The 144,179-nt window shown below is 40.9% G+C and overlaps 5 protein-coding genes across 5 annotated transcripts; 2 read left to right on the top strand and 3 right to left on the bottom strand.

The window, feature by feature from the left end:
• Positions 1-17,324: 17,324 nt before the first annotated feature.
• On the bottom strand, positions 17,325-18,410 carry LOC149927145 (uncharacterized). The gene has a single exon (XM_090157823.1). It carries the CDS (start codon positions 18,408-18,410, stop codon positions 17,325-17,327), a length of 1,086 nt encoding a protein of 361 aa, XP_090013949.1.
• A 169-nt stretch (positions 18,411-18,579) lies between these two features.
• LOC149927146 (uncharacterized) lies at positions 18,580-19,530 on the bottom strand. The gene has a single exon (XM_090157824.1). The coding sequence runs from the start codon at positions 19,528-19,530 to the stop codon at positions 18,580-18,582; it is 951 nt and encodes a 316-aa protein (XP_090013950.1).
• A 150-nt stretch (positions 19,531-19,680) lies between these two features.
• Positions 19,681-22,602, bottom strand: LOC149927147 (uncharacterized). The gene has a single exon (XM_090157825.1). The coding sequence runs from the start codon at positions 22,600-22,602 to the stop codon at positions 19,681-19,683; it is 2,922 nt and encodes a 973-aa protein (XP_090013951.1).
• Positions 22,603-25,757: 3,155 nt separating this feature from the next.
• LOC149927148 (uncharacterized) lies at positions 25,758-113,805 on the top strand. The gene is made up of 5 exons (XM_090157826.1): positions 25,758-25,874; positions 25,923-26,837; positions 27,552-28,046; positions 112,844-113,074; positions 113,689-113,805. Exons 1-5 carry the CDS (start codon positions 25,758-25,760, stop codon positions 113,803-113,805), a joined length of 1,875 nt encoding a protein of 624 aa, XP_090013952.1.
• Positions 113,806-114,173: 368 nt separating this feature from the next.
• On the top strand, positions 114,174-115,470 carry LOC149927149 (uncharacterized). Its single transcript, XM_090157827.1, has 4 exons — positions 114,174-114,315; positions 114,384-114,652; positions 115,069-115,165; positions 115,421-115,470. Exons 1-4 carry the CDS (start codon positions 114,174-114,176, stop codon positions 115,468-115,470), a joined length of 558 nt encoding a protein of 185 aa, XP_090013953.1.
• The last annotated feature ends 28,709 nt before the right edge of the window (positions 115,471-144,179 follow it).

Genomic DNA, 144,179 nt, shown 5'->3' on the forward strand with positions numbered 1-144,179 from the left:
ATTAAGCATTCCATTACTTGTCCATATTTAGAATTGAAGGCACCAACGTATTAATAAACTTCGCTACAATTTCAATTTAACCCAACTTATGATTAAAGATGATTTGTGATAGTTCTTACAACTCTTGAATTGGCCAGATTTTCCCATATTTAGTTTACACCTTGGTAAAATAAAATAAACCTTAGTTTAATATTATATCTGGTTAATGTAACGTAAAACAAATACTTTTGAAATCCAATCAGTAAAATAAAGAAAATTTACGCTTCAAATCAAACTTGGTCGAACCCTCGGGCCTCGTCCTCCAGTCCCGATTTTTTTTTGTTTAGACTGCCAGCAGCCAGCACCGACCGCGGATACGAGATTTAAAACTGAACCGAACTGAGTCTTTCAGACTTTTTACCCCACGCTATTACATTGCCCCCCGCAACTAGGGAATCACATGGTTAGACTGGAGCCCGTAGGAATCTCGCCGCATTTGCAATCTAGGGTACGTAGTCTAGATTATCTTTGATTCAACACAGCGAAGTGTTCGGTGCTACATCTGGGTCGTAAAAACCTAAACTATGATTACACTATCATGGGCTCCGCTATTTCATCGTAGTATTTTTTCTTGGTATTGCTCTAGTAATTTTATATCTCTCTTTTGTAGTGTATATTATTGTTGGTTATGTTCCTACTCCCTGTATTCTGAAGCTTGTACATAAGCCCCTGAAGCTTTCCAAGTGTTTTTCTTCTTGAATAAATAAATAAAAGGTAATTGTACGGACGGAAAAGTGCCATAGACGGGTGGTAGTACGGACATGTGGTTTGACTATCTTGGCATTATGACCTCTCGTTTTTCGAAGAGTGGCGAATTCGAAGAAAGTATCTGCCTTTAAGGCAGAGTTACCAGTCCAGATATTCCAGAGTTTGAGAAGGTCGTTGATAGTATGTCGCAATAGTGGCAAGTTTGGAGTTCCGCATCTCAGGCGTATCGGTTTCAAGCCCTTTCGTTAGCTTGGTGCATCGGTTGTGGGCTTTGGTCAGTTAGTCTCTATTTCCAGCCATCTGCGGGCTCCAAACCTCCGAGGCATAATTTATTTGAGGAAGCACTAGTGACTGGTAGGGTACGTATCAGGCGCGGGGACCGAAAATAGAAGGGGCGCCTGGTTAGGCCCGTCAAAGAATATTTTCTTGACAACCTTTGTCGTGAGATGGGAGAAGGTGAGTGATGAATCGACCCATACTCCAAGGTCGCGGATGGATGAATGGAGTCTGGAAAGTGACAGGTAGAGCATAGCGCCGAACCGATTTCTAACGGCGGCGGCGGGAACGATAATTAGTTCGGCGGCGGCGCGGGGCGCCGATTTGCAGAAAATAATCGGAGGCGTTGAAAAAAGTCTGCGGCGGCGCCTAAGGGGGAAAACTGCCCCCCCCCCGAAATAGCGCCAGCCTTTTTAATAGACCGCTAGAACTTAAACTGTTAAACACATTTTAAAAAAATACATGTTTAATAGAATGTATTTTATTAAAATAGGAACCACTTGTTTCCAAAACGAAGAAGAGGTAACTTTGGTTACATACTATCATATGTAACTTATTTAATCATAAGTGTGCCAGAAATAACTTTTTCATAATGATACCTTGTTGCAAGGTTATGACGTAATTGACGTCACTTCCCAGTCGATGACGGTTTTATCGTCATCAAAACTAGTTCTGGCGGAGGGGGGAAGGAACTTAAAACCAGTTTTACGCGACGTTAGTGCTGTATTTTCTTTGGGGGCTGTCAAAGACCATATAAAGCTACGCGTAGCTTTATATAGTCTTTGGTGGCTGTGAAACAAGGTCTCATTTAAATTTTTAATAGAGAAATGTTAAACAGAGGCACACTTATGAGTAACTATGTCACATATGATACTATTAAACTAAAACATTTACGCTAGTAATAACAATACTGTACTTATTTACTACCTTTTCACTAGTATTATTATCTATACACTCTTTGTAGAAACGTTTACTGGGCGCCGCCATTATCGTACAGACAACCAACGAGCCAGCCCTCTACCCCAGAAATTTCATCCCCCCAAAACCGGTTTTTTCACTGCGCATTTAAGTCTATTATCACAAATTATTTTATCTTTGTATCAAAGGAATTTTTAAAATATAATAGACTACTTATTGGTGAATGCAGCTGATACGTTTCTGTACTTATTACAAAATACGAGGCGAGGCAACTCCAAAGCCGTTTTCGTTTATCTCTCTCCGATCCCAGCTATCTGCTGCAGAAAATCTTGGTGCGCGCGGTGCAGTGGTGCCAGATCTTTTGGAAATTATTAATTATTTCCAATTTTATAACGCTAGTACGGTGCACCCAACAGCCTAGAAATCGTAGCACTACCAAAAGAAAATACTATGTAGTTCGAATTTAGATCTCAAAACGCAATTATTATACTTTAATAATGGAAATTAATTCGGCGGCGAAATAAAAATTTTTCGGCGGCTAATCTCTTATCGATAAGGAATGCCTTTAACTATACGTACAGACAAGAATGTATTGAAGTGACTAAGAATATTGGACTACAGGATTCTGATTCCCATCCTCGCAGCCTTTGTAGATTAAATTCGTCCGCTTTCCCATTCAAGTTTGCTATACGTATGACCTTGAATGCGCCTTAAATGCAGACGAACTTTCTCCACAAAAACTGCGAGGATGGTACCAGGGGTTAATGCTATGCTCAAATATTCTTAGTAACTTCAATACATTCTTGGTACAGAGAACTTCACGCTTTTAAGCCAAAATAAGGTCAATCCATGTCAAATCACCCAAGGTCCCCACGCTACCCCTTCCGATTTTAGGGAAACTTTCACCAAAATTAATTCCCGCCTGTTTAATAAGAAATCCAAAATTTCAAAAGTATTCAAATATTGTATTAACAATATTGTTAATACAATATTTGAATACTTTTAACATGTTTGATAAGAATGCAATCTTTTATCCATAAAAAAAATTAAAAAAATTAAAACAATGAAAACGTCATGCTGCTAGAGGGCCAATTATATAACTTTATGGATTAAAATAATTATTACCTTCTACAAAATTCATCAATGTAGAATTTACTACTATATATGCCATCTTTTGGCGAAAAAATCGGTTATTTAAAACAAAGAATGTTTAGCGGTAGCCCTACAATAAAAACTGATTAAAAATGGGTTGGGTTCTATTAACTAGACAGAGTATCACTTTGGGATCAGAGCTGGTCGTCCCTCACTGTGAAAGAAAAGGGCTTAGCACTCTGCAAACCTTATTTGTGAAATTTAATAAGTATCTCCAATATAAGTACGACCGAAGAAAGAGATTCAGCGAATACAACGAGCACCAAGAATGGTAAGGCCGTGTCTGGAGTAATAATCTTCTCGCCGTGAAAATCGGTGGTCTTCTCGGTGTAGCATCTGTCCTTGAGATGACCGTATACCAAATCGATTCTCTTGTCCATAATGGCCATGGCGTAGTACTGACGTATCCTGTAATATAAATATTCTGTAAAGATGGACAAAAATGATAAAAGATAAAGGTTTGTATCAGGTGGTCGTCAAAGGGCATTATTCAACTACGTTTTCTTTTTAGAAGAATTAACGGCTTTAACGCGCTACGTGTGAGATCTGCTTGTTAGCTAAATTTGAACGGAAGAAACCATGTACAAATCCTCAGTGTCGGAGAAATAAGAGAGAGAGCTTATGCGCTAAACATTTTATCAAACTATTGGAAATCGAGGGTATCGCAGGTTGGATACTTGTTAATCTGTTTCTATAATAAAGCGCTTAACGTCTAGAAGGTCATCCACGTGAGTAATCAGCGAGGTTTGATCTTAATTGAAATAAGTTCCCAATTGACATTGTAAAGAAGAAACCATGGCGAAAACATTACTTGTGGCTTTTACGCAGCTCCGAAGAGAAGACGTCACCGATTTCTTTTCTACATATACATTGAGAAAAATAATAGATTTTAAATGGTTTAGTGAGGGTACGAAAATATGCAGATACCATTAAGCTTTAAACAGGATTTTATATTTTAAGCAACCCACAATAGTTTAAAAAAGTGTTTTTTTAAACTAGGGTATTTCCGTTTATAGTTTAAAAAAAATATAAGTTTAAGTCCGTTACTAGCCTTCATTCGTGAAAACTTATTTACCAATTAAAAGCGTTAGGGGTTTACACAAAATGAAAAGGGAAAATTGCCCAAAGTCATGGGAATTACGGATAAAATGAAAACAGAAATAGTAAATACGCATACCTGATAGGTTTGAAATTTAGACCTAATAAACAGTCTTACATGAAACCATTTATGGAGTTATTTTCTAACAATTCTAACGAAACCATTTCTGGTTTAAATACCGTGTAACGAGAATATACGCCATGTGACATAAAATATCCAATTTAGGTAAACATTTTCCATGAAATTTTTTTTTAATTTATTATTTAATGAAATTTATCTTAAGACAGTTGCTTGATTCTCATGGCCTGCATGAGAAAGCATTCCACATTGTTACTGCGAATAATTTGATTCGCAGGTGTCCATGGCTAGAACCCTTCCGTAACGTTACCCACACCCCCTTCTTTAATACAAAAAAAGGAAATTGGCGGATGGCCAAGTCTTTTGCGTATACCAATACATCAATATATAAAAACGCTTAGATTTGTATTTGTGAGATTTAATTGGGACAATATGTATTTTTTGGGTTTTGTAAAATACCCACTGACGTATTAATGACTTCGATCGCCAAACGCCGCCAAAAAAAGTGAGAGACCAAAAACCAGAGTGAAGGAAACAGTCGTTTTGCATCAAGGACCGCGATATGGGGGCTCACGCAAACATTCGAACCTGTACTATGTTCCTTTTCTAAGTCGTGGTCACGCGATTTTGTACCGTAATATGAGGTCAGTACTTATAAACCACTGTACATTGGATATCAATCATCGTTTATTAACCGAAAGTCTCATCATAATGCCTCTGATAGCGTCCACAGCTGGGAAGGTGTCCATCACCCTTAGGCAGCGAGAGAAGCGTTACGCTGACAGTCCCAACCTAGACGTGAGCCATCAAACCCTCCGAAAGGCACAGCAATTTGACGAGCACCCGCACTCCACGCCCAAACGTGAGCTTAAGGATAGAGGCTGTAGCACCGCCGACAGATACCCAGTTCACAGAAGAACTAGAGTCAACACCCAGAATTGAATGAACCAAAAGGCAAACAACAGGTACACTGCGTACCAGCGCCCCCAGCACACCTGAAGCCGGATGTTCTGGCTTGATCCCAAAAGGAGGAAACGCCAGGGTCGCGGCTTCCCATTGACCCCTCCCCCCTAGCTGGAGCCGCATATTCTGGCTTGATCCCAAAAGGAGGAAACGCCAGGGTCGCGGCTTTCCAGTGACCCCCCCCCCCAGCTGAAGCCGGATATTCTGGCTTAAGTATTAGCAATTTATTATGTAGTTGAATTTCTGTGATTTTTGCGTGATAAAAAGCAGGTGGAAGATTTTCTGTATTACCATTAAATGCCCCATACAGTGTCACCCCCTATAATAGCCACAATGTTAAATATTTTAATTTTATAACCGACGCGAAGCCCTTTTCTCAGTGTAACCAGCTAATGTAAATGTTAAATTTTAAATATTTTAACTGATATTGATCTATTACAATTCACTTAATAAAGTTAATCAGATTAATTTTATAATGAACCGTATTTGCAATGGTCAGAACATTTTGAAACCAATTATATACGAGGAACGGAAATGATGCACAAATATTTATTTGTTCGCGTTACATGATTTGCGGAAAACTAAAAAACCTTTAAATTTAAATTTGTGTTTACAAATTGTACTTCGATCTGTATGTATAATGGTTATAAAAACCAGTTTTACGAACCACGTTTTTAAATAAACCCCTAATATAACCGAATTATAATTATATAACATTAAAATATAAAGTCAAGTTGCACGGCCTTTGGAAGACCCTCTTAAGTAGTTAGAACGCAATGCGTAAAGATGTTTCAATTAAAGCTGATTAGAAAAATGAAGATAATGTTTAATGTTTACTTACATAACATTGATCGGCTCCAACATCATTTTGGAAACAGTTGTCTTATTGATCCAGAGTGCGTTACTTAAGATCCCCAAAGCGTCAGGAGCCATGAATAATGCGGGCACAACCACTTTCTCAGCGCTGCAGAAATTCGAAACGTAACGCAATTCGTCTTGCCAACCTACGAACGACCTTTGCCCTCTCGCCACATCGCGCATACCTTTCAGACGATCCACTAAACTTACATAGAGTATTCTTTTCTTAATTTTCTTTCCTTTTTTTCCTCGAAACTTTAAAAATAAAAAAAATAAAACGTTTAGCGTAGAAATAGTTACAAGACCGTAGGCCTTCGGGTTTAAGAATAACCTTAAAATCAACCCAAAGTGAAGGGAATATTGCTTTTCAAAAATATTTTACCGCGAGAGGCAACTTATGTTATTGCCAGCTCCCACCTTTTCTGTCTGTGCAATTCAAGAGCGTCTCCATGATTTCATTTCGGGTGGGGTTTAAAGGGGACAACCCTTTTTTTTTGAGTTACACAAACACCGGTGTCGACCCGAGGCCTTAGACACCAGCACACACACAATAACTGAGTAATCAGGGTTAGATATGTGTAACGGCCACGCCAACGGGGGGATGCGTGGGGACAGGGGTGGGGACACCCGTGGCGGAAGTATCCCGACCACCCGTTGGGGGATTGGTAGTCGTCCTCACACGGCCTTCCACAAACTCTGCCTCCCGGACGCCTGGGATTACAGTAGTGAGCCACTACTCCCGGCAACGGGACAACCCTCGTTTTGAGAGTAAAATTAAATTTTAGTTTTTAATCCCACTTCCTCCAATTAGCCCACCCTAAAATAAGCTCTCGGTTGAACACTTCGCCCCACCCACTTCTCAAAGATTTCTACGCGTCTGGTGCACCTGCCCCAAATTATTTAAATTTTAGTACCTGAAATCACCAAAACTTGACAATCAATTTACATAAATTTTAGAAGTGTGAAATTATTGGATTACATTTTATTGTTACTTCTAAATATGGTGAGTTTTTTATATTTCATTTAGTTTTTTGGTGGTGGTGTTTTCTTTCATATGATAATTTCTAAAATGTATTAATATTTATCACTATTAGACTATGCAATGTTACGTCCTTTGAAAGACTCTATTAACGTACATCAAATTAACAATGTTAGCAAACATTAGTGTGCCGATGATGTCGAGAACAAGAGCTAGAGTGTAAACTGAGAAGTTCTGAAACAAAGCATTGCCTCGGCTATGTATACAACATACAACGGTCAACAATGTTGCCGGAATGGACCTATTAGACTAGCGTGAAGGTATGAAATTATCATTACAGATTAATATTTCATAATTGCAAATCCTTCGGTGCACTACTATACGACCATATGCACCGTAATCGACCAGCGGCTGTTCTGTGCTGGGGTGATAACGGTGTCAGACGATAGCAATATGAACCCGGCTCTGGCAACGCAACGATATGATACTGATTCCGTTGAATTTCACCATTTGACGTGGCTACGACGTAAGAACTCGGACGTTCTGCTCGCTTGATGACGTTGCCTTCTACAATTTTGTCGATGATCCCTACTTGGTCACCTCCCTCGAGATCAGACATCTCCCTCGTGCCATGACGACGATCGTAGTTGAAGTTCCGCGTCGCTTTCGATCGTTGTTTGCACCGGACCAAAACTTGCCGAGATTGAACTGCTGGTAGTGAAAAGGATGGACTTGTTGGAACCATTTATCAATTTCACCGGCTCATCAGTAGTTCTGCCGGTCTGTTAACATTCGATAGCGGCCTTGTTCGGTACGCCTGAACTATCAGCCTTTTATTATCTTGACTGCTTACTCGATCAAGCCAGCGCTCGGGAATAACTTCGGGCTGCACGTGATTGACAAAAAGCCGTAGTCCTTCGAAACTTTCCGCAACTTGCTTGCTGGGAACTATTGTCAGTGCGGGATCCCATACCTTGAAAAAACTGACTTCGTTTCTTTGACAATCGTTTTCGTTGTTTAGCCCCGCAGTTAAATAAATTCTAATCGGATATTAAAAGATAACATTGAACGTCGTAGTGAAAAATATCCATTGCCATGATCTGCCAATGTTGGTCAGGAAACTGCTTTGGCATCTTGCCGAGGAGGCTGTTCAGCGGCTGCATCCTCTCCACCACGTTAGGAATTAGCTAGATAGTTCACCATTCCCAGAAGTTTTTGAACCTCTAACACATCAGTCAGTGGCTTCATCGTCTGTATTTTTTTATCTTCGCATCGGAAGCCCCAACTATATGTCCCAAAAATTAAATGGAATCTTTACAAAACTGTAATATTTCTCCGTTGAGCGTTATGCCATTCTTGTTAAGCGTAGCCAGGGTCTCCCTGAGATGTCAGTCGTGTTCCTCCGTGTTTGCATCACCAACATTGATATCATCATGGAGATTCACTGTTTTTTCTACATCCTCAAAGTACTCACTGATAAGCTTTTGGTAGTGTTCGGCTGACGTGCTTAATCCAAAAGGCAATCTGGTGAAGTACAATCTTCCAAACGGCGTTACGAGCGTAGTCAACTTCTTGGAGGTTTCATGAAGATATAGTAAGGGAATAGACAGATCCTTTACTGATGGTATAGGAATAGACGGGTCCACTACTGCTGGTACAGGAAAAGATGGGTCCACTACTGCTGGTATAGGAATAGATGGGTTCACTACTGCTGTTACAGGAATAGATGGATGATTAACGGTTGATAAAGGAAAAGACAGGTCAACTACTAATAGTAAGGGATTAGATGGGTAATTTACTGTTGTTAAAGGAATAGATAGGTAATTTACTAAAGTCAAAGCAGTAGGCTGGTCAACTACAGATAAAAATAAATATACCGGTCATTAAAGAAAAAAATTTAACAAAAATAGTTTAATTTATCTTTAATATTTGAATATTTATAAGCACTACGGAGGTTTCATGAAGAGGCACCTGCCAAAAAGCCGAATTTCAGTCGAGCTTTTTGAAGACTTTAGCATCTGCTAGCAGCCCCAAAAGATAGTCCACTGCGGGCTTCACGAATCTCTCTCTCACCCTTATGGTAAAGGAATAGACAAGTCCACTACTGATGATAAGGCAATAGACAAGTCAACTACTGATGATAAGGGAATAGACGGACCCTTTACTGATGGTAAAGGAATAGATGGGTCCACTACTGCTGGTACAGGAATAGATGGGTACACTACTAATGGTAGGGGAAAAGACGGTTCCTTTACTGACGGTACAGGAATATACGGTTCCACTACTAATGGTACAGTAATAAACGGGTCCACTATAATAGATTAGACGGGTGATTAACTGATGGTAAAGGAATAGAAGGGTTGGTTGATACAGGAAAAGATGGGTCCACTATTGCTGGTATAGAAGTAGATGGGTCCACTAGTGCTGGTACAGGAGTAGACGGATGATTAACGGTTGGTAAAGGAAAAAACGGGTCATCTTCTAATAGTAAGGGAATAGACGGGTGATTAACTGATGGTAAAGGAATAGATAGGTCCACTTCACAGAAAAAAGGTGTTTAGGTTTGAAACATCTAAACATGTTTGAAAGCTAAACATGGTTAAGAGTTGGTGTTGTTTCCTTAAACACATCTGTTTAAATAAAACGAGTTTCTCAAACAATCTTCCAAGATCTTTCAGGTAGTGTTTTTAAACATAATGCTAAACACTGATGTTTAATAAGTGTATATTGCGTTACGAGTTGAATGTATATTTCGCGTTGTCTATATACAGGGTGTCTTCATTTGATCGCCCAGGCATTTTTCTCAAAAACTATATCTTCAAGAAATGTGAAATTTTCAGTATGTACTCACTCGGTGGAGATCATTGTTATTTGTGAATTTCAGAAAAATCGTGAAATTTTCATGGTTTTAGAATTTGTAGTTTTTTAACGCTAGGTGATAGACGAAAAGTTTCAAGGAGTAAGTTGTAGAGCATACTCGAAAACCTCTAACGCAGTTGGTATGGTCAAAATCGTACATTTTGTCACTGAAATAAAAGGTCATGAAAAATAACAAGTTGGTACTTTCTTTTTGAGATACACACAGATCGGAGTCGACCCGAGGCCTTAGACACCAGCACACACACAATAACCGATTAATCAGGGCGATATATGTGTAACGGCCACGCCAACGAGGGGATACGAGTGGACAGGGGTGGGGACACCCGCGGCGGAAGTATTCCGACCACCCGCTGAGGGATTGGTGGTCGTCCTCACACGGCCTTCCACAAACTCTGCCTCCCGGACGCCTGGGATTACAGGAGTGAGCCACTACTCCCGGCAACAAGTTGGTACTACCCAAATGTTTTTACGCCTCATGTTATTGTAATGATTGTCTGTAACAAAATGAACATGTTTTGAGCGAAATCAAAGTGACTACCCATTTAACAGCCAGAATAACCATATGTGGAGCGATGTAAATCCGCACAGGGGATTTCCACATCACAATCAAGTAGAATTCCGCTTGAACGTCTGGGCAGGTCAACTAGGAGATCGCATCATTTGGTCATTTTTTCTACCGAATCGGCTTAATGGGGTGAGCTACTTGGTGTTTCTACGAAAGGAAGTAGCAGAAGCATTGGAAGATGTCCCTTCAGTCAACCTGCCATACCTTAGGTTCTTGCATGACGGTGCACCTCCTCACCAGGAACGACATGTCGTGCAATACCTCAACACCGAGTTGCCTGATCGTTGGATTGGGAAAAATGGTCCAGTGCGATGGCCTCCTAGGTCCCCAGATTTGACACCGCTGGACTTTTACCTGTGGGGATTCGTCAAGGAGGAAGTATACAAGACGCCAGTCACTAGCGAAGACGACTTGCGCCAGAGAATCATTGCAGCGTTCCAACTCGTTACTCCAGATATGGTCCATGGTTCGTTCCAGAATATGCTTAATCGCTTACAGATTTGTTTAGCAGTGGACGGTGGCATTATTGAACCGTATTTGTAACAAACTTTCTGTAATTCCGTTTTATAATAAATGCACTTGTTCTAACACTTAATTTGTAAAAGTAGAACAATGATTTGGCTCAAAACATATTCATTTTTCACAGACAATCATTACAATAACATGAGGCGTAAAAACATTTGGGTAGTACCAACTTGTTATTTTTCATGACCTATTATATCAGTGACCAAATGTACGATTTTTACCATTCCAACTCCATTAAAGATTTTCGAGTATGATCTACAACTTACTCATTTAAATTTTTCATCTACCACTTAGCGTTCAAAAACTACAAATTCTAAAACCGTGAAAAATTTCACGATTTTTCTGAAAATAACAAATAAGAACGATCTCCACCGAGAGAGTGCATACTGAAAAGTTCACATTTCTAGAAGATATAGTTTTTGAGAAAAAATTCTGGGCCGATCAAATACAAACACCCTGTATTTCGTTTAATTTTGTTTCCTATTTTTCTAATAAAAATTATATTCGTTAATCACAGTTGTATTAATAGTGTTAACTACAATATGGACCGGGTTCTTATATCATCTCATAATTTTAAGTTATTGGTAACTAAAACTAATTTACTAAAGCTAATGTATATAAATCAATAATTGAACATGAACTACTATTAATTAATAAAATAACACTACTTTTGATGTGATTTAAGGCCGTATTAACACAAATATAATTTAAATTAATATCGCTAAAATATAATCAGGCAGTTAAAGAAATGAAATCAAGAGTATATTCAATAGGTTTCATTAATTCGTAGCCAATTAATATTAATGTTATTTTAGATCGTAATTAAACAACTCAAATATACGGCTCCTCACAGAGTGGCATTTACGGCAAATTAACACATGTTTAAAACGACAACACCCGAACCTTTGAAAATGTTTAGAAACTTATTTTAAAAATCTTTAGACGTGTTTTCATTGTAAGCGCCAAAAGCATTTAATATGTTCAATCTTTAAACGTATTCTATCTAAACACGTTTCAACGAAAAATATGATAACAAATAACAGGTTTCTAAACGCATGATGTTGCAAAGCTGAACACCAATATCGCCTAAACATAATCGTTTTTAAACATGATAAATATTCTGTTGCATTTTGATGTTTAAGAAAGTGTTTAGTATCTAAACACCTTTTTTTCTGTGTACTGATGGTAATGGAATAGACAGATCCTTTAGTGATGGTATAGGAACAGACGGGTCCACTACTGCTGGTACAGGAATAGGCGGGTCCATCACTTTTGGTACAAGAATAGATGGGTGATTAACTGATGGTTAAAGAATAGACGGGTCCACTTCTGCTGATACAGGAAAATATGGATTCACTACTGCTGGTATAGGAAAAGATGGGTTCACTACTGCTGTTACAGGAAAAGACTGATGATTAACGGTTGATAAAGTAAAAGATGGGTCAACTACTAATAGTAAGGGAATATATGGGTAATTTATGATGTTAAAGGAATAGATGGGTAATTTACTAAAGTCAAAGCAGTAGGCTGGTCAACTACAGATAAAAATAAATAAACGGGTCATTAAAGAAAAAGATTTAACAAATATAGTTTAATTTATCTTTAATATTTGAATATTTATAAGTACTATGGAGGTTTCATGAAGAGGCACCTGCCAATAACCCGAATTTCAGTCGAGCTTGTCGAAGACTTAAGCTGGCATCACGAATCTCTCTCTCGCACTTATGGTAAAGGAATCGAGGGGTCCACTACTGGTGGAACAGGAATAGACGGGTCCACTACTGATGGTAAGGGAATAGACGGACCCTTTACTGATAGTATAAGAATAGACTGTTCCACTATAAATGGTACAGGAATAGATGGGTCCACTAATAATGGTACAAGAATAGATGGGTGTTTAACTGATGGTAAAGGAATAGACGGGTCCATTACTGCTGGTACAGAAATAGATGGGTACACTACTAATGGTAATGGAATAGACGGACCCTTTACTAATGATATAAGAATAGACGGTTCCACTACTAATGGTATGGCATAAACGGGTCCACTACTAATGGTATGGCATAACCGGGTCCACTACTAATGGTACAAGAATAGACGGTTGTTTAACTGATGGTAAAGGAATAGACGGGTCCACTACTAATGGTACAATAATAGACGCGTGTTTAACTGATGGTAAAGGAAAAGACGGGTCAACTACTAATAGTAAGGGAATATACGATTGATGGTAAAAGAATAGATAGGTCATTTACTGTAGGTAAAGGAGTAGGCTGGTCAAATTCGGATGAAAAATAAATATACAGGACATTAAAGAAAAAGGTGTAACTTATATAGTTTAATTTAACTTTAATATTTGAATAGATTTGCGATATTATTTTTGTAATATTTCGAATAGAAAGGAAATTGGGTAGAGAAATACAAAGGCTGTTTTTTTCCCGTTTTCGCTGGTTTTTCACTTAAACAGATATTATACAAAAACCGGTTCTACGAACAGAAAAAACAGTGTTTATTATTGTAAGTGTTACGGCTAAGAAGGGACAGACATTAAAATAAATTTAGAATTATTGTTTTTACGAAACATCATAACAATTCGAATCGCACGTCATAATTATTTTTCCACTCAGACCGTATATAGAGACCCTAAAAACCTTACCTTTAAAAATTGATTTAAACTTTTAGCATTGTCGGATACGTATATAGTCATGTGTTGGTGTGAAAGTACGTCATCCAAGGTGAAGATCAAAGATCGGTCTCCGGTGACCAAGTTCGTCAAGATCATGGATGTCAAAACGTTGTTGAGAACGACCAGAGAAAGGAACCATACGCACAAAAGAATATTCACTGACGCCGGGCATTTCGTCACAGAGAAGCCTGCGAAATTAAATTAATATTAGTGAAGAGCAGGGGTAAAACAAATAAGTGATTTAAAACAAGTGGTGGCTCATGGGAAGTACTTCGATGGTTCGGTAGATGGCGTAGAATAATGGTTCTTTTTTACTGTCTGCCTCTCGTCTTGTGTTAATCGTGTTCCTCGTACGTTTTATGACCGAGAAGTTAATATATTATGATATGTAATATCAAAAAAATAGTTCCAAGTTCGGAATAATTATAATAACAATGGTAATGATGAAGATGATGGTTTATAATTATTTTTTTATACTTTTTTTTATAAGTGAGGTGATACAATTTATAAAATTTACAGGGATTTACACAAATGGTATATTAGTATATAATTTTAGTTTTTAGGAACATTTAAGCGTTGGCATAGAGTTATGAGATCTTAAGCGTAAAACTTGATTAATTATTAATTGTGATATAGATAGGTTTTAGCTAACATGGATGTGTATCAGATTTATAGCCTGGTGTACCGGTAACGAAGACAACACCACCGGGTAGTTGGATCGATGGAGGGTTGTCACGCCATTCACCGCACCAGAGGACGACGGACTTATCATTGTTGACTACCGCCCTAGAAGCGGGGCCATAGGCAGCGAGACAACGACGGAAAGTGTTAAAGTCCGAGGTAGCCCGAAGAAACCCATTTAGGTCGTCAGCGAAGGTAGCACTGACGAGATGGGAAAGGAAGGTTGGTCCAAAAAGGCGGTAAAAATACGAAAGAAGCGAGCACAGAAGAATTCTACTACTACCACTACGCTAAATGGAATAAAAATTTACATTATCTTGCAAAGGGAATAAATCCCTCTCATTAGATAAAAATAACGCTTTAAAAACTCAAGTTTTAGAGAAAAACGATCTGCCCAGAAGGAGGGCTCTAAATTGGTTTTCTGAGAGCTTAGATATAAAAAACAATTATTTAACAGTTATAAAACTGAGGTATCGACACTGTTGTTAGAGCGTTTTGAAGCTTGGGATAACACAGCTAGTTGGTTTAATTTGTTTATTTCAGAAAGCTACTTCGGCATATACGCTCTACTTTCACCGTATTACTTCTTGCTCTGAAAATGGTAAAGCGCAGTATATGACTACATATTGGTCTAAAAATTCCAAGTGGGTAGTTATACACGTTTCTCGGTATTATAATGAACCTTATTTATTTCGTAATAAGACCAAGAAAATACTTTTAATTGTTTTTCCGTATTTCTTAATGGAAGTTAATTTTAGATTTTAAAGAGTTATGTCACAATATCAGTATAGAGGTTACTTTATTCTAAAAATAAGTTATTTATTAACACAACCAATTCGGGTAAACAGATAATATGATGACTTTATTTTCATGATTCCCAGAAGCCATTCTCCGCCAGATAAAGGTCAAAAGACAAAGCGAGATGGGCGTGGTTCTCTTCTAGGAAAAATGAAGCGAATATTAGTTCACCCATTCGAATACATTCGCAACACTAACAAGGAGACCTCCCGAGATGTTTATTCCCGATTTTTTTCAATCTCGGGGGTTAAGTAGATCTTCATGTACCTTGAAAGCTCCTAAAGGGAAAAGATTCAATGGTCATTCGTTTTGCCATGCCAACCAAAAATGTTTTTCACAACTCAAGTTTAATCTCTCTTTTCGTAAAATAGCATGGGATTTTCTAAAAATTAAGGGTTTACAATCCGTGCTTTTGCCATGCTATTTTACGTATAGAAAGTTTAAATTTGAGTTGTGAAAAACATTTTTGGTTGCCATGGCAAAACGAATGACCATTGAAACTTTTCCCTCCAGGTGCTTTCAAGGTACATAAAGGTCTACTTAACCCCCGAGTTTGAAACACCTTGTAAGAAGCGCTAACTCTGAAATCCCTTCACGGATCTCTACTGTTTTACTTTCCAATTATGACTTGCCAAATTTGAGAACCTAGACAATAAATCTTAAATCCCAGAGAAATCAGACAATTATTTCAATATAGTTCTAGAATCAACCCTTCATTTTGGAATTAGTCGTGAATTATTACAAAACTTGAAAATAAAGCAAATTTAAATGAACAAAATGAACTTACTTTTGCTTAGTAGAGATTCGAAATACGCCCAAAAATATTGGATTTTGATTACACCTTTAGATCGGTTTTTTCTCGCATTTAAATAGTCAAATATGATACTTAATAAAGATAGTACAAAAAAACATGAAGCCACGGAACAAATCATCTAGAACAGTAAAAAACATAATTATTTTAATTAGTGGCTGCAGTCATTGTACGATTAAGAACAATTTTGTTGTTTTGAAACAATGTTAAACCCTTTTTAGTTTAATAATGTTATTATCCATGAAATTGAACAGAAACTGTGGAATGAGATCCATTCAAACATTTATTTTAATGTCATATTCCAATCATCTTTAAAAAGTTGTTTCTCATATCTCGATACAGAAATATCGTATGCTTACCCCGGTATAGTTTGAGAAAATAACCCGAACCGCTCTAAAAATGTCCGACATTATATTTTTAGATGTTTTCCGCAAATGTAGGCTTTGTCCCTAACAGTCTTTTCCTTTACTTCAGAGAGTTATCTCGTTGTTTTGGGCCAACGCTGCTGGGGAAGGTATGGATGACTCATCCTCGCTCGCGACGTCCACCTTTGGAATTCTCCGAAAGTGGCGACCTCTGACCCGAAGGGTTTAGCGCGGGATAAAGTTACCGGTGACGCTTACTATTGCACCACAGTGAGTCCGCAAGATTTCTTGGCGGGCTTTCTTCTCCAGCCAATTAGGTTGGCGACCGGTGTGATAACTAAGGGGAATATTTTGAACTGAAAAATCTAAAGGTCTATCTCTATCTGAATTCGGTTAATGTAACAACGCGTAATGACGAATGCGAGATACAATTAATGCAAACTTTATTTACAAAAAGAGGAAACTAAAATGTTACAAAAGGGGTCTACAAATTAATAATCGCCGCGACTGGTTTTGTTAACGTACAATAATACTAATTGCAATTTTTATTCCGAGTTCGCGGGAGAGAATTTTAGGCGCTGTTGGCCCGTTGCTGTTTTAGCGTGATTCTGCCTTTTTCCCTCCAATTTAACAAACTCTAGCTCGTGAAAGATGCTTTACAAAAGGAGGGGCAATATTTCCAAGAAAAGCCAAGGGAAAAATACCCAAGCCGGACTGAACGCTACTGAAGCTGACACTTCGGGTGGTAAAGGGGGAAGAGCGAAAATCGGCGTTGGAAAATACAAGGTGTACGTTCTTGTCGCAAACGTGTAAAGGGTGATATATTTATATAGATTCACAAATCAAATTTAGAAAAGAAAAATAGTAAAAAGAGGGGGGGGGGGGAGGTTTTGTTTTAACAGATTCCGCCCCATTGGACTGTTATAAGTCCAATCAAAAATAAACATTAAATTTCCAAAAGGTACAATAACTGAATAGGACGGCGCAGTTTTGTGCCGTTGGCTAGTCTTATTATGCAAGATCGCACTTGTCCGTCACGACCTATAAATGTTTGATCGATGATCCCTATCTTCCAAGCCAGCCTGGGCATCTTTGGTTCTTCAATTTGAACGACGTCACCGATTTCTAATGGCTTAGTAGGAATGTTTTTAGTTTTGAAGTGGGCACTGCGTAGCTCTAAAAGATAGTCCGTTTTCCATCTTTTCCAAAACCCTTCGGTGAGGGTTTGTTGATATCTACGTCGACGCAACAAATCTCCTCTGGTTGAATTCGGCACGTTGTTCTGCCTTGCCGATCTCGGTGGCAGACCGGTCAAACGATCTCCGACTAAGAAATGCGCGGGGGATAATGGATAGGGCTCACCTGGATCTTCTGACACGTAGGTCAAAGGGCGAGAGTTAATTGTTGCTTCTGCCTCAATTAGTGTCGTCTCGAGTTCTTCGTAGGTAAGACGCGCGCGACCGAGAACTTTACGGAGTGAGGATTTTACGGACCGGATAAGGCGTTCGTAAAACCCGCCCCACCAGGCCGCTCTATCAGCTATGAACACCCATGATATTTGCGAGTTAGCTAAATGCTGCGTGAATTTTGGATTGTTGGCTTGCTGCCATAGCTCGCGTAATTCATGGTCGGCGCGTTTGAAGGTCTTCGCGTTATCCGAAACGATTCTTTGCACCGTTCCTCTGCGACTCACGAATCGTCGGAAAGCTAAAAGGAAATTTTCTGTGGTCTGATTGCTCACTAACTCAAGGTGTACCGCACGGGTTACCGCACATGTAAATATGACGATGTAACACTTCGACTCGTCGCGCGTATATAGCGGACCTGCGAAGTCCAAACCCGTAGTGTTGAAAACCGGAGCCGGTCTGACTCGATAATCCGGCAGTGGCGCCATCACGGTGTCCGAGAGCTTCGCCCGGAAGTAATTGCAGATGACGCACCGTTTAAGATTTATTGTGACCGTCAAACGACCTTTTATCAGCCAGAATTTTTCGCGTATAGCGACTAGGGTTTGATTTGTTCCTCCGTGCATAACTTTCTCGTGGGCGGCGCGTACGATTAAGTCGGCCAGATGATGCGTTGGGGAGATAATCCAGGGATGACGTTCTTCGTAGGAAAGTTCGCTCTTCTGCAGTCTTCCTCCAAGGCAGAGAACTCCATTGTCATCCAATTTAGGATGTAATCTTAGAATGGGCGATTGCTTAGCCATCTTTTAGCTGGCGAATTTCGTCAGGAAAGGCTGACGTTTGGGCGGCTTTCACCCAGTATGTTTCGGCTTCGCGAATTTCTTCGGAGACGAGTTCTCCAGTTCTCTTGTTATTTTTGAATTTGAGATTATGAATTAGTCTTAACGCAAAGGCGGTGCTTCGATACAGTCTTCGCAATGAGCTATACATCTTGATGGGTAGTATTTCTTCCGGAGCTACTGTTATTAGGAGCGTGGTTTTACGCAATTCGTCCGCGACGTTATTTAATTCGGCGTCTTCAACCTCATCAGGAAGAAGTTCCGACTCTCTGTGGTTCCTCAGGAACGGAGGACCTTCCCACCAGAGTTTGTTAGCCATTAGGTCGAGAATCTTAAGACCACGCGTTGGGAGATCGGCGGGATTTTCAATGCCTTTGCAGTGATGCCAACTTGCTGGTTCGGATATGTTCTGTATGTCCCTGACTCGATTCTGGATGAAGGTCTTCCATTTTTCTGCAGGGCTCTGAATCCAACCCAATGTTATTCGGGAGTCAGTCCACAAGTAGATTTGACTAGGTTTTGTCCTCAATGTTTTCTTCAAGTGATTGACAAGTTTTGCGCCTAGCAGCGCTCCCATTAGCTCAAGGCGTGGGATGGTTAAAGACTTGACTGGTGCTACACGCGATTTTGATGTAATGAAGGTGGTTTTTATCTCTCCCTTCGCCGACTGGAACCTAAAGTACACCACGGCTGCGTAAGCGCGCGGGCTTGCGTCTGTGAAACAGTGTATTTCCAGGGAGCTATCTGATTCAACCTTGCCTTCGAAATAGAATCGTGGAACTTTGATTTGCGTCAAGTCTTTGAGCTCTGCACACCAAACGTTGAATGTGGTCGCCAACTCTTCGGACAGTTCTGTATCCCATGTTTTCTCTTTTTCCTTTTCTTTCCATAGCTGCTGGAAAAACATCTTTCCTCGAATCGTGTATGGCGTGATTAGCCCTAGTGGATCGAAAATCCGAGCCACTGATTTGAGGACCCATCGTTTTGTGTTCCGTCGCTCTTGAATAAATTGGAGTAGATGACTTATGTTGAATGTCCACAAGTCGTCTGAGCTATTTCACGCGAGACCCAGTACTTTGGCTTCGGAAAAGGCGGTCATGTTCGGACCATATCCGATTTCTGGGTTGTCGTCCGAGATGAGACGCTGTAAATTCGTCGAATTGGATTTCCATTTTCGTAGCTGCATGCCAGCGGAACTCATTATCTCTTGACAGTCTTTGATTAACTGATATGCTTTGTTATCGTTGGCGGCTCCAGAGACCATGTCGTCTACGTACATTGAATCGTCCAAGATACGGCTTGCGTCCGGTTTTGTCGCCTCGAACTTTTTGGCGTGCAATCGTATTACGGCCGCCAATAGGAATGGAGAGCATTTGACTCCGAAAGGGACGCTCGTAAAACGGTAAAATTCCAAGTTGGAGCCTGTTTGCGGCTTGTCCAAATCGACCCAAAGGAAGCGCAATACATCCCTGTCCTCTTCTCGAATGCGGATTTGGAGAAAGGCTTTGGCAATGTCTCCGGTGAACGCCACCTTGTTGTCGCCGAATCGAAGGAGGACGTCATATAACTCTGGATTGAGGTTCGGTCCGACCTCCAGGCATTCATTTAAGGATGGAACTCCGACGGCGTGAGAGGAAGCGTCGTAGACGATTCGCGTTCGCGTGGTTTCGCTGTTTTCGCGTACAACTGTACTGAATGGCATATGATAGATGAGATGAGATGACTTGGCTCTTGGTAGGACCTTTTCGATGATTTCCGAATTGAGTTGTTCCTTGAAGATCGAGTTGCATTCCTGAAGGAGAGGCTTGTTTCGCAAAAGTCTCTTGTATTGATTTTGCGAACGAATGGAAGCGATCTGAAGGTTGTCACCGAGCTCCGAAACGTTCGAGTTGAAAGGTAGGGCTGTTGTATAGCGCTCGTTTTTGTAAACGGTGTTTTTCTCGAAGTTTTCAAGAATTTGGTTGTCAGTGTTGACATCTTGGTCTTGGTCTTTTACGCCGAAAGACTCGATATTCCAAAAGCTTTCGAGACGGTTTGATAAATCGTCTTCTTGATTGACCTCTACAGATACTCGCATGATTGTGACTGTATTGATTGCTATAGTTGACGAACTGACAGCCGTTGGACCTTGTACAGTCCAACCGAAAATTGTTTCCATTCCAATTAGCGTAGATCCAAAGCGTTCGATTTGGCCATTTAAAACCAAAACTTTTCCAATGTAATCAGCGCCAATAAGAACATCGATAGAAGACGAGTCTCGTCTCGTCTTCTCGAGTCCTACTGCATCTGCCATCAATAGTCCTCTCTTTCGGAATTGCTGCGCGAGTTCCGAGTCCGGAACTGCGAACACTGATCCGCAGATTTCAGGGATCTCATAGGCTTCCAGGCTTACATTTTGATAGGGATCGTGGCGACTCTTCAATTTGAGGAGTACCTTTCTTCTCTTGCTTCTTACGGCGTTGCGAGCGCCGAAACTATGCAGGTCAATCGTTTCTTCGCCCATCACCTCAAGTTCAAGCTGTTTTGAGACGCTCTCTTTGACAAATGTCACGTGGCTTCCAGAATCTAGAAGGCAGCGCAAGGGACGCGATTTGCCACCTAACGAGCTCTCGGCGATGGCAACTGCTGTCTGGAGGAGGATTGACCCTGCGCAAACTGCGGCCGCACTGGCTGCTACTTTTAAACCCGTAGTTTCCGGCTCGCTGGGTTTTGTTGGAGTGGGATCTGGTGGCTTGTCACAGATCAAATGGTGATGCTTATGACCGCACTTACGGCAGCTCATGTATTTAGGATGGTAGTCTCTTAATTGATGGCCTTCCCGTAGACATAGAAAACAGCGCCTTTTCGTTATTAGGGCGTTCTTTTTATCTTCCAGGGACATCTTGTCGCAGCTAGAAGTTAAATGCTCGGTGGCGTCGCAAAATAAACAGGGAAGCGGCGTAAATCCGGTAGTTAGCGCACCTGCACTGGATATGGGTTTCGGCGACGGGCGTTGACTGCGACTGCTGGTTTGGCCGCGTAAGCTCGATCTTTCGGAAGACGATGTCGACGTTTTCGATTTTCGTTCCGATTCCGATTTCCCAAGAATTTTAGCGCGCTCTCGGCTTGTGATTTCCTTTTGAAGGAAAGCTAATAAATCTTCTACTTTAAGGTGATTTTCGTCTGCATACGCTCTGCTGAAGGCTAAGTTGATCTCCGCTGGGAGTCGCTTCGTTATAATTGGGCATAACAGGCTGCCGTAGGTGTCGTTTAGGAGGCCTAATGACTTTAAACTTCTTATCTGGATTCTACATGTGTCATGTAATTTTCTTAGGTCTGCCACGTCGTTAGCCTCTTTAACTTCAGGTAGCTTTAGTAGGTTTTCCATGTGTTTCCCAATTAAAATAGCTGGGCTGCCGAACTCATCCCTCAATATTTTGATAGCTTCGTCGTAATTCGCCTCCGATGCTGGCAACCCTTCTATGGCCCTAGCGGCATCCCCTTCCAAGAGAGATACTAAATACTGGTACTTTACCACTTTGTCGTAATTACAGTTGTTATGAATTTGATTTTCATACGTGCTCCAGAAGGTTTGCCAGTCACTCGATTTTCCGTTGTAATGTTTGATTTGTAACTTTGGAAGTTTGACTGAAGGCCGTTGGGCATGTTGAACGGGAGGTAGAAACGCCATCGTCGCTTGGTTCTTTTCGGTGATGAAACGGGTGGCCCGTATCATTATTATCGTAAGGTCGTCCATGTATTCCTGAGCGGTTAATAATTCCTTTTCAAGTTCTTTTTCATCCGTGATGTGTCCCTCGATTTGTTCGAAAATTGTCCGGAGCTCTAGCTCTTTTCTCTCTAGCACCTTCAAATTTCCTTCGATGACATCCGCGTCCGGATTTTCTTTGTTTAATTCAGCATCTAGGTTGTCTTTCACCTTTGTAGTTGCTTGCTTCGTACTCTTTCTTCGTGCCTTTAATCTGGTTAAATCGTCCGCCATCGTTGTAATATAAAGTTCCGTATAGTATCCGAATGTTCTAACTCGCCGTTGTTAATGTTCCCGGGTTTCGGCACCAATTTACTGTGATAGCTAAGGGGAATATTTTGAACTGAAAAATCTAAAGGTCTATCTCTATCTGAATTCGGTTAATGTAACAACGCGTAATGACGAATGCGAGATACAATTAATACAAACTTTATTTACAAAAAGAGGAAACTAAAATGTTACAAAAGGGGTCTACAAATTAATAATCGCCGCGACTGGTTTTGTTAACGTACAATAATACTAATTGCAATTTTTATTCCGAGTTCGCGGGAGAGAATTTTAGGCGCTGTTGGCCCGTTGCTGTTTTAGCGTGATTCTGCCTTTTCCCCTCCAATTTAACAAACTCTAGCTCTTGAAAGATGCTTTACAAAAGGAGGGGCAATATTTCCAAGAAAAGCCAAGGGAAAAATACCCAAGCCGGACTGAACGCTACTGAAGCTGACACTTCGGGTGGTAAAGGGGGACGAGCGTCCGATCGTCACCGTCGGCTAAAGAATGTTCCCGCGAAAATCGGTGTTGGAAAATACAAGGTGTACGTTCTTGTCGCAAACGTGTAAAGGGTGATATATTTATATAGATTCACAAATCAAATTTAGAAAAGAAAAATAATAAAAAGAGGGGGGGGAAGGTTTTGTTTTAACAACCGGTAGCGTCAGCCAAGGTCAAACCTTTTATATTCTCTCTTCTAGAGCAATTTACTTAGTAGCCATGCCTTGTAACAATTGGTAAATATATATATTATTAATAAAGAGTATTTGATAGCTTAACTCTCGTACATGGTTTAAATATAAGCCGACAATTTCCAGGCTTCACAATTGGCGCCCAACGTGGGGCCTGAGTTGTTGAATGAGTTTAGGTTATTTTAATTTTTAAGAGTAATTTTTGGGTATGGGTTAGTTAAATTTTTAGTGTTAGTGTATTTTTTTTTGGGTACCTTTGTTTCTTAGTGGGTTTTCCGGGGGCGTTTTTGGGTTAGGCGGCTCTACGGATTTTAAAGTCGCGGTTTAAGTTTTAAACATTAAACCCAGGTCCGGAATGGTTTTGGGAAATGAAGGGGGTACTGGTGCTGGAAACCCCGCCCAGGAGGATATGGTGCAAGTCATGGCTCGTGCTTTGCGCGAGGCCTTGGACGGTTATGCGACCAGCCGGGATGCGGGAGCACGCGCTGCCCAAATCCCGAGGGTTAAGTTAAATGTAGAAGCGCCGATCAACATGGGTCCGGCCGACGATAAGTCTCCGTTGGAATTCCCGGAGGCTCTCGACCGGTATCAGGCGGTTACGGGGTACAGCGAAGGGGATATCCTCTTGCAGGTACGACCATCGTGCATGCGGGGACCCGCTGCACTTTTGTGGTTGTTCCAAGGAGTGTTTCCCTCCTTGAACGTTTTTCGTCAGGCATTTCGCCACGAATATTTAGCCACCAATTATGCCAGGCGTATCCAAATTGAGTTGGATACCCGAACTCAAGATGCGGATGAACCCCTGACGCAGTATATTCACTGTATAGCTGAATACTACCGTCGGATTGGGGGAACGCCACCGACGCAGATAAGGTACCTCGAGTGTTACGGCAATGTCACCCGACATACGGTCATCACTTAAGGGGAAAGACATTCGCCACCCTGAAAGAGTTGTCGCAGGAGGCCAAGATTATTCACTCTGACCCTCTCGCGCAAGCCATTTATCACCCCACGCCCATCGCTTTAGAATCCCTAGAGCCAACTGTGGCCTAAGGGGGAACTTTAGGACAGGTTGCGCGGTGAGTTTAGCAGCCACCGGAGTTATGGCTAATTCAAGTTCAAGTTCAAGTTTCAAGTTTCAAGTTTATTGTTGTTAATTCGTAGTAAATTTACAATATTTGGTTACGGGCCAAGTCATGAGTGACTTATAGCCCGGTTGGTAAATATGCAATTATTTTGGGTGCATTGGGTGCTATAGGAGTAGGCCTAGCTGCTCTGGATCCTTATTGGCATTATAGGATTCAGAGGCAGTCTGCTAATTGGTCGAGCGTGGCAGTCGCTCCTCAACCAATGCAGCAAACGTTCCAGCAGAATCCTGTAGAAAGTTTTAGGCAGGTCCGCCAGAATTTAGTTTGTTATGGTTGTTGGAAACCCGGACATAGCAAACGCCAATGTCCCGAGCAGGGAAACTGGCGAGGGAGGTCTTCCAATTAAATGAATGTGCATCCAGGAAAGGGAGTGAGCCTCGGCAAAATTCTGACATTTGGAAAGCCGGTAACGAGGGAGGACTTCAGAATACTCAGAATTGCACTCCCTTGGTCAACCGGTGGGCTGACGGAACATTTGGCGGGAAAAATCCCCCATTGTTACGGTTCCGAGCTTTGGAACATTCGTTTCTAGGCTTGTTAGACTCGGGTTCCTCCGTCTCTCTCTTTTGTGATAATTTTATCCCCATTTTTGAGAAAAAAGGGAGGAAAATGAGCGAAAATAGCACTACAGTTAGATTTGGCCGTGGCACGTGTCGTGTAGCGGGCAGTATCAGGCTTTCCATAAAGTGGGCCGGCGGCATTCGCCGCCAGCGCTTTCTTGTAGTTCAAGGTCTGACCCCCCTTGTTATCTTGGGTAGAGATTTTATTGGGGCGGAGAGAATAGACCTAAGAATGAGCGAGGGAGGGTGGTCAATCAGCCCCCTACCCCAACGCCTCATCTCTTTAGATTCCGAAGGGGAAGGCAAAAGGGTAAATTATTGTCAGGTAGACAATGAGAATCCCGGTACCGTGGGAACCCCTGCAGCGTTGGAGACGTTGGTTTCAAAGTCTAAGTGCATGGAAGGGGAGAGGGAATTTTTGTTAAAAACCATCTCGGATTTCCGAGAAGTGTTTACGAAACGACCCGGCGAAACTTTTATCATTGAACACGCGATAGAAACGGGCGATGCCAAGCCTATTTTCGTTCACCCCCATCCAGCTAGTAAAAGAAAGCGAGAGGAGATTGACAAGGCGTTTGATGAGCTGTTCGATCTAGATTTGATAGAAACCAGTGTCTCGCCTTGGTCTGCGCCTATTGTACTAGCGAGCAAGCTGGATGTTACCAAACGGCTTTGCATTCAAAAATATGCCTTTTTGAAAGAAAAACGCACAGAGCACGTTCATGCGTCTGGTTGATACCGTTTTAGCTCCTTACAAATGGAAATTTGTTTTGGGATTTTACGACAATTTCGTCATATATTCCGAATCGTTTGAGGACCATTTGACTTACATTCGAAAGGTCCTAGAGCGTATAGCCGAAGCGGGATTAACAGTTAACCCGGACTAGGTGCAACTTTGCGCTGACGAAGTGTCGCTTCTGGGCTATAAGGTCGGACCGGGGTACTGCAAGCCAAATCCGGATAAATTTAGGGCTATAGAGGATTTCCCTCAGCCCAAGAATGTAACGGAGTTGCAGCGATTCCTCGGAATGATCGGGTATTATCGGCAGTTCATACCGAATATGGCGGGAACTGCGAGGCCGTTGTATGACTTGCTGAAAAACGATGGAAAATGGCATTGGGAGGATACTCATACTAATGCTATGCGGGAACTAAGTATGCAGGTTAAAAACACGGCGGAGTTGGCGCTCCCGGATTTAAATAGGAGTTTTCTCATTAAATGCGATGCGAGTTTAAAGGGCTTAGGCGCTGAGTTAGAGCAGAAAGTCGGGAAAGGGATGATCCCTATGGCGTTTGTAAGCCGGGGACTCGTATCGGCGGAGCGCAAGTACTCGACGACGGAATTGGAATGTCTTGCTGGGTTATACGCCCTCAAGAATTTCCGAATGTACGTCGACGGTACGGACTTTGTGATAGAAACTGATCACCAAGCGTTGAAGTGGTTACGACACCTTAGGGAGCCGGTGGGCAGACTTGCCGGCTGGGCCTTGGAGCTACAGCCGTATAATTTCGAGGTGCGATACCGCCCAGGGAAATTGAACGTTGTAGCGGATGCTTTATCCAGGGCCCCTCTCGATTCCGAGAATGGTCAGGGAGAAGCGGCGGTGACGTTGGCGGTTTCAAAGGAAAACTCTTCTGACTCCGCGGAGGGAGAAAACTCTTCCAAGGAGTGGGGGATGCCTTTCGACAGGATAGCCAGCATAAGTTCGCAAGTTACTGATCTATGGTTAGCGAGGATTATCGCTGAGTTAGAGTGGGTTAGAAACTCTGGGAGTCAGAATACGGCATTGGAAGCCGGGACAGTACTAGATCAGTATATAATTTACAAAGATGGCCTATTGTTTAGGTACTTCGCTCCTTGGGACGAGTAGGATGAAGACAGGCTTTAAAATGCTTGGAAAGTGGTGGTACCTAAGATATTTAGAGTACCATTCATTAAGTATTTGCATGACGATGCGCTTGCCGGCCACCAGGGGAGTTACAAGACTTTTAAACGTTTGAAAATCAGAGTCACGTGGTCGGGGTTGAAGCGGGACGTTATCAAGTATGTGAGGGGTTGCGGGGTGTGCCAGAAAAGTAAGCCATCCCAGCAGTTAACCCGCGGGCTACTTTCTAGCGTCCCCAGTGAAAGGCCTTTTGAATTAGTAACCGCTGATTTAATGGGTCCCTACACTCGAACGCCAAGGGAAATCAGTACCTACTCGTCATAGTAGATCATTTTACAAAGTGGGCGGAACTCTTCCCGCTGAGGAAAATGACTACTGAGAAAGTTTTCTGTCGATATGGATTCCAACGACAGGTTATAACTGATAATGCATCCGTATTTTCTAGTAAATAGTTCAAAAGGGCCTGTTTGGATTTCGGCTTACGCCCTAAGACGACGGCCCCTTATCACGCTCAGGCAAATCTGACTAAGCGGATGAATAGAACTATAAAGCCAATGATAATTTCTTATGTCGAACGACATAAGGATTGGGACGCCCGTCTCCCAGAATTAGGCTTTGCTTTGCGTTCAGGCGAGAGCAAAGCGCGCCGCTTTTAACTTAGGCCGAGAGCTTCGCGCACCCCTGGATTGGGAGTTGATACCAGGAAATACTTCCGGTAATCGAAGCGCAGGCACGTACACCGAGAAACTGAAAATTAGGCTGCATGATGCAATCGACCATGAACGCTTGAATTTACAGGATTCGAAGCTCACGCAAAAACTGCACTACGACATGCGTCATCGAGCTGATTTCTACAAACGTGGAGACCTCGTATTGCGCAAAACTCATCTTCTTTCCGACGCGAGTCGTGGTATCACGGCTTCGTTGGGAGAGAAGTTTGAGGGGCCGTTTGTAGTGCAGGAAAGGACGACTCCTTTGACATATCGGCTGGGGGACCCGAACTCCGGTAATTTCATCGGAGTAACGCACGTGTCCCAGCTGAAGACTTTCACCCCGCCGTGGTCAGGAGATGACCCTCCATGTGACGAAACCGGTAGGGGGACGGAAACGCTGGAAGAGAAGAAGGTAACCCTCTCTCGTCCCAAGAGGAAGAGACGGCATAGAAGGGGTGAGAGCGCTGTAAACCCCCCAAGCCTCGCTACAATCTGCGTTCAAAGGCAAACGCCTAGTAACACTTTTTGGGTGGGGGTCTAACTTATTGTGTAGAATTTGAGATACCTTGAATTTTACGTAATTTTGGCTGAAGATTGTTGCGCATTCGTGCCATCTTTTAGCAATTGTAACCAGGATCGGGGAGGTCGATCCCGATCTCGCCGGTCGGGGCGGGGAGCAGCCGCCTCCACCAGAGGCCTTGCGACTCGGGGACGTGAGAATGCGCAGACGGCCAAGGAACGCCGGGGCAGACCGCCCTGTCAAGAGGAGGGCAACCAGCCCAAACCACAAGGCAGATGGCCTTAGGAGGACCCTTAAGGCATACCGCCCAAGGATCAAGGGGGCAGGCCGCCCACTCCACGGCAGCATCACCGGCGTCCATTGAGGCATCTGCAATTGTAGGCTTTGTCCCTAACAGTCTTTCCCTTTACTTCAGAGAGTTATCTCGTTGTTTTGGGCCAACGCTGCTGGGGAAGGTAGGGATGACTCATCCTCGCTCGCGTCGTCCTCCTTTGGAATTCTCCGAGAGTGGCGACCTCTGACCCGAAGGGTTAAGAGCGGGATAAAGTTACCGGTGACGCTTACTATTGCACCACAGTGAGTCCGCAAAATTTCTTGGCGGGCTTTCTTCTCCAGCCAATTAGGTTGGAGACCGGTAGCGTCATCCGAGGAGCTCGCCGTCGGGACAATGGACTAACTCTCTTGGTTACGGAGTGTGACCTAACCAGTCAAACCATTTATATTCTCTCGTCTAGGGAAAATTACTTAGTAGCCATGCCTTGTAACAATTGGTAAATATATATATATATATTATTATTAATAAAGAGTATTTGATAGTTTAACTCTCGTACATGGTTTAAACATAAGCCGACAATTTCCAGGCTTCACACCCAATAACGGCTGAAGCTGTTGATTTGTTTCGAAATGAGGGGTTCGAAATAACGAACTTTGTGGGAGATCAACTTTAATCACTTATTAATTTCCTTGCGATTGAAAACCAGAGCTATAATGACCCGATTCGGTTTACGCGTTAGTGTCTAAGAATTGAATAGTCGAACTTAAAAACATAACAACTACTTTATTAAGAATTAAGCTACTGGCCGATTACTAAGTTTCACGAAGGGGTAATGGCGGCAAAAATGGGCAACCAATTTGGTCGCGAACTGGAAAACACTTTAAAATTCTTTCTCTTCGAGCGAGATAAAAAAGAAGCATACTTTTCAACGGTTTTTCGCGTTACAAAAGGACCCACCATGGAATGTGGGGGCACAAATATAAAAACTAGCCAATGGTCTTTTCCGCGTGGCCCCGTGACCCTCTCTCTCTTCATCATCAAATGACGAGAAGTGAGCGGCCCTGAATAGGGAGAGTGTGGAAACTCAGCGGGAATGAACAGTGGCTTAATATTACAAATAATCAAATGTTCGAAAATTGAATTAAATACATGGGTTTTTAACAGAAGCGTTAGTATGAATCTTTGTAATAAAATCTACCTTTTTAATTGAAACAAAATGACCGTCGAATGTAGTAATTTACTACATCATCGATTTGCAATAAAAATACCCTCCAGGTGGCGCGGTGATTATTTTATTTCAAATTTTGGATTCAGAGGTACAAAATTGCATAAATCGTCGGGTTAGATCAATAACCCAGTGAAACAAGGATAAAATATGAAAATGTGAAGATGTCCGCTAGAGCACGATCCTGATCGATAAGAAGTGACGAGTATGCGACGCGACATTACGTATGATACACTTTTGAATTTTGGAAATGACGCGTTCTAGGACTTTGGTCTAGAGTGAAAACAGTGTCATACTAACGGTTCGACCGACAATGGGGAAAAACAACTCATATAAATAAGATGTTCCCAAAATAAATTAGGATTCCTCACCCAAAGTTAGATTCTGAAAATACCAGAAATCCTAGTGGGCCCGGGGTCTTTCTAGATTCTGAAAGTGCTTGAAATCCTAGTGGGCCTTGGCTCTTTCTCGATTCTGAAAAAGCTAGAAGTCCTACTGGGCCCGGGATTTTTCTAAATTTTGAAAAAACCAAGTCCTTTAGCTTCTCAAGAAGCAAAAAATCGCGGTGGTCCAAGCATCCCTCTATATTCAGAAAAGGCCAGGCCCTGGTCAGCCGGGGTGCTTCTAGATGGATTTAATTTAAAAAGGCCACCATTTTAATTAAACTCGGCCAATTTAGTTGGCTGACATGAATTTGCTCACTTTTCGGATTTTTGAGGCCACTTTTCAAATGAACTAAATAAACAACTTTAGTTAATATCTTAATAGATAATAACAAGTTGGCAAGCCAAAATATACCTCTCCTCGGAAGAATGGTCCCTAGTGGTATTAATTTCTCGACACGACCCCCAAAGATATCTCCGCAATTCAGAGTTATTTACGAAAAACGTATTCTCGGTTCAAACCCTGCCCGGTATAAAATTTTAATTTTAATTTAAATAATTGAGTCGAAACAATCGAGTTCAATTTATTCAGAATATTATAAATTAAGTAGTTACAACAGCGAGTTAGACTTACTAAAACAATGCACAACTGAATTTAACCCTTTTTACAGTACATGTTTATCAGTTGAATATAATACTAAGCAAATTTTAATGAAAGAAATATCTACAGATGGTATTTGTATTTTTCTCGCTTACGAAATACTTGCCGCATCTTTAAAGCTCATTTTATTTCAACACTCGTACATGTAGACTTCCAGTTGACGTTGTGACACATACCGCATGAAAAAGACCAATGCCGTCCAATTTCCAATATCATATAATGACTCGCACACCCAGGAAATCATTGACTTCGTTAGAAATCGTAGATATCCAAATATCCACACCAAATATATTTACAAGAAGCAAAAACCTTACCATCAACAAAGCACAGAGAGCCACTTGACTAACCGCCAGTTCTTAAAGCAATAAACTTTAAATTATCAACTTTGAATTAACACAACTATATATAGGTCGTTAATAATACCCGTAAATAAATAACAAAAAGTAACAAAGTGGACCACCCACAGGGTTTACCCTTTAACCCTCTTATCTCGGCTGACTGCGCTAAAACAAGATTTAACCTTTAAAATTTCATTCGTAAAAAAACCAGATTAGGCCTTCATAAATTCATTAATAAAAAAAGACTTTATTACCTATTATGCTTACGATGCGTGTCTTAATTTCAGTGAATCTAAGCAGTTATCGGTGGTTCTGTGGTAGAGCGCTCGACAGCCAAGCCGAATGGCCTGGGTTCGAAACCTGGGTGGCGCATTTGTTTTTAATCAATAGAGAAACGCTAAATTAGAATTTCTTCGATGCAAAAATTTCAATTTCAATTCTATTTCAATTAAACCAAAATTTCGTAATATTAAATAAGCTTCCGATAAAGCTGAAGGTCTAATTTTCAATAAAGCGTAACAAGTGTCGGTGGTTCTGTGGTAGAACGTCCGCCTGTCAAGCAGGAGGTCTCGGGTTCAAATCCCACCCGATGCGATCGCAAATTGATACTAAGACGAATACCGTGTACAACTGGTGGAAACCCTGCCAATGGACGTTGAGAGGTAGCATTACACTCATCACTCGGTCCGTCCTAAAGTCATTAAGAAGAATTTGGAGAGAAAACGCCCATACAAACACAACAGACTCAACATGCACAACCATCAGAACACAAACTCAACACTCACGACCTACGCATAAACATTACAAAAACGTAACACACCAACCGTCACGACGGTGAGCGAAAAAACACCATCCAAACCAAACCGCAAATGAATCCGTTAACGCTCACCGTCGCACGGTGGTTTTGCCAACCCTTCGAAAAACTGCGAACGCAGAGGTCTCGAGAAACTGCGTACGCAGTGATTACCCTTTGCCCCGAAAATGCGAACGCGTTCGCAGGCCTGACAGACCCACAGACAGACACGGTGATTGTATAACCCCTCTTAGGGGACTTTGTCCCCTCGGAGAGGTAAAAATATAGATTAAATCTCCTGTAGCACACGGGGTCGGTTACGGGTGGGTCTTGGGTCGAAAAGTCGGTTTTAGGTCCATGAGCCGACGCCAAAATTCTTAATCTTTTTCCAATAAAAAAAATATGTACGTTTTTCAGACTTTTCTTAGTCAGGGTGACGACCAAATTTATAGTGCAATTTCCTACTTAAAAAAGACCTTACACTCTTTTCTGATAATTGAGATTTTTGGCGTCTTATGGGTTTCATGAACCCAAAATATTACAAATAATACTGAGCTAACTTTTTGAATACGTATATAGATAAACGATTAAATCAATAAAATTTACTGTGCTAGCTTGTCCTATTTTGTTTCCTTTTAAATAAAATTGATTGAAAAAGTTCTATGCATTGTCAAATTGCTTTACTTTAATCGTGTACAAGATTAAAGATAAAATGAGCTGGCGAACGCCGTGATCGAAGAAATGACTAAAAATCTTACTCTTCACAGCTTTCGATTGACTTATTTTTCTTTAATTCTTAAACATCACTCGTCTGGCTCTAATCCTTAAAGTAATTTTGGGTCGAAAATAAGACATATTACCAAGTCGGCCCACCGATGTTTCGGTGTACATACGACGAACATTTAGAGTCGGCAGAAGTCGAACATACGACGTCGGGCCGACCCTAAATCAAGTAGGACATTTCGACCCATAAATAGTGCAGTGGGCCAACGTCCACCCGATTTCGCGAATTACGTCTGTCGCCGACGTCTGTCAGACTCCAATTTGTGACAGATGATACACAACTGATAAAATTTTAATTATAATATTTTCGTTCATTTATTTGATATGGAAGTTCTTCACGTTTCCTCCCAGAATTTTTATTTTATTTTGGCTAATGGAACTAGTACTGACAAAACACTACACTACAAAACAAAACCACTCAGTCACAACCACATGAATACGTACCCATGTTGGAATCTGAAACAGGCTGGAAATCGGTGATTTGAAAACGTATTCCTTTCTTTGCGAAATCAGCACAACCCGAGAATAATATAATTCCGCTGAGTATTGGTCTCTTCGTACCTTTAAGAGACTCAGAGAGTAAGGGTACATCCAAAAATCCTGTTTCGATAGTAAAAATATTCCAAATAATTATTAAAAAAGTGTTAGTATAAACATTACCGTCGAAATTACCACGATTAAATCGAGTTCTATATATTCTTATAACTTATAGAAATTAGACCTAGCTTTTAAGTTATTGTTCATCGGGAGAATATAAATTATCGAGGTTAATGACATTTTTCGGATTTCGTTTTACGCATTTAAAGCGAAATGCAAATTTGGCTTTGATAACCACGAAAATAAGAAATGTCGACGGAAATTTAGTCACTTAGCCACGAGTAGAACTTTTATAGCATTTTTACAAATATTAAGGGAACTATCATAATACGAAAACTGTTTCCGATTGAACAATATAACGTAAACTTTTCATCAAAAACGATATCCTATGTACGTACTGATGATCGTGACTAGCCAAAAAAAGCAATTTCAATGTATGTTTGGCACAAGTCCGTTGCTAAATAACTGTGAAGAATGGCCTTAATATTCAACTTCAATCTCCTTTAAGGAGACAGTATACAAGAGTTTAAAGCAGAATCGGAATCGCATATTTGAAATCAAAGACACTTCTTTAATGACTGCAGTGGCGTAGTTAGCATGGGTGACACCCGGGGTGGATATCATGGTGTGCTACTTACTAGTTTGTGTAAGTTTTTTTGTCACGGTCGGGTGTCACCCCAAATCACGCCCAAACGGGTGGCACCCAAGCTACGCCACTGAATGACTGAATAATGTGCAAGCTCATTTAGTGGACGTCTATATCGTAGAATTAAGGAGCGGGAAATATTCTTACCGAATCTTTTCTGTCGTCCGTGAGTGTCCAACTAGAAAATTAATCACGAAAATATTATATTATAGGGTCATCCCACGACAAATTTTCAATTATTTTTATTTTTTCACCCTACCGTTTTATATTTTATTGCAATTTGGTCCTGGTGTTCCTTTTGGGGGAGATGATTTCCGGATTATTGTTACAATTGCGATTAAAACTGTGTCATAAATGGTAAAAATGGCATGATTTGGCATCGACTCCCGAATGCTGAAAGTAAGATTTGATTTTCCTAATAAAATACATCCAAGTAATATGAAAAAAAGGGTTATAAAGTTTATTAATTCAGTGGTGAAGAAAAGGGCCAAAGGAAAATGTTTTAAAGTTAACTTATAGGGTCAATTGTTCAAGTATGTAAATTTCTAAAATCAGTTTTTAAAAACCCTAAAAAAAGAATTTAAAGCAAGTCTTGGCTCCAAAGAAAACCTCTTCGATGTTTTCCCGTATTTAACACCAAAAACACGCCGTAAAGTATCGCCTCCTATCGTAGAAAGTAGAAACAGCGTCAAACTTTGAATATTTTGGCTGTAGCATTTCCTCAATTTAAGCGGTGAGATTACTTGTTACTCTTAAAAAAAATGACTTAATCTAACGCAATCTTTCTTGATAATCGAATTGTAGGGGTGTACCTTTTCCTATTTTCACTTTTTTGAATTCAATTGAAAAGACGTTTATTAAAATTTACAGAAAATGACTGTACAGAATGACTAATACACTTCATTGGAGGAGCTGCCGTAAACGACATCTATCTTACCTTCCAGGTACTACACTATAGCTGTCATTTGCTTTAAATTTAGCACCGTGGCATCAAAATCGTACATTTGTAGGGTGAGTGTCATTTTTACCAAATAACGAAAAAAGCACAATTTTTAAAGGGAAGAGGTTTTACATAATGTGTTTTCTCTCTAGAACTAGAAATTATGTTTTGGTATATTCTTTTGCAGAGTAAACCGGAAATTTTTGCACAATATAAGTGCAGAATTTTAATAGCACATCTCTTAAAAACCGTCCATCAAATATTGAAAATTAATTGGAAATTGGCTTTTCCTTACATATGAACCTCTAGAACCAAATTGCGATAAGATCTTAAACGGTAGGGTGCGACAAGAAAAAAATCAGACGATTTGTTGTGAGATGACAAATGACATGTACGTAATTATATGTGCATGAGCTTAAAAGTTTATAACAACGGTAATTATATTAGAAAAATAAATAGTTTCAAAGTTCTTAATTTTCAATTTTATTTCCCACTATAAATACCGCTGCTTGGAATATTCGATTTGCCTTCATGGTTTTGCATAATTATTGAAAATGTCGAGTACTTTTAGACCGTGTTACACCATTGGTTCCGATGTCAAAATTAAATATATCGGGTATTTTATAAAAATATAATATCGATTTCCCAAATCCTTTCGTTTTGAGCTTACATGTGCTTCAACCTTTTTAAAGGTTACCACGTTTTCGAACGTGTTAAGATAAAGGGAAACTTTGTGAATGTTTAAAAAACGTTGTCTGCCACCAGATGGGGTATGGGCTAACTTCCTTAACATAATCAGTATTCTTAAACTAACGCCGCAATAAATTGTTCGAAATCAAAGCTTTCACGTTTCGAAGCTAAGCCTTTTTAATCATTCTTATTTTAGCCGCTAAATAATAAATAATTCAAAGAACTTTAAAAAAGTAACAGATGTTACGTGTTTATAAGTGTTGAAACTTTAATGAGAATAGTAAAACAAAATCTATAAGGTGCCATAAATACCGAAAACGATGGATAAATAGGATTTAAAACGTCAACAATTTTTATAAAGTAATTAAGGGTCGAAATTGAAAATTTATTCTATTTATCAAAATAAAAACAACATAAAACATGGATTTAAAAATTGTTTAAGTGTAGGATTTTGAGATGGTTCGTCAAGTTTAAGATTGATAAAAACAATCTCTTGAGGGTCGCTAAATTGTTCGGAGCAAATTCGAGAATGCATAGTTTTTCTCCAAACAAATACTCTACCCAGTGTTGTTAATTTTCCGGAAAAATAAAATGCGGAAAAATTTCCAGAAACGTTTCCGGAAAATTTTCCGAATTGCGGAAAATTTTCCGCAAATCGGAAAAATAAAAATTTGAAACATAAACTACCTTTTAAGGGTTTTTAATGTTTTTAACTTTTTATCGATATAAAATGTCTAATATCAGTAAACATACTACAAAACATTAATAGCGTTACATTGTTAATCAGTTTAAACTAGTCTAGAGGTTTAGTTTTACTTTCAGATTAAAAAATATAAGGCGAAAATAACGCTTTATTTCAATTTGCAAACAATATATTAGACTAATCATGGAATGAAAACTTTTTTATTTTTTTCGGAAAAAGACGGAAAATTTTCCGGAAAAAAGGTCTCGGTCATTTTCCGGGAAATTTTCCGACTTACAACACTAATTATATTCTACCCAAAAGCAAACGGTAGCGAAACTGATCCCAGACTGACATAATTCGTGACATTCGAAGGGTTCCCTTCCAAGCACTCTTAATGGCGTTGTTGATGTGAGATTTGGTGAAAATTAGTGAAGTTAAAATTCGTAGATTGAATTAGATTTGTCGGTTTAATTTTGAAGGTGGAAATATCTTTATAGATTTTACAAATGCCGTTATTTTATAACTGTCCGAATTTCAATTTTTATTGTTTTAAGGAGTTTTGCTGGTTTGATTGTTTAATTGAAATTTTACAAATATATTTTATGATAGTCTTTCTGTATGCTGAGGTAATCCCGTGAGGTATTAGCCGACCAGTTATGACGCCACAAACAAACGATTTTGGTCAGATTTGCATATCACGTAATTCACGTTAGTACGGTTTAGAAACGGTTGTAGGCAAAAACGTATCCCCGTCTTAGTCTTTTAAATAGCAATTTTTGAAATTGAAAATTAAATATTTCATAGCAAATTAAAATTATTATACAAGCTCAGTGACTGAATCACTTACATTGCTAAGCAATCAGCGCTGCTAAAACGAATGTTTGCTAGCGTTTGCGCAGACCTAAGGATACTTGAAGATTAAAATTAAATCTACTGTAACAATTTCATAAAAAAAACGAAACTACGACAATTTAAAATGTCAGGAACTGAACAATAATGGTTTTTTTACCGTTCCGAAACCGTGTAGATTTTAAAATCAATATTTCACGGTGACATGACAGGTCGATTTCACGTGGAATGACCAAAAAATAAGACTTGTGCTTGTATTTGGATTATGTAAGTTACACATATTTGCATTCATTAAAAATGGTTTATCTCACTTGAAACGAATGGACATTGCTTTGAAGAGATCCACTATAGGCCCGGTTAGATCTTCGTAATATGATCCAATATTAGCTCCCTTTTCTTTGTAGACCATTGGAAAATACTAAATAATTAGTAAAAAATGAACGTTAGTATTGTTAGTACCTGGAAATAATCTATATTATAACAAGATGTAACGGACATTTAAGTACACACAATCCCCCCGATGTATTAACTTTATTTCAAAAATTAAATTTATATTTGAACAAATTTCCGATCATCTTGTACTTTTAGAGGTCGGGGATGGTTAACTTTTATTCAATAGATAAAGCTCTCAAAATTATTCGTAAAACGTTTTGATCAAGTAATTTATATTTCTGTATTATCCGATTAATATTTTGATAAATTTGAAAAAATTTACCGAAAAATGACGTTTTTTCGATAAAAAGCTCAAATTTTACGAATAATACATGTTTTTTTAATCATTTTCCGAAATATTAACCGATAAATTTCTTTGTTTACATTTTTTCCCGAAAAAAATCAATTTAATCATGGATAATGATTAACCGTCCCCGACCTCTATTTAAAATAGTACTTTAACTTAATAAACCCAAGAGGAATTTTATAGAAAACGAATTTTTCGAGTTATCTGGTTTTGGAAATAAGGTAGTGAAACGCGAACACTTCAATTTAAATAAATTTTTAGACAAATCGAATTTTTCGAGTTATCTGGTTTTGGAAATAAGGTAGCGAAACGTGAACACGATAATTTAAATACATTTTTAGACCAGACGAATTTTTCGAGTTACCCGGTTTTGGAAATAAAGTAGCGAGACGCGAACGAATTAGATGGCGCCTGTATTTAGAAGTTACTAAATAATTAGTTAAAAATGAACGTTAGTATTGCTAGTACGTGGAAATAATCTTTATCATAAGTACACACAATCCCCCCGATGTATTAACTTTTTTTCAAATATTATATTTATATTTGAAATAAAGTGAATACATCGGGGGGATTGTGTGTACTTAAATGTCCGTGACATTTTGTTATAATTTAGATTATTATATATATATATATATATATATATATATATATATATATATATATATATATATATATGAAAAACTACAAGTTATACGACAGCGTTATCAATAATGCGGGAAATAAAGACAGGAATAAATTATAATAATTACCAAAACGGAATTAAATTAAAAGTAAGATTATACACTATTGTAATAACGTTAATTGTAAACTAAGAAAAACAACTTCCAATAGGAAGGTAGTATAAGAAAAAGAAAACAAACATGCTAAATATACAAAAGTAATAATCTTAAATATTTAAAATACCAATATTTTTACTTGTAAGTAGTTTGTCGTCAAACTAATTTACGTTTACACCGTAATGATTAAAATTATTCATTATTCTAGTAAAAATTGCACTACTTTGTGTAGAAGGATAAAATAAATTAGGCTTCCTATAAGATTTAACAGTACTGTGAAAGTTCCATAGTTCTATAATCGCAGAGCTACCTATTCTCTTATTTATAGCTCGACTAAGAAATTTTATATCGGTTTTTACTAAACAGTTGTAAATAGTGCCCAGTTTAAGGATTTTTAAAGCGTACTCGTAATCATAGTTAACAAACGTAATATTCAAGCTTTTATATAAATATAAAAATTTCTTTTGCAAATTGTCAAGGGATTGTAAATTAGTTTTACTATCACTGAAAAACAATAATGAACCATACAAAATTGAGGGTATTACTAGAGATTTGAAAAAAGTTCAAAAGCATAAGGGATATTTTATTTGTCTAGAGATGCGATAGGAGGCGCCTATTAACTTATTAGCCTTAACTTTAATACTCTGAATATGATCCTTGAAAAGACGTTTACTATCGGAGTAAACCCCAAGATCATTAATACTGTTTTCCCTATTTAAAATAGTACCGTTTAAGTTATATCTAAAAAGAAGAGGATTTGTTTTACATGTATAAGTGAGAATAACGGTTTTTTCGTTGTCAATAGGTATGTTATTTTCAGTGCACCAATTGTTTAAATTCAAAAGGTCATTCTGTAACTGTAAACAATCAGACCAAACATTAATAACCTTAGCTAATTTATGGTCATCATGTTGGGCAAGAGATATATTAAGTTTTGGTTTTTCTTGCCTTAAAAAATGGTGTATTGTTTTGCTCTTATTTCAGTGTTGTTCAACTTGAAATTCAAACTTAAAGAGTCAATGAAAGAACTTTGGCTTGAATGGTCAATTAAAGAACTTTGGCTTGAAGAGTCAAATAAAGTTATTGGATTTGAACATATAAAATCAGCTTCCAATGATACTTCTAATGTTTCTCCATTACTGCGACATTGTTCAACTATTTTATCTTCAAATACATTTTCTTCCATAAATTGTGGTTCTTCAAGATGAACTCGAAGCTTTGACTATTGAACGGTTTATTGAGGTATTCACCTTTTCATAACCACGTGATATCTTGCCACATTGGCTTCTGTATTTGTAGTTTGTTTAGCCTTATATTCCATATCAACACGCGCAGAAGGCACCAAATCCGGGTTATTTCATAAACAAATGATAGTTAACCTAATAATAGGATTTTTTTTCATTTCATTCATTTGTCATAGGCCAAGGCTGGAAGAAGTTTGACTTAAAAGTAAAGACATTTTCGTTACCTGATAAAAAATGCTTGTTGCAAACTTTGCGCGATGTTGTAAATTTTAAACTGGCTTTAAAAAACTGCACGTATCAAAACATGATTTCTTCGTGTCGATTGCTTTTTCATACCACCACGAGTGACAAGTTTTGCCGGGATACAATGAAAAGATGGCTTTGGTCCATCGTTTAAACGAGTATTACAACCAGTAACTATGGTTTTAGCGATTTCTTTATGAAAGACTTAACAAACCTTTATACGTAAGACCAAACGATTCAATTTAAACTATATTTTATAACTTCCCTCACCCGGAGAAGCCGTAAAACCTAATGGAGTTCGATGCAGCGGTTTCCAATTTGTGTCGCTAGAAGTCGTCGTGTTGCCAAAATTAAAATATACAAAGCGAGCGCGATTAAGATTGGAACAAAAGGCTGCAAGGCTTAAATGAAAACAATGTATAGTTAAATTCGTCATTCCGTCCGTTTCAATTCATCATATTGAAAGTGACCAATTCATGCGGAGAAAACTGTCGCTTTTGCGAATAGTTTGGCCGAAAGATTTATATATGCAAGCGTTCCAATTGCTTCCCGATAACGGATGTTGACGGAGCTGAAATCACGTTAGTCGTGAAATTGTGCTCAACTAAAAAACACATTTAATTAAGGATTAAATAAAATGATAACAGAAGACACAATTTACGTTATATTTTTTATATTACCAGTTTAAAAATATAAACATCTTTCCAATTAAAATAAATATTCAAAATATTTTTATTAAAAACTTACGTGAAGAGTTTTATATATACGTATATTCGTCATTCTGTCCGTTTCAATTCCTCACATTGAATGTCACAAACTCATACGGAAAAAACGATGTCACTTTGGCGAATAGATTGGCCGAACAAACTCTTAATTTATAGGATACAAAGGAATCTTAAAAATCTCCGATCAATCGTCCGCGTTAAGTTTCTTATCACACGTGAGAAACCATTAGAGCTCACTTTAATTTTCTTTTCAGAGAAACAAGTTGACAAATCGTTAAAAATTCATAACGAAAGCTTAATACGGTCGATAAATTTATCGTTTGTATCTTAAAGTACGCGAATTTTTCTCTAATGGTGTGGAAATATATTTTTTAAAGCGTCAAGGTTTTCCAATTAACAGAAGTAGCTTAAAAACAGGAAAATAGAACACACGCTTTATTACCATTTGAACCAAGTTTAATCAAGTATGTATGAGGGGATTTGGAGCAGAGCTTTAAATCGTTGCAGTATAGTATTAGTTTTACAATAATGTTACTTAATATTATCTAGGAGAAACAAACCCAGCACCCCAACAAGGATAACGCAATTACCCGTCAAAAGTCGTGTATTTTCTTCGGTACAATTTTCATTGGTTAGACGCTTTAGCGCCGGCTGCCGTCGGAAGGGGAAAATTTGGGAATTGTTTTCTCCCCCACCCGTAAAACGTTTAACGTAAAGGTTCGTCCAATGAAATTAGTACACAACACTACGTTAGCGTGTTTAAAGGCTAGCTGCGTTCTCCTTGTGTTTTTACTCGTAGATATTATAGACATAAAATTTTGGGGGTATTCAGCCTTTGGTAGGCTTTCGGGAGATGGAATATAAAATAAATATGAAGAAGAGCGTATTGTTAATTAAGGCATGTTTCTTTTACCACATTATCTATTAATTGCCTACCACGTAGGCTATAATTGTTTCATTTTGAAGACAAAACTACTACGACGTGTGATATTGTTCTGGTCCCTTATCTGATGGACCTCCATATTTTCTGGCAGAAGCAGTGAATGCTTTCTTTCTGCGGTTGATGTAATTGTTCCCTGACTTGTCGATGATTCTTCGTGTCTAGGAAATTAAAGCCTCGTTGAATTGTGATTGTCCTGCGGTCCGTTATTCAAAACAACCCGTGTTTGTTACTTTGGAGTAGTGATGGATATAATGGTTCCATGACTTGTTCCCGGATTTCCTTGTTTAGGAAATTCAATCTACGGTACATTATAATAGTCATGGTCTGATTGAAAACGGGTTACGTCACAATATGTCTTCTTGATGATGATTCTACGAATCACAAAAGTTTAACCTTTGAAGCCGAGTTGTTACTGGTCCATTAAATTAAAAATATCTTCTTTCTGGGCAACCAGTGGGAAATTTTAAGTAAAAGTGGCTATAATTGTTCATATTCTTCTTTTCAATTATTCTATGAGGCTTAGAGGCTTAACCTACGATGCATTCTATTAGTCCACGTCCAATATATGATGGATACCTCTATATATGATGGATACCTCTATATTCTGTTGGAACCAGTGGTTAATTGGTGGTGGCTACAATTCATGGCTTAACTTACGACGCGATGCACTAAATGGTCATATGCCTTATCTACATAAACTGTGGTAAATTCGATGGAGTGGTGCTTTATTTTGTCCTTCTCCCCTGACCTGTATTTTCATTTAGGCCCGGATTGCCTTAGGTGGGATTGTAATCCATTACAATTTACTAAGTCAGGATACTCGTTATTTTCGCCGAAGCCGAACGCTTATTCCACACGGTTTATTTCAAACGAGGTACCATTTAAATTGGAGCAGCGAGTTATCTTTATAATCTGTCAAAAACAATATAGGCGCGCTTTCACCCGGTATAGAAAATCGGTTCAACATTTTAAGAGATTGTTTTTGAATTTACATGTAGTTCACGCGGAGAATGGTGTAAACTGCATTTTTGCTCAAACTGCCTCGTTATTATTGGGCCTTTGTTCAAAGAACAGTACGGCATTTGAAAGTTTTAAATAGCTCAGCACTCGCAAATTATTTAGATTCGAGGGAGACAAAGGGAGAGAGATTCGAGGGAGACAAAGGGAGAGAGATTCGAGGGAGACAGAGGGAGGGAGAACGAGGGAGACAAAGAGGAGAGATTAAGGGAGACAAAAGGAGAGAGATTCGAGGGAAACAAAGAAAGAGAGATTCGAGGGATACAAAGGGAAAGAGGTTCGAGGGAGACAAAGGGAGAGAGATTCGAGGGAGACAAATGGAGAGAGATTCGAGGGAGACAAAGAAAGAGAGATTAAGGGAAACAAAGAAAGAGAGATTCGAGGGAGACAAAGGGAAAGAGGTTCGAGGGAGACAAAGGGAGAGAGATTCGAGGGAGACAAAGGGAGAGAGATTCGAGGGAGACAAAGAAAGAGAGATTAAGGGAGACAAAGGGAGAGAGATTCGAGGGAAACAAAGAAAGAGAGATTCGAGGGAGACAAAGGGAGAGAGGTTCGAGGGAGACAAAGGGAGAGAGATTCGAGGGAAACAAAGAAAGAGAGATTCGAGGGAGACAAAGAAAGAGAGATTCGAGGGAGACAAAGGGAGAGAGATTCGAGGGAGACAAAGGGAGAGAGATTCGAGGGAGACAAAGGGAGAGAGATTCGAGGGAAACAAAGAAAGAGAGATTCGAGAGAGACAAAGGGAGAGAGATTCGAGGGAGACAAAGGGAGAGAGATTCGAGGGAGACAAAGAAAGAGAGATTAAGGGAGACAAAGGGAGAGAGATTCGAGGGAAACAAAGGGAGAGAGATTCGAGGGAAACAAAGAAAGAGTGATTCGAGGGGGACAAAGCGAGATAGGTTCGAGGGAGACAAAGGGAGAGAGATTCGAGGGAGACAAAGGGAGAGAGATTCGAGGGAGACAAAGAAAGAGAGATTAAGGGAGACAAAGGGATAGAGATTCGAGGGAAACAAAGAAAGAGAGATTCGAGGGAAACAAAGGGAGAGAGGTTCGAGGGAGACAAAGGGAGAGAGATTCGAGGGAAACAAAGAAAGAGAGATTCGAGGGAGACAAAGAAAGAGAGATTAAGGAAGACAAAGAAAGAGAGATTCGAGGGAAACAAAGAAAGAGAGATTCGAGGGAGACAAAGAGAGAGAGATTAAGGGTGACAAAGGGAGAGAGATTCGAGGGAGACAAAGGGAGAGAGATTCGAGGGAAACAAAAAAAGAGAGATTCGAGGGAGACAAAGGGAGAGAGATTCGAGGGAGACAAAGGGAGAGAGATTCGAGGGAGATAAAGGGAGAGAGATTCGAGGGAAACAAAGAAAGAGAGATTCGAGGGAGACAAAGGGAGAGAGATTCGAGGGAGACAAAGGGAGAGAGATTCGAGGGAGACAAAGAAAGAGAGATTCGAGGGAGACAAAGGGAGAGAGATTCGAGGGAAACAAAAAAAGAGAGATTCGAGGGAGACAAAGGGAGAGAGATTCGAGGGAGACAAAGGGAGAGAGATTCGAGGGAGATAAAGGGAGAGAGATTCGAGGGAAACAAAGAAAGAGAGATTCGAGGGAGACAAAGGGAGAGAGATTCGAGGGAGACAAAGGGAGAGAGATTCGAGGGAGACAAAGAAAGAGAGATTAAGGGAGACAAAGGGAGAGAGATTCGAGGGAAACAAAGAAAGAGAGATTCGAGGGAGACAAAGGGAGAGAGATTCGAGGGAGATAAAGGGAGAGAGATTCGAGGGAGATAAAGGGAGAGAGATTCGAGGGAAACAAAGAAAGAGAGGTTCGAGGGAGACAAAGGGAGAGAGATTCGAGGGAGACAAAGAAAGAGAGATTAAGGGAGACAAAGGGAGAGAGATTCGAGGGAAACAAAGAAAGAGAGATTCGAGGGAGACAAAGGGAGAGAGATTCGAGGGAAACAAAGAAAGAGAGATTCGAGGGAGACAAAGAAAGAGAGATTAAGGGAGACAAAGGGAGAGAGATTCGAGGGAAACAAAAAAAGAGTGATTCGAGGGAGACAAAGGGAGAGAGATTCGAGGGAGACAAAGGGAGAGAGATTCGAGGGAAACAAAGAAAGAGAGATTCGAGGGAGACAAAGGGAGAGAGATTCGAGGGAGATAAAGGGAGAGAGATTCGAGGGAGACAAAGGGAGAGAGATTCGAGGGAAACAAAGAAAGAGAGATTCGAGGGAGACAAAGGGAGAGAGATTCGAGGGAGATAAAGGGAGAGAGATTCGAGGGAAACAAAGAAAGAGAGATTCGAGGGAGACAAAGGGAGAGAGATTCGAGGGAGACAAAGGGAGAGAGATTCGAGGGAAACAAAAAAAGAGAGATTCGAGGGAGACAAAGGGAGAGAGATTCGAGGGAGACAAAGGGAGAGAGATTCGAGGGAGATAAAGGGAGAGAGATTCGAGGGAAACAAAGAAAGAGAGGTTCGAGGGAGACAAAGGGAGAGAGATTCGAGGGAGACAAAGGGAGAGAGATTCGAGGGAGACAAAGAAAGAGAGATTAAGGGAGACAAAGGGAGAGAGATTCGAGGGAAACAAAGAAAGAGAGATTCGAGGGAGACAAAGGGAGAGAGATTCGAGGGAAACAAAGAAAGAGAGATTCGAGGGAGACAAAGGGAGAGAGATTCGAGGGAGACAAAGGGAGAGAGATTCGAGGGAAACAAAGAAAGAGAGATTCGAGGGAGACAAAGGGAGAGAGATTCGAGGGAGACAAAGGGAGAGAGATTCGAGGGAAACAAAGAAAGAGAGATTAGAGGGAGACAAAGAAAGAGAGATTAAGGGAGACAAAGGAAGAGAGATTCGAGGGAGACAAAGGGAGAGAGATTCGAGGGAAACAAAGAAAGAGAGATTCGAGGGAGACAAAGAAAGAGAGATTAAGGGAGACAAAGGGAGAGAGATTCGAGGGAAACAAAGAAAGAGAGATTCGAGGGAGACAAAGGGAGAGAGATTCGAGGGAAACAAAGAAAGAGAGATTCGAGGGAGACAAAGGGAGAGAGATTCGAGGGAGACAAAGGGAGAGAGATTCGAGGGAAACAAAGAAAGAGAGATTCGAGGGAGACAAAGGGAGAGAGATTCGAGGGAGACAAAGGGAGAGAGATTCGAGGGAGACAAAGTGAGAGAGATTCGAGGGAAACAAAGAAAGAGAGATTCGAGGGAGACAAAGGGAGAGAGATTCGAGGGAGACAAAGAAAGAGAGATTAAGGGAGACAAAGGGAGAGAGATTCGAGGGAAACAAAGGGAGAGAGATTCGAGGGAAACAAAGAAAGAGTGATTCGAGGGGGACAAAGCGAGATAGGTTCGAGGGAGACAAAGGGAGAGAGATTCGAGGGAGACAAAGGGAGAGAGATTCGAGGGAGACAAAGAAAGAGAGATTAAGGGAGACAAAGGGAGAGAGATTCGAGGGAGATAAAGGGAGAGAGATTCGAGGGAGACAAAGGGAGAGAGATTCGAGGGAAACAAAGAAAGAGAGATTCGAGGGAGACAAAGGGAGAGAGATTCGAGGGAGATAAAGGGAGAGAGATTCGAGGGAAACAAAGAAAGAGAGATTCGAGGGAGACAAAGGGAGAGAGATTCGAGGGAGACAAAGGGAGAGAGATTCGAGGGAGACAAAGAAAGAGAGATTCGAGGGAGACAAAGGGAGAGAGATTCGAGGGAAACAAAAAAAGAGAGATTCGAGGGAGACAAAGGGAGAGAGATTCGAGGGAGACAAAGGGAGAGAGATTCGAGGGAGATAAAGGGAGAGAGATTCGAGGGAAACAAAGAAAGAGAGATTCGAGGGAGACAAAGGGAGAGAGATTCGAGGGAGACAAAGGGAGAGAGATTCGAGGGAGACAAAGAAAGAGAGATTAAGGGAGACAAAGGGAGAGAGATTCGAGGGAAACAAAGAAAGAGAGATTCGAGGGAGACAAAGGGAGAGAGATTCGAGGGAGATAAAGGGAGAGAGATTCGAGGGAGATAAAGGGAGAGAGATTCGAGGGAAACAAAGAAAGAGAGGTTCGAGGGAGACAAAGGGAGAGAGATTCGAGGGAGACAAAGAAAGAGAGATTAAGGGAGACAAAGGGAGAGAGATTCGAGGGAAACAAAGAAAGAGAGATTCGAGGGAGACAAAGGGAGAGAGATTCGAGGGAAACAAAGAAAGAGAGATTCGAGGGAGACAAAGAAAGAGAGATTAAGGGAGACAAAGGGAGAGAGATTCGAGGGAAACAAAAAAAGAGTGATTCGAGGGAGACAAAGGGAGAGAGATTCGAGGGAGACAAAGGGAGAGAGATTCGAGGGAAACAAAGAAAGAGAGATTCGAGGGAGACAAAGGGAGAGAGATTCGAGGGAGATAAAGGGAGAGAGATTCGAGGGAGACAAAGGGAGAGAGATTCGAGGGAAACAAAGAAAGAGAGATTCGAGGGAGACAAAGGGAGAGAGATTCGAGGGAGATAAAGGGAGAGAGATTCGAGGGAAACAAAGAAAGAGAGATTCGAGGGAGACAAAGGGAGAGAGATTCGAGGGAGACAAAGGGAGAGAGATTCGAGGGAAACAAAAAAAGAGAGATTCGAGGGAGACAAAGGGAGAGAGATTCGAGGGAGACAAAGGGAGAGAGATTCGAGGGAGATAAAGGGAGAGAGATTCGAGGGAAACAAAGAAAGAGAGGTTCGAGGGAGACAAAGGGAGAGAGATTCGAGGGAGACAAAGGGAGAGAGATTCGAGGGAGACAAAGAAAGAGAGATTAAGGGAGACAAAGGGAGAGAGATTCGAGGGAAACAAAGAAAGAGAGATTCGAGGGAGACAAAGGGAGAGAGATTCGAGGGAAACAAAGAAAGAGAGATTCGAGGGAGACAAAGGGAGAGAGATTCGAGGGAGACAAAGGGAGAGAGATTCGAGGGAAACAAAGAAAGAGAGATTCGAGGGAGACAAAGGGAGAGAGATTCGAGGGAGACAAAGGGAGAGAGATTCGAGGGAAACAAAGAAAGAGAGATTAGAGGGAGACAAAGAAAGAGAGATTAAGGGAGACAAAGGAAGAGAGATTCGAGGGAGACAAAGGGAGAGAGATTCGAGGGAAACAAAGAAAGAGAGATTCGAGGGAGACAAAGAAAGAGAGATTAAGGGAGACAAAGGGAGAGAGATTCGAGGGAAACAAAGAAAGAGAGATTCGAGGGAGACAAAGGGAGAGAGTTTCGAGGGAAACAAAGAAAGAGAGATTCGAGGGAGACAAAGGGAGAGAGATTCGAGGGAGACAAAGGGAGAGAGATTCGAGGGAAACAAAGAAAGAGAGATTCGAGGGAGACAAAGGGAGAGAGATTCGAGGGAGACAAAGGGAGAGAGATTCGAGGGAGACAAAGTGAGAGAGATTCGAGGGAAACAAAGAAAGAGAGATTCGAGGGAGACAAAGGGAGAGAGATTCGAGGGAGACAAAGAAAGAGAGATTAAGGGAGACAAAGGGAGAGAGATTCGAGGGAAACAAAGAAAGAGAGATTAGAGGGAGACAAAGAAAGAGAGATTAAGGGAGACAAAGGAAGAGAGATTCGAGGGAGACAAAGGGAGAGAGATTCGAGGGAAACAAAGAAAGAGAGATTCGAGGGAGACAAAGAAAGAGAGATTAAGGGAGACAAAGGGAGAGAGATTCGAGGGAAACAAAGAAAGAGAGATTCGAGGGAGACAAAGGGAGAGAGATTCGAGGGAAACAAAGAAAGAGAGATTCGAGGGAGACAAAGGGAGAGAGATTCGAGGGAGACAAAGGGAGAGAGATTCGAGGGAAACAAAGAAAGAGAGATTCGAGGGAGACAAAGGGAGAGAGATTCGAGGGAGACAAAGGGAGAGAGATTCGAGGGAGACAAAGTGAGAGAGATTCGAGGGAAACAAAGAAAGAGAGATTCGAGAGAGACAAAGGGAGAGAGATTCGAGGGAGACAAAGAAAGAGAGATTAAGGGAGACAAAGGGAGAGAGATTCGAGGGAAACAAAGGGAGAGAGATTCGAGGGAAACAAAGAAAGAGTGATTCGAGGGGGACAAAGCGAGATAGGTTCGAGGGAGACAAAGGGAGAGAGATTCGAGGGAGACAAAGGGAGAGAGATTCGAGGGAGACAAAGAAAGAGAGATTAAGGGAGACAAAGGGATAGAGATTCGAGGGAAACAAAGAAAGAGAGATTCGAGGGAAACAAAGGGAGAGAGGTTCGAGGGAGACAAAGGGAGAGAGATTCGAGGGAAACAAAGAAAGAGAGATTCGAGGGAGACAAAGAAAGAGAGATTAAGGAAGACAAAGAAAGAGAGATTCGAGGGAAACAAAGAAAGAGAGATTCGAGGGAGACAAAGAGAGAGAGATTAAGGGTGACAAAGGGAGAGAGATTCGAGGGAGACAAAGGGAGAGAGATTCGAGGGAAACAAAAAAAGAGAGATTCGAGGGAGACAAAGGGAGAGAGATTCGAGGGAGACAAAGGGAGAGAGATTCGAGGGAGATAAAGGGAGAGAGATTCGAGGGAAACAAAGAAAGAGAGGTTCGAGGGAGACAAAGGGAGAGAGATTCGAGGGAGACAAAGGGAGAGAGATTCGAGGGAGACAAAGAAAGAGAGATTCGAGGGAGACAAAGGGAGAGAGATTCGAGGGAAACAAAAAAAGAGAGATTTGAGGGAGACAAAGGGAGAGAGATTCGAGGGAGACAAAGGGAGAGAGATTCGAGGGAGATAAAGGGAGAGAGATTCGAGGGAAACAAAGAAAGAGAGATTCGAGGGAGACAAAGGGAGAGAGATTCGAGGGAGACAAAGGGAGAGAGATTCGAGGGAGATAAAGGGAGAGAGATTCGAGGGAAACAACGAAAGAGAGGTTCGAGGGAGACAAAGGGAGAGAGATTCGAGGGAGACAAAGAAAGAGAGATTAAGGGAGACAAAGGGAGAGAGATTCGAGGGAAACAAAGAAAGAGAGATTCGAGGGAGACAAAGGGAGAGAGATTCGAGGGAAACAAAGAAAGAGAGATTCGAGGGAGACAAAGAAAGAGAGATTAAGGGAGACAAAGGGAGAGAGATTCGAGGGAAACAAAGAAAGAGTGATTCGAGGGAGACAAAGGGAGAGAGATTCGAGGGAGACAAAGGGAGAGAGATTCGAGGGAAACAAAGAAAGAGAGATTCGAGGGAGACAAAGGGAGAGAGATTCGAGGGAGATAAAGGGAGAGAGATTCGAGGGAAACAAAGAAAGAGAGATTCGAGGGAGACAAAGGGAGAGAGATTCGAGGGAGACAAAGGGAGAGAGATTCGAGGGAAACAAAAAAAGAGAGATTCGAGTAAGACAAAGGGAGAGAGATTCGAGGGAGACAAAGGGAGAGAGATTCGAGGGAGATAAAGGGAGAGAGATTCGAGGGAAACAAAGAAAGAGAGATTCGAGGGAGACAAAGGGAGAGAGATTCGAGGGAGACAAAGGGAGAGAGATTCGAGGGAAACAAAAAAAGAGAGATTCGAGGGAGACAAAGGGAGAGAGATTCGAGGGAGACAAAGGGAGAGAGATTCGAGGGAGATAAAGGGAGAGAGATTCGAGGGAAACAAAGAAAGAGAGGTTCGAGGGAGACAAAGGGAGAGAGATTCGAGGGAGACAAAGGGAGAGAGATTCGAGGGAGACAAAGAAAGAGAGATTAAGGGAGACAAAGGGAGAGAGATTCGAGGGAAACAAAGAAAGAGAGATTCGAGGGAGACAAAGGGAGAGAGATTCGAGGGAAACAAAGAAAGAGAGATTCGAGGGAGACAAAGGGAGAGAGATTCGAGGGAGACAAAGGGAGAGAGATTCGAGGGAAACAAAGAAAGAGAGATTCGAGGGAGACAAAGGGAGAGAGATTCGAGGGAGACAAAGGGAGAGAGATTCGAGGGAAACAAAGAAAGAGAGATTCGAGGGAGACAAAGAAAGAGAGATTAAGGGAGACAAAGGGAGAGAGATTCGAGGGAGACAAAGGGAGAGAGATTCGAGGGAAACAAAGAAAGAGAGATTCGAGGGAGACAAAGAAAGAGAGATTAAGGGAGACAAAGGGAGAGAGATTCTAGGGAAACAAAGAAAGAGAGATTCGAGGGAGACAAAGGGAGAGAGATTCGAGGGAAACAAAGAAAGAGAGATTCGAGGGAGACAAAGGGAGAGAGATTCGAGGGAGACAAAGGGAGAGAGATTCGAGGGAAACAAAGAAAGAGAGATTCGAGGGAGACAAAGGGAGAGAGATTCAAGGGAGACAAAGGGAGAGAGATTCGAGGGAGACAAAGGGAGAGAAATTCGAGGGAAACAAAGAAAGAGTGATTCGATGGGGACACTGGGAGAGAGGTTCGAGGGAGACAAAGGGAGAGAGATTCGAGGGAAACAAAGAAAGAGAGATTCGAGGGAGACAAAGGGAGAGAGATTCGTGGGAGACAAAGGGAGGTATATTCGAGGGAGACAAAGGGAGAGAGATTCGAGGGAGACAAAGGGAGAAAGATTCGAGGGAAACAAAGAAAGAGAGATTCGAGGGAGACAAAGAAAGAGAGATTAAGGGAGACAAAGGGAGAGAGATTCGAGGGAAACAAAGAAAGAGTTATTCGAGGGAGACAAAGGGAGAGAGATTCGAGGGAGACAAAGGGAGAGAGATTCGAGGGAAACAAAGAAAGAGTGATTCGAGGGAGACAAAGGGAGATAGGTTCGAGGGAGACAAAGGGAGAGAGATTAGAGGGAGACAAAGGGAGGGATATTCGAGGGAGACAAAGGGAGAGAGATTCGAGGGAAACAAAGAAAGACAGATTCGAGGGAGACAAAGAAAGAGAGATTAAGGGAGACAAAGGGAGAGAGATTCGAGGGAAACAAAGAAAGAGTGATTCGAAAGGGACAAAGGGAGAGAGGTTCGAGGGAGACAAAGGGAGAGAGATTCGAGGGAGACAAAGAAAGAGATATTAAGGGAGACAAAGGGAGAGAGATTCGAGGGAAACAAAGGGAGAGAGATTCGAGGGAGACAAAGGGAGAGAGATTCGAGGGAGACAAAGGGAGAGAGATTCGAGGGAAACAAAGAAAGAGAGATTCGAGGGGGACAAAGAAAGAGAGATTAAGGGTGACAAAGGGAGAGAGATTCGAGGGAAACAAAGAAAGAGTGATTCGAGGGAGACAGAGGGAGAGAGATTCGAGGGAGACAAAGGGAGAGAGATTCGAGGGAAACAAAGAAAGAGAGATTCGAGGGAGACAAAGAAAGAGAGATTAAGGGAGACAAAGGGAGAGAGATTCGAGGGAAACAAAGAAAGAGTGATTCGAGGGGGACAAAGGGAGAGAGGTTCGAGGGAGACAAAGGGAGAGAGATTCGAGGGAGACAAAGGGAGAGAGATTCGAGGGAAACAAAGAAAGATAGATTCGAGGGAGACAAAGAAAGAGAGATTAAGGGAGACAAAGGGAGAGAGATTCGAGGGAAACAAAGAAAGAGTGATTCGAGGGGGACAAAGGGAGAGAGGTTCGAGGGAGACAAAGGGAGAGAGATTCGAGGGAGACAAAGGGAGAGAGATTCGAGGGAAACAAAGAAAGAGAGATTCGAGGGAGACAAAGAAAGAGAGATTAAGGGAGACAAAGGGAGAGAGATTCGAGGGAAACAAAGAAAGAGTGATTCGAGGGGGACAAAGGGAGAGAGGTTCGAGGGAGATAAAGGGAGAGAGATTCGAGGGAGACAAAGGGAGAGAGATTCGAGGGAAACAAAGAAGAGAGATTCGAGGGAGACAAAGGGAGAGAGATTCGAGGGAGACAAAGGGAGAGATATTCGAGGGAGACAAAGGGAGAGAGATTCGAGGGAGACAATGGGAGAGAGATTTGAGGGAAACAAAGAAAGAGAGATTCGAGGGAGACAAAGAAAGAGAGATTCGAGGGAGACAAAGGGAGAGAGATTCGAGGGAAACAAAAAAAGAGAGATTCGAGGGAGACAAAGGGAGAGAGATTCGAGGGAGACAAAGGGAGAGAGATTCGAGGGAGATAAAGGGAGAGAGATTCGAGGGAAACAAAGAAAGAGAGATTCGAGGGAGACAAAGGGAGAGAGATTCGAGGGAGACAAAGGGAGAGAGATTCGAGGGAGACAAAGAAAGAGAGATTAAGGGAGACAAAGGGAGAGAGATTCGAGGGAAACAAAGAAAGAGAGATTCGAGGGAGACAAAGGGAGAGAGATTCGAGGGAGATAAAGGGAGAGAGATTCGAGGGAGATAAAGGGAGAGAGATTCGAGGGAAACAAAGAAAGAGAGGTTCGAGGGAGACAAAGGGAGAGAGATTCGAGGGAGACAAAGAAAGAGAGATTAAGGGAGACAAAGGGAGAGAGATTCGAGGGAAACAAAGAAAGAGAGATTCGAGGGAGACAAAGGGAGAGAGATTCGAGGGAAACAAAGAAAGAGAGATTCGAGGGAGACAAAGAAAGAGAGATTAAGGAAGACAAAGGGAGAGAGATTCGAGGGAAACAAAGAAAGAGTGATTCGAGGGAGACAAAGGGAGAGAGATTCGAGGGAGACAAAGGGAGAGAGATTCGAGGGAAACAAAGAAAAAGAGATTCGAGGGAGACAAAGGGAGAGAGATTCGAGGGAGATAAAGGGAGAGAGATTCGAGGGAAACAAAGAAAGAGAGATTCGAGGGAGACAAAGGGAGAGAGATTCGAGGGAGACAAAGGGAGAGAGATTCGAGGGAGATAAAGGGAGAGAGGTACGAGGGAAACAAAGGGAGAGAGATTCGAGGGAGACAAAGAAAGAGAGATTAAGGGAGACAAAGGGAGAGAGATTCGAGGGAAACAAAGAAAGAGAGATTCGAGGGAGACAAAGGGAGAGAGATTCGAGGGAAACAAAGAAAGAGAGATTCGAGGGAGACAAAGGGAGAGAGATTCGAGGGAGACAAAGGGAGAGAGATTCGAGGGAAACAAAGAAAGAGAGATTCGAGGGAGACAAAGGGAGAGAGATTCGAGTGAGACAAAGGGAGAGAGATTCGAGGGAAACAAAGAAAGAGAGATTCGAGGGAGACAAAGAAAGAGAGATTAAGGGAGACAAAGGGAGAGAGATTCGAGGGAAACAAAGAAAGAGAGATTCGAGGGAGACAAATGGAGAGAGATTCGAGGGAAACAAAGAAAGAGAGATTCGAGGGAGACAAAGGGAGAGAGATTCGAGGGAGACAAAGGGAGAGAGATTCGAGGGAAACAAAGAAAGAGAGATTCGAGGGAGACAAAGGGAGAGAGATTCGAGGGACACAAAGGGAGAGAGATTCGAGGGAAACAAAGAAAGAGAGATTCGAGGGAGACAAAGAAAGAGAGATTAAGGGAGACAAAGGGAGAGAGATTCGAGGGAAACAAAGAAAGAGTGATTCGATGGGGACAAAGGGAGAGAGGTTCGAGGGAGACAAAGGGAGAGAGATTCGAGGGAAACAAAGAAAGAGAGATTCGAGGGAGACAAAGGGAGAGAGATTCGAGGGAGACAAAGGGAGGTATATTCGAGGGAGACAAAGGGAGAGAGATTCGAGGGAGACAAAGGGAGAGAGATTCGAGGGAAACAAAGAAAGAGAGATTCGAGGGAGACAAAGAAAGAGAGATTAAGGGAGAAAAAGGGGGAGAGATTCGAGGGAAACAAAGAAAGAGTTATTCGAGGGAGACAAAGGGAGAGAGATTCGAGGGAGACAAAGGGAGAGAGATTCGAGGGAAACAAAGAAAGAGTGATTCGAGGGAGACAAAGGGAGGTAGGTTCGAGGGAGACAAAGGGAGAGAGATTAGAGGGAGACAAAGGGAGGGATATTCGAGGGAGACAAAGGGAGAGAGATTCGAGGGAAACAAAGAAAGACAGATTCGAGGGAGACAAAGAAAGAGAGATTAAGGGAGACAAAGGGAGAGAGATTCGAGGGAAACAAAGAAAGAGTGATTCGAAAGGGACAAAGGGAGAGAGGTTCGAGGGAGACAAAGGGAGAGAGATTCGAGGGAGACAAAGAAAGAGATATTAAGGGAGACAAAGGGAGAGAGATTCGAGGGAAACAAAGGGAGAGAGATTCGAGGGAAACAAAGAAAGAGTGATTCGAGGGAGACAGAGGGAGAGAGATTCGAGGGAGACAAAGAAAGAGAGATTCGAGGGAGACAAAGAAAGAGAGATTAAGGGAGACAAAGGGAGAGAGATTCGAGGGAAACAAAGAAAGAGTGATTCGAGGGGGACAAAGGGAGAGAGGTTCGAGGGAGACAAAGGGAGAGAGATTCGAGGGAGACAAAGGGAGAGAGATTCGAGGGAAACAAAGAAAGAGAGATTCGAGGGAGACAAAGAAAGAGAGATTAAGGGAGACAAAGGGAGAGAGATTCGAGGGAAACAAAGAAAGAGTGATTCGAGGGGGACAAAGGGAGAGAGGTTCGAGGGAGACAAAGGGAGAGAGATTCGAAGGAAGACAAAGGGAGTGAGATTCGAGGGAAACAAAGAAAGAGAGATTCAAGGGAGACAAAGAAAGAGAGATTAAGGGAGACAAAGGGAGAGAGATTCGAGGGAAACAAAGAAAGAGTGATTCGAGGGGGACAAAGGGAGAGAGGTTCGAGGGAGACAAAGGGAGAGAGATTCGAGGGAGACAAAGGGAGAGAGATTCGAGGGAAACAAAGAAGAGAGATTCGAGGGAGACAAAGGGAGAGAGATTCGAGGGAGACAAAGGGAGAGATATTCGAGGGAGACAAAGGGAGAGAGATTCGAGGGAGACAATGGGAGAGAGATTTGAGGGAAACAAAGAAAGAGAGATTCGAGGGAGAAAAAGAAAGAGAGATTAAGGGAGACAAAGGGAGAGAGATTCGAGGGAAACAAAGAAAGAGTGATTCGATGGGGACAAAGGGAGAGAGGTTCGAGGGAGACAAAGGGAGAGAGATTCGAGGGAAACAAAGAAAGAGAGATTCGAGGGAGACAAAGGGAGAGAGATTCGAGGGAGACAAAGGGAGAGAGATTCGAGGGAAACAAAGAAAGAGAGATTCGAGGGAGACAAAGGGAGAGTGATTCGAGGGAGACAAAGGGAGAGAGATTCGAGGGAAACAAAAAAAGAGAGATTCGAGGGAGACAAAGGGAGAGAGATTCGAGGGAGACAAAGGGAGAGAGATTCGAGGGAGATAAAGGGAGAGAGATTCGAGGGAAACAAAGAAAGAGAGGTTCGAGGGAGACCAAGGGAGAGAGATTCGAGGGAGACAAAGGGAGAGAGATTCGAGGGAGACAAAGAAAGAGAGATTAAGGGAGACAAAGGGAGAGAGATTCGAGGGAAACAAAGAAAGAGAGATTCGAGGGAGACAAAGGGAGAGAGATTCGAGGGAAACAAAGAAAGAGAGATTCGAGGGAGACAAAGGGAGAGAGATTCGAGGGAGACAAAGGGAGAGAGATTCGAGGGAAACAAAGGGAGAGAGATTCGAGGGAGACAAAGGGAGAGAGATTCGAGGGAAACAAAGAAAGAGAGATTCGAGGGAGACAAAGGGAGAGAGATTCGAGTGAGACAAAGGGAGAGAGATTCGAGGGAAACAAAGAAAGAGAGATTCGAGGGAGACAAAGAAAGAGAGATTAAGGGAGACAAAGGGAGAGAGATTCGAGGGAGACAAAGGGAGAGAGATTCGAGGGAAACAAAGAAAGAGAGATTCGAGGGAGACAAAGAAAGAGAGATTAAGGGAGACAAAGGGAGAGAGATTCGAGGGAAACAAAGAAAGAGAGATTCGAGGGAGACAAAGGGAGAGAGATTCGAGGGAAACAAAGAAAGAGAGATTCGAGGGAGACAAAGGGAGAGAGATTCGAGGGAGACAAAGGGAGAGAGATTCGAGGGAAACAAAGAAAGAGAGATTCGAGGGAGACAAAGGGAGAGAGATTCGAGGGACACAAAGGGAGAGAGATTCGAGGGAAACAAAGAAAGAGAGATTCGAGGGAGACAAAGAAAGAGAGATTAAGGGAGACAAAGGGAGAGAGATTCGAGGGAAACAAAGAAAGAGTGATTCGATGGGGACAAAGGGAGAGAGGTTCGAGGGAGACAAAGGGAGAGAGATTCGAGGGAAACAAAGAAAGAGAGATTCGAGGGAGACAAAGGGAGAGAGATTCGAGGGAGACAAAGGGAGGTATATTCGAGGGAAACAAAGAAAGAGAGATTCGAGGGAGACAAAGGGAGAGAGATTCGAGGGAGACAAAGGGAGGTATATTCGAGGGAGACAAAGGGAGAGAGATTCGAGGGAGACAAAGGGAGAGAGATTCGAGGGAGACAAAGTGAGAGAGATTCGAGGGAAACAAAGAAAGAGAGATTCGAGGGAGACAAAGAAAGAGAGATTAAGGGAGAAAAAGGGAGAGAGATTCGAGGGAAACAAAGAAAGAGTTATTCGAGGGAGACAAAGGGAGAGAGATTCGAGGGAGACAAAGGGAGAGAGATTCGAGGGAAACAAAGAAAGAGTGATTCGAGGGAGACAAAGGGAGATAGGTTCGAGGGAGACAAAGGGAGAGAGATTAGAGGGAGACAAAGGAAGGGATATTCGAGGGAGACAAAGGGAGAGAGATTCGAGGGAAACAAAGAAAGACAGATTCGAGGGAGACAAAGAAAGAGAGATTAAGGGAGACAAAGGGAGAGAGATTCGAGGGAAACAAAGAAAGAGTGATTCGAAAGGGACAAAGGGAGAGAGGTTCGAGGGAGACAAAGGGAGAGAGATTCGAGGGAGACAAAGAAAGAGATATTAAGGGAGACAAAGGGAGAGAGATTCGAGGGAAACAAAGGGAGAGAGATTCGAGGGAAACAAAGAAAGAGTGATTCGAGGGAGACAGAGGGAGAGAGATTCGAGGGAGACAAAGGGAGAGAGATTCGAGGGAAACAAAGAAAGAGAGATTCGAGGGAGACAAAGAAAGAGAGATTAAGGGAGACAAAGGGAGAGAGATTCGAGGGAAACAAAGAAAGAGTGATTCGAGGGGGACAAAGGGAGAGAGGTTCGAGGGAGACAAAGGGAGAGAGATTCGAGGGAGACAAAGGGAGAGAGATTCGAGGGAAACAAAGAAAGAGAGATTCGAGGGAGACAAAGAAAGAGAGATTAAGGGAGACAAAGGGAGAGAGATTCGAGGGAAACAAAGAAAGAGTGATTCGAGGGGGACAAAGGGAGAGAGGTTCGAGGGAGACAAAGGGAGAGAGATTCGAGGGAGACAAAGGGAGAGAGATTCGAGGGAAACAAAGAAGAGAGATTCGAGGGAGACAAAGGGAGAGAGATTCGAGGGAGACAAAGGGAGAGATATTCGAGGGAGACAAAGGGAGAGAGATTCGAGGGAGACAATGGGAGAGAGATTTGAGGGAAACAAAGAAAGAGAGATTCGAGGGAGAAAAAGAAAGAGAGATTAAGGGAGACAAAGGAAGAGAGATTCGAGGGAAACAAAGAAAGAGTGATTCGAGGGAGACAGAGGGAGAGAGATTCGAGGGAGACAAAGGGAGAGAGATTCGAGGGAAACAAAGAAAGAGAGATTCGAGGGAGACTAAGAAAGAGAGATTAAGGGAGACAAAGGGAGAGAGATTCGAGGGAAACAAAGAAAGAGTGATTCGAGGGAGACAGAGGGAGAGAGATTCGAGGGAGACAAAGGGAGAGAGATTCGAGGGAAATAAAGAAAGAGAGATTCGAGGGAGACAAAGAAAGAGAGATTAAGGGAGACAAAGGGAGAGAGATTCTAGGGAAACAAAGAAAGAGTGATTCGAGGGAGACAAAGGGAGATAGGTTCGAGGGAGACAAAGGGAGAGAGAATCGAGGGAGACAAAGGGAGAGATATTCGAGGGAGACAAAGAAAGAGATATTAAGGGAGACAAAGGGAGAGAGATTCGAGGGAAACAAAGAAAGAGAGATTCGAGGGAGACAAAGGGAGAGAGATTCGAGGGAGACAAAGGGAGAGAGATTCGTGGGAGACAAAGGGAGAGAGATTCGAGGGAAACAAAGAAAGAGAGAATCGAGGGAGACAAAGAAAGAGAGATTAAGGGAGACAAAGGGAGAGATACGAGGGAAACAAAGAAAGAGTGATTCGAGGGGGACAAAGGGAGAGAGGTTCGAGGGAGACAAAGGGAGAGAGATTCGAGGGAGACAAAGGGAGATAGATTCGAGGGAGACAAAGAAAGAGAGATTCGAGGGAGACAAAGGGAAAGAGGTTCGAGGGAGACAAAGGGAGAGAGATTCGAGGGAGACAAAGGGAGATAGATTCGAGGGAGACAAAGAAAGAGAGATTCGAGGGAGACAAAGGGAGAGAGATTCGAGGGAGACAAAGGGAGAGATATTCGAGGGAGACAAAGGGAGAGAGATTCGAGGGAGACAAAGGGAGAGAGATTCGAGGGAAACAAAGAAAGAGTGATTCGAGGGAGACAAAGGGAGATAGGTTCGAGGGAGACAAAGGGAGAGAGATTCGAGGGAAACAAAGAAAGAGATATTCGAGGGAGACAAAGAAAGAGAGATTAAGGGAGACAAAGGGAGAGAGATTCGAGGGAAACAAAGAAAGAGTGATTCGAGGGGGACAAAGGGAGATAGGTTCGAGGGAAACAAAGGGAGAGAGATTAGAGGGAGACAAAGGGAGGGATATTCGAGGGAGACAAAGGGAGAGAGATTCGAGGGAAACAAAGAAAGAGAGAATCGAGGGAGACAAAGAAAGAGAGATTAAGGGAGACAAAGGGAGAGATACGAGGGAAACAAAGAAAGAGTGATTCGAGGGGGACAAAGGGAGAGAGGTTCGTGGGAGACAAAGGGAGAGAGATTCGAGGGAGACAAAGGGAGATAGATTCGAGGGAAACAAAGAAAGAGAGATTCGAGGGAGACAAAGGGAGAGAGATTCGAGGGAGACAAAGGGAGAGATATTCGAGGGAGACAAAGGGAGAGAGATTCGAGGGAGACAAAGGGAGAGAGATTCGAGGGAAACAAAGAAAGAGTGATTCGAGGGAGACAAAGGGAGATAGGTTCGAGGGAGACAAAGGGAGAGAGATTAGAGGGAGACAAAGGGAGGGATATTCGAGGGAGACAAAGGGAGAGAGATTCGAGGGAAACAAAGGGAGAGAGATTCGAGGGAGACAAAGGGATAGAGATTCGAGGGAGACAAAGGGAGAGAGATTCGAGGGAAACAAAGAAAGAGAGATTCGAGGGGGACAAAGAAAGAGAGATTAAGGGTGACAAAGGGAGAGAGATTCGAGGGAAACAAACAAAGAGTGATTCGAGGGGGACAAAGGGAGAGAGGTTCGAGGGAGACAAAGGGAGAGAGATTCGAGGGAGACAAAGGGAGAGAGATTCGAGGGAAACAAAGAAGAGAGATTCGAGGGAGACAAAGGGAGAGAGATTCGAGGGAGACAAAGGGAGAGATATTCGAGGGAGACAAAGGGAGAGAGATTCGAGGGAGACAATGGGAGAGAGATTTGAGGGAAACAAAGAAAGAGAGATTCGAGGGAGAAAAAGAAAGAGAGATTAAGGGAGACAAAGAGAGAGAGATTCGAGGGAAACAAAGAAAGAGTGATTCGAGGGAGACAGAGGGAGAGAGATTCGAGGGAGACAAAGGGAGAGAGATTCGAGGGAAACAAAGAAAGAGAGATTCGAGGGAGACTAAGAAAGAGAGATTAAGGGAGACAAAGGGAGAGAGATTCGAGGGAAACAAAGAAAGAGTGATTCGAGGGAGACAGAGGGAGAGAGATTCGAGGGAGACAAAGGGAGAGAGATTCGAGGGAAATAAAGAAAGAGAGATTCGAGGGAGACAAAGGGAGAGAGATTAAGGGAGACAAAGGGAGAGAGATTCGAGGGAAACAAAGAAAGAGTGATTCGAGGGAGACAAAGGGAGATAGGTTCGAGGGAGACAAAGGGAGAGAGAATCGAGGGAGACAAAGGGAGAGATATTCGAGGGAGACAAAGAAAGAGATATTAAGGGAGACAAAGGGAGAGAGATTCGAGGGAAACAAAGAAAGAGAGATTCGAGGGAGACAAAGGGAGAGAGATTCGAGGGAGACAAAGGGAGAGAGATTCGTGGGAGACAAAGGGAGAGAGATTCGAGGGAAACAAAGAAAGAGAGAATCGAGGGAGACAAAGAAAGAGAGATTAAGGGAGACAAAGGGAGAGATACGAGGGAAACAAAGAAAGAGTGATTCGAGGGGGACAAAGGGAGAGAGGTTCGAGGGAGACAAAGGGAGAGAGATTCGAGGGAGACAAAGGGAGATAGATTCGAGGGAGACAAAGAAAGAGAGATTCGAGGGAGACAAAGGGAAAGAGGTTCGAGGGAGACAAAGGGAGAGAGATTCGAGGGAGACAAAGGGAGATAGATTCGAGGGAGACAAAGAAAGAGAGATTCGAGGGAGACAAAGGGAGAGAGATTCGAGGGAGACAAAGGGAGAGATATTCGAGGGAGACAAAGGGAGAGAGATTCGAGGGAGACAAAGGGAGAGAGATTCGAGGGAAACAAAGAAAGAGTGATTCGAGGGAGACAAAGGGAGATAGGTTCGAGGGAGACAAAGGGAGAGAGATTCGAGGGAAACAAAGAAAGAGATATTCGAGGGAGACAAAGAAAGAGAGATTAAGGGAGACAAAGGGAGAGAGATTCGAGGGAAACAAAGAAAGAGTGATTCGAGGGGGACAAAGGGAGATAGGTTCGAGGGAAACAAAGGGAGAGAGATTAGAGGGAGACAAAGGGAGGGATATTCGAGGGAGACAAAGGGAGAGAGATTCGAGGGAAACAAAGAAAGAGAGAATCGAGGGAGACAAAGAAAGAGAGATTAAGGGAGACAAAGGGAGAGATACGAGGGAAACAAAGAAAGAGTGATTCGAGGGGGACAAAGGGAGAGAGGTTCGTGGGAGACAAAGGGAGAGAGATTCGAGGGAGACAAAGGGAGATAGATTCGAGGGAAACAAAGAAAGAGAGATTCGAGGGAGACAAAGGGAGAGAGATTCGAGGGAGACAAAGGGAGAGATATTCGAGGGAGACAAAGGGAGAGAGATTCGAGGGAGACAAAGGGAGAGAGATTCGAGGGAAACAAAGAAAGAGTGATTCGAGGGAGACAAAGGGAGATAGGTTCGAGGGAGACAAAGGGAGAGAGATTAGAGGGAGACAAAGGGAGGGATATTCGAGGGAGACAAAGGGAGAGAGATTCGAGGGAAACAAAGAAAGAGAGATTCGAGGGAGACAAAGAAAGAGAGATTAAGGGAGACAAAGGGAGAGAGATTCGAGGGAAACAAAGAAAGAGTGATTCGAGGGAGACAAAGGGAGATAGGTTCGAGGGAAACAAAGAAAGAGAGATTCGAGGGAGAAAAAGAAAGAGAGATTAAGGGAGACAAAGGGAGAGAGATTCGAGGGAAACAAGGAAAGAGTGATTCGAGGGAGACAGAGGGAGAGAGATTCGAGGGAGACAAAGGGAGAGAGATTCGAGGGAAACAAAGAAAGAGAGATTCGAGGGAGACAAAGAAAGAGAGATTAAGGGAGACAAAGGGAGAGAGATTCGAGGGAAACAAAGAAAGAGTGATTCGAGGGAGACAGAGGGAGAGAGATTCGAGGGAGACAAAGGGAGAGAGATTCGAGGGAAACAAAGAAAGAGAGATTCGAGGGAGACAAAGAAAGAGAGATTAAGGGAGACAAAGGGAGAGAGATTCGAGGGAAACAAAGAAAGAGAGATTCGAGTTAGACAAAGGGAGAGAGATTCGAAGGAGACAAAGGGAGAGAGATTCGAGGGAGACAAAGTGAGAGAGATTCGAGGGAGACAAAGGGAGAGAGATTCGAGCGAAACAAAGAAAGAGAGATTCGAGGGAGACAAAGAAAGAGAGATTAAGGGAGACAAAGGGAGAGAGATTAAGGGAGACAAAGAAAGAGTGATTCGAGGGAGAGAAAGGGAGATAGGTTCGAGGGAGACAAAAGGAAAGAGAATCGAGGGAGACAAAGGGAGAGAGATTCAAGGGAGACAAAGAAAGAGAGATTAAGGGAGACAAAGGGAGAGAGATTCGAGGGAAACAAAGAAAGAGAGATTCGAGGGAGACAAAGGGAGAGAGATTCGAGGGAGACAAAGGGAGAGAGATTCGAGGGAGACAAAGGGAGAGAGATTCGAGGGAGTCAAAGGGAGAGAGATTCGAGGGAAACAAAGAAAGAGAGATTCGAGGGAGACAAAGAAAGAGATATTAAGGGAGACAAAGGGAGAGAGATTCGAGGGAAACAAAGAAAGGGTGATTCGAGGGAGACAAAGGGAGAGAGATTCGAGGGAGACAAAGGGAGAGAGATTCGCGGGAAACAAAGAAAGAGAGATTCGAGGGAGACAAAGGGAGATAGTTTCGAGGGAGACAAAGGGAGAGAGATTCGAGGGAGACAAAGGGAGGGATATTCGAGGGAGACAAAGGGAGAGAGATTCGAGGGAAACCAAGAAAGAGAGATTCGACGGAGACAAAGAAAGAGAGATTAAGGGAGACAAAGGGAGAGAGATTCGAGGGAGACAAAGGGAGAGAGATTCGAGGGAAACAAAAAAAAGAGAGATTCGAGGGAGACAAAGGGAGAGAGATTCGAGGGAGACAAAGGGAGAGAGATTCGAGGGAGACAAAGGGAGAGAGATTCGAGGGAAACAAAGAAAGAGAGATTCGAGGGAGACAAAGAAAGAGAGATTAAGGGAGACAAAGGGAGAGAGATTCGAGGGAAACAAAGAAAGAGTGATTCGAGGGAGACAAAGGGAGAGAGATTCGAGGGAGACAAAGGGAGAGAGATTCGAGGGAAACAAAGAAAGAGAGATTCGAGGGAGACAAAGGGAGAGAGATTCGAGGGAGACAAAGGGAGAGAGATTCGAGGGACACAAAGGGAGAGCGATTCGAGGGAAACAAAGAAAGAGAGATTCGAGGGAGACAAAGAAAGAGAGATTAAGGGAGACAAAGGGAGAGAGATTCGAGGGAAACAAAGAAAGAGTTATTCGATGGGGACAAAGGGAGAGAGGTTCGAGGGAGACAAAGGGAGAGAGATTCGAGGGAAACAAAGAAAGAGAGATTCGAGGTAGACAAAGGGAGAGAGATTCGAGGGAGACAAAGGGAGAGAGATTCGAGGGAGACAAAGAAAGATAGATTAAGGGAGACAAAGGGATAGAGATTCGAGGGAAACAAAGAAAGAGAGATTCGAGGGAAACAAAGGGAGAGAGATTCGAGGGAAACAAAGAAAGAGTGATTCGAGGGGGACAAAGGGAGAGAGGTTCGAGGGAGACAAAGGGAGAGAGATTCGAGGGAAACAAAGAAAGAGAGATTCGAGGGAGACAAAGAAAGAGAGATTAAGGAAGACAAAGAAAGAGAGATTCGAGGGAAACAAAGAAAGAGAGATTCGAGGGAGACAAAGAGAGAGAGATTCGAGGGAAACATAGAAAGAGAGATTCGAGGAAGACAAAGGGAGAGAGATTCGAGGGAAACAAAGAAAGAGAGATTCGAGGGAGACAAAGAAAGAGAGATTAAGGGAGACAAAGGGAGAGAGATTCGAGGGAAACAAAGAAAGAGTGATTCGATGGGGACAAAGGGAGAGAGGTTCGAGGGAGACAAAGGGAGAGAGATTCGAGGGAAAGAAAGAAAGAGAGATTCGAGGGAGACAAAGGGAGAGAGATTCGAGGGAGACAAAGGGAGAGATATTCGAGGGAGACAAAAGGAGCGAGATTCGAGGGAGACAAAGGGAGAGAGATTCGAGGGAAACAAAGAAAGAGAGATTCGAGGGAGACAAAGAAAGAGAGATTAAGGGAGACAAAGGGAGAGAGATGCGAGGGAAACAAAGAAAGAGTGATTCGAGGGAGACAAAGGGAGAGAGATTCGAGGGAAACAAAGAAAGAGTGATTCGAGGGAGACAAAGGGAGATAGGTTCGAGTGAGACAAAGGGAGAGAGAATAGAGGGAGACAAAGGGAGAGAGATTAGAGGGAGACAAAGGGAGGGATATTCGAGGGAAACAAAGAAAGAGTGATTCGAGGGAGACAAAGGGAGATAGGTTCGAGTGAGACAAAGGGAGAGAGAATAGAGGGAGACAAAGGGAGAGAGATTCGAGGGAGACAAAGGGAGAGAGATTCGAGGGAAACAAAGAAAGAGAGATTCGAGGGAGACAAAGAAAGAGAGATTTGAGGGAAACAAAGAAAGAGAGATTCGAGGGAGAAAAAGAAAGAGAGATTAAGGGAGACAAAGGGAGAGAGATTCGAGGGAAACAAAGAAAGAGTGATTCGAGGGAGACAGAGGGAGAGAGATTCGAGGGAGACAAAGGGAGAGAGATTCGAGGGAAACAAAGAAAGAGAGATTCGAGGGAGACTAAGAAAGAGAGATTAAGGGAGACAAAGGGAGAGAGATTCGAGGGAAACAAAGAAAGAGTGATTCGAGGGAGACAGAGGGAGAGAGATTCGAGGGAGACAAAGGGAGAGAGATTCGAGGGAAATAAAGAAAGAGAGATTCGAGGGAGACAAAGAAAGAGAGATTAAGGGAGACAAAGGGAGAGAGATTCGAGGGAAACAAAGAAAGAGTGATTCGAGGGAGACAAAGGGAGATAGGTTCGAGGGAGACAAAGGGAGAGAGAATCGAGGGAGACAAAGGGAGAGATATTCGAGGGAGACAAAGAAAGAGATATTAAGGGAGACAAAGGGAGAGAGATTCGAGGGAAACAAAGAAAGAGAGATTCGAGGGAGACAAAGGGAGAGAGATTCGAGGGAGACAAAGGGAGAGAGATTCGTGGGAGACAAAGGGAGAGAGATTCGAGGGAAACAAAGAAAGAGAGAATCGAGGGAGACAAAGAAAGAGAGATTAAGGGAGACAAAGGGAGAGATACGAGGGAAACAAGGAAAGAGTGATTCGAGGGCGACAAAGGGAGAGAGGTTCGAGGGAGACAAAGGGAGAGAGATTCGAGGGAGACAAAGGGAGATAGATTCGAGGGAGACAAAGAAAGAAAGATTCGAGGGAGACAAAGGGAGAGAGGTTCGAGGGAGACAAAGGGAGAGAGATTCGAGGGAGACAAAGGGAGATAGATTCGAGGGAGACAAAGAAAGAGAGATTCGAGGGAGACAAAGGGAGAGAGATTCGAGGGAGACAAAGGGAGAGATATTCGAGGAAGACAAAGGGAGAGAGATTCGAGGGAGACAAAGGGAGAGAGATTCGAAGGAAACAAAGAAAGAGTGATTCGAGGGAGACAAAGGGAGATAGGTTCGAGGGAGACAAAGGGAGAGAGATTCGAGGGAAACAAAGAAAGAGATATTCGAGGGAGACAAAGAAAGAGAGATTAAGGGAGACAAAGGGAGAGAGATTCGAGGGAAACAAAGAAAGAGTGATTCGAGGGGGACAAAGGGAGATAGGTTCGAGGGAAACAAAGGGAGAGAGATTAGAGGGAGACAAAGGGAGGGATATTCGAGGGAGACAAAGGGAGAGAGATTCGAGGGAAACAAAGAAAGAGAGAATCGAGGGAGACAAAGAAAGAGAGATTAAGGGAGACAAAGGGAGAGATACGAGGGAAACAAAGAAAGAGTGATTCGAGGGGGACAAAGGGAGAGAGGTTCGTGGGAGACAAAGGGAGAGAGATTCGAGGGAGACAAAGGGAGATAGATTCGAGGGAAACAAAGAAAGAGAGATTCGAGGGGGACAAAGGGAGATAGGTTCGAGTGAGACAAAGGGAGAGAGAATAGAGGGAGACAAAGGGAGAGAGATTCGAGGGAGACAAAGGGAGAGAGATTCGAGGGAAACAAAGAAAGAGAGATTCGAGGGAGACAAAGAAAGAGAGATTTGAGGGAAACAAAGAAAGAGAGATTCGAGGGAGAAAAAGAAAGAGAGATTAAGGGAGACAAAGGGAGAGAGATTCGAGGGAAACAAAGAAAGAGTGATTCGAGGGAGACAGAGGGAGAGAGATTCGAGGGAGACAAAGGGAGAGAGATTCGAGGGAAACAAAGAAAGAGAGATTCGAGGGAGACTAAGAAAGAGAGATTAAGGGAGACAAAGGGAGAGAGATTCGAGGGAAACAAAGAAAGAGTGATTCGAGGGAGACAGAGGGAGAGAGATTCGAGGGAGACAAAGGGAGAGAGATTCGAGGGAAATAAAGAAAGAGAGATTCGAGGGAGACAAAGAAAGAGAGATTAAGGGAGACAAAGGGAGAGAGATTCGAGGGAAACAAAGAAAGAGTGATTCGAGGGAGACAAAGGGAGATAGGTTCGAGGGAGACAAAGGGAGAGAGAATCGAGGGAGACAAAGGGAGAGATATTCGAGGGAGACAAAGAAAGAGATATTAAGGGAGACAAAGGGAGAGAGATTCGAGGGAAACAAAGAAAGAGAGATTCGAGGGAGACAAAGGGAGAGAGATTCGAGGGAGACAAAGGGAGAGAGATTCGTGGGAGACAAAGGGAGAGAGATTCGAGGGAAACAAAGAAAGAGAGAATCGAGGGAGACAAAGAAAGAGAGATTAAGGGAGACAAAGGGAGAGATACGAGGGAAACAAGGAAAGAGTGATTCGAGGGGGACAAAGGGAGAGAGGTTCGAGGGAGACAAAGGGAGAGAGATTCGAGGGAGACAAAGGGAGATAGATTCGAGGGAGACAAAGAAAGAAAGATTCGAGGGAGACAAAGGGAGAGAGGTTCGAGGGAGACAAAGGGAGAGAGATTCGAGGGAGACAAAGGGAGATAGATTCGAGGGAGACAAAGAAAGAGAGATTCGAGGGAGACAAAGGGAGAGAGATTCGAGGGAGACAAAGGGAGAGATATTCGAGGAAGACAAAGGGAGAGAGATTCGAGGGAGACAAAGGGAGAGAGATTCGAAGGAAACAAAGAAAGAGTGATTCGAGGGAGACAAAGGGAGATAGGTTCGAGGGAGACAAAGGGAGAGAGATTCGAGGGAAACAAAGAAAGAGATATTCGAGGGAGACAAAGAAAGAGAGATTAAGGGAGACAAAGGGAGAGAGATTCGAGGGAAACAAAGAAAGAGTGATTCGAGGGGGACAAAGGGAGATAGGTTCGAGGGAAACAAAGGGAGAGAGATTAGAGGGAGACAAAGGGAGGGATATTCGAGGGAGACAAAGGGAGAGAGATTCGAGGGAAACAAAGAAAGAGAGAATCGAGGGAGACAAAGAAAGAGAGATTAAGGGAGACAAAGGGAGAGATACGAGGGAAACAAAGAAAGAGTGATTCGAGGGGGACAAAGGGAGAGAGGTTCGTGGGAGACAAAGGGAGAGAGATTCGAGGGAGACAAAGGGAGATAGATTCGAGGGAAACAAAGAAAGAGAGATTCGAGGGAGACAAAGGGAGAGAGATTCGAGGGAGACAAAGGGAGAGATATTCGAGGGAGACAAAGGGAGAGAGATTCGAGGGAGACAAAGGGAGAGAGATTCGAGGGAAACAAAGAAAGAGTGATTCGAGGGAGACAAAGGGAGATAGGTTCGAGGGAGACAAAGGGAGAGAGATTAGAGGGAGACAAAGGGAGGGATATTCGAGGGAGACAAAGGGAGAGAGATTCGAGGGAAACAAAGAAAGAGAGATTCGAGGGAGACAAAGAAAGAGAGATTAAGGGAGACAAAGGGAGAGAGATTCGAGGGAAACAAAGAAAGAGTGATTCGAGGGAGACAAAGGGAGATAGGTTCGAGGGAAACAAAGAAAGAGAGATTCGAGGGAGAAAAAGAAAGAGAGATTAAGGGAGACAAAGGGAGAGAGATTCGAGGGAAACAAAGAAAGAGTGATTCGAGGGAGACAGAGGGAGAGAGATTCGAGGGAGACAAAGGGAGAGAGATTCGAGGGAAACAAAGAAAGAGAAATTCGAGGGAGACAAAGAAAGAGAGATTAAGGGAGACAAAGGGAGAGAGATTCGAGGGAAACAAAGAAAGAGTGATTCGAGGGGACAAAGGGAGATAGGTTCGAGGGAAACAAAGGGAGAGAGATTAGAGGGAGACAAAGGGAGGGATATTCGAGGGAGACAAAGGGAGAGAGATTCGAGGGAAACAAAGAAAGAGAGAATCGAGGGAGACAAAGAAAGAGAGATTAAGGGAGACAAAGGGAGAGATACGAGGGAAACAAAGAAAGAGTGATTCGAGGGGGACAAAGGGAGAGAGGTTCGAGGGAGACAAAGGGAGAGAGATTCGAGGGAGACAAAGGGAGATAGATTCGAGGGAAACAAAGAAAGAGAGATTCGAGGGAGACAAAGGGAGAGAGATTCGAGGGAGACAAAGGGAGAGATATTCGAGGGAGACAAAGGGAGAGAGATTCGAGGGAGACAAAGGGAGAGAGATTCGAGGGAAACAAAGAAAGAGTGATTCGAGGGAGACAAAGGGAGATAGGTTCGAGGGAGACAAAGGGAGAGAGATTAGAGGGAGACAAAGGGAGGGATATTCGAGGGAGACAAAGGGAGAGAGATTCGAGGGAAACAAAGAAAGAGAGAACGAGGGAGACAAAGACAGAGAGAGATTAAGGGAGACAAAGGGAGAGAGATTCGAGGGAAACAAAGAAAGAGTGATTCGAGGGAGACAAAGGGAGATAGGTTCGAGGGAAACAAAGAAAGAGAGATTCGAGGGAGACAAAGGGAGAGAGATTCGAGGGAGACAAAGGGAGAGAGATTCGAGGGAAACAAAGAAAGAGATATTCGAGGGAATCAAAGAAAGAGAGATTAAGGGAGACAAAGGGAGAGAGATTCGAGGGAAACAAAGAAAGAGTGATTCGAGGGAGACAAAGGGAGAGAGATTCGAGGGAGACAAAGGGAGAGAGATTCGAGGGAGACAAAGGGAGAGAGATTCGAGGGAAACAAAGAAAGAGAGATTCGAGGGAGACAAAGGGAGAGAGATTCGAAGGAGACAAAGGGAGAGAGATTCGAGGGAGACAAAGTGAGAGAGATTCGAGGGAGACAAAGGGAGAGAGATTCGAGCGAAACAAAGAAAGAGAGATTCGAGGGAGACAAAGAAAGAGAGATTAAGGGAGACAAAGGGAGAGAGATTAAGGGAGACAAAGAAAGAGTGATTCGAGGGAGAGAAAGGGAGATAGGTTCGAGGGAGACAAAAGGAAAGAGAATCGAGGGAGACAAAGGGAGAGAGATTCAAGGGAGACAAAGAAAGAGAGATTAAGGGAGACAAAGGGAGAGAGATTCGAGGGAAACAAAGAAAGAGAGATTCGAGGGAGACAAAGGGAGAGAGATTCGAGGGAGACAAAGGGAGAGAGATTCGAGGGAGACAAAGGGAGAGAGATTCGAGGGAGTCAAAGGGAGAGAGATTCGAGGGAAACAAAGAAAGAGAGATTCGAGGGAGACAAAGGGAGAGAGATTCGAGGGAGACAAAGGGAGAGATATTCGAGGGAGACAAAGGGAGAGAGATTCGAGGGAGACAAAGGGAGAGAGATTCGAGGGAAACAAAGAAAGAGAGATTCGAGGGAGACAAAGAAAGAGATATTAAGGGAGACAAAGGGAGAGAGATTCGAGGGAAACAAAGAAAGGGTGATTCGAGGGAGACAAAGGGAGAGAGATTCGAGGGAGACAAAGGGAGAGAGATTCGCGGGAAACAAAGAAAGAGAGATTCGAGGGAGACAAAGGGAGATAGTTTCGAGGGAGACAAAGGGAGAGAGATTCGAGGGAGACAAAGGGAGGGATATTCGAGGGAGACAAAGGGAGAGAGATTCGAGGGAAACCAAGAAAGAGAGATTCGACGGAGACAAAGAAAGAGAGATTAAGGGAGACAAAGGGAGAGAGATTCGAGGGAGACAAAGGGAGAGAGATTCGAGGGAAACAAAAAAAAGAGAGATTCGAGGGAGACAAAGGGAGAGAGATTCGAGGGAGACAAAGGGAGAGAGATTCGAGGGAGACAAAGGGAGAGAGATTCGAGGGAAACAAAGAAAGAGAGATTCGAGGGAGACAAAGAAAGAGAGATTAAGGGAGACAAAGGGAGAGAGATTCGAGGGAAACAAAGAAAGAGTGATTCGAGGGAGACAAAGGGAGAGAGATTCGAGGGAGACAAAGGGAGAGAGATTCGAGGGAAACAAAGAAAGAGAGATTCGAGGGAGACAAAGGGAGAGAGATTCGAGGGAGACAAAGGGAGAGAGATTCGAGGGACACAAAGGGAGAGAGATTCGAGGGAAACAAAGAAAGAGAGATTCGAGGGAGACAAAGAAAGAGAGATTAAGGGAGACAAAGGGAGAGAGATTCGAGGGAAACAAAGAAAGAGTGATTCGATGGGGACAAAGGGAGAGAGGTTCGAGGGAGACAAAGGGAGAGAGATTCGAGGGAAACAAAGAAAGAGAGATTCGAGGTAGACAAAGGGAGAGAGATTCGAGGGAGACAAAGGGAGAGAGATTCGAGGGAGACAAAGAAAGATAGATTAAGGGAGACAAAGGGATAGAGATTCGAGGGAAACAAAGAAAGAGAGATTCGAGGGAAACAAAGGGAGAGAGATTCGAGGGAAACAAAGAAAGAGTGATTCGAGGGGGACAAAGGGAGAGAGGTTCGAGGGAGACAAAGGGAGAGAGATTCGAGGGAAACAAAGAAAGAGAGATTCGAGGGAGACAAAGAAAGAGAGATTAAGGAAGACAAAGAAAGAGAGATTCGAGGGAAACAAAGAAAGAGAGATTCGAGGGAGACAAAGAGAGAGAGATTCGAGGGAAACATAGAAAGAGAGATTCGAGGAAGACAAAGGGAGAGAGATTCGAGGGAAACAAAGAAAGAGAGATTCGAGGGAGACAAAGAAAGAGAGATTAAGGGAGACAAAGGGAGAGAGATTCGAGGGAAACAAAGAAAGAGTGATTCGATGGGGACAAAGGGAGAGAGGTTCGAGGGAGACAAAGGGAGAGAGATTCGAGGGAAACAAAGAAAGAGAGATTCGAGGGAGACAAAGGGAGAGAGATTCGAGGGAGACAAAGGGAGAGATATTCGAGGGAGATAAAGGGAGCGAGATTCGAGGGAGACAAAGGGAGAGAGATTCGAGGGAAACAAAGAAAGAGAGATTCGAGGGAGACAAAGAAAGAGAGATTAAGGGAGACAAAGGGAGAGAGATGCGAGGGAAACAAAGAAAGAGTGATTCGAGGGAGACAAAGGGAGAGAGATTCGAGGGAAACAAAGAAAGAGTGATTCGAGGGAGACAAAGGGAGATAGGTTCGAGTGAGACAAAGGGAGAGAGAATAGAGGGAGACAAAGGGAGAGAGATTAGAGGGAGACAAAGGGAGGGATATTCGAGGGAGACAAAGGGAGAGAGATTCGAGGGAAACAAAGAAAGAGAGATTCGAGGGAGAGAAAGGGAGATAGGTTCGAGGGAGACAAAAGGAAAGAGAATCGAGGGAGACAAAGGGAGAGAGATTCAAGGGAGACAAAGAAAGAGAGATTAAGGGAGACAAAGGGAGAGAAATTCGAGGGAAACAAAGAAAGAGAGATTCGAGGGAGACAAAGGGAGAGAGATTCGAGGGAGACAAAGGGAGAGAGATTCGAGGGAGACAAAGGGAGAGAGATTCGAGGGAGTCAAAGGGAGAGAGATTCGAGGGAAACAAAGAAAGAGAGATTCGAGGGAGACAAAGGGAGAGAGATTCGAGGGAGACAAAGGGAGAGATATTCGAGGGAGACAAAGGGAGAGAGATTCGAGGGAGACAAAGGGAGAGAGATTCGAGGGAAACAAAGAAAGAGAGATTCGAGGGAGACAAAGAAAGAGATATTAAGGGAGACAAAGGGATAGAGATTCGAGGGAAACAAAGAAAGGGTGATTCGAGGGAGACAAACGGAGAGAGATTCGAGGGAGACAAAGGGAGAGAGATTCGAGGGAAACAAAGAAAGAGAGATTCGAGGGAGACAAAGGGAGATAGGTTCGAGGGAGACAAAGGGAGAGAGATTCGAGGGAGACAAAGGGAGAGAGATTCGAGGGAAACGAAGAAAGAGAGATTCGAGGGAGACAAAGGGAGAGAGATTCGAGGGAGACAAAGGGAGAGAGATTCGAGGGACACAAAGGGAGAGAGATTCGAGGGAAACAAAGAAAGAGAGATTCGAGGGAGACAAAGAAAGAGAGATTAAGGGAGACAAAGGGAGAGAGATTCGAGGGAAACAAAGAAAGAGTGATTCGATGGGGACAAAGGGAGAGAGGTTCGAGGGAGACAAAGGGAGAGAGATTCGAGGGAAACAAAGAAAGAGAGATTCGAGGTAGACAAAGGGAGAGAGATTCGAGGGAGACAAAGGGAGAGAGATTCGAGGGAGACAAAGAAAGATAGATTAAGGGAGACAAAGGGATAGAGATTCGAGGGAAACAAAAAAGAGAGATTCGAGGGAAACAAAGGGAGAGAGATTCGAGGGAAACAAAGAAAGAGTGATTCGAGGGGGACAAAGGGAGAGAGGTTCGAGGGAGACAAAGGGAGAGAGATTCGAGGGAAACAAAGAAAGAGAGATTCGAGGGAGACAAAGAAAGAGAGATTAAGGAAGACAAAGAAAGAGAGATTCGAGGGAAACAAAGAAAGAGAGATTCGAGGGAGACAAAGAGAGAGAGATTCGAGGGAGACAAAGAAAGAGAGATTAAGGGAGACAAAGGGAGAGAGATTCGAGGGAAACAAAGAAAGAGTGATTCGATGGGGACAAAGGGAGAGAGGTTCGAGGGAGACAAAGGGAGAGAGATTCGAGGGAAACAAAGAAAGAGAGATTCGAGGGAGACAAAGGGAGAGAGATTCGAGGGAGACAAAGGGAGAGATATTCGAGGGAGACAAAGGGAGCGAGATTCGAGGGAGACAAAGGGAGAGAGATTCGAGGGAAACAAAGAAAGAGAGATTCGAGGGAGACAAAGAAAGAGAGATTAAGGGAGACAAAGGGAGAGAGATGCGAGGGAAACAAAGAAAGAGTGATTCGAGGGAGACAAAGGGAGAGAGATTCGAGGGAAACAAAGAAAGAGTGATTCGAGGGAGACAAAGGGAGATAGGTTCGAGTGAGACAAAGGGAGAGAGAATAGAGGGAGACAAAGGGAGAGAGATTAGAGGGAGACAAAGGGAGGGATATTCGAGGGAGACAAAGGGAGAGAGATTCGAGGGAAACAAAGAAAGAGAGATTCGAGGGAGAGAAAGGGAGATAGGTTCGAGGGAGACAAAAGGAAAGAGAATCGAGGGAGACAAAGGGAGAGAGATTCAAGGGAGACAAAGAAAGAGAGATTAAGGGAGACAAAGGGAGAGAAATTCGAGGGAAACAAAGAAAGAGAGATTCGAGGGAGACAAAGGGAGAGAGATTCGAGGGAGACAAAGGGAGAGAGATTCGAGGGAGTCAAAGGGAGAGAGATTCGAGGGAAACAAAGAAAGAGAGATTCGAGGGAGACAAAGGGAGAGAGATTCGAGGGAGACAAAGGGAGAGATATTCGAGGGAGACAAAGGGAGAGAGATTCGAGGGAGACAAAGGGAGAGAGATTCGAGGGAAACAAAGAAAGAGAGATTCGAGGGAGACAAAGAAAGAGATATTAAGGGAGACAAAGGGATAGAGATTCGAGGGAAACAAAGAAAGGGTGATTCGAGGGAGACAAACGGAGAGAGATTCGAGGGAGACAAAGGGAGAGAGATTCGAGGGAAACAAAGAAAGAGAGATTCGAGGGAGACCAAATGAGATAGGTTCGAGGGAGACAAAGGGAGAGAGATTCGAGGGAGACAAAGGGAGGGATATTCGAGGGAGACAAAGGGAGAGAGATTCGAGGGAAACAAAGAAAGAGAGATTCGAGGGAGACAAAGAAAGAGAGATTAAGGGAGACAAAGGGAGAGAGATTCGAGGGAGACAAAGGGAGAGAGATTCGAGGGAAACAAAAAAAGAGAGATTCGAGGGAGACAAAGGGAGAGAGATTCGAGGGAGACAAAGGGAGAGAGATTCGAGGGAGACAAAGGGAGAGAGATTCGAGGGAAACAAAGAAAGAGAGATTCGAGGGAGACAAAGAAAGAGAGATTAAGGGAGACAAAGGGAGAGAGATTCGAGGGAAACAAAGAAAGAGTGATTCGAGGGAGACAAAGGGAGAGAGATTCGAGGGAGACAAAGGGAGAGAGATTCGAGGGAAACAAAGAAAGAGAGATTCGAGGGAGACAAAGGGAGAGAGATTCGAGGGAGACAAAGGGAGAGAGATTCGAGGGACACAAAGGGAGAGAGATTCGAGGGAGACAAAGGGAGAGAGATTCGAGGGAGACAAAGGGAGAGAGATTCGAGGGAGACAAAGGGAGAGATATTCGAGGGAGACAAAGGGAGTGAGATTCGAGGGAGACAAAGGGAGAGAGATTCGAGGGAAACAAAGAAAGAGAGATTCGAGGGAGACAAAGAAAGAGAGATTAAGGGAGACAAAGGGAGAGAGATTCGAGGGAAACAAAGAAAGAGTGATTCGAGGGAGACAAAGGGAGATAGGTTCGAGGTAGACAAAGGGAGAGAGATTAGAGGGAGACAAAGGGAGAGAGATTAGAGGGAGACAAAGGGAGGGATATTCGAGGGAGACAAAGGGAGAGAGATTCGAGGGAAACAAAGAAAGAGAGATTCGAGGGAGACAAAGAAAGAGAGATTAAGGGAGACCAAGGGAGAGAGATTCGAGGGAAACAAAGAAAGAGTGATTCGAAAGGGACAAAGGGAGAGAGGTTCGAGGGAGACAAAGGGAGAGAGATTCGAGGGAGACAAAGGGAGAGAGATTCGAGGGAGACAAAGAAAGAGATATTAAGGGAGACAAAGGGAGAGAGATTCGAGGGAAACAAAGGGAGAGAGATTCGAGGGAGACAAAGGGATAGAGATTCGAGGGAGACAAAGGGAGAGAGATTCGAGGGAAACAAAGAAAGAGAGATTCGAGGGGGACAAAGAAAGAGAGATTAAGGGTGACAAAGGGAGAGAGATTCGAGGGAAACAAACAAAGAGTGATTCGAGGGGGACAAAGGGAGAGAGGTTCGAGGGAGACAAAGGGAGAGAGATTCGAGGGAGACAAAGGGAGAGAGATTCGAGGGAAACAAAGAAGAGAGATTCGAGGGAGACAAAGGGAGAGAGATTCGAGGGAGACAAAGGGAGAGATATTCGAGGGAGACAAAGGGAGAGAGATTCGAGGGAGACAAAGGGAGAGAGATTTGAGGGAAACAAAGAAAGAGAGATTCGAGGGACAAAAAGAAAGAGAGATTAAGGGTGACAAAGGGAGAGAGATTCGAGGGAAACAAACAAAGAGTGATTCGAGGGGGACAAAGGGAGAGAGGTTCGAGGGAGACAAAGGGAGAGAGATTCGAGGGAGACAAAGGGAGAGAGATTCGAGGGAGACAAAGGGAGAGATATTCGAGGGAGACAAAGGGAGAGAGATTCGAGGGAGACAAAGGGAGAGAGATTCGAGGGAAACAAAGAAAGAGTGATTCGAGGGAGACAAAGGGAGAGAGATTCGAGGGAGACAAAGGGAGAGAGATTCGAGGGAAACAAAGGGAGAGTGATTCGAGGGGGACAAAGGGAGAGAGGTTCGAGGGAGACAAAGGGAGAGAGATTCGAGGGAGACAAATGGAGATAGATTCGAGGGAAACAAAGAAAGAGAGATTCGAGGGAGACAAAGGGAGAGAGATTCGAGGGAGACAAAGGGAGAGATATTCGAGGGAGACAAAGGGAGAGAGATTCGAGGGAGACAAAGGGAGAGAGATTCGAGGGAAACAAAGAAAGAGAGATTCGAGGGAGACAAAGAAAGAGAGATTAAGGGAGACAAAGGGAGAGAGATTCGAGGGAAACAAAGGGAGAGTGATTCGAGGGGGACAAAGGGAGAGAGGTTCGAGGGAGACAAAGGGAGAGAGATTCGAGGGAGACAAATGGAGATAGATTCGAGGGAAACAAAGAAAGAGAGATTCGAGGGAGACAAAGGGAGAGAGATTCGAGGGAGACAAAGGGAGAGATATTCGAGGGAGACAAAGGGAGAGAGATTCGAGGGAGACAGAGGGAGAGAGATTCGAGGGAAACAAAGAAAGAGAGATTCGAGGGAGACAAAGAAAGAGAGATTAAGGGAGACAAAGGGAGAGAGATTCGAGGGAAACAAAGAAAGAGTGATTCGAGGGAGACAAAGGGAGAGAGATTAAGGGAGACCAAGGGAGAGAGATTCGAGGGAAACAAAGAAAGAGTGATTCGAAAGGGACAAAGGGAGAGAGGTTCGAGGGAGACAAAGGGAGAGAGATTCGAGGGAGACAAAGGGAGAGAGATTCGAGGGAGACAAAGAAAGAGATATTAAGGGAGACAAAGGGAGAGAGATTCGAGGGAAACAAAGGGAGAGAGATTCGAGGGAGACAAAGGGATAGAGATTCGAGGGAGACAAAGGGAGAGAGATTCGAGGGAAACAAAGAAAGAGAGATTCGAGGGGGACAAAGAAAGAGAGATTAAGGGTGACAAAGGGAGAGAGATTCGAGGGAAACAAACAAAGAGTGTTCGAGGGGGACAAAGGGAGAGAGGTTCGAGGGAGACAAAGGGAGAGAGATTCGAGGGAGACAAAGGGAGAGAGATTCGAGGGAAACAAAGAAGAGAGATTCGAGGGAGACAAAGGGAGAGAGATTCGAGGGAGACAAAGGGAGAGATATTCGAGGGAGACAAAGGGAGAGAGATTCGAGGGAGACAAAGGGAGAGAGATTTGAGGGAAACAAAGAAAGAGAGATTCGAGGGACAAAAAGAAAGAGAGATTAAGGGTGACAAAGGGAGAGAGATTTGAGGGAAACAAACAAAGAGTGATTCGAGGGGGACAAAGGGAGAGAGGTTCGAGGGAGACAAAGGGAGAGAGATTCGAGGGAGACAAAGGGAGAGAGATTCGAGGGAAACAAAGAAGAGAGATTCGAGGGAGACAAAGGGAGAGAGATTCGAGGGAGACAAAGGGAGAGATATTCGAGGGAGACAAAGGGAGAGAGATTCGAGGGAGACAAAGGGAGAGAGATTCGAGGGAAACAAAGAAAGAGTGATTCGAGGGAGACAAAGGGAGAGAGATTCGAGGGAGACAAAGGGAGAGAGATTCGAGGGAAACAAAGAAAGAGAGATTCGAGGGAGACAAAGAAAGAGAGATTAAGGGAGACAAAGGGAGAGAGATTCGAGGGAAACAAAGAAAGAGTGATTCGAGGGAGACAAAGGGAGATAGGTTCGAGGGAGACAAAGGGAGAGAGAATCGAGGGAGACAAAGGGAGAGAGATTCGAGGGAGACAAAGAAAGAGAGATTAAGGGAGACAAAGGGAGAGAGATTAAGGGAGACAAAGGGAGAGAGATTCGAGGGAAACAAAGAAAGAGTGATTCGAAGGGGACAAAGGGAGAGAGAAACGAGGGAGACAAAGGGAGAGAGATTCGAGGGAGACAAATGGAGATAGATTCGAGGGAAACAAAGAAAGAGAGATTCGAGGGAGACAAAGGGAGAGAGATTCGAGGGAGACAAAGGGAGAGATATTCGAGGGAGACAAAGGGAGAGAGATTCGAGGGAGACAAAGGGAGAGAGATTCGAGGGAAACAAAAAAGAGAGATTCGAGGGAGACAAAGAAAGAGAGATTAAGGGAGACAAAGGGAGAGAGATTCGAGGGAAACAAAGAAAGAGTGATTCGAGGGAGACAAAGGGAGAGAGATTCGAGGGAGACAAAGGGAGAGAGATTCGAGGGAAACAAAGAAAGAGTGATTCGAGGGAGACAAAGGGAGATAGGTTCGAGGGAGACAAAGGGAGAGAGATTCGTGGGAAACAAAGAAAGAGAGATTCGAGGGAGACAAAGGGAGAGAGATTCGAGGGAGACAAAGGGAGAGATATTCGAGGGAGACAAAGGGAGAGAGATTCGAGGGAGACAAAGGGAGAGAGATTCGAGGGAAACAAAGAAAGAGAGATTCGAGGGAGACAAAGAAAGAGAGATTAAGGGAGACAAAGGGAGAGAGATTCGAGGGAAACAAAGAAAGAGTGATTCGAGGGAGACAAAGGGAGAGAGATTCGAGGGAGACAAAAGGAGAGAGATTCGAGGGAAACAAAGAAAGAGAGATTCGAGGGAGACAAAGAAAGAGAGATTAAGGGAGACAAAGGGAGAGAGATTCGAGGGAAACAAAGAAAGAGTAATTCGAGGGAGACAAAGGGAGAGTGATTCGAGGGAGACAAAGGGAGAGAGATTCGTGGGAGACAAAGGGAGAGTGATTCGAGAAGGACAAAGGGAGAGAGGTTCGAGGGAGACAAAGGGAGAGAGATTCGAGGGAGACAAATGGAGATAAATTCGAGGGAAACAAAGAAAGAGAGATTCGAGGGAGACAAAGAAAGAGAGATTAAGGGAGACAAAGGGAGAGAGATTCGAGGGAAACAAAGAAAGAGTGATTCGAGGGAGACAAAGGGAGAGAGATTCGAGGGAGACAAAAGGAGAGAGATTCGAGGGAAACAAAGAAAGAGAGATTCGAGGGAGACAAAGAAAGAGAGATTAAGGGAGACAAAGGGAGAGAGATTCGAGGGAAACAAAGAAAGAGTGATTCGAGGGAGACAAAGGGAGAGTGATTCGAGGGAGACAAAGGGAGAGAGATTCGTGGGAGACAAAGGGAGAGTGATTCGAGGGGGACAAAGGGAGAGAGGTTCGAGGGAGACAAAGGGAGAGAGATTCGAGGGAGACAAATGGAGATAGATTCGAGGGAAACAAAGAAAGAGAGATTCGAGGGAGACAAAGGGAGAGAGATTCGAGGGAGACAAAGGGAGATATATTCGAGGGAGACAAAGGGAGAGAGATTCGAGGGAGACAAAGGGAGAGAGATTCGAGGGAAACAAAGAAAGAGAGATTCGAGGGAGACAAAGAAAGAGAGATTAAGGGAGACAAAGGGAGAGAGATTCGAGGGAAACAAAGAAAGAGTGATTCGAGGGAGACAAAGGGAGAGAGATTCGAGGGAGACAAAGGGAGAGAGATTCGAGGGAAACAAAGAAAGAGTGATTCGAGGGAGACAAAGGGAGGGATATTCGAGGGAGACAAAGGGAGAGAGATTCGAGGGAAACAAAGAAAGAGAGATTTGAGGGAGACAAAGAAAGAGAGATTAAGGGAGACAAAGGGAGAGAGATTCGAGGGAAACAAAGAAAGAGTGATTCGAGGGGGACAAAGGGAGAGAGGTTCGAGGGAGACAAAGGTAGAGAGATTCGAGGGAAACAAAGAAGATAGATTCGAGGGAGACAAATGAGAGAGATTCGAGGGAGACAAAGGGAGAGAGATTCGAGGGAAACAAAGTAAGAGTGATTCGAGGAGGACAAAGGGAGAGAGGTTCGAGGGAGACAAAGGGAGAGAGATTCGAGGGAAACAAAGAAAGAGTGATTCGAGGGAGACAAAGGGAGATAGGTTCGAGGGAGACAAAGGGAGAGAGATTAGAGGGAGACAAAGGGAGGGATATTCGAGGGAGACAAAGGGAGAGAGATTCGAGGGAAACAAAGAAAGAGAGATTCGAGGGAGACAAAGAAAGAGAGATTAAGGGAGACAAAGGGAGAGAGATTCGAGGGAAACAAAGAAAGAGTGATTCGAGGGGGACAAAGGGAGAGAGGTTCGAGGGAGACAAAGGGAGAGAGATTCGAGGGAAACAAAGAAGATAGATTCGAGGGAGACAAAGGGAGAGAGATTCGAGGGAGACAAAGGGAGAGAGATTCGAGGGAAACAAAGTAAGAGTGATTCGAGGGGGACAAAGGGAGAGAGGTTCGAGGGAGACAAAGGGAGAGAGATTCGAGGGAAACAAAGAAAGAGAGATTCGAGGGAGACAAAGGGAGAGAGATTCGAGGGAGACAAAGGGAGAGATATTCGAGGGAGACAAAGGGAGAGAGATTCGAGGGAGACAAAGGGAGAGAGATTCGAGGGAAACAAAGAAAGAGAGATTCGAGGGAGACAAAGAAAGAGAGATTAAGGGAGACAAAGGGAGAGAGATTCGAGGGAAACAAAGAAAGAGTGATTCAAGGGAGACAAAGGGAGAGAGATTCGAGGGAGACAAAAGGAGAGAGATTCGAGGGAAACAAAGAAAGAGAGATTCGAGGGAGACAAAGAAAGAGAGATTAAGGGAGACAAAGGGAGAGAGATTCGAGGGAAACAAAGAAAGAGTGATTCGAGGGAGACAAAGGGAGATAGGTTCGAGGGAGACAAAGGGATAGAGATTCGAGGGAGACAAAGGGAGGGATATTCGAGGGAGACAAAGGGAGAGAGATTCGAGGGAAACAAAGAAAGAGAGATTCGAGGGAGACAAAGAAAGAGAGATTAAGGGAGACAAAGGGACAGAGATTCGAGGGAAACAAAGAAAGAGTGATTCGAGGGGGACAAAGGGAGAGAGGTTCGAGGGAGACAAAGGGAGAGAGATTCGAGGGAGACAAAGGGAGAGAGATTCGAGGGAAACAAAGAAGAGAGATTCGAGGGAGACAAAGGGAGAGAGATTCGAGGGAAACAAAGAAAGAGAGATTCGAGGGAGACAAAGGGAGAGAGATTCGAGGGAGACAAAGGGAGAGATATTCGAGGGAGACAAAGGGAGAGAGATTCGAGGGAGACAAAGGGAAAGAGATTCGAGGGAAACAAAAAAGAGAGATTCGAGGGAGACAAAGGGAGAGAGATTCGAGGGAGACAAAAGGAGAGAGATTCGAGGGAAACAAAGTAAGAGTGATTCGAGGGGGACAAAGGGAGAGAGTTTCGAGGGAGACAAAGGGAGAGAGATTCGAGGGAAACAAAGAAAGAGAGATTCGAGGGAGACAAAGGGAGAGAGATTCGAGGGAGACAAAGGGAGAGATATTCGAGGGAAACAAAGAAAGAGAGATTCGAGGGAGACAAAGGGAGAGATATTCGAGGGAGACAAAGGGAGAGAGATTCGAGGGAGACAAAGGGAGAGATTCGAGGGAAACAAAGAAAGAGAGATTCGAGGGAGACAAAGAAAGAGAGATTAAGGGAGACAAATGGAGAGAGATTCGAGGGAAACAAAGAAAGAGTGATTCGAGGGAGACAAAGGGAGAGAGATTCGAGGGAGACAAAGGGATAGAGATTCGAGGAAAACAAAGAAAGAGAGATTCGAGGGAGACAAAGAAAGAGAGATTAAGGGAGACAAAGGGAGAGAGATTCGAGGGAAACAAAGAAAGAGTGATTCGAGGGAGACAAAGGGAGATAGGTTCGAGGGAAACAAAGAAAGAGAGATTCGAGGGAGAAAAAGGGAGAGAGATTCGAGGGAGACAAAGGGAGAGAGATTCGAGGGAGACAAAGGGAGAGAGATTCGAGGGAAACAAAGAAAGAGAGATTCGAGGGAGACAAAGAAAGATAAATTAAGGGAGACAAAGGGAGAGAGATTCGAGGGAAACAAAGAAAGAGTGATTCGAGGGAGACAAAGGGAGAGAGATTCGAGGGAGACAAAGGGAGAGAGATTCGAGGGAAATAAAGAAAGAGAGATTCAAGGGAGACAAAGGGAGCGAGATTCGAGGGAGACAAAGGGAGAGAGATTCGAGGGAGACAAAGGGAGAGAGATTCGAGGGAGACAAAGGGAGAGAGATTCGAGGGAAACAAAGAAAGAGAGATTCGAGGGAGACAAAGAAAGAGAGATTAAGGGAGACAAAGGGAGAGAGATTCGAGGGAAACAAAGAAAGAGTGATTCGAGGGAGACAAAGGGAGATAGGTTCGAGGGAGACAAAGGGAGAGAGATTCGAGGGAAACAAAGAAAGAGTGATTCGAGGGAGACAAAGGGAGATAGGTTCGAGGGAGACAAAGGGAGAGAGATTCGAGGGAGACAAAGGGAGAGAGATTCGAGGGAGACAAAGGGAGAGAGATTCGAGGGAAACAAAGAAAGAGAGATTCGAGGGAGACAAAGAAAGAGAGATTAAAGGAGACAAAGGGAGAGAGATTCGAGGGAAACAAAGAAAGAGTGATTCGAGGGAGACAAAGGGAGAGAGATTCGAGGGAGACAAAGGGAGAGAGATTCGAGGGAAACAAAGAAAGAGAGATTCGAGGGAGACAAAGGGAGAGAGATTCGAGGGAGACAAAGGGAGAGATATTCGAGGGAGACAAAGGGAGAGAGATTCGAGGGAGACAAAGGGAGAGAGATTCGAGGGAAACAAAGAAAGAGAGATTCGAGGGAGACAAAGAAAGAGAGATTAAAGGAGACAAAGGGAGAGAGATTCGAGGGAAACAAAGAAAGAGTGATTCGAGGGAGACAAAGGGAGAGAGATTCGAGGGAGACAAAGGGAGAGAGATTCGAGGGAAACAAAGAAAGAGAGATTCGAGGGAGACAAAGAAAGAGAGATTAAGGGAGACAAAGGGAGAGAGATTCGAAGGAAACAAAGAAACAGTGATTCGAGGGAGACAAAGGGAGATAGGTTCGAGGGAAACAAAGAAAGAGAGATTCGAGGGAGACAAAGGGAGAGAGATTCGAGGGAGACAAAGGGAGAGAGATTCGAGGGACACAAAGGGATCGAGATTCGAGGGAAACAAAGAAAGAGAGATTCGAGGGAGACAAAGAAAGAGAGATTAAGGGAGACAAAGAGAGAGAGATTCGAGGGAAACAAAGAAAGAGTGATTCGAGGGAGACAAAGGGAGAGAGATTCGAGGGAGACAAAGGGAGAGAGATTCGAGGGAAACAAAGAAAGAGTGATTCGAGGGAGACAAAGGGAGATAGGTTCGAGGGAGACAAAGGGAGAGAGATTAGAGGGAGACAAAGGGAGGGATATTCGAGGGAGACAAAGGGAGAGAGATTCGAGGGAAACAAAGAAAGAGAGATTCGAGGGAGACAAAGAAAGAGAGATTAAGGGAGACAAAGGGAGAGAGATTCGAGGGAAACAAAGAAAGAGTGATTCGAGGGGGACAAAGGGAGAGAGGTTCGAGGGAGACAAAGGTAGAGAGATTCGAGGGAAACAAAGAAGATAGATTCGAGGGAGACAAATGAGAGAGATTCGAGGGAGACAAAGGGAGAGAGATTCGAGGGAAACAAAGTAAGAGTGATTCGAGGAGGACAAAGGGAGAGAGGTTCGAGGGAGACAAAGGGAGAGAGATTCGAGGGAAACAAAGAAAGAGTGATTCGAGGGAGACAAAGGGAGATAGGTTCGAGGGAGACAAAGGGAGAGAGATTAGAGGGAGACAAAGGGAGGGATATTCGAGGGAGACAAAGGGAGAGAGATTCGAGGGAAACAAAGAAAGAGAGATTCGAGGGAGACAAAGAAAGAGAGATTAAGGGAGACAAAGGGAGAGAGATTCGAGGGAAACAAAGAAAGAGTGATTCGAGGGGGACAAAGGGAGAGAGGTTCGAGGGAGACAAAGGGAGAGAGATTCGAGGGAAACAAAGAAGATAGATTCGAGGGAGACAAAGGGAGAGAGATTCGAGGGAGACAAAGGGAGAGAGATTCGAGGGAAACAAAGTAAGAGTGATTCGAGGGGGACAAAGGGAGAGAGGTTCGAGGGAGACAAAGGGAGAGAGATTCGAGGGAAACAAAGAAAGAGAGATTCGAGGGAGACAAAGGGAGAGAGATTCGAGGGAGACAAAGGGAGAGATATTCGAGGGAGACAAAGGGAGAGAGATTCGAGGGAGACAAAGGGAGAGAGATTCGAGGGAAACAAAGAAAGAGAGATTCGAGGGAGACAAAGAAAGAGAGATTAAGGGAGACAAAGGGAGAGAGATTCGAGGGAAACAAAGAAAGAGTGATTCGAGGGAGACAAAGGGAGAGAGATTCGAGGGAGACAAAAGGAGAGAGATTCGAGGGAAACAAAGAAAGAGAGATTCGAGGGAGACAAAGAAAGAGTGATTCGAAGGAGACAAAGGGAGATAGGTTCGAGGGAGACAAAGGGAGAGAGATTCGAGGGAGACAAAGGGAGGGATATTCGAGGGAGACAAAGGGAGAGAGATTCGAGGGAAACAAAGAAAGAGAGATTCGAGGGAGACAAAGAAAGAGAGATTAAGGGAGACAAAGGGACAGAGATTCGAGGGAAACAAAGAAAGAGTGATTCGAGGGGGACAAAGGGAGAGAGGTTCGAGGGAGACAAAGGGAGAGAGATTCGAGGGAGACAAAGGGAGAGAGATTCGAGGGAAACAAAGAAGAGAGATTCGAGGGAGACAAAGGGAGAGAGATTCGAGGGAAACAAAGAAAGAGAGATTCGAGGGAGACAAAGGGAGAGAGATTCGAGGGAGACAAAGGGAGAGATATTTGAGGGAGACAAAGGGAGAGAGATTCGAGGGAGACAAAGGGAGAGAGATTCGAGGGAAACAAAAAAGAGAGATTCGAGGGAGACAAAGGGAGAGAGATTCGAGGGAGACAAAAGGAGAGAGATTCGAGGGAAACAAAGTAAGAGTGATTCGAGGGGGACAAAGGGAGAGAGTTTCGAGGGAGACAAAGGGAGAGAGATTCGAGGGAAACAAAGTAAGAGTGATTCGAGGGGGACAAAGGGAGAGAGTTTCGAGGGAGACAAAGGGAGAGAGATTCGAGGGAAACAAAGAAAGAGAGATTCGAGGGAGACAAAGGGAGAGAGATTCGAGGGAGACAAAGGGAGAGATATTCGAGGGAAACAAAGAAAGAGAGATTCGAGGGAGACAAAGGGAGAGATATTCGAGGGAGACAAAGGGAGAGAGATTCGAGGGAGACAAAGGGAGAGATTCGAGGGAAACAAAGAAAGAGAGATTCGAGGGAGACAAAGAAAGAGAGATTAAGGGAGACAAATGGAGAGAGATTCGAGGGAAACAAAGAAAGAGTGATTCGAGGGAGACAAAGGGAGAGAGATTCGAGGGAGACAAAGGGATAGAGATTCGAGGAAAACAAAGGGAGAGAGATTCGAGGGAGACAAAGGGATAGAGATTCGAGGGAGACAAAGGGAGAGAGATTCGAGGGAGACAAAGGGAGAGATATTCGAGGGAAACAAAGAAAGAGAGATTCGAGGGAGACAAAGGGAGAGATATTCGAGGGAGACAAAGGGAGAGAGATTCGAGGGAGACAAAGGGAGAGATTCGAGGGAAACAAAGAAAGAGAGATTCGAGGGAGACAAAGAAAGAGAGATTAAGGGAGACAAATGGAGAGAGATTCGAGGGAAACAAAGAAAGAGTGATTCGAGGGAGACAAAGGGAGAGAGATTCGAGGGAGACAAAGGGATAGAGATTCGAGGAAAACAAAGAAAGAGAGATTCGAGGGAGACAAAGAAAGAGAGATTAAGGGAGACAAAGGGAGAGAGATTCGAGGGAAACAAAGAAAGAGTGATTCGAGGGAGACAAAGGGAGATAGGTTCGAGGGAAACAAAGAAAGAGAGATTCGAGGGAGAAAAAGGGAGAGAGATTCGAGGGAGACAAAGGGAGAGAGATTCGAGGGAGACAAAGGGAGAGAGATTCGAAGGAAACAAAGAAAGAGAGATTCGAGGGAGACAAAGAAAGATAAATTAAGGGAGACAAAGGGAGAGAGATTCGAGGGAAACAAAGAAAGAGTGATTCGAGGGAGACAAAGGGAGAGAGATTCGAGGGAGACAAAGGGAGAGAGATTCGAGGGAAATAAAGAAAGAGAGATTCAAGGGAGACAAAGGGAGCGAGATTCGAGGGAGACAAAGGGAGAGAGATTCGAGGGAGACAAAGGGAGAGAGATTCGAGGGAGACAAAGGGAGAGAGATTCGAGGGAAACAAAGAAAGAGAGATTCGAGGGAGACAAAGAAAGAGAGATTAAGGGAGACAAAGGGAGAGAGATTCGAGGGAAACAAAGAAAGAGTGATTCGAGGGAGACAAAGGGAGATAGGTTCGAGGGAGACAAAGGGAGAGAGATTCGAGGGAAACAAAGAAAGAGTGATTCGAGGGAGACAAAGGGAGATAGGTTCGAGGGAGACAAAGGGAGAGAGATTCGAGGGAGACAAAGGGAGACAGATTCGAGGGAGACAAAGGGAGAGAGATTCGAGGGAAACAAAGAAAGAGAGATTCGAGGGAGACAAAGAAAGAGAGATTAAAGGAGACAAAGGGAGAGAGATTCGAGGGAAACAAAGAAAGAGTGATTCGAGGGAGACAAAGGGAGAGAGATTCGAGGGAGACAAAGGGAGAGAGATTCGAGGGAAACAAAGAAAGAGAGATTCGAGGGAGACAAAGGGAGAGAGATTCGAGGGAGACAAAGGGAGAGATATTCGAGGGAGACAAAGGGAGAGAGATTCGAGGGAGACAAAGGGAGAGAGATTCGAGGGAAACAAAGAAAGAGAGATTCGAGGGAGACAAAGAAAGAGAGATTAAAGGAGACAAAGGGAGAGAGATTCGAGGGAAACAAAGAAAGAGTGATTTGAGGGAGACAAAGGGAGAGAGATTCGAGGGAGACAAAGGGAGAGAGATTCGAGGGAAACAAAGAAAGAGAGATTCGAGGGAGACAAAGAAAGAGAGATTAAGGGAGACAAAGGGAGAGAGATTCGAAGGAAACAAAGAAACAGTGATTCGAGGGAGACAAAGGGAGATAGGTTCGAGGGAAACAAAGAAAGAGAGATTCGAGGGAGACAAAGGGAGAGAGATTCGAGGGAGACAAAGGGAGAGAGATTCGAGGGAGACAAAGGGATCGAGATTCGAGGGAAACAAAGAAAGAGAGATTCGAGGGAGACAAAGAAAGAGAGATTAAGGGAGACAAAGAGAGAGAGATTCGAGGGAAACAAAGAAAGAGTGATTCGAGGGAGACAAAGGGAGAGAGATTCGAGGGAGACAAAGGGAGAGAGATTCGAGGGAAACAAAGAAAGAGAGATTCAAGGGAGACAAAGGGAGAGATATTCGAAGGAGACAAAGGGAGAGAGATTCGAGGGAGACAAAGGGAGAGAGATTCGAGGGGGACAAAGGGAGAGAGATTCGAGGGAGACAAAGGGAGAGAGATTCGAGGGAGACAAAGGGAGAGAGATTTGAGGGAAACAAAGAAAGAGAGATTCGAGGGAGACAAAGAAAGAGAGATTAAGGGAGACAAAGGGAGAGAGATTCGAGGGAAACAAAGAAAGAATGATTCGAGGGAGACAAAGGGAGATAGGTTCGAGGGAGACAAAGGGAGAGAGATTCGAGGGAAACAAAGAAAGGGTGATTCGAGGGAGACAAAGGGAGATAGGTTCGAGGGAGACAAAGGGAGAGAGATTCGAGGGAGACAAAGGGAGAGAGATTCGAGGGAGACAAAGGGAGAGAGATTCGAGGGAAACAAAGAAAGAGAGATTCGAAGGAGACAAAGAAAGAGAGATTAAGGGAGACAAAGGGAGAGAGATTCGAGGGAAACAAAGAAAGAGTTATTCGAGGGAGACAAAGGGAGAGAGGTTCGAGGGAGACAAAGGGAGAGAGATTCGAGGGAAACAAAGAAAGAGAGATTCGAGGGAGACAAAGGGAGAGAGATTCGAGGGAGACAAAGGGAAAAATATTCGAGGGAGACAAAGGGAGAGAGATTCGAGGGAGACAAAGGGAGAGAGATTCGAGGGAAACAAAGAAAGAGAGATTCGAGGGAGACAAAGAAAGAGAGATTAAAGGAGACAAAGGGAGAGAGATTCGAGGGAAACAAAGAAAGAGTGATTCGAGGGAGACAAAGGGAGAGAGATTCGAGGGAAACAAAGAAAGAGAGATTCGAGGGAGACAAAGAAAGAGAGATTCGAGGGAGACAAAGAAAGAGAGATTAAGGGAGACAAAGGGAGAGAGATTCGAAGGAAACAAAGAAACAGTGATTCGAGGGAGACAAAGGGAGATAGGTTCGAGGGAAACAAAGAAAGAGAGATTCGAGGGAGACAAAGGGAGAGAGATTCGAGGGAGACAAAGGGAGAGAGATTCGAGGGAGACAAAGGGATCGAGATTCGAGGGAAACAAAGAAAGAGAGATTCGAGGGAGACAAAGAAAGAGAGATTAAGGGAGACAAAGAGAGAGAGATTCGAGGGAAACAAAGAAAGAGTGATTCGAGGGAGACAAAGGGAGAGAGATTCGAGGGAAACAAAGAAAGAGAGATTCGAGGGAGACAAAGAAAGAGAGATTAAAGGAGACAAAGGGAGAGAGATTCGAGGGAAACAAAGAAAGAGTGATTCGAGGGAGACAAAGGGAGAGAGATTCGAGGGAAACAAAGAAAGAGAGATTCGAGGGAGACAAAGAAAGAGAGATTCGAGGGAGACAAAGAAAGAGAGATTAAGGGAGACAAAGGGAGAGAGATTCGAAGGAAACAAAGAAACAGTGATTCGAGGGAGACAAAGGGAGATAGGTTCGAGGGAAACAAAGAAAGAGAGATTCGAGGGAGACAAAGGGAGAGAGATTCGAGGGAGACAAAGGGAGAGAGATTCGAGGGAGACAAAGGGATCGAGATTCGAGGGAAACAAAGAAAGAGAGATTCGAGGGAGACAAAGAAAGAGAGATTAAGGGAGACAAAGAGAGAGAGATTCGAGGGAAACAAAGAAAGAGTGATTCGAGGGAGACAAAGGGAGAGAGATTCGAGGGAAACAAAGAAAGAGAGATTCGAGGGAGACAAAGAAAGAGAGATTAAAGGAGACAAAGGGAGAGAGATTCGAGGGAAACAAAGAAAGAGTGATTCGAGGGAGACAAAGGGAGAGAGATTCGAGGGAAACAAAGAAAGAGAGATTCGAGGGAGACAAAGAAAGAGAGATTCGAGGGAGACAAAGAAAGAGAGATTAAGGGAGACAAAGGGAGAGAGATTCGAAGGAAACAAAGTAACAGTGATTCGAGGGAGACAAAGGGAGATAGGTTCGAGAGAAACAAAGAAAGAGAGATTCGAGGGAGACAAAGGGAGAGAGATTCGAGGGAGACAAAGGGAGAGAGATTCGAGGGAGACAAAGGGATCGAGATTCGAGGGAAACAAAGAAAGAGAGATTCGAGGGAGACAAAGAAAGAGAGATTAAGGGAGACAAAGAGAGAGAGATTCGAGGGAAACAAAGAAAGAGTGATTCGAGGGAGACAAAGGGAGAGAGATTCGAGGGGGACAAAGGGAGAGAGATTCGAGGGAGACAAAGGGAGAGAGAGATTCGAGGGAGACAAAGGGAGAGAGATTCGAGGGAAACAAAGAAAGAGAGATTCGAGGGAGACAAAGAAAGAGAGATTAAGGGAGACAAAGGGAGAGAGATTCGAGGGAAACAAAGAAAGAGTGATTCGAGGGAGACAAAGAGAGATAGGTTCGAGGGAGACAAAGGGAGAGAGATTCGAGGGAAACAAAGAAAGAGTGATTCGAGGGAGACAAAGGGAGATAGGTTCGAGGGAGACAAAGGGAGAGAGATTCGAGGGAGACAAAGGGAGAGAGATTCGAGGGAAACAAAGAAAGAGAGATTCGAGGGAGACAAAGAAAGAGAGATTCGAGGGAGACAAAGAAAGAGAGATTAAGGGAGACAAAGGGAGAGAGATTCGAAGGAAACAAAGAAACAGTGATTCGAGGGAGACAAAGGGAGATAGGTTCGAGGGAAACAAAGAAAGAGAGATTCGAGGGAGACAAAGGGAGAGAGATTCGAGGGAGACAAAGGGAGAGAGATTCGAGGGAGACAAAGGGATCGAGATTCGAGGGAAACAAAGAAAGAGAGATTCGAGGGAGACAAAGAAAGAGAGATTAAGGGAGACAAAGAGAGAGAGATTCGAGGGAAACAAAGAAAGAGTGATTCGAGGGAGACAAATGGAGAGAGATTCGAGGGAAACAAAGAAAGAGAGATTCGAGGGAGACAAAGAAAGAGAGATTAAAGGAGACAAAGGGAGAGAGATTCGAGGGAAACAAAGAAAGAGTGATTCGAGGGAGACAAAGGGAGAGAGATTCGAGGGAAACAAAGAAAGAGAGATTCGAGGGAGACAAAGAAAGAGAGATTCGAGGGAGACAAAGAAAGAGAGATTAAGGGAGACAAAGGGAGAGAGATTCGAAGGAAACAAAGAAACAGTGATTCGAGGGAGACAAAGGGAGATAGGTTCGAGGGAAACAAAGAAAGAGAGATTCGAGGGAGACAAAGGGAGAGAGATTCGAGGGAGACAAAGGGAGAGAGATTCGAGGGAGACAAAGGGAGAGAGATTCGAGGGAAACAAAGAAAGAGTGATTCGAGGGAGACAAAGGGAGAGAGATTCGAGGGAAACAAAGAAAGAGAGATTCGAGGGAGACAAAGAAAGAGAGATTCGAGGGAGACAAAGAAAGAGAGATTAAGGGAGACCAAGGGAGAGAGATTCGAAGGAAACAAAGAAACAGTGATTCGAGGGAGACAAAGGGAGATAGGTTCGAGGGAAACAAAGAAAGAGAGATTCGAGGGAGACAAAGGGAGAGAGATTCGAGGGAGACAAAGGGAGAGAGATTCGAGGGAGACAAAGGGATCGAGATTCGAGGGAAACAAAGAAAGAGAGATTCGAGGGAGACAAAGAAAGAGAGATTAAGGGAGACAAAGAGAGAGAGAGATTCGAGGGAAACAAAGAAAGAGTGATTCGAGGGAGACAAAGGGAGAGAGATTCGAGGGGGACAAAGGGAGAGAGATTCGAGGGAGACAAAGGGAGAGAGAGATTCGAGGGAGACAAAGGGAGAGAGATTTGAGGGAAACAAAGAAAGAGAGATTCGAGGGAGACAAAGAAAGAGAGATTAAGGGAGACAAAGGGAGAGAGATTCGAGGGAGACAAAGGGAGAGAGATTCGAGGGAAACAAAGAAAGAGAGATTCGAGGGAGACAAAGAAAGAGAGATTCGAGGGAGACAAAGAAAGAGAGATTAAGGGAGACAAAGGGAGAGAGATTCGAAGGAAACAAAGAAACAGTGATTCGAGGGAGACAAAGGGAGATAGGTTCGAGGGAAACAAAGAAAGAGAGATTCGAGGGAGACAAAGGGAGAGAGATTCGAGGGAGACAAAGGGAGAGAGATTCGAGGGAGACAAAGGGATCGAGATTCGAGGGAAACAAAGAAAGAGAGATTCGAGGGAGACAAAGAAAGAGAGATTAAGGGAGACAAAGAGAGAGAGATTCGAGGGAAACAAAGAAAGAGTGATTCGAGGGAGACAAAGGGAGAGAGATTCGAGGGAGACAAAGGGAGAGAGATTCGAGGGAGACAAAGGGATCGAGATTCGAGGGAAACAAAGAAAGAGAGATTCGAGGGAGACAAAGAAAGAGAGATTAAGGGAGACAAAGAGAGAGAGATTCGAGGGAAACAAAGAAAGAGTGATTCGAGGGAGACAAAGGGAGAGAGATTCGAGGGAAACAAAGAAAGAGAGATTCGAGGGAGACAAAGAAAGAGAGATTAAAGGAGACAAAGGGAGAGAGATTCGAGGGAAACAAAGAAAGAGTGATTCGAGGGAGACAAAGGGAGAGAGATTCGAGGGAAACAAAGAAAGAGAGATTCGAGGGAGACAAAGAAAGAGAGATTCGAGGGAGACCAAGGGAGAGAGATTCGAAGGAAACAAAGAAACAGTGATTCGAGGGAGACAAAGGGAGATAGGTTCGAGGGAAACAAAGAAAGAGAGATTCGAGGGAGACAAAGAAAGAGAGATTCGACGGAGACAAAGAAATAGAGATTAAGGGAGACAAAGGGAGATAGGTTCGAGGGAAACAAAGAAAGAGAGATTCGAGGGAGACAAAGGGAGAGAGATTCGAGGGAGACAAAGGGAGAGAGATTCGAGGGAGACAAAGGGATCGAGATTCGAGGGAAACAAAGAAAGAGAGATTCGAGGGAGACAAAGAAAGAGAGATTAAGGGAAACAAAGAGAGAGAGAGAGATTCGAGGGAAACAAAGAAAGAGTGATTCGAGGGAGACAAAGGGAGAGAGATTCGAGGGGGACAAAGGGAGAGAGATTCGAGGGAGACAAAGGGAGAGAGAGATTCGAGGGAGACAAAGGGAGAGAGATTTGAGGGAAACAAAGAAAGAGAGATTCGAGGGAGACAAAGAAAGAGAGATTAAGGGAGACAAAGGGAGAGAGATTCGAGGGAAACAAAGAAAGAGTGATTCGAGGGAGACAAAGAGAGATAGGTTCGAGGGAGACAAAGGGAGAGAGATTCGAGGGAAACAAAGAAAGAGTGATTCGAGGGAGACAAAGGGAGATAGGTTCGAGGGAGACAAAGGGAGAGAGATTCGAGGGAGACAAAGGGAGAGAGATTCGAGGGAGACAAAGGGAGAGAGATTCGAGGGAAACAAAGAAAGAGAGATTCGAGGGAGACAAAGAAAGAGAGATTAAGGGAGACAAAGGGAGAGAGATTCGAGGGAAACAAAGAAAGAGAGATTCGAGGGAGACAAAGAAAGAGAGATTAAGGGAGACAAAGAGAGAGAGATTCGAGGGAAACAAAGAAAGAGAGATTAAGGGAGACAAAGGGAGAGAGATTCGAAGGAAACAAAGAAACAGTGATTCGAGGGAGACAAAGGGAGATAGGTTCGAGGGAAACAAAGAAAGAGAGATTCGAGGGAGACAAAGGGAGAGAGATTCGAGGGAGACAAAGGGAGAGAGATTCGAGGGAGACAAAGGGATCGAGATTCGAGGGAAACAAAGAAAGAGAGATTCGAGGGAGACAAAGAAAGAGAGATTAAGGGAGACAAAGGGAGAGAGATTCGAAGGAAACAAAGAAACAGTGATTCGAGGGAGACAAAGGGAGATAGGTTCGAGGGAAACAAAGAAAGAGAGATTCGAGGGAGAGAAAGGGAGAGAGATTCGAGGGAGACAAAGGGAGAGAGATTCGAGGGAGACAAAGGGATCGAGATTCGAGGGAAACAAAGAAAGAGAGATTCGAGGGAGACAAAGAAAGAGAGATTAAGGGAGACAAAGAGAGAGAGAGATTCGAGGGAAACAAAGAAAGAGTGATTCGAGGGAGACAAAGGGAGAGAGATTCGAGGGGGACAAAGGGAGAGAGATTCGAGGGAGACAAAGGGAGAGAGAGATTCGAGGGAGACAAAGGGAGAGAGATTTGAGGGAAACAAAGAAAGAGAGATTCGAGGGAGACAAAGAAAGAGAGATTAAGGGAGACAAAGGGAGAGAGATTCGAGGGAAACAAAGAAAGAGTGATTCGAGGGAGACAAAGAGAGATAGGTTCGAGGGAGACAAAGGGAGAGAGATTCGAGGGAAACAAAGAAAGAGTGATTCGAGGGAGACAAATGGAGATAGGATCGAGGGAGACAAAGGGAGAGAGATTCGAGGGAGACAAAGGGAGAGAGATTCGAGGGAGACAAAGGGAGAGAGATTCGAGGGAAACAAAGAAAGAGAGATTCGAGGGAGACAAAGAAAGAGAGATTAAGGGAGACAAAGGGAGAGAGATTCGAGGGAAACAAAGAAAGAGAGATTCGAGGGAGACAAAGAAAGAGAGATTAAGGGAGACAAAGAGAGAGAGATTCGAGGGAAACAAAGAAAGAGTGATTCGAGGGAGACAAAGGGAGAGAGATTCGAGGGAAACAAAGAAAGAGAGATTCGAGGGAGACAAAGAAAGAGAGATTAAAGGAGACAAAGGGAGAGAGATTCGAGGGAAACAAAGAAAGAGTGATTCGAGGGAGACAAAGGGAGAGAGATTCGAGGGAAACAAAGAAAGAGAGATTCGAGGGAGACAAAGAAAGAGAGATTCGAGGGAGACAAAGAAAGAGAGATTAAGGGAGACAAAGGGAGAGAGATTCGAAGGAAACAAAGAAACAGTGATTCGAGGGAGACAAAGGGAGATAGGTTCGAGGGAAACAAAGAAAGAGAGATTCGAGGTAGACAAAGGGAGAGAGATTCGAGGGAGACAAAGGGAGAGAGATTCGAGGGAGACAAAGGGATCGAGATTCGAGGGAAACAAAGAAAGAGAGATTCGAGGGAGACAAAGAAAGAGAGATTAAGGGAGACAAAGAGAGAGAGAGATTCGAGGGAAACAAAGAAAGAGTGATTCGAGGGAGACAAAGGGAGAGAGATTCGAGGGAGACAAAGAAAGAGAGATTAAGGGAGACAAAGGGAGAGAGATTCGAGGGAGACAAAGGGAGAGAGATTCGAGGGAAACAAAGAAAGAGAGATTCGAGGGAGACAAAGAAAGAGAGATTCGAGGGAGACAAAGAAAGAGAGATTAAGGGAGACAAAGGGAGAGAGATTCGAAGGAAACAAAGAAACAGTGATTCGAGGGAGACAAAGGGAGATAGGTTCGAGGGAAACAAAGAAAGAGAGATTCGAGGGAGACAAAGGGAGAGAGATTCGAGGGAGACAAAGGGAGAGAGATTCGAGGGAGACAAAGGGATCGAGATTCGAGGGAAACAAAGAAAGAGAGATTCGAGGGAGACAAAGAAAGAGAGATTAAGGGAGACAAAGAGAGAGAGATTCGAGGGAAACAAAGAAAGAGTGATTCGAGGGAGACAAAGGGAGAGAGATTCGAGGGGGACAAAGGGAGAGAGATTCGAGGGAGACAAAGGGAGAGAGAGATTCGAGGGAGACAAAGGGAGAGAGATTTGAGGGAAACAAAGAAAGAGAGATTCGAGGGAGACAAAGAAAGAGAGATTAAGGGAGACAAAGGGAGAGAGATTCGAGGGAAACAAAGAAAGAGTGATTCGAGGGAGACAAAGAGAGATAGGTTCGAGGGAGACAAAGGGAGAGAGATTCGAGGGAAACAAAGAAAGAGTGATTCGAGGGAGACAAAGGGAGATAGGTTCGAGGGAGACAAAGGGAGAGAGATTCGAGGGAGACAAAGGGAGAGAGATTCGAGGGAGACAAAGGGAGAGAGATTCGAGGGAAACAAAGAAAGAGAGATTCGAGGGAGACAAAGAAAGAGAGATTAAGGGAGACAAAGGGAGAGAGATTCGAGGGAAACAAAGAAAGAGTTATTCGAGGGAGACAAAGGGAGAGAGGTTCGAGGGAGACAAAGGGAGAGAGATTCGAGGGAGACAAAGGGAGAGAGATTCGAGGGAGACAAAGGGATCGAGATTCGAGGGAAACAAAGAAAGAGAGATTCGAGGGAGACAAAGAAAGAGAGATTAAGGGAGACAAAGAGAGAGAGATTCGAGGGAAACAAAGAAAGAGTGATTCGAGGGAGACAAATGGAGAGAGATTCGAGGGAAACAAAGAAAGAGAGATTCGAGGGAGACAAAGAAAGAGAGAATAAAGGAGACAAAGGGAGAGAGATTCGAGGGAAACAAAGAAAGAGTGATTCGAGGGAGACAAAGGGAGAGAGATTCGAGGGAAACAAAGAAAGAGAGATTCGAGGGAGACAAAGAAAGAGAGATTCGAGGGAGACAAAGAAAGAGAGATTAAGGGAGACAAAGGGAGAGAGATTCGAAGGAAACAAAGAAACAGTGATTCGAGGGAGACAAAGGGAGATAGGTTCGAGGGAAACAAAGGGAGAGAGATTCGAGGGAAACAAAGAAAGAGAGATTCGAGGGAGACAAAGAAAGAGAGATTAAGGGAGACAAAGGGAGAGAGATTCGAGGGAAACAAAGAAAGAGAGATTCGAGGGAGACAAAGAAAGAGAGATTAAGGGAGACAAAGAGAGAGAGATTCGAGGGAAACAAAGAAAGAGTGATTCGAGGGAGACAAAGGGAGAGAGATTCGAGGGAAACAAAGAAAGAGAGATTCGAGGGAGACAAAGAAAGAGAGATTAAAGGAGACAAAGGGAGAGAGATTCGAGGGAAACAAAGAAAGAGTGATTCGAGGGAGACAAAGGGAGAGAGATTCGAGGGAAACAAAGAAAGAGAGATTCGAGGGAGACAAAGAAAGAGAGATTCGAGGGAGACAAAGAAAGAGAGATTAAGGGAGACAAAGGGAGAGAGATTCGAAGGAAACAAAGAAACAGTGATTCGAGGGAGACAAAGGGAGATAGGTTCGAGGGAAACAAAGAAAGAGAGATTCGAGGGAGACAAAGGGAGAGAGATTCGAGGGAGACAAAGGGAGAGAGATTCGAGGGAGACAAAGGGATCGAGATTCGAGGGAAACAAAGAAAGAGAGATTCGAGGGAGACAAAGAAAGAGAGATTAAGGGAGACAAAGAGAGAGAGAGATTCGAGGGAAACAAAGAAAGAGTGATTCGAGGGAGACAAAGGGAGAGAGATTCGAGGGGGACAAAGGGAGAGAGATTCGAGGGAGACAAAGGGAGAGAGAGATTCGAGGGAGACAAAGGGAGAGAGATTTGAGGGAAACAAAGAAAGAGAGATTCGAGGGAGACAAAGAAAGAGAGATTAAGGGAGACAAAGGGAGAGAGATTCGAGGGAAACAAAGAAAGAGTGATTCGAGGGAGACAAAGAGAGATAGGTTCGAGGGAGACAAAGGGAGAGAGATTCGAGGGAAACAAAGAAAGAGTGATTCGAGGGAGACAAAGGGAGATAGGTTCGAGGGAGACAAAGGGCGAGAGATTCGAGGGAGACAAAGGGAGAGAGATTCGAGGGAGACAAAGGGAGAGAGATTCGAGGGAAACAAAGAAAGAGAGATTCGAGGGAGACAAAGAAAGAGAGATTAAGGGAGACAAAGGGAGAGAGATTCGAGGGAAACAAAGAAAGAGAGATTCGAGGGAGACAAAGAAAGAGAGATTAAGGGAGACAAAGAGAGAGAGATTCGAGGGAAACAAAGAAAGAGAGATTAAGGGAGACAAAGGGAGAGAGATTCGAAGGAAACAAAGAAACAGTGATTCGAGGGAGACAAAGGGAGATAGGTTCGAGGGAAACAAAGAAAGAGAGATTCGAGGGAGACAAAGGGAGAGAGATTCGAGGGAGACAAAGGGAGAGAGATTCGAGGGAGACAAAGGGATCGAGATTCGAGGGAAACAAAGAAAGAGAGATTCGAGGGAGACAAAGAAAGAGAGATTAAGGGAGACAAAGTGAGAGAGATTCGAAGGAAACAAAGAAACAGTGATTCGAGGGAGACAAAGGGAGATAGGTTCGAGGGAAACAAAGAAAGAGAGATTCGAGGGAGACAAAGGGAGAGAGATTCGAGGGAGACAAAGGGAGAGAGATTCGAGGGAGACAAAGGGATCGAGATTCGAGGGAAACAAAGAAAGAGAGATTCGAGGGAGACAAAGAAAGAGAGATTAAGGGAGACAAAGAAAGAGAGATTCGAGGGAGACAAAGAAAGAGAGATTCGAGGGAGACAAAGAAAGAGAGATTAAGGGAGACAAAGGGAGAGAGATTCGAAGGAAACAAAGAAACAGTGATTCGAGGGAGACAAAGGGAGATAGGTTCGAGGGAAACAAAGGGAGAGAGATTCGAGGGAAACAAAGAAAGAGAGATTCGAGGGAGACAAAGAAAGAGAGATTAAGGGAGACAAAGGGAGAGAGATTCGAGGGAAACAAAGAAAGAGAGATTCGAGGGAGACAAAGAAAGAGAGATTAAGGGAGACAAAGAGAGAGAGATTCGAGGGAAACAAAGAAAGAGTGATTCGAGGGAGACAAAGGGAGAGAGATTCGAGGGAGACAAAGGGAGAGAGATTCGAGGGAGACAAAGGGAGAGAGATTCGAGGGAAACAAAGAAAGAGAGATTCGAGGGAGACAAAGAAAGAGAGATTAAGGGAGACAAAGGGAGAGAGATTCGAGGGAAACAAAGAAAGAGAGATTCGAGGGAGACAAAGAAAGAGAGATTAAGGGAGACAAAGAGAGAGAGATTCGAGGGAAACAAAGAAAGAGAGATTAAGGGAGACAAAGGGAGAGAGATTCGAAGGAAACAAAGAAACAGTGATTCGAGGGAGACAAAGGGAGATAGGTTCGAGGGAAACAAAGAAAGAGAGATTCGAGGGAGACAAAGGGAGAGAGATTCGAGGGAGACAAAGGGAGAGAGATTCGAGGGAGACAAAGGGATCGAGATTCGAGGGAAACAAAGAAAGAGAGATTCGAGGGAGACAAAGAAAGAGAGATTAAGGGAGACAAAGGGAGAGAGATTCGAAGGAAACAAAGAAACAGTGATTCGAGGGAGACAAAGGGAGATAGGTTCGAGGGAAACAAAGAAAGAGAGATTCGAGGGAGACAAAGGGAGAGAGATTCGAGGGAGACAAAGGGAGAGAGATTCGAGGGAGACAAAGGGATCGAGATTCGAGGGAAACAAAGAAAGAGAGATTCGAGGGAGACAAAGAAAGAGAGATTAAGGGAGACAAAGAAAGAGAGATTCGAGGGAGACAAAGAAAGAGAGATTCGAGGGAGACAAAGAAAGAGAGATTAAGGGAGACAAAGGGAGAGAGATTCGAAGGAAACAAAGAAACAGTGATTCGAGGGAGACAAAGGGAGATAGGTTCGAGGGAAACAAAGGGAGAGAGATTCGAGGGAAACAAAGAAAGAGAGATTCGAGGGAGACAAAGAAAGAGAGATTAAGGGAGACAAAGGGAGAGAGATTCGAGGGAAACAAAGAAAGAGAGATTCGAGGGAGACAAAGAAAGAGAGATTAAGGGAGACAAAGAGAGAGAGATTCGAGGGAAACAAAGAAAGAGTGATTCGAGGGAGACAAAGGGAGAGAGATTCGAGGGAAACAAAGAAAGAGAGATTCGAGGGAGACAAAGAAAGAGAGATTAAAGGAGACAAAGGGAGAGAGATTCGAGGGAAACAAAGAAAGAGTGATTCGAGGGAGACAAAGGGAGAGAGATTCGAGGGAAACAAAGAAAGAGAGATTCGAGGGAGACAAAGAAAGAGAGATTCGAGGGAGACAAAGAAAGAGAGATTAAGGGAGACAAAGGGAGAGAGATTCGAAGGAAACAAAGAAACAGTGATTCGAGGGAGACAAAGGGAGATAGGTTCGAGGGAAACAAAGAAAGAGAGATTCGAGGGAGACAAAGAAAGAGAGATTAAGGGAGACAAAGAGAGAGAGATTCGAGGGAAACAAAGAAAGAGAGATTAAGGGAGACAAAGGGAGAGAGATTCGAAGGAAACAAAGAAACAGTGATTCGAGGGAGACAAAGGGAGATAGGTTCGAGGGAAACAAAGAAAGAGAGATTCGAGGGAGACAAAGGGAGAGAGATTCGAGGGAGACAAAGGGAGAGAGATTCGAGGGAGACAAAGGGATCGAGATTCGAGGGAAACAAAGAAAGAGAGATTCGAGGGAGACAAAGAAAGAGAGATTAAGGGAGACAAAGTGAGAGAGATTCGAAGGAAACAAAGAAACAGTGATTCGAGGGAGACAAAGGGAGATAGGTTCGAGGGAAACAAAGAAAGAGAGATTCGAGGGAGACAAAGGGAGAGAGATTCGAGGGAGACAAAGGGAGAGAGATTCGAGGGAGACAAAGGGATCGAGATTCGAGGGAAACAAAGAAAGAGAGATTCGAGGGAGACAAAGAAAGAGAGATTAAGGGAGACAAAGAAAGAGAGATTCGAGGGAGACAAAGAAAGAGAGATTCGAGGGAGACAAAGAAAGAGAGATTAAGGGAGACAAAGGGAGAGAGATTCGAAGGAAACAAAGAAACAGTGATTCGAGGGAGACAAAGGGAGATAGGTTCGAGGGAAACAAAGGGAGAGAGATTCGAGGGAAACAAAGAAAGAGAGATTCGAGGGAGACAAAGAAAGAGAGATTAAGGGAGACAAAGGGAGAGAGATTCGAGGGAAACAAAGAAAGAGAGATTCGAGGGAGACAAAGAAAGAGAGATTAAGGGAGACAAAGAGAGAGAGATTCGAGGGAAACAAAGAAAGAGTGATTCGAGGGAGACAAAGGGAGAGAGATTCGAGGGAGACAAAGGGAGAGAGATTCGAGGGAGACAAAGGGAGAGAGATTCGAGGGAAACAAAGAAAGAGAGATTCGAGGGAGACAAAGAAAGAGAGATTAAGGGAGACAAAGGGAGAGAGATTCGAGGGAAACAAAGAAAGAGAGATTCGAGGGAGACAAAGAAAGAGAGATTAAGGGAGACAAAGAGAGAGAGATTCGAGGGAAACAAAGAAAGAGAGATTAAGGGAGACAAAGGGAGAGAGATTCGAAGGAAACAAAGAAACAGTGATTCGAGGGAGACAAAGGGAGATAGGTTCGAGGGAAACAAAGAAAGAGAGATTCGAGGGAGACAAAGGGAGAGAGATTCGAGGGAGACAAAGGGAGAGAGATTCGAGGGAGACAAAGGGATCGAGATTCGAGGGAAACAAAGAAAGAGAGATTCGAGGGAGACAAAGAAAGAGAGATTAAGGGAGACAAAGGGAGAGAGATTCGAAGGAAACAAAGAAACAGTGATTCGAGGGAGACAAAGGGAGATAGGTTCGAGGGAAACAAAGAAAGAGAGATTCGAGGGAGACAAAGGGAGAGAGATTCGAGGGAGACAAAGGGAGAGAGATTCGAGGGAGACAAAGGGATCGAGATTCGAGGGAAACAAAGAAAGAGAGATTCGAGGGAGACAAAGAAAGAGAGATTAAGGGAGACAAAGAAAGAGAGATTCGAGGGAGACAAAGAAAGAGAGATTCGAGGGAGACAAAGAAAGAGAGATTAAGGGAGACAAAGGGAGAGAGATTCGAAGGAAACAAAGAAACAGTGATTCGAGGGAGACAAAGGGAGATAGGTTCGAGGGAAACAAAGGGAGAGAGATTCGAGGGAAACAAAGAAAGAGAGATTCGAGGGAGACAAAGAAAGAGAGATTAAGGGAGACAAAGGGAGAGAGATTCGAGGGAAACAAAGAAAGAGAGATTCGAGGGAGACAAAGAAAGAGAGATTAAGGGAGACAAAGAGAGAGAGATTCGAGGGAAACAAAGAAAGAGTGATTCGAGGGAGACAAAGGGAGAGAGATTCGAGGGAAACAAAGAAAGAGAGATTCGAGGGAGACAAAGAAAGAGAGATTAAAGGAGACAAAGGGAGAGAGATTCGAGGGAAACAAAGAAAGAGTGATTCGAGGGAGACAAAGGGAGAGAGATTCGAGGGAAACAAAGAAAGAGAGATTCGAGGGAGACAAAGAAAGAGAGATTCGAGGGAGACAAAGAAAGAGAGATTAAGGGAGACAAAGGGAGAGAGATTCGAAGGAAACAAAGAAACAGTGATTCGAGGGAGACAAAGGGAGATAGGTTCGAGGGAAACAAAGAAAGAGAGATTCGAGGGAGACAAAGGGAGAGAGATTCGAGGGAGACAAAGGGAGAGAGATTCGAGGGAGACAAAGGGATCGAGATTCGAGGGAAACAAAGAAAGAGAGATTCGAGGGAGACAAAGAAAGAGATATTAAGGGAGACAAAGAGAGAGAGAGATTCGAGGGAAACAAAGAAAGAGTGATTCGAGGGAGACAAAGGGAGAGAGATTCGAGGGGGACAAAGGGAGAGAGATTCGAGGGAGACAAAGGGAGAGAGAGATTCGAGGGAGACAAAGGGAGAGAGATTTGAGGGAAACAAAGAAAGAGAGATTCGAGGGAGACAAAGAAAGAGAGATTAAGGGAGACAAAGGGAGAGAGATTCGAGGGAAACAAAGAAAGAGTGATTCGAGGGAGACAAAGAGAGATAGGTTCGAGGGAGACAAAGGGAGAGAGATTCGAGGGAAACAAAGAAAGAGTGATTCGAGGGAGACAAAGGGAGATAGGTTCGAGGGAGACAAAGGGATAGAGATTCGAGGGAGACAAAGGGAGAGAGATTCGAGGGAGACAAAGGGAGAGAGATTCGAGGGAAACAAAGAAAGAGAGATTCGAGGGAGACAAAGAAAGAGAGATTAAGGGAGACAAAGGGAGAGAGATTCGAGGGAAACAAAGAAAGAGTTATTCGAGGGAGACAAAGGGAGAGAGGTTCGAGGGAGACAAAGGGAGAGAGATTTGAGGGAGACAAAGGGAGATAGATTCGAGGGAAACAAAGAAAGAGAGATTCGAGGGAGACAAAGGGAGAGAGATTCGACGTCGATCAAACCCGGCTTTAAATAACGGTCTGGACATTTCAAACTTAGCTTTGAAAAGTTTCAATCCTTGACTGCGAAAGGATGGCCCATTCATTATTGATGGATAACTCACCATTATGAATTTACACTCAATTTGCCCACGCTTGATGAAGTAAAGGCATCCGAGTCTTACAACAAAAATTGTAGAAACGAAAACTTTCTTGTTGAGACGTTGCTTCTTTTAAAAAATTGTTTAACTTCATTTCTGCTACGAAATTAGGTAGTAGGCCCCGATCGCGGGATAGGAAGGGCTTCGTTATTATGACGTTGCAATCCCGGAAACGTTTCTTGGATCAAGCCATGAATTTTAGGGATTATGAATTTCCATATTGATGTAATATTAACGAGTATTTCTCCCATCATGTTTAATAGAATTTCGGAGTGATTGGCACTTATTTAATCAATATAACAGTTGAAAGGCTTGTTAGCCGACGATTTTTGGTTTTAATTTATACTCATTATAAATAACTCGTGGGAAATTTTCACGAGTTGGTTTTGCATGATCGGAACGTTACCTAGTGGGAAAACTGAAAAAGCTGATTCAAAACCGGAAATAAAGTGTTAGGCTGACCTCTGAGGTTTTGCTACTACTTACAATTAATATGGTTGAAGGTTAACTAGTTCACGAGCTTAACCGTAGATGGCAAATTGCACTTCTGAATTTCAATCGCAAGATGAGCGATTAGTTTTAAAACGAAGAAAATGGTCATTTTTATTCAGAGCAAAAACGCTACCAATTGATTTATCGCGTGCATTTACCCCTGAGAGATCATTAATTAAAACCGAGTCTCCCGATTAGATTAAGCTATTACCTAAAAGTCAGCGCCCATTCTACCACCCAGTAGGGTAATGATTTACATCATAAGCTAAGTATATAGTTGCGTTTCAAAATTGACGAACATCGTTAATTAAATGAGCCTATTAAAACCGGTCAACGTAATCTTTTACTTTATAGAACTATTCCTTGCCTTCCATAGATTCGCCAAGTTGGTAAGGACGTTTTCTTGAATCTGTGCAAATGCGATATTATTCCAATAATCGTACTCGATGGCGGAACAGATCCCGCAGATCGCCAAAATTCCCTGCTGATAAAGCGCATGACGCAACGTATCCAAGCAGATCGTAAAATCTCCAGGACAGGGGTACCTGATGAAAACCAAAAGTACATTTTACCTCGCCTCGCCGAGTTCTTAAAGAAGAAAGTATCTCTGTCCTGCAAGCGGAATTCGAAACGGATGAAGACATGGTAGTCATTGCGAATCACTACCAATGCCCCATACTAAGCACTGACAGCGAACTTCACGGAGGCTTTATCAGACTCAGTTCCTAAGGCTATATAACCCACACTAATGACCTCCCTTACAAAAACTTTCTTAAGAATTCTTAATAATTTATAAAGGGAAATTCTATGGAATTTCTTAAGAGATTTTTTTGGGAAATTATGGGAAGTTTGGCACTTTTTTCCCAAGCACTTCTTAAGCTATTCTTAAGACAAATACCCAAGAAAATCCCAAAGATATTCCCACGCTTTCGCACAGAAATTCTCAAGAAATTACCAAGGTTTTCCAAAGGTATTTGCAAGGTTTCGCAAATACATTCCCTAGGTGTTCCCATGGTTTTTCCATGAAATTCCCAGAGTATTCCCAAGAAATCCCCTAGGTGTTCCCATGGTTTTCCAAATAAAATCATACGGTTTTTCCATGAAATTCCCAAAATATTCCCAAGAAATCCCCAAGGTTTTCCAAATACAATCCTACGGTATTCCAAAGAAATTCCCAAGTTTTTCCAAAGAAAGTCCCAAACTATAAGCAAGTCATTCACATGAAATTCCCAAGATATTTACACGTTTTCCCAAAGAAATACCTAAGACATATCCACATTTTCCCAAAGTATTCCCAAGAAATTTCCCAAAGAATTCTCCAAGTATTCCCACGTTTTCCCAAGGATGTCTATAAATGCCAAAGGATTTCCAAAAAGTTTTCAAATGAAATTCCACAACGTTCGGCGCATGCGCATGCGACCAATTATATATAATTTTAAATTATTTATATCTCCTTAACTATTCATTTGCGACAATTAATTTTAACGGCAATAGATTCCTTGCGAAAAAAACTATATTATGGCACAATCAAAACAAATATATAGTAGAGGGACCTATTCTTCAAAATAGTCCTAATTCCGTATTTTTTGTAGACATAGCTTCCGCAAATTAATTTTAATAATTTCTAACTAACGTTTTAGGTATCGAAAGCAGTATTACATCACTGTATAACAATAAGTCTCAACGCGCTCAACTCGTTCTAACTAGCAACGACTGCTTCGACTTCAGGTTTTCTTTTATCGTATTGTCCGTTAGTTTGGGGTTAGCCACTGTAAAAGGTTAATTGTGAACGTTGTAAAAGTATAAGTAAATGCGAACCACCAACGTGCGTTTATCATATTTCTTCTAAGCGGCGGTTTGGAAGAAGCAGACGATAATATAACAGGGCTACCAGACATGTTTAGTTGTTTTACACATAGAAATCAGAAGGTAACTAGAACGATTTTTCTTATGGCGGAAAGCCCGCCGTTTAGAACCGTAGCTTTGGCGAATGGTAAATCTTGGTAATTAAAGGTAATAAACAATTTCTAATTAAATTAAATGTGGTTTTGGATGGAAATTAAGGTTTCGTGATATAACATAAATTTATTTAAAGTTTCTAAAAATTTTATATTGTTAAACAATGTCCGTATACGATTATCTCATAAGATACCTCGGATTTTATTAATGATTATTTAGAAACATATTCACCAAAAAAATTGTTTCTCTTACACACAGATCTTATTAACGATTCATTATAACTAGCTAATAGGTTTTTGTTAAAAGTTCCATTAGCTTTTCCAAAAAATCCTTAAGAAAATGTTTCCTTACAATTACCTAACAGATTTTAATCACAAATTCCGTTGGTTTTCCCAAAGAGTTCTTAAGAAATTGTTTCCAAATAACTAATTAACAGACTTTATCAAACATTCCCTTAGTTTTTCCAAAGAGACTTTGAGAAGACTTGTCCCAACAAACACCTAACAGGTTTTTCTCACAATTCCATTGGTTTTCCTAAAGAGTTCTTGAGAAAATTTTTCCCATAGTTAAAACTCTCAAAAACTACTTCAAGATCTTTAGGTGTTTCTTAAGAATTCGCGAGAAATATTTTGTAAGGGCTGGTAGGCAATCCACAATCTTTCGTACCGTGCAAACACTTGCCGCGTCGAACTTGCGGCAATTGTCCAGGCTGCCCTCTGGTTACTGGATCATCGCATTTATGACGCGACGATTTGCTCGGACTCCCGCTCTGCTCTTGCGATACTTAGCCGTGCAGACGGCACCGATCCCGTATTACTCCCACTTGCTTCTCGGCTCCGAGATTGTCCTACTGCCCGTTTCTCTCTTCTGTGGGTTCCAGCGCACGTAGGGATTTCCGGTAACGAGTTAGCCGATAGAGCTGCTAAAGGCGCCACTGCTTCCCTGGTATCGTCTTATATTTTCTCACCTGCTGGCACTTTACAATGCCGCAGGACTCTTTCTGGTGCATTGATGAACTCCTGGACACTTCATTTCTCTGCGCTATCTACCGGACGTTTTCTGTATTCGGTTCAACCGACGCCGCGGTACCCAGCCATTTGGCGTCTCCGCTTGCGGCGATCACTAGAGCGTCCGTTCCTCTTGGCCCTGTTAGATCGCTTCCCTACTCCTGCCGTGCTTTATCGCTTCGATCGTGCGCCTTCCCCGTCATGCTCAGCATGTGCACTATTCGGAGACCTGGATCATTTTCTCTTTTCGTGTCCCCGCTTCGCGGCTCACCGCGGCCCTTTAGTACGCTGCCTTAATGGTCTTCCGTTTCATCCTTGTGGCTCTCATCTAGCTCAAGCTCTTACCCATGCGCATCACCCGGCATTGCTGCGGGCCCTTTCAGTGTTCCTCTCTCACCTCATTTCTGTTGGCCTTCTCTAGTCTTCTCTCTTACTTCTATGGCTTTAATCACGGTGCAGGGCGTCTAAGGATTGCGTAAGATTCGACGCCTTACCTGTTTTATCACCAAAAAAATGCGACAGTGAGCTTTAACGGATTAATTTGCGGTGGGGTTGGGTTTGGATGGTTTTTTTTTCGTTAACGCTCACCGTCGTGGCAGTTTTAATTCAGTTTGATTGGATATTTCGTTATTGTAATGTTTATGTGTAGGGTGTGACGGTTGTGGGTGTTGAGTCGGTTGTGTCTGTGCGGGCGTTTCCTCTTCAACTTCTTCTTATTGACTTCTGGGACGGACCGAGTGCTGAGTGTTATACAACCTCTCAACGTCCAATGGCAGGGTTTCCACAGATTGTACACGGTATTCGTCTTATTATCAATTTGCGTTTATTGGAGCCGGCCGGGAATCGAACCCGGGTCTACCTCGTGCAAAAGATTTACTCTAACCACTCAGCCACCAACGCTTTTTAATTTACAGTGTTTTTCTAACCAACAGCTTTGGCGAATGTCCTTTACAAAGTTATAACGTTATTCTACATCATTTTAAATATTTATAAATTATATTAATCTTATATTTAATTAAATATTTATAAATTATATTAATCTTATATTTAATTAAATATTTATAAATTATATTAATCTTATATTTAATTAAATATTTATAAATTATATTAATCTTATATTTAATTAAATATTTATAAATTATATTAATCTTATATTTAATTAAATATTTATAAATTATATTAATCTTATATTTAATTAAATATTTATAAATTATATTAATCTTATATTTAATTAAATATTTATAAATTATATTAATCTTATATTTAATTAAATATTTATAAATTATATTAATCTTATATTTAATTAAATATTTATAAATTATATTAATCTTATATTTAATTAAATATTTATAAATTATATTAATCTTGTATTTAATTAAATATTTATAAATTATATTAATCTTATATTTAATTAAATATTTATAAATTATATTAATCTTGTATTTAATTAAATATTTATAAATTATATTAATCTTGTATTTAATTAAATATTTATAAATTATATTAATTTTATATTTAATTAAATATTTATAAATTATATTAATTTTATATTTAATTAAATATTTATAAATTATATTAATTTTATATTTAATTAAATATTTATAAATTATATCAAAAGGGACGGTAGTCCCCATGCAAGGTCCGGGTATAGAGTTGAGCACCTACCCGAGCACTTGCTATATTATCTCGGGTCAGAATGAAGCTGATTTTACCCCCTTGTATCTCCAAAACTATAGGTCGTATCAAAACAAGTGATGCATCGTTTGAAAGGTTACATGCACGCGATAAACATATACGAATTCCATCGAACAGGGTTGAGGCGACGTTTCGTAGTAATGGGGCAAAGTAAGGCTTAATTTTTCTTCTTCTTCTTCCATCTTCTCCTCGCAGACCGCTCTACAGCAAAAACTACTGAACCAATTTAAATGCAATTTAGTATACAGTATCAAATGAAGCTCCCATTGTGTCCTTCGAAAGGAGAAGGTCAAATCTGGTATAGTTCTTGAGCTACGGCGACAAATGTACAGTTCAGCGAGTCGGTAACGAAACCATGGAGTAATAAAAACATAAGAAGTACTAAACCGGAGCGACTAGCGATTTAAAAAATTAATGCAAAAGGTTTGAGGGTTGATTCTAGGTGAAAACGTGGCGCTGTGTTCGAAAAAATAGTCTTAAAGGTTAAAATGCCCGCTATGACGGATATACTTGGAAACTATGAATGCAACTTATTTATAGGTGGATTGTAGGTAAAAGAGGGCGCTGAGTTCGACAACAATAGTCTTGCGAGTGTCAGGTTGGGGGGTTGTCCGCCATAGGGCGGTCAAGGTCAAAATGGCCGATACTAAGGAAATAGATTAAACATTCGAATGCTACTGATTTATAGGTTGTTTCTAAGTGAAACAGGTGCAGTGAGTTCGAAGTGTCTCGCCAGTGTCAGGGTGGGCAGTGTGCCGTCAGAGGGCGGTAAACGAAGCCAATGAGTAATAAACACAGTACAAAACGTGTAAAGTTTTATAACAATCGTACGAGCTTATATATTAACATTAAAAAATGAATTAAAAAGCATAATGACGTCACGTTTTCAAAAAATTAAAGTAAATAATATCTAAACGTACACAATGTTGGCGAAAGAGCTAGGCAGTTCTCAATATTCCAAATAGGTGAAAGTTCACTTTCCAATTTTGTTTATAAATATTATTTCCGCTTTTTTACGTTTAAAGGTATTATAATAACTTCACTTCTATTGTTATAAACAAAAAGGCGTAAATCCACCCAAAAACCATTCGGTTAAAAATGGCAAGGTCCTTTAAACAAAAACGTCACGTCCTATATTACTCTAGGCCATAAAAGTAGTGAAATCAAATAACGGGCAGGATCTGTAATTATATTATCATAAACGTCATAAACTGGACCTATTTATCGACCAGTGATGTGCTCTGAAGTAATATGCTAGACCTTGCGCGTCCTAAATGTTTTACAACCGTAAAACATTTCAAAGAGAATGGCTAATATTAGAATCGCATTGTATCAAATATATTGTTTAGATCGAAATATATTATCTACTTTGTTTAAATTTACTCTTTTACCTTAAAACCATAATTAAATAAAGCAGACAAGTTGTTGACTGCAGTAATTACGTCACTGCATTTAACAACTTGTCTATCTATAATGTACAGAAATGTTCGAGTACCACTAGTACGGACAGTTTCAGTAATTTTATCGAGTCTTTTTATTTTGTCTCGGTTGGCCAAGGTGGTATTTTGAGCGAGACAAGAATTAAACACGTCCCAACGTTTATTTCACTGCCAAGTTTTGTTTACTCTTATTATTGAAACTCGTTTACTATGCTTTTAAGGTAAAAGAGTAAATCTAAACAGAGTAGATAATATATTTCGATCTAAATAATATATGCACCTATAAATAAAATAAACAAGGCGGGCCACGTTTTGCGAGAACGAAAGAAAACTTTAAAGTCGGGTGGTTGAAATGGTCCCGTGATTAGGTAATGCTGCCACCTACATCGTTTTTAGGAACTAATTCTTGATATTTATGCTTGCTTTTCGTCCGCTACGTTGTAAATTTTATGATTTGTTCACTCTTTATACATTCTTAAGAAAACGTTTTATCTTATATTGACCTTTTTCTTTAATTAACTTGGTAAGTTATTTAACTTATTTGGTATTATTAGAATCGTTACAGCTAAGCTAAGAAAACTTGTGTCGGCCATCGAGCCGAAAATACGTTCTAGCGCATGAGCGAGAGATAGCATTTTCAGCCAATAGTGTGTTTCTTTCTTTCCCAGAATGCTTTGCGAACATCCCAAGAACCGTTGAAAATTTTCAAACCAATTTATTTAACGGTGTGTTTGATACAATGCGATTCTAATATTAGTAATACTCTTTGAAATGTTTTATGGTTGTACAAAGGATATTAACTCAGTAAAACACTTAGGACGCGCAAGGTCTAGCATATTACTTCAGAGCACATCACTGGTCGATAAATAAGTCCAGTTTATGACGTATATGAGAATATAATTACAGATCCTGCCCGTTATTTGATTTCACTACTTTTATGGCCTAGAGTAATATAGGACGTGACGTTTTTGTTTACAGGACCTTGCCATTTTTAACCGAATGGTTTTTGGGTGGATTAATCTTATATTTATTGAAATATTTATAAATTATATTAATCTTATATTTCATTAAATATTTATAAATTATATTAATCTTATATTTCATTAAATATTTATAAATTATATTAATCTTATATTTCATTAAATATTTATAAATTATATTAATCTTATATTTCATTAAATATTTATAAATTATATTAATCTTATATTTCATTAAATATTTATAAATTATATTAATTTTATATTTATAAATTATATTAATTTTATATTTATAAATTATATTAATTTTATATTTATAAATTATATTAATTTTATATTTAATTAAATATTTAAGTATTTTAATGTAAAATTTGATCGTGTTCGGGAATTGAACTCGGGTCGCTTTGTTACCATGCGTAATTGCGTATAGTTCACCGCCGAGCCATTGAATTCCTTAGGAAAAATATTAAAGTAAAGGAACCATTATAATAAGGCGTGTTTTTTTTACTAAACGGATGAAAACAATATCTGTTAATGTTTTTTATTGAACTTTGTTTTTTAATTTTTGTGAACATTATTTTGTCGGGAATTGAACCGGGAGCGCGGTTTTGGGACTTTGATTCGTTGCCGCTGTGTTATTGATTCCTTTTACGTTGTGTTATAAATCTGTAATATATTATTCAGTGACGTTGTTAAACTCTTTAATTGCCAGTAGGTTTATTTTTGTTAATTAAATATCAGGTATAATTAATAATTAAAAGTCGCGTATAATTAAATAGGTGTATGGATATTTTGGAATAATTGGTAAGAAGTTATGGAAGGACTTATTAACACTGAAACAGAGAAAAAAGTAAGTCATTTCAAATCCTTCATTGCACACAAAAAATTTTAATTTTCTAAGATTCAGTCTACTTTATCATGTCACAATCAAATTTTAAGGGCTTTTTATATTTCTGGTCTGATATATCTGTCTGTAACTGAGAAAGCTTACACATTTTAATGTAATAACTCAATTTATTTCAATTTTTAATGAAAAAATGACAAATTTAGATTGTTAAGAATAGTGTATTGAAACAAGTCCAAATATAATTTTGAGGGTTAGAGTTGATATTTCTGGTCTGATATATCAGTCTGTAACTGAGAAAGCTAATAGCACGATGTGTTAGAATTAATTTAATTTCTATTCTCCAAATTTGAAAACTTTAGTTCGTTAAATCCTCCGTCGGACACCAAAATTGTAAATTTTCCAAGATTCAGTCTACTTCATCATGCCACAATCAAATTTTAAGGGTAAACTATCATATTTCTAGTCTGATATATCAGTCTGTAACTGAGAAAGCTAGTAGCAAACATTTTAATGTAAAAACTCCATTTATTTAAATTTTAAATGAAAAAATGACAAATTTAGATTGTTAAGAATAGTGTATTCAAACAAGTCTAAGTATAATTTTAAGAGTTAGTTGATATTTCTGGTATGATTAATTGATTATAACAAAAACATACTAAATATATTAAGATTATTCTAGTATAAAATAGAGGGAACAATATTTAATTTAATCATTTTAATTCACCCATAAAGTATCTTTTATTTTTAACTTTTATCGCAATCATACACAGAATTGAAATTAAATAAACTTTTTTTGTAGACTGTACGTTCTTACCACAAATTTCTTCGTGCAACCGACAACGAAATAGAGCAACTGATTAAGGATTGGGTAAATAGTCTAAGGACAGAAATGGCGGAAGGAAGAAGAGCACAATTTTCGGCTAATCTCAAATTTGCTGGAAATAAATAAAAAATAAAGAAATTTTGCTTTAAATTTTTGACTATTTTTAACTTATATTACAATTTAAAAGTTGGCTTGCGTTCTTAAGAGTAGTGGGTAAATGCGTTTCTAGAGTAAGCTTGAACTTGGTAAGCTTTTAAGCCGCTTTTAGGCAGAGCAATAAATGAATATACTTTTTAAGTCGGCTCGAAGTCGGAAAGTCATTTAAAAGTCACTCAAGCGTCCGTTTAATCGTCGGGTCAAAGTCGACCAGGCTTCTGAACAGTATCTCAGCCGACCACTTTATTAGTATCCGTTTTAAAGTCGGATCGAAGTCAAAAAGGGCTCTTAAAAGTCACGTAGCCGACTGCTTTATCAGTGTCCGTTTTAGAGTCGGCTCGAAGTCGATAAGACTTCTGAATAGTCTCTCAGCCGACCGCCTTATCAGTTTCCGTTTTAGAGTCGGCTAACAGTCCACCAGTCTTCTTTACCGACTGTCCATCGGCTAGCCGTTGCCTCGGACATCGAGTAAGGCGGGCCGACTTTGCAAAAAAGCAGGCCACCCGACTCTTTTTTTATCAGTCGGCCCGACTGTTTTTTTGCTACTGGGGTTGTTTGCTTTAATGATATTAGAACGGTTGATTATTCAGTACTTGTCTGGCTCGCGAGCAGGCAATTCGCGTACGTTTGCAAACCTTCTTTAACAACAACCAGTAATAAAAGTTTAGTGATTAACGAAATAGTATGGCGGAAGCTAAAGAAATCGTTATAACGGAAGACCGACCGGAGGACCACACGGATCACAAACGGAATTTACGAAGCAAGGTGTGGGAACATTTCAGATAAGTTGACGGTTTGGCGTAAGTAAAACTAATTGTTACTTATAAATTAATTTGTTATTAAAGGGAATATAACCTCATGCTGTTTGGTGTGGAACACCGAGGGGTACTTTTTTCATCACTCACGCCTTTGTCTTGGTATATTTTTGGTTCTGATTAGTGGTTTAGTGATGGGGTCTTCCCTAAAGAACGTCTTGAAGGTTATATTCCCTTTAATTGCGCAAAATAATTTCAACTTCTATCGAAGTTTTGGTTTGGGCTACTCTTGTCTATATATTTTTGTGTTATGTAGAGGAAACTATAAAATACGTCATGACGGCAAATACTTCGGGACCAGTAACCTAAAGTATCATTTGGAAAAAAATCACTATGATCTAGTTGGCGATTTGTCTTGTGTTTCGGTAAAATAGGACCCTCGATCATGGTCGTAATGAAATACATAATGAAAATTTAAACCGTTCAGCAAAACAAAGGCGCCGTTTTCAAGGCCAATCACTGTTTAATGCGTTGGGTGGTTGCATCAGATCAACCTTTCACTGTGGTGGAATGCCCATCATTTAAAGCACTTCTTAGGTCGATGAATCCCAAAAATCCGAGTCTTGCCGAATCCTTGCCACAAACTGCAAAAATTTTGAGAGCGAACCTAATGGATAGCTACGAAAGTGAAGCCCAAAAACTGTTCGTTGCGTGTAAGGTAGGTTAAGTTACTTGTGTAACGCTATCACAATATTTAGCGCGCAGAAAATAGTGAATTTGCATTTTTAAAATAGCTACATGTACGTACCGAAACCTGAGAACTTTAATATGTAAATGTGCTTTCTCCATTTTGGTTTCACGGACAACGAAAATCGAATAGGCGTATTTGAAATTAAGTTAATACGATGGGTATTTATTTGCAATTGAAATAAGCTGATTTAGTAGTAGTTTGGTCGAATTAGGTTGGGAAGGTAATTTTCTAGAACCAAGCTCGGGTACTCTGCCAGCTATACCAATAAAAGTACGAAAATATTAAACGAAACAACAGATCCCCCCCCCCCCATCCAAATCCATTGCCCACATTTCTGGAAACAGCGCTTTAATTAGGGGTAAATACTTGGCGGGAAATGCAGTTTTCGCGAGGCGAATTGGCGCACGCGTATAAAACCTATCGAATTCGTCGTAAACATTCGAGGAACTACGCTTTATACGGTTTACTTACAGCGTTTGTCAGGTGGAAATACGTCCTGTCCCGACTAATTTTTTCGATGGAAATGCAAATACTCTAAAATTAATTTTGTGCACGTTACTGAAATTTATAAAATTTGCTAGGGTGTCGTAGGGCAAATGTCCTTCACTATTGACGGATGGACGTCAACTAACCGAATTCCGTTTCTGGGTGTTACTGGACATTGGGTTGACGAAAATTTGAAATCCACAACAAACTAATCGGATTTATACATTTTCGTGTCCGTCATACCGGTAAAAACATCTGTGACGCTTTTGTATCCTTGGTACAGAAGTTCGATGCAAAGGTTGGTTGCACGCAACAGTATTTTAAATATAAGCTTACTACACTCGTAACTTAAAAACGCATGAATCGGAGTAAAATGAAAAAGGTATGTGTAATTTTATACGGCGCCTATTGTAGTGTTAAATGGGAGATATGTACTTAAGCCCACGGCGTCTTTAACGAACTAGTTTGGACGTTGTTATTTTCATATATCGCGTGTGTATTGAATTAAGGCGATATTTAGGATTTCGATTCTGCGACGAGTATTTTTTCGTCGGTGAATTACCCCACAATATCAATGGTAATGGCAGCGTACCACTGGCTTCTCGATAAACTTAACACTCCGTCCTTGGATCCGTTTTTGGAAGAAGCTTGTTCTCTTGCTACGAAAAAACTGAAGGACTATCAAGAGTTATCGAATATTGAAGGAGTCTGGGTTGCTATTGGTAACATTCCAAAGTTTTTAGGCTTGCAGTTAGTAGTGTTTAAACATTTGATAGTGCAATTTATTTAGCTTTAGATCCGACTTTAAAAATGGATTTTATACAAGCGAATTACGGGAAAACGCAAGTTAAAACCATTAAAGCTATGGTTTTAAACGTCTTTAATACTTATTACGAAAATAGTTCAGTGACTTCCCCTTCAAGCCCTACTATCGACAACGCTGGAATTTATGCATTTTACCCAAAACGTCCTGTAAAATTGGCCCGTGGATCAGAACTTCTTAAGTATTTTAAGGATGACCTTCAGCCACCAAAGACAAACGTGCTTAGGTGGTGGCTGGTAAGTAAATTAAATCTTAGTTTCACGCGGAGTTTCAGTTAGAGTACCTGACCTTAAAAAGTCATCTATACCTAATTATAATCTTGTGCTAACACGTGACACACAGTGGCGGCTCCAGGGGGTAGGCAGGGTAGGCAACCACCTACCTTGAAATTTTAAAGGGGGCCCCAAAATCCTACCAAGGAGCCCAAAAATATTGGAAAGTTAAGTTTAAATTACTTAACATTTAACTAAATTGTTTAGAGGGAGCATAGAATTGGAATCTTGAAGGTAGATCACAATGTTTTTATAGTTTTAGAAAAATTCTGATAGCGGCTCCAAAAGGTCCAATCAACTTACTTTGCCTACCTTGCCAAAACTTTCTGGCACCGCCACTGGTGACACGGCATGGTCTGAGTATATTTTTATCATTTCAGGATAATCAACACAGTTACCCGACAGTGGCTAAAATGGCCAAAGATTACTTGGTCATACCATCGGCGTCGGTTTCAGCTGAAAGAGTATTTTCAGCCGGTACTGACCTTATCACCCACAAAAGGGGAAGTTTATAGGCTGACACGGTATCTGCCATGATGTCCTTGAAGATGTGGTGGAAGGGCGTTAACGAAAATGAAAGGTTATTATAACCCTTAACAATTGTTACACAACATTGTACCACGCGCCGTATATATCTTTCTTCTTATATTTAAAGAAATCTATTAATTAAATTTTTATTCAAGAAAATGTTTAAAAAAAATTGTTTTGAAGTTTATTTGTTTTTCTTTCTAGTTATGATTCCTCAAGCAATGTTTAATAACATGAACTCGGAACTTAAGTGATTAAATAAAAATATATTTAGAAAATGCCGTTTGGGTTCAACTTTATTTTCTTATGGTTAATGCGTTTTATTCAAACAAAAATTATTTGAATAAGAAAGATATATAAATTAATTAAATATTAATATTTAAATATCACAATTATTTAAACAAACGTGAAAAATACGCAGTTAATGAATAGATAATTCCGAGCACTAGGAAGGGTCGTATGTTTTTTTACTGATCGAGATAATGTTGTTTTTTGTCTATTCTTTGATCTTATATTTTTATCTATATATTTTTAGGTTATTTTTTTTCACGAAAAAGTCCAGTTTTAGAGGACACTTTATAGTGTGAACGTCGTGTGCTTTAGAAGTTTAGCTTATCCGGTTTCATTATAATAACGTCGAAAATTCCTGTTTGTTAATGGTAAGGTGTCGCACTTCTTGCTTTAATTACATTTTCTATTGTTTGGATATTTGGATATCTACGATTCCTAATACAGTCATTAATTTCCTGGGTGTGCGAGTCATATATGATATTAGAAATTGGACGGCATTGGTCTTTTTCATGCGGTATGTGTCACAACGTCAACAGGAAGTCTACAAGTCGTCCACTATCAGAAGTCGAATATAGCTATTCTACGGTATCTTCATGAAGGGCGAGTGTTGAAATAAAATGAGCGTTAATGATGCGGCAAGTATTTCGTAAGCGAGAAAAATAGATATAGCCTCTGTAGATATTTCTTTCATTAAAATTTGCTTCGTATCATATTTAACTGATAAACTTGTTCTCTAAATAGGGTTAAATTCAATTGTGCATTGTTTTAGTACGTCTAACTCACTGTTGTAACAACTTAATTTATATTATTCTGAATAAATTAGACTCGGTTGTTTCGTCTCAATTATTTTAATTAAAATTAAAATTTTATACCGGGTGGGATTGAACCGGGATTACGTTTTTAGTAAATAACTCTGAATTGCGGATATATCTTTAATCGAGAGATTAATACCACTAGGGACAATTCTTCCGAGGAGAGGTATATTTTGGCTGCCAACTTGTTATATTTGGTTTCGGTAACCGACGAGATCACAGATATAGTAAGAATTTGTTTTTATCATATAAGCGCGTAGATATAGGTCTTCATAATGTCTACCTTTAGACATCTCGTTTAATGTTTTTTATCCTTTAAAATTTTTGTATGGCAACAAAGTATGGCCTTAGTTCCACCAAGAAAATCGCGGATTAAAGATACAACTTAAAAAGCGGATCGACCTGTGAAAATCATTTAGGTTTGTCAGACAAGCGCAAAGCATATCCGCGTACTGCCATTAGAGTAACAAAATATGATAAAGGTATCGGATTAAAAATAATCCAGTTAATATTGGAAAGCAATAGATACCAGATCACCGTTAGAAGCCCTAGTTCTATTTCTTAAATCTTAATATTTTGGAACAAAACGTACGATAAACAAGAAGGTTAAATCCGAAGGTAGGAACGTCTTTCCGTTTGTGGTTTCTGAAAAAAATTAGTTTGTTGGCTTTGGACCCAAATTTGTTGAAAACAATCTGCAACCGCCGAGTAAAAGACTATCCTATAATTGATGAACCGAAATCGCTGGCCAAATGGTCGACGAAGCGGCTAAGCCGAGGGCATCTGAAACGCTTTTTATTTTATCCATAAACGTAATGATAAAATAAAAAGCTAACAGAAAACACAATTTACGTGTTAATTTTTTAATCTACAAATTTAAAAGTATAAAAAATATTAAAAATTTTATTTATTAAAAGACTTAAGGGAAAAGACAGTTATTCATACTAACAAAACTGTCGCTTTTACGAATGCCAAAAAATCTAGTTATGTTTCTAATTTCTTTATTTATATAAAGGGACAATAAAAATATCCCATCGATTCGTCTGCGCCGAGTTCCTCGCAAATACGTCCATTAGAGATCGCTTTAATTTCCTTTTCTGACAAACCAGTTGAAAAAAGTGCCAAAATTTCGTTTCAATATGGATTTTGCAAAACACTGTCAAAAATTAAGCCACTATATCTGAGCAGTAAGCAAATTTCTAACGGGTGTTGTGGAATAAAGTTTCTTAACACAATTAACAAAAGTGTTTTAGAATTGGGAAAACCGAATTGCTCACAGGCAAAAGGTCTCCTGGTATTACAAATCGATCGTTAACGTAGGCCTACGGTGCTACCTTAAGACTTTATTCCAAAGTTGTTTGTAATAGGTGCTTAATTGTTTGTTGACTAACGTTGTTATACCAAATATAATAGACAATTTTAAACAATTACCAAAATTGAAATACCTACAACATTAAATGTAAATCGATATTTATCAATGGATTAGTGTAACGTGAAGTACTGTTTTGAAAACATTAAATTGCGAGGTTTCTGCAGTATTATATTCCTAGAATTAGCGATAGAATTACTTCATCGTGTCCAGTTGCCCAGATAAAGTGGCGGGCTTTTAGAAATAGGACGGCAAGGCACAGCATAAATAGTTCTTTATAAGAAAAGTCCTACTAGGAACGCCATAAAAACAACGATACACCAAATAATAAAGTTAATATATTAACTTGAATACCTCACGTAACACGGCTCTCTTTATAAAGCCCGAAAATAATTTAAAACGTGCGACAAATCGTTAATGACATAAGCGCGATTCTAACACGTGGCCCGAGCTTACTGGTAAGTGGGAGCCTATTTAAGTAAATTTTAAACGTTTACTTATCATAACCACTATTCAAATATAACCGATTTAGTAGGTTGCGAGTGTTTCTTATTTTATGATGAGGAGAAAACAATACCACGTACTAGTTTTGTCTTCAAATTTAGATATTATAGCCATCGTAGTAGGCAATGAATAGATAATGTTGTAGAAGAATCGCGTGTCCAAATAAAAACTAGACAAGTACTTACATGAACGATGACTAGATAAACTGATCATCTGGAATAAAGAACACTACAACAGCTAAGTCCAGGGCACCTAACATGTCCCTCGTATATTCTTAGATTACGCAGAATCATCCGCTTTGATTGGACGATGAGTTAGAACAATACGCTCTTCGTCACATTTATTTTTATATTCAATCTACTGAAAGCACTACAAAAGGCTGTATACACCCAAAAGTTTTTATCTATAATATCTACGAGCAACAAACACAATGAGAACGCAGCTAGCCTTTAAACACGCTAACGAAGTGTTGTGTACAAATTTCATTGGACGAACCTTTACGCTGAACGTTTTACGGGCGGTGGGAAGACAATTGTACACAAGAAAATATACGACTTTTGACGGGTTGCGTTATCTTTGTGTGGGGTGCTCTGTTTGTTTCTCCAAGATAATATCAAGTAACATTATTGTAAAATATAACTTTATGTTATATGTTAATTTCAAATTGAGTAACAACATAATTATTTTACTTCCAATACATATTTAAACTATTTATAATTTTAAATTTAATAATTAATTTCCCGTGCTTTAATTAGCTATCTAGATGGCGTGCTAAAAGTAAACGAGATTTCATCATCGACAACGAGGCGAGATCGCAGTGTTTCCCATCCTGCGAACGAAAACCTATATCATCGAGCAACTTGTAATATTTGTAATATTTGGAGACATTGCCAAGGAAGGTAATGTAAGGTTTAACACTTAATTTTATCTTTAATATCAAGAATGTCTTCATTTTTACTTGGCGATAATGGCTATGTGGCCACGATTTAAAGCTCTGCTCCAAATCACCTCTCGCATTCTTGGTTCAACTCGATTCTTATGGTAATAAAGGGTGACATGTTTTTTGTTTCAATGCTTCTTTGGCACTTTTGTTAATAGTTCTTTTTATAAACTAACGTGGCCTTCTTGTTGAAATGTTGCTCTTACGTCACAGTCTCTTACTTTGACAAGCCTACGAGCGCGCGCTACAGCCGCGAGGAATATAGCTTTTTCTAGAGCGCGTGCAAATCGCTCGTGTGAAGAATACACAAATAAAGCTGGGTCTTGTGACGTAAGAGCAACATTTTAACAAGTTGGGCAAGACCACTTTTTATTTTATAAAATCAACTATTGGGAAACCTTGTCGCTTTAAGAAACGCATTTTCACTTCGTTATTGTGGCGTACTGTAAAATATAAACGATCAATTTATCGACCGTATTCAGCAAAATCCCCATAGAAACTAAATTTTAGGTGTTTTCGTTATGAATTTTTAACGATTTTTCAACTTGTTTCTCTGAAAAGAAAATTAAAGTGAGCTCTAATGGTTTCTCACGTGTGATAAGAAAATCAAAGCAGGCGATTATCGGAGATTTTTAATGTCCCTTTGTGTAAATTAAGAGTTTGTTCGGTCAAACTATTCGCCAAAGTGACAGGATTTTCTCCGTTTGAGTTTGTGACTTTCAGTGTGAGGAATTGAAACGGACAGAATGACGAATACACGTATACAGAAAGATCGTCTCGTAACTCTTTAATAAAAATATTTTATATATTTATTTTAATTTGAAAAGATGTTTAAATTTTTAAATTCGTAATATAAAAAATATCACGTAAATTGTGCTTTCTGTTAGCATTTTATTTAATACTTAATTAAACTTTTAGCTTATGGTAGGATGTCGACAAAGTGTTTTTCAGTCGAGCACAATTTCACGAATAATATGAATTCAGCTCCGTCAACATCCGTTATCGGGAAGCAGTTGGAACCCTTGCAAATATAAATCTTTCGGCCAAACTATTCGCAAAGACGACAGAGCTTTCTCCGTATGAATTTGTGACTTTCAATGTGAGGAATTGAAACGGACGGAATGACGAATTTAACTATATATTGTTTTCATTTAAGCCTTGCAGCCTTTTGTTCCAATCTTAATCGCGCTTGCTTTGTATATTTTATTTTTCGCAACACGATGGCTTCTAGCGAGAAAATTGGAAACCGCTGCAATACGGCGTCCATCGAACTAAATTAGGTTTTACGGCTTCTCCAGGTGAGGGAAGTTATAAAATATAGTTAAAATTGAAAAGTATGGTTTTACGTATAAAAGTTTGTTAAGTCTTTGATAAATAAATGGTTAAATGAATAGTAACTCGGTATAATAGTCGTTCAAACGATGGACCAAAGCCATCTTTTCATTGTATCCCGGCAATACTTGTCACTCGAGGTGGTATGAAAACGCAATCGACACGAATCGTGTTTTGATACGTGCATTTTTCTAAAGCCAGTTTCAAATTTATAACAGCGCGCAAATCTTGCAGCAAGCATTTTATATCACGTAACGAAAATGTCTTTACTTTTAAGTCAAACTTCTTCCAGCCTTGGCCTATGACCAATGGATGAAATGGAGAAAAAAAATATCCCATTATTAGGTAAACCATCATTTGTTTATGAAATGAATAACCCGGATTGGGTGCCTTCTGCGCATGTTGATATGGAAATAAAGGCCAAACCAACTACCAATCCAGAAGTCAATGCTGCAAGGTATCACGGGGTTATGAAAAGGTGAATACCTCAATAAACCGTTCAAAAGTCAAAGCTTCGAGAAACATTAGATGTATCACTGCAAGCTGACTTTATGGGTTCAAATCCAATAACTTTATTTGACTCTTCAAGCCAAAGTACTTTAATGGACTCTTCAAGCCAAAGTACTGTAATTGGCTCTTCAAGCCAAAGTACTTTAATTGACTCTTCAAGCCAAAGTACTTCAATTGACTCTTCAAGCCAAAGTACTTTAATTGACTCTTCAAGCCAAAGTACTTCAATTGACTCTTCAAGCCAAAGTACTGTAATTGACTCTTCAAGCCAAAGTACTTCAATTGACGCTTCAAGCCAAAGTACTGTAATTGACTCTTCAAGCCAAAGTACTTTAATTGACTCTTCAAGCCAAAGTACTGTAATTGACTCTTCAAGCCAAAGTACTTCAATTGACGCTTCAAGCCAAAGTACTTCAATTGACGCTTCAAGCCAAAGTACTTCAATTGACTCTTCAAGCCTAACGTCCTAAGTTACAATTTAGAAAAAGTTTGCCTCGCCGGTTTTTTAATATTCGAAAGTAATAAATAAGTGTGACATGTCAAAGCCGTGTATGGCCAGAAGTTATAAATAATTGTGGAACTTACTTATCGAAGCCGTGTGTGTGGCCAGAAGTAATAATTAAGTGTGGCACTTACTTGTCGAAGCCGTGTATGGCCAGAAGTAATATTTCACGCAAATTTAAGGTCTATTACTTATTCATGATTTTATGGTACCTGCTTAAATGGAATACGGGCACAAATTAATATTATAGCCTTCTTGACAGATTTGTTTTTTCTGAGGCCTATTTACCAGTTGAAATATTGAACAAGCAGGAATTTATTCACTCCTCGAAAGGCTTGAGAGTGTTCACAATTGCAGCCTCTAGTGATAAATTTCCATTCTTCACTCTATGTGGGTGCAGCTCTTCACGCACATCGTCGGTCTTGTTAAGTTTAAATAAGACAACAAGCTTGATATTAATTCCGTTCTTAAGGAGTGGCCCATCCCTTTGTAGCAGCAATCCAATTTGTGTAAGAAAAAATAGCGGTGTTTTTATTAGCGGCGTCTGCGTTAATTGTTTGCTACAGAATCAAGTCTATTGGGTTTCTTGAGAAACTGCTGTTTCTTTGACAAATTGAACATCTTCCAAACAAATGTGGCTCTGAGACCTGGGTGTGTTTAATGATCCAACTAGCAAATTTTGGGTTGGTCATTACAAACATCATAATCGCCAACTGTGGCAGACACGATTGGTAATGGTTAATGTCTCCAATTCTAAAACACTCTTAAAAACGTTGGGTTAAATGATTTTGGTTATTTAATTTTTAACTACTTTTTGAGTCAAAAATAACCCAAATGTAGTTGAAAATCTTGAAACGCCAAATTTGGGTTATACAAAATTAGTTTGTTTTTAAGATAATATAATATAATTTTTGATTATAAAGGTATAGAATATTTTTAATTTAATTTACTATTTATAATTTAAATTTTTCTAATATTTTAATTTTTTTTATGTTGTGTTGATATTTCAGCGGAAGAACGTAATGAGCTCCCTTGTTTAAATTTATTGCAAATTGCCAAGGCCCTACGATATTCTTTCCAGTGTGATCAAATTTATAAACCAAATTAATTGTTAATTTATAACCCAAAATTGAGTCATATATTAACCATATTTTGGGTAACTTATAAATTTAACCCAAAATATCGTTATTAAAATAACCCATTTTGGGTGAAAACGAAAACCACCCAATATTTTGTTTGGTTAAATACTGACCCAACAATGGGTTAAAAAAACATTTAATTGTTAAATTATAACCCAAAATTTAGTCATATTTTAACCATATTTCGGGCTAATGTTTAACCCATATTTGGGTAAATTTAACCCAAAATAGCGTTAGGAAAATAACCTTTTTTGGGTGAACACTAAAACAACCCATTATTTTGTTTGGTTAAATACTGACCCAACAATGGGTAAATCAAAAACCCTATATTTTCATAACTTTCATAACTAAGCCATTTGAAACCGCATAAATGTCGTCTCGGACGAGCGGAGATATTTTTGAATCTTCAAAGTATTTTAAGCGTCTCGAGTTAGGGCCAGATAAAAAGCAAGAATAAAAAAAACTGCAACCATTCAGGATTGTGTCAGTTCATCGGTAAGTGGCTTCTTTGCGACGTAAAGCAAAGCCGCAATTAGTACGTCTTGCTTTAAGCAATTTGCTTTACTTAAACACATTTTAATGCATTCGAAGAAGGTATAGCCGCACTATGAACAACAACTCCACCTATTCTACCCCTAGAACTGAAAAATTTAACGTCTGATCCACACTCTTCTTCAAATAAAAATCTGTTTTTTTACCGTTTACTCAAATGTTAGAACTCACTAATTTAATTTAAAAATAAATTGTAAATATATTGCACGAAAATCATATAGAAAGAAAAACTCTTGATTTCCCAAAATATTCATTTCTACAAAATCACAGAGTGACTTGATTGCTTATAATCATATTTTCTGTTTTCCCTCTCGTTTATGAGAATCTTAAGCCAAGGTCACGCTTGAGCAAACTTTAAGTCGGTTTGAATGGAAGTTTTGGCCAATGAAATTGTTCATGACAACTGGTTTTAAGCGAAAGTGCGAAGGCGACTTTTGTTCAGCGAGATTAAATTTACTTTACTAATTGGAGACATTTTCAAAAACATTCGAGATCATAGCGCAAAGTCTGAGGCAGTCTAAGACTACGGTTACATGGGGCTCTGAACGTCGACGTAAGGGAACGTCGACGTTTATTTTTCGCATGTAACCGCGCGAACGTCGACGTTCGGGGAGATACGTCGACTTAACGAAAACTACCTCGAACGGTCGACGTTCGGCGCTGCATGTAACCTCTTTACGACGACGTTTCCTTGGCCAGTAGGTATTTTCCTACCGCATATCCGACTGTTCCGAAATAAATTAGTTTTAATTTGAGTTTTTTATATTATTTACTATTTGTATTTATTTTTATATTTATATAATAATTATATAAATATTATTTTATATACTTAATTTTATTTCCTATTAATTTATATACTTAATTTTATTTCCTATTAATTTATATACTTAATTTTATTTCCTATTACTTTATATACTTAACTTTATTTCCTATTAATTTATATACTTAATTTTATTTCCTATTAATTTATATACTTAATTTTATTTCCTATTAATTTATATACTTAATTTTATTTCCTATTAATTTATATACTTAATTTTATTTCCTATTAATTTATATACTTAATTTTATTTCCTATTAATTTATATACTTAATTTTATTTCCTATTAATTTATATACTTAATTTTATTTCCTATTAATTTATATACTTAATTTTATTTCCTATTAATTTATATACTTAATTTTATTTCCTATTAATTTATATACTTAATTTTATTTCCTATTAATTTATATACTTAATTTTATTTCCTATTAATTTATAAATAATTTTAAATATTTCGAAACAATTTACTAACTACAAATTGCAATTTATAATTATGAAACTTTTTAAATTATACTGAAAATATAATGAACATAATTTATAATTAATATATATATAATAAATTAATCAACGTATGAAAAATGTCATTTTATATATTATTATTATATGAAATACTTGATATATTTATATTTAAAAATGTATTATTTTATAATTGAATAGCAATAGAAACTTACCTAAAATTATATACTAATAAAACGCGAGTAAAGCATATTTTTAAGGAGCGCCAAAATACCCTGTTTTGGAGGGAAAAATCCGTAGAATTTTTTGAAACGACGATCATGTAACCGCTCCCCTTTTCGGAACGTCGACGTTCGTCGAAAGTCGACGTTCCCTTACGTCGACGTTCAGAGCCCCATGTAACCGTAGTTTAAGTCTGAAGACACCGACTTGTACAAAGGAAGAGGAATATAGCTCGAGATCTGGCTGCCATATGGGGTAGGAGGCGTGGTCTATTACCATACGACTAAAATAAAAGTGTGGATGATATTTTGAGCAAGGAGGATGTAATTCAATGTTATAAAGAGCTAAAATAAAACTAATTAGGGTGAATTTAGAATACTTCTTTCCATAAACTCCTTCCTGACTGCCCCTGCCGAGCGTTGCTGCCAGAACTTTTACAACAACTTGACATTTTTATGAAAAACTGGTTATATGTCTAGTCGCGGTAGCACAAACTCTATATTTAGCTTTGACGAGGAATTTATGGAAAAATCTATTACAGAAATATTTTATTCTATTTTCTATAAAAAAAATGCCATGTATTTGTAACACAGATTAAAATTATCCCAGAACGTATTCACAACCTTCTTACATTGGAATATGAATATACACATACAAATTGATTCAATTACAAAAAGCCACAGAATCACCGAAATAATAGTACAGCCAAAAGTGACGAGGCATAGAGTAACCCACTCGCATTGAGTGGAAGGTCCTATGGAAGCGCATTAAACATTAATCCTCACGGGCCAACTTGTTTTCGAGACTTTAATTTTTACATTTTAAGAGTATAATCTTATTTTTTTATCCAGATATTGTACATTAACTTTAGGTCAACTTGTTTTCGAGGCATTAATAAATATAGTCCGAAGAGCGATGGAGTTGTTTTTGCATTTTTTAGAGTATATTCTTACTTTTTATCCAGATATTATATATTAACCGTAGACCAACTTGTTTATTTCACGTCTCGAAAACAAGACGTTGCCTACGAAAAGTGTTCACAAGTTTCGCTAATATTCTTCCACTCCATACGAGTGGATAACTCTATGTGACCAGGCTTATTGATTTTTATACACTCGACGGAGACGATACCTCCACCTATCAGCGTTTTAATTAAAAACCCGAAAGAACAAACCAGAGAGTGTGTGCATCGTCCATCCATGTTTATACTCGAAATCAATGTTACCTGAGACAACTAAAGCGGTCGCCATTTAACATTCATAAACATCCGAGTAACTTCCTTATCTGATCAATAGATGGCTCTAGTCTTCTTTAAAGGCGCAATTTTCCAATAAGAGCACCTACCGATAAAAAATTATATAACAACTTTGCACTCAAGCTCGTGCAGAAAAAAATAAAAATTTTCTGTCTAATTATTATTCAAAAAAAGCCCTTTCAAGCTCTTACTTCGTATCAGGGTGGTTTATTTATTTGGGAAAAAAACGATTTATTTGATTTAAATCGGACTATTATTGATTTTATTGATTTTATTGATTTTATGATTTTTTTTTATTTTATTGATTTTTTAAGGTTTTATGCCTGGTTTTCTTGACAAATTGACAAATAATTTGTCTGCAGCGATAACGTTAACTATAGTATAAATTAATATTTATTAAATTAAATTATTAATTAATAATGAAATTTAATTGCATTTTCTCTGATTGAAAATAACTTTCTTTCGCACATTTTCATAAATACATTGATTTAAATCACCTTTGGTAGTGGTCGAAGGTAACAGTAAATTCGAGTATAGCATCATTTACTAAGTGTTTAGCATTGAAAAGTGTAGGAACTGGCACACTTATATTTACAATCACCGTGACTGTCTGTGGGTGTGTGTGCCTGTCTGTCTGGGCTGCGAACGCGTTCGCATTTTCGGAGCAAAGTGTAATCGCTGCGTTCGCAGTTTCTTAGAATTAGGGAAAAGGTTTTTCCAAAAGCGCCCCCTTTTTGTTGTCATTGGTCGTAGTATAAAAATTACGCAATTTGCGTTAGCATCGGGCGGGAGTCGAACCCGAGCCCTCCTGCCCGACAGGTGAGCGTTTTTTTTTTTTTTTAATTTGCCATTTAATGCTACGTCCGCAGTCGACAGGATTAGCGTTCTACCACAGAACCACGGATACATATTACACTTGACGCTTGCCAACTTGTTTAATTTACATCAGGGGGTGAGTTCTGCCAATTTGTGTTAAATTAAATTATTTTCCTTCGTGACTTTTAACCCCTGACATCTTACACAGTGGCGTAGCCACGAGGCACACCGAAATGTATGGTTGTACGTAAATTTTTTTTATTGTGTTCCCTCTCGATTCGAAATCCTGGCTACGCTATTGATTTAAGAGAGATGTAACCGTTAACCGTCGTAGCAGCCACTACAGGGGAATTGAAGGGTTAATATTTGCATTGTTGTCATATACAATTCGATTAATTGGCCTGGGAATTCCTCAATGGAACATTGATCGGAGATCGTTGCGTGGAGGTCTTAGACTGCGTTGTAGGAGATGTATTCTTACTTCGAACATCTCTTGTTTATTCCCGTTTATTGCAAGTTAAATATTTCGTCACATTTCAGTTACGAGCGAAAAAAATGTTCCGTCGTATTTCATAATACATTCGTTTCATTTAATTTTTTCATAATTTTTTTTAATAAAATAAATTTCAACTGTCGTATTATTGAAATATAGAATAAAATAAAAGAGGAGATTTTGCGCGTGAAGATTTAGCTCCTGACTTAGGAGAATGAAGGTTTTGGACTGTAGATCGCGAGCTTTAGCTCTGGGTATCTGCTTGCCCTGGTTCGACATATCCTTTGGCGGTTGGGGATGAGAGTCGACCATGAACTTCTTTGGAATTGAAAATGACGTCTCGTGACCGCGGAACATTGTTGAGCTCCGGAACAAAGATTCGGTATCCGACTATCCGTCATCAGGTTTACTGATGAGAAAGTTAGTGAAGTGGATTTCGTCGCCTAAAAGCAAAACCCACGTAACTTTTTATAGAAATCCTCGCGCATTTCTATAACTTTAACAATCTTTTGCTCGTGTGATTTCGTTTCCATGTTAACCTTTTCCATGGCGCAAGGATTATAGGAACACTGCAAATTTGAGCTACATTTAGAGAACATGTCGAGAACACTTATGTGCTCCCATGTGATCTTGTAATGTGTCTATGTGAACTCACAATGTTCTTCTTGTAAACCATGGTGTTATTAAAGTGTTCAAGTGTTCTAAAATTGTAGAATTAAAATTTTCAGAACACTTTACATTTCAAGAACGTTTGGTCTCTAGTTTTTCATATTACACAGGCATAACGTACGTGTTAAGGTTTTGAACACATTTTAATGTTCAAAACTTTTTGATTCAGAATATTAGATTTTTCATTTTAAATACTTAAAATTTAAACCACTGGCAGCTCTATTACATTATTTGGGTGTTTTGATCTAAAATTAGTTGAGAAATTGCACCTAGTTTACAGTACTTGACCATTCATAATGGGTGCTATTTCTTAACTACTCAGTGTGAGGCTGAAAGCGACCAAAATAATCTAATATTTCTTGCAGTTGATAACAAAAAGTATAGGAAAAAACAATTTGGTTTGTAATGGTCAAGTATTGCCACCAGGTGTTATTTCTCAACTATTCAAAGTGCGAAGCACCAAAATAATCTAATACTGCTGCCAGTGGATAACAAAAGTATGAGAAAAAAACACAAATCTGGTTTGTAATGGTCAAGTACCACCACCAGGTACTATTTCTCAACTATTCAAAGCGCCAGTGACCAAAATAATCTAATACAGCTGCCAGTGGATAACAAAAAGTATAGGAAAAATACAATCTGGTTTGTAATGGTCAAGTACTGCCACCAGGTACTATTTCTCAACTATTCAAAGTGCCAGTGACCAAAATAATCTAATACTGCTGCCAGTGGATAACAAAGGTATGAGAAAAAAACACAAATCTGGTTTGTAATGGTCAAGTACTGCCACCAGGTACTATTTCTCAACTATTCAAAGCGCCAGTGACCAAAATAATCTAATACAGCTGCCAGTGGATAACAAAAAGTATAGGAAAAATACAATCTGGTTTGTAATGGTCAAGTACTGCCACCAGGTACTATTTCTCAACTATTCAAAGTGCCAGTGACCAAAATAATCTAATACAGCTGCCAGTGGATAACAAAAAGTATAGGAAAAATACAATTTGGTTTGTAAAGGTCAAGTACTGCCACCAGGTGTTATTTCTCAACTATTCAAAGTGCGAAGCACCAAAATAATCTAATACTGCTGCCAGTGGATAACAAAAGTATGAGAAAAGAACACAAATCTGGTTTGTAATGGTCAAGTACTGCCACTAGGTACTATTTCTATTGCAGTACCAGACTTTCTAGCAGGGCCGGACTGGCTAGTAGTTGGCCCCACCGGCTATGCAATAGTTTGGGCCCCGTTTCCCATTAATGCCAAATTTTTCCTCTTTGGCCCCCAATTTGAGCTGGTCCCGATCTGACCGGCGATCGCCGGTTAGCCGCCCGGGCCAGTCCGGGCCTGCTTTCTAGACTTTTATGTAATCCACTGGCAGCTGTATTAGATTATTTTGGTGGGTCTTTTTGGTTTAATTTGCTGTACCTTGGGTAACTTCTGTTTGACCCTGGGGGGGGGGGGTTATTATTTGAACCGAGTCGACTGTATCTTAGAATTATTGGTGAAGTTTTATTTCCTACTAAAATTCCTTTCTGAATCAAATTAAAATAGGTTTTTTTTATTTAAACAAATATAATTAACATTTTCTTAAATTAATCTCTATTTCAAATTAAAATAGGTTTATTATTTAAACAAATAAAATAAAAATTTCATTAAATTCATTTTCATTTTTATTGGTAATTAAATGTAAATAAAATGCCTGTAAATTGATTTTTATTTTTCCAGGAACATTTTAAGTACACTTTCAAAAACAACATCTGTAGAACACTTTAGGTGCTCTTAAATTGGGAATTTAAGAGCACCATACACTTTCAGATCATATTAAGTTCACTTTAATAGCACACTTTTAGACCATAAGAATATTTTTAGTTCATATAATGTCAACGTTTTAAGAACGTTGAAAAGTGCTAAGAACATGATTAGAGCACTTTTAGGACACTTTGTATGTGTTCTTCAAACATTCCGGAAGTGTATGTGATCTTAAATCGATACCGTTTTAGGTGATCTTAATGTGTTTTTATTGTGTTCTTTAAATGTACCTCAAATTTGTAGTGAAGTTTTGCATTTTGGTGTCAGATTATAGCCCATTCTATAACAACTTTCTCTATTCTTTGGTTTCAAAACTTTAGCTTATTTTCGGTCTTGGTGTGGGTCAGACATATTCAGACAGATTCAGGGAGCATCTCAGTGACATCAGAAAGACTCCAACCAGTGGCGCCGCCAGGATTTTTTTCCACGTAGGCACTACAATTTGGGGCCCCCTCTTGCCAACCAATTTTTAATATATTTACTTTAACCATAAATAACATAATAAACATAAGTATGACACTACCTATTTACCTAATGCATTTTTTTAATAATGGTCTGTTTCGCCATTGAAAACGTAAACTATTATGTGACTAAAGACTAATAACTCTCGGCCCATTAAAAACTGAAATGCTTTCAAAAATGTAAATAACGCTTACTTTGTGTGAAAATATTTATGCATTATTATATCAGGAGATAAAAATAACTATTATAAACATTAAACATTAGCTAGTTATTTTCGAATTTAAAACATGTGTTTTCGCTGGTTTGAACAACCATCTGAAAGACTGAAACTTTACTACTACTATAATTAACAAAGTTACTTTATCAACTTATATACAGGGTGATTCAATAGTCAGTACAGAAATTTCTGGTGGTTGTAGTATGCAGGATTTTGTCGCGTATCTCTGCGACGAGTTTAAAGAGCGCTAGAGGGCTTCAAAGTTTGACCTACTACCCCCTGGAAGTAGGCTGCTGCAAGCACGCACCCACGAAGCAGGAAAAAAACTATTTTAGGGCGTATTACCTACCCATTCGAAACTATCACTAGCCACGCGCGTAACTCCACCTCAGCGGGAGGAGAAGTGACAGCTGCGTAAGACAACCGTTGCGTTTTTGCTTACGCGCTTACCACCTGGTATTATGGAATGGGTATTATCCTTTTTAAATGGAGTAAAAATAAACCCATAAAATATGTGCATTAGTTGATAGTCACAAGTTTGAAATTTTTCAGCAATTTTTCTATTAATTCGGCTTCGGAAAACTTACCAATACGAAAAAATAGGGCCCCCTTTTTTAATAAATTTGGGGCCCCTCTAGTTTTCCACGTAGGCACGTGCCTACTCGTGCATATTGCTGGCGGCGCCAATGACTCCAACTAAATAACCACGTAACCCATCATTTCACTCATGTTCAGTACATCAATGACGTCTCCATCCCAGTACCGGATTTACTGAAGGTGGGGCCCTAGGCAGATTTTGGTGGGGGTCTATGTAAGGAAAGCATAAAAATGCAAAACTTGCATGTCCCGAAGATAAATCCTAAGAGTTCATCAATGGGGGGGGGGGGCTTCTATTGTTGAGGGCCCATGGCCTAGTCCTTAATCCGGCACTGGTCGATTTCCGTCTCTTTCGAGCGTAGGTGGGTTTTTGGTCGTCGGGGAGGGGTTTGTTTGTTTGTATGTATTTGATGTTTCTTCCCCTCTTTTTCACCCTAATTATTGATCAAACTTATTTTAAAAACCCCTTTTATGACTGTTCTGTTCTAGTATTTTATAGCCTCTTAATTTTGTCGTAGCGTTGGGCCAGACATATTATACTTTTGGAGGTATCTCGTGACTTTTTTTTCGAAACTGAGCACAGGTTTGCCAGATAAATAATTTGATCTCCGTTGAAAATCTTACCAAACTTTCACACCAATCATACTTCCAAGGGGAAAGCTGATATTGTATAACGGTTTATTTTATGTTCCGGCATGTGAATCAAGGTCTTATTGCAATTATTTCCATGGAATTGTCATAAAAGAGGCATATTTATAAGTGATAATGTTACATTTGCTACCCTTGGATCAACAGATCTGGAGCGGCTTTTAACGGTGCTCCGTGTCGATCTCCAGTGGGAAACCCGATCTCGGGCATTTTCCGGCTGTTCTCAAAATGCTATCGTCTTTCACTAGGAAACTCACTCGGTCTCTCTCTCTCTCTCTCTCTCTCTCTCTCTCTCTCTATCTCTCTCTCTCTCTCTCTCTCTCTCTCTCTCTCTCTCTCTCTCTCTTTGTAAATATATCCCAGAGGTTACTAATTTGCGAGATATTTCGGAGCGCTTTCAAACCTTCCCAGAGGAAATCATTATTAGTCCATTTCGTCGCTGGAAAATCTGTAAAAAAAAATTCTAAAATGGTCTCTGACACCAGTGACGAAAAATGTAGACTTAAGTCAGAAATATTCCCGAAGATATCGACCCAACTCTTTCAAATATTTAAGTCAGTATTTAAAAAAAATACCCTCCAAAGAGTTACGAGGTTTGGGTTTTCAGGTAAGACCATCCACATCAATTCTAATATATTTTAAGTTTTTCTCCTTCTAAAGTTGTTTTTTATACCTTTTTTCTTTCACACGTGGATTACTATTCATTGAACTTCAGCTCTTGCCGCCGAGAATTTTTCAAACAAACCTGTATTAGATTTGGCCTCAAGTTTTCAGAACTTTTAATGAAACATTATTCACTTTCGAACTTTGAATATATAGCGTACGAATATTTCCAAGGCACACGCTTTGAAATTAAATTGTCTGTTCGAAGCAAATATTAACCTTTTATAGCTTCTATTTTAACAACCAGAACCTTCAAATTCTCGTAAATGTGTGCCATAAGAAGGTTATAGGTTATAGGTTATTTATTGCTGTATAAAAATACATTCATTTGGAACCGAGTGGCTCCGTAGTGGAGCTCAGCAAGAACAGAACAAAAATTACACAAATAAGCGTAAACAAAGCAAAAATTAAAAATTAAACAGTAAAAATTAAAATAAAACAGTAAAATTAAATTTGGGTTAAAGATAATATCACAGTAATATCACGAGTACAATTGTTAAAATAGTTAATATGCCCGGTACATAGGAACTGCATATTGTGAATTAAAATTAAGTATTCTTTTGACGCTCCCACTTAAGCTTTTGACACTTAATTAAAATATCTGAAACTATGTCAGAGTCCCAGGGTTGCTCCGATAGGCCCAAAACCTCAACTAAAGGGTCATTGTTGTGATGGGTACGCCAATTAATGATATCGTTGTTCAAGTCAGTGAAAGGGCAGTCAAAAAGAATGTGTTCAGGGGTTTCTCTGCTTGATGAACAATTTTTACAATTTTCAGAGTTAATACCTAATTCAGCCAACCTACTCCACGTTAAAAGAGATCATGTCCTAGCCTAAAACAGGAGCCCCGAACAATAGCTATTGCCATAACAGTTTTCTGGTTTTGGTTGTGGTTTTGCCTTATAAATCCCTAGACTTTTTTGTTCCCAACCTGACTCTTCCAGATACTAATGGCCGCGGTACACATTTCGCTATTAACGAAACTAAGCCATTCTTTGTACCAATTCCAAACATATGGTCAAGTTGAGCAACTCTTTTGGTCCAAACTACTTCAATGCTCTAACAAAGTCATAAGTTTGTTTCACCAATCTTTCAGAGCTCATAAATTTCAAACGACCCAAATATCTGATTTTACTTCTATATTCCCGGAAGACCATAGTGGACCAGCCCATTTCACCCTGTATAGCAATATTGGCAGCAATAGGGCCAGCATTTAAAAGTTATTTGCCTACATCACGCTTATAAAAAGTCCATACGATAATGGCTGCCAAACGGTAACCGCTAATACGCTACTATTCTAATTTTTACGGCTACCAAAAGAGGGGGTCGCGGTAGCTTTCGGTCGTGAATATTCTTCATGCGTTACCTACGTTATTTCTTCAATTAATTTTTGAAAACTCCTTAATAGATCCAGATCAGACAGACATCCTTCGGAGCAAAAAAACTGATCGTCCCGTCTTTTAAATGTATTTCCTTATGGTCGGTATTCATAGCGTAGGCAGATTTATGCACGGTCCTTTTTATTAACGTGGGCAACATGTTAAATTTTTTTTTTTTTCAGAAGTATCATCAATGGACACTTGTAAGATGCGTGTAGGCAAAGCCATTGTCACTCTCTCTGGTATCGTTTCGCTCTTCAATAGACAATTCAGTAAAACCGATTCAGCGACTCTCTAGGAATGTAAGAAGTATTAAAACCCATCGCTAAGAAGTATTAAAACCCAGAGCCTGGACGTCCAATCCACTCTTTATTTTATTTTACTTTGTTTAAACTACTCGAAACGATTCTAGAGATAAGGGATAGCTTTCAAAAGGGCCCAAAGGCATCGATGTGGAATGGTGACGCAAAAACTCTGCATTAGGCCTAAAGCTTAGTTTCCAATAGCGCGCTTCAATAATGTTTTTTTTTCGAGCGTAAAAACCGTTGTACGTGCTAAACTTGAGAGACGAACCTTTAATCGAGTGAAAAACCGAAGCGGTCGGCGTCGGATCCTGCATGGCCGTTTACAAATGAGCGAGAGCTGAATTTCTACAACAGATAGCTGAATTTCTACAAGAGATAGCTGAATTTCTACAAGAGATAGCTGAATTTCTACCAGAGATAGCTGAATTTCAACAAGAGATAGCTGAATTTATACAGCAGATAGCTGAACGATGCTGCTTAAAGCGGACACTGGCCTTATCAAAGTACGGTTGATATTCTCGCCAATGTTTCCCAAGCTTACGTACTCGCTTAAGGTCACGTTTTTATATTTTTATTAAAAGCCTACCCTCTAGAATGTATGAAAAAATACGAAGGGTTGGACATTCAATGAAATCCGAAATACAGCCTGGATTTCTTCATAATCCGAAAAATCTAGAAATCCGGCCCATCCAGAAACCCAGAAATGCGACGGGAAATCTCAAAATCGAGCAAGAAATCCTGAAATCCAGCTATAAATGTCGAAATCCACCGAGAAATCCAACGATAAATCCCGAAATCCGAGACAAAAGTTAAGAAATCCGAAACCAAAATCCAACAAGAAATTTTGAAATCCCTTACACATTTTTGGTGAATGTGTGACCTCTCGAATATGGAGATGTATGTAAGAAATTTTACCATTTTTCACGCGGAAATGGGTGGGAATCAGCTTCTCTCTCAAAATTGGGAAGGGAAAATCCGGGTTGTGCAAAATGCATTTTGAGTTAGAAAAAGTCTTTTGCATTTTACATTTTGCATTTGGAGTTTCTAGGAAACTATTTTGCTTTTTACATTTTGCGGGTTTGATATGTGGAAAAACATTTCCAATGCTTTTTCAAAATGTTTTTATTCTGGTACCATCATCACAGCTCTTGTAGATAAAGTTCGTCTGCTATTTACTCCCAAGTAATCATAGATGGCGATACTCACAAGGAGAGATCCCGAAGTGTAACCCACCGATTTTGTTCAAACTCGGGGGATTGGTAGACGTTCATGTATCATGAAAAATCCTAAAGGGTATTTATTCAATGGGCAACCGTTTTGCCATGGCAACGAAAAATGTTTTTGACAACAACAAATGGAAATTTTCCCATAGAAAATAACATGTGATTCTGACCGATTCCTAGGGCCCCCCTGTGAAAAATTTGAACAAATTTCAAAATTTAGAAAATGCCAAAAAAAGAAAAAAGAAATAAAAATTGACAATAAAAACATCAAAATTGATCAACTTTTGATCAATTTGAGTTCAAAATCCCATGTTATTTTCAATGGGAAAATTTTATATTTTGTATTATCAAAAACATTTTCCGTTGCCATGGCAAAACGGTTGCCCATTGAATAAATTCCCTTTAGGATTTTTCATGATACATGAACGTCTACCAATCCCCCGAGTTTGAACAAAATCGGTGGGTTACACTTCGGGATGTCTCCTTGTCAGTTACTCACTTACTCTGAAGTAGACGAACAGTGCCATCGCTTTATTTCCCACGCTGGCTGCGAGGATGGTTATGAAATATCTACGTAAATATTATTAATTACTAATTAATAATAAAAAATTAGTAATTAATTATTAATTATTAATCAATAATTACTAATGAATAATTAACAAACTAACTGTGGTTACTAATTAATAGTTACCACGGTTAGTGGTAAAAGTAAACATAGTGCATTTCTAAAAACATATTGCATTTAGAAAAATCAATTTTCAAAATGAATTTGGTATTTTGCATTTTCAGTTACTGTGAAAGAATTTTGCATTTAAAAAAAAACATTTTGAACAACCTTATGGAAATTAAATATTTCCCTTATATAACTTACATGAACTACTTCTATGAAATTTTTCGCCTCGCTGTTGGGAAAAAGTTTTTTCGATGGGGATGTCAGGAATAGATTCAAATGAGATTATCTATTCCTCATCTTCTTCGTGTAATTGTGTTTGGAGCTCTTTTTAAGTTTTCTTTTCGGCTTCATGCGCATAAACTATCGTTTCTTTTACTGGAGTGCTTAAAATCCCGCTTTTCCGGAGCTTTTTGCGTCAACGCCAGTGTGTTTTAGCCCTTTTGGTAGATTTAAACCAGTCTTATACCGTGAAAACGTTAACGTAAGCTTGAAAATATTTGTGTAAAAGTACAGCCTAAACGGGACGGAAATCTGAATTGAAATTTTATTCAATAGGCAGTTACCTTTATTTTTCTTTATTAATATTATCTCGTTTAAAATATGACTTTGAGATGACTCATTAAATGGCTCTGCGGTAGATTTCCAAATGTCCGAAAACATTTACGTTTTGAAGTGCTAGTCAAAACATGAAACTTGAACAGAAATGGAATTTAAAAATACATTAATGAAATACTGTTTATGGTTGAAATAACAAAAAGCCAGACACTGTAACTGCCGGTAACTGTAAATACATGAGACTGCGAGTAACGAAAATATCGTGATCTGGAGAAATGCAAAGTAGAGACGTTACTATATGAACCCGACAGATGTCTTTTGTTTACGAAGTTGAAATATTATCTATATCCCACTGATAATTTTATCTTATTTAGTAAGCACTTTATAATCAAGAAAGGTTATTTTTGGTAATCGTATCAATGACGCGGTTGAAACAAACGGTATAATGCGGCGGGTAATTTATGTAAGGGTACCATAACCCTCAGCTTATAGCGTAAGTCGGTGATTCAAGATATTCCTGCTGGTGATTATAAAACAAAGTATGAAGTTAAGGGCTATATCAGATTATAACTAAACTTGAGTAAATAGAAGTAAAAATAATTTAAATAATTTTGCGCCAAAACCAAACTGGTAAAAAATATCTTCTACAAAACGTATATCTGTCGTGCAGATTTTGATTTTATTAAAATAAGGCACTCCTGTATGTATAGCAGTCTCGTCTATCCATACATAGTTCATCTAATATTTTGCAAACACAATGAATTGTACCTGTGGTACACAATTCACTCAAAATTATAACTCAGCACATGGCAAAATTATCGATAGTAAATACTATGTTCAGGTTTTTGTGTTGGAGGTCTACATATAAAGACTTGTAAAACATTCCAATGTATTATACTTTATTAAAGTATTTTGGTATCATTTACTTAATATTATCTATTTTTACAGTTAAGAAATAATAACAAATTCATATAGTTTAAGCAACATTGTTTAGAAGGAAATCAAATTCTTACAAACTTTAGTTAAGGTACAGCTACTGGTAAGTTTAAACCTAGGCTTGCCTCAAAACGTCTAAAACCTCGAAATAAGAAAACCACAGCAAAATATAACTGAAATTTTCCTAGCTTGGTGGTGAAATTAATCGTCGGGCATTTTCCCATAGCTTCACCATTTCGCCGTTGATTTTTATCGTCAAGCTTAGCGGAACCACTAAATCTCCTCTGATTAGCTAAAAGATCTTGGACCAACTTGCCTCCGACATAGATGGCAGCATTCTACTTACCCGCGATTCTTCTATGAATGCACATCGTCATATTTAGGTACATTATTTGGCACGCGTGTTACCAAAATTAGAAATGCAACAAGGGTACGCCAGCAGCGTAAGTATGTAAGCCAATGTACCGGCTGGAGCTTTGGCGGTGAGGCTCTGTATTAATTGAATATATAATCTTGTTGCAAAAGGGATTGGATATTATTATAATATAATAAATTTGGAAACCAATTTTAACATATTTTTAAGTTACGTGATCCTCAGCCCAAATAGCTGACGAATGTCATCGTCATTTCGATTCTAATGACGCGAGCCACTCCACCCTCCGGAAGAGGAGAACAAGTGGGCGGACAGCTCTCGTAAATGGGAGAAAAGGACTTCACTCAGGCTTACGCTAAAATACTCATTTTGATTCCCGTTTGCTTGTTTCATATTCTGAATTTCGTCACCCCTTCCATAACTGTAAGTTTTATCTTGACATTCTTCTTCGAAATTCTAGAAAATCTCAGATAACCTTCATTTCGGTGTAACATTAAAAGGAACCACCTATGGACTGCAATGCAAAGGATGATAAAATTAGCGAATAAGTAGATTAGTCCATTATTCATTTCAGTGGCAGTGACAGGTGATAGGCCATGGCCTACCTTTATCTGTTAAGCAGACACTTGGCGTTTCAATCGTCTACATAGCACAGTAGTTTTCAACCTTTATTTTCCACGGAACCATTCGCTATCAGAAACCAAATCCGCGTAACCCCTGAAATTTTAGCAATTAAATGTAGGCCAAGCCCCAACGTTAGGAAAACCAATTTTTTCCTCAGATTTCAATTATATAATTTTTTATTTATAAAAAAATAAATTATTATTTATAATATAATATTATTATAATATAATTGCAGAATTATCAGTTTATTAATTAAAACCGAGGGGTAAGACACTCTGCGAACTCGGTGTACACTGCCGTACCTTTGACAGTGCTAAATGGAACTCGTGAACTCTTAAAAATATGTACCTTTAACAGTGCTAAATGCAACTCGTGAACTCTTAAAAATATGTACCTTTAACAGTGCTAAATGCACTAACTCTGTGTACAGATTATCTGAGACCGTCTTAACCCTCGATTAAAACAACATAAATATGAAGTAAAATAGGCTAGTTTATAAATTTGTTATTTGGGTTTTTAATCTTTTTATATATTTTTTAAAACGTTTCCGCGGAACACAGGTTGGAAACCACTGACTTAGCAGACGGAAATCCAGCAATTTAGTTACTCCTGGTGTTGGCCGCTACGTGCCTCTTTCTATTATCGGGAAATAAATCAATCCCCAACAGTATTGGTCATTTTCAATTGTTTTGCGTTCCCTGGGAATGATTTTTGGGAAACTTTCAAATATCAAAGTAAGCCTAAACCCTTAAAATGGGTGATTTGAATAATAGTGTAGCTCAACAGAGAATGATCAAAATATTTATTATTTCAGAAATAATAAACAATTTTTATTATGTAAAAAATTAATTTATTTAGTTCGTATAAAATCTCACTAGGAGTTTAATTCATAAATTGGAACCAATTTCGATAATTTAACGATCTTAAGCCAGTAGGCCGAAAACGACAAACTTAAAAAGGAATTAATTTTAATAATAATAACTAAATTTGTTTATTTACCAGACTCTAGCTCGTTGATTTGCCTTAGCAGAAACGAACTTTCTCAAATACGTTTAGCTAGTCACTATTGTTCAAAGCGTAGGTGTTAACCTGATTGTTAATCAACCCTACTCAACTTGCCCTTTAAAAAATAGTTAAATTCTTTAATCTTCTCTCGAACCAACTTCAAGATTTACGTAGCGTGTCTAAGTTCCTCAAGATCCAAACTTTAATGGACATGAAACGTCTTGCTTTGGTGAATCGGAACTGGGTTACAGACTGTCTTTCGTAGCCACAATTCCTTTAACAAGGTATTCAGTTTCTGAATAATAATATAGTCTACGCTTATATCTCTAGACAAGCGTAGACGCAAAATTAGTTATATATTAAGACGTTGCTGGGAGGCTATTCTGTAAAAATTGAAAAGGACTAAAAAATCATGATCCGTCAAAAATGAGAATGCGCGTGTGCAGCAGTGGCTGCAATCGAAATATAGAAACTATCGATAGTATTGGTCAAATTCCAAATCGTGGTGGTTTGTAATGCCGACGTAAGTTATTTTAATGAAAGGCTTCGACAAGTTGCCAATTTAAGTCTTGGGCACCAAAAATAAACATGTATTGTACGCCCGCTTAAGCATTTAGTTTATGATTTGGCTAAAATAACTGCTATTTGTGTTGAAAAGTTAATTCTAAATTTTCTCCACATGAACAGCCGTTGCGATTTCAAAAGTGGCATATTAATTAACAAGTGAGTTTCGCATATGCGCCGGAGTGTATTTACGAAATCTAATTAATTTAAATTAATTTGGGAATGCCGTCCCCTTACTCATTACTGGTTAAATTTCAAAACAAACTAATTTAATACTCATGCAATAACGATATCTCATTAAATGTTCCGTTGATAACATTGCTACATTTTGAAGTACACTATCTTCACGTTGATAATATTATTGCTATCCTTTAGTATTGTAGCTTACGCTCGTCGGCTTAGAAATCCTACACAAAAGAAGAAATATAAAAATAAATAAATAAATAAAGAGTTGGAAGTACAAAGCGTTGATATACAAAGCGATTGGAAACCAAGGATCCCGCTTCTACACGTACTTCAAGAAAGCGATAATATCAGTCTAATACTTGTAAGTCTGATTTTAAACGGAAATTTAGCAGTCTTATTAAAGAGCTAATCGAGTCTTTTTTAAGTGTCAAAGTTGATCTTTAAAAATAAGACTTATATAAACCTAATATAAGTTATATTTAAATATTACAAAAAATTTGATTTTAAATTTTACTTCCAGACTACAACCTTAAATAAGACTTAATCCTATTTGATCCTTATTACAGCCTAAAATAAGTCTCCTGTTTAGTAAGGGCATGGACACGGTCAATAAAGAAACGTCTCCTGTTTTGGTAAGGGCATGGACACGAGCAATAAAGAAACGAATCCAGACAGAACAGGGGTTCATTCGGGCTTTAGATATTGCTGGAGCTAGTTAGTTAATTCTTGCTCAAATTGTTAGCTATCTTACATAAAGACGGCATTGAGGTTTATTATCTATGAGAAGTCTTGTGGAAAGACCTTTTGGCCAAGTTGAAAGTAGTCTTTAAGGCTGACCAAAATTAAGAACCAAGTGACAAGATGATACTAGTTTTAAGTGTTAATTTCAGATAGACCATTAAAGTCATTAAAAGGTAGGCTAAATCACAGACTAAGAAAGGTTTCACAAGGACATTTCGCGTGTGACCCCCTTAGCTTTTTCCTGTATAACCGGCGGCGCGAAACCCCCCGACTTCGTTACTGGTGCGAACGGCCGCGCGAATAGCGGATTTTAAAGAAAGTGGTGATCACGTGCATATTATTTTTATTTGGATTTCAACAGAATTTGTCTGCATTGCTCTTCTTCATAGTTTCAATTTGAAAATGGTTATATTTTCTAAAATTATTTAATAATTTTAGGAAATTTAATCCTGAACAATAAACTGAAAAGGTAAATTAAATTTTTCTCACATTTTGGAATTTTATTGTATGACCTGTATTATTTTTAGTTCTATTTTAAACGTTGAAAATTCCGAAAAACAAGGGGTGCGTTCTGGTTCGTCATTTAATTCAAATGATGACATAGAATCTGAAACAATAGATATATTAATTGATTAGTACTGAAAAGCTAATTTAATAACTTAATAGATACCATGATTGAAGAAACTTTCCAAATCATGCATATTAGTATCCAAGTCATCCATATTTGTATACAAATTCATTTTTAATTAAATATATATATATATATATATATATATATATATATATATATATATATATATATATATATATATATATCTATATTTTTTTTATTCAACCCCATATAGTACCTCACGTGTATCACATCTGATTTCTAAAACACGTGCTAATAAGAATAATATTTGAGTCCTTCGATGCTGTCACGTCTTTGGTAAACTTTCACTAGTCTTTGGTTCGCACCAGAATTTTGATATACGTGGCGCCCTCCCGTGCTGAGACTACATGGTTTTAAATTCACGTGCGAAATGTCCTTGTGAAACCTTTCTTAGTCTCTGGCTAAATTCAGAACGAAAAGACAAAATTGTATTTGTCTATGTGTAAATTGCTTGGACCAAAGCAGGGTTGTAGAGATGTAGTTCGATCACTTCGATTTTTTATTTGTCGAAATATTTTTCTACCACAGATAGCGCTATTGAAGCTACGTAGCCCTCCAGATATTTTGTGGGCTTTACCTCATTACACTGGAGTACCTAAGGAAAGGGAACACTACCAAGTATTCGTGTCGAACGAACTCGGTTCTTTATGATCTCTAAATTAAATTCATTAACAATTTAATTTTTGAAAATTACAATCTAAACAAACCTAAACTAATTAAGCGCCAAAGGCAAAACTACTATCAGTGATATTCCTTTATCAATTCTAGTACAAATTTTGTATTTCAGTTGAAATAAATATTCGAGAAACTAAAATTAAATTGTCGCTGATTAATTATAAATATTTAAAAAATAAATTTCCTTTAAAGTTAACACGTGTAAAAATGAAACCAAAATGAAAGCGATTTCAGTTAGCGGGAAATTTTAATTTTACTATCTATTTCCTATAAGTTAGGCTGTACTTTTCTCTATTGGGGGAAAGCCCATAAGTATCTGAAGGGGCTACACAGTGTCGGGCGCGCCATCTATTTGCCACTTTTTCTTTAGCCAAACTCTCCTATGCTAGAAATGCTAAGAGATCGAACCATCTCTCTACAGCCCTGAATAAAGTTAAAATTTATATTGAAACGATAAATGTCAACTTGGAGTCGTGTTTTCCCCACTGCACTAGCGCTCAACACTGTTTCGTTTTTCGACTCCCTCGAGCGTTATTGGTTTTTTGTTCGCAAACATTTGATGTTATTCGCTTCCCCTCCCCCCGGCTTCACTTTAATTCTTCATCAAACTGGTTGACGAATTTTCTCCTTTTTTACTGGTTTTTTTAAAGTACTGTCAAACAAATGTCGAACTTAAACAAAAATCGATAATTTGTTCTCTACGGTCCAAATATCCTTAGTACGAAAATGTTTAACAAAATCCACGATATTATTGTTGACCCGACAGTCCTTTGTAGTGGGTTTTATAAAGTACCCTGACAAATTTGAGACAGAAAGTCTCTCAACGGCTTCTGGGTGGAAAATGCGAGAAACATAAAAGAAATTGTTTGCCTCAGTACCTCTTTCGGACTGATCGGGAAATTTTTCTTTTAGCATAAACAAAATTGTCGCAAAATCGTTCTCAATTGTGCCTTAGCAAAACAGGTTTACCTTGGGTCCTCTGACAGATTGACTGGAACAACCACTTTAAAGGGCATAATAGTCATACTTAAGACATTCTTACTTTATCGCAGGCGAAATTGTGACAAAGGATATCTCACAGAATACCTCTGGATGCAAAACATTTCAAAAATAACCGAAAAATAGTTTATCTGACCTGTTACTTTGGCCCATAAAATTTTTGAATAAATTTGCTCTAACATAAAATTTAAAATTAAGATCTTGAATGTTTTCTGGGTGAAAACAGAGGGAAAATAGTTCAAATATTTTAAAAAGCATTTGAAGGAGCAAAACGAATATTTCTTATTAGTTGACATTTTCCCGTCAAAATAGACAAAAATAATACAGAACGTTACTCAACGGTTTCTAGGTGAAACAAATGTTAGGAACTTGAATTAAAAGTAGTTGTTCTATAACCTTAGTCCATTTGACTTAAAAACTCGTTTTAAGAGGTAATTGTACCATTATCCTTTCCTTCATTTTTGGCAGCTTCGTGAGCGTCCATTGCCTTTTGTGGGTAAAAGGCTTGAATATTGATTATCGATTTAAGAAAATGCGCGTATTGAGAAATTGGTTGTCCGGCGTGTCTCAAATGTGAAAATAATCCTTTATGGGGCTATGATTGAAATATGTCGTTAATTATAGGGTATTCCTAATAATAAGTTTGTCCACATATGATACGCTTTCGTATCCAAATAATATGAAATTAATTTACGAAGCGGAATTTCAAATAGAACCGAACTTATAACTATTTTATCACGTTCCAAATGTAATATTAGCTTGATATTAAATTAAATGTAGACCAATTGTGAAAGATTTATAATATAGTCTTTACAAATTTAAACTAATGAGGTTCTGTTAAAATGTAAAAAAATGTAAAAGAGGCGTATTTTGAAAGCTCATTACATTGTTCATAAATGGATAAATGAATACTGGTCCGTTATATTCCCGAGGATGTCCTTTGAGATAACAAAAATTGAAGTAGACAGGAAATGAGTAGATACGGTCGGCG

The sequence above is a fragment of the Leiobunum rupestre genome, chromosome 9 (genome assembly GCF_980474605.1).
Source record: "Leiobunum rupestre chromosome 9, qqLeiRupe1.1.hap1, whole genome shotgun sequence".
NCBI lineage: Eukaryota > Metazoa > Arthropoda > Arachnida > Opiliones > Sclerosomatidae > Leiobunum > Leiobunum rupestre.

Bases quoted from the DNA above. Each gene is read 5' to 3' on its own strand.
- LOC149927149 (XM_090157827.1), top strand. From the start codon at position 114,174: ATGGCAGCGTACCACTGGCTTCTCGATAAACTTAACACTCCGTCCTTG. The intron at 114,653-115,068 runs GTAAGTAAATTA...TTATCATTTCAG, and splicing joins ACGTGCTTAGGTGGTGGCTG to GATAATCAACACAGTTACCC. The intron at 115,166-115,420 runs GTACTGACCTTA...TTTTCTTTCTAG, and splicing joins TGAAAGAGTATTTTCAGCCG to TTATGATTCCTCAAGCAATG.
- LOC149927146 (XM_090157824.1), bottom strand. From the start codon at position 19,530: ATGTTTTTCCAGCAGCTATGGAAAGAAAAGGAAAAAGAGAAAACATGG.
- LOC149927148 (XM_090157826.1), top strand. From the start codon at position 25,758: ATGCGTCTGGTTGATACCGTTTTAGCTCCTTACAAATGGAAATTTGTT. The intron at 25,875-25,922 runs GTCCTAGAGCGT...AACCCGGACTAG, and splicing joins ATTTGACTTACATTCGAAAG to GTGCAACTTTGCGCTGACGA. The intron at 28,047-112,843 runs GTAACCCTCTCT...TAAACCGTTCAG, and splicing joins AAACGCTGGAAGAGAAGAAG to CAAAACAAAGGCGCCGTTTT.
- LOC149927145 (XM_090157823.1), bottom strand. From the start codon at position 18,410: ATGCACGGAGGAACAAATCAAACCCTAGTCGCTATACGCGAAAAATTC.
- LOC149927147 (XM_090157825.1), bottom strand. From the start codon at position 22,602: ATGGCGGACGATTTAACCAGATTAAAGGCACGAAGAAAGAGTACGAAG.